The sequence below is a fragment of the Ursus arctos genome, unplaced genomic scaffold (assembly GCF_023065955.2).
Source record: "Ursus arctos isolate Adak ecotype North America unplaced genomic scaffold, UrsArc2.0 scaffold_22, whole genome shotgun sequence".
Taxonomy (NCBI): domain Eukaryota; kingdom Metazoa; phylum Chordata; class Mammalia; order Carnivora; family Ursidae; genus Ursus; species Ursus arctos.
This window is the reverse complement of record NW_026622897.1, coordinates 32,544,481-32,687,039: the sequence shown is the minus strand read 5'-3', so window position 1 is coordinate 32,687,039 and position 142,559 is coordinate 32,544,481. Positions and strand designations below refer to the sequence as shown.

Below are 142,559 nucleotides of genomic sequence, written 5' to 3'. Positions count from 1 at the left end.
TGAGATCGTGACCTGAACCGAAACCAGAAGTCAGACGCTTAACCGACTCAGCCACCCAGGCGCCCCTCACTTATGTCTTATTTATGGTTTTATCCTGGCAGACCTATGGAAATTTCCCCACCAGGCTTAGGGCAGGAGACAAGACTGCTTTGCTTGGGAGTGGGGTTTGCTCAGTAAATAGCTCCTGAGCGCCCACCACGTGAGAGGCCCCGGAGCTGAGGAAACTCGGCAGTGGCCCGGGGGGAAGTCAGATCCCAACCTGATGATTTGATGTTAGATGCCCTGGAGGCACAGAGAAAGGAATTTACTTCACTTGGTTGGAGCTGGAAAGAGGCTTCTGGAACACCAAGCCTGGAGGGCCAAGTAGGAGGTGGCCAGGTGTGCAAGGAGGAAGAAAGTTCTGAGTAACAGGAAATCACAAACACAGACACAGCATTGCCACCTTTTCTTCTTTGGCTCCAGCAGCAGGGGGCTGTTCTTGAGTTAAACGGGCTCTTCCTACACTTGCCAGTTTCTTCTTGTTTCATCTTAGACGTTCTGTAGCAGGTAGTGGAATAGAGCTTGGCAAGACTTTGGGTCTTAGGTGGAGGGTGCTGGAATAGTTCCTCTGAAAGACCCTTACACTAGTGCCAGAGACGCAGGAGGGAGATGTGGGTCCATTGGCACCAAGCAGGGACTGGGGACCACACGTGAGGCTCCCCTGATGATTTGCCCTTCTGCACCTATATAATACCCCTGCCCCAGGCTCACCAGGGGAATGGGTCACATTCCTTTTGGGAGCTGATGTCCAGAAGCAGAACAGCAGACCCGCTCTTCCCTGTTGCCATCACCATGCCTTCTACGTACTTTGGGATGGGATTTCAGGGGTTCCTGAACCAGAGCTTATTCCTTTATGTCAAGGAGACGGTCGATTCGGTTTGTCACCCCAACCTGAATTAGCCATCCTTCCATCAACTCACACACTGAGGGGCACTGGCAATTCAGACCTAAGTGAGCCGAGTGCCTGCCTGTCCTTCCAGCAGGGAGATGGGCCGTCACTCCTTTAAAGTGAACGCAAGGCAGGCTGGGAACTGTGCCCCAGGAGACTGGGGGGCCCTGGCAGAGGAGGGGCCTGGAGTGAGCACACACCTGAGGGGGGGGTGTCTCAGCTGAGAAAGAGGAGAAAAAGGCCCAGAATGGCCCATAGTCTGGTGAACTGGAATTGGGTGGTGAAGAGTCTTGAGAGATGGGGTTGGAAAAGACAGTGGAGAGCAGATTATTGACGTCTTTCAGAGCCAGGGGAGACACAACTGGGTGTGTGGTCTAGAAAGATCACTTATAATAGCCTCCAGCTGACTGAAGTGGAGAAAAGCCAGTCTCTCCTGAGTTTCTATAATTGGTTTGGTTTTTTTTTTTTTTTTAAAGATTCTATTTATTTATTTGAGAGAGACCGCACAAGCAGGGGGAGCAACAGAAGGAGAGGGAGAAGCAGGCTCCCTGCTGAGCACAGAGCCCGATGTGGGACTCGATCCCAGGACCGATCCCAGGACCCTGGGATCACGACCTGAGCTGAAGGCAGACACTTAACCAACTGAGCCACCCAGGCGTGCTGAGCTTCTGTAGTTGTTAATAACAGTTACAAGACAAAGCGTGTGCGACTGTGTATCGAGCACGTGCTCTGCAACAGCTGCTGGAAAGAAAACATTCACCGGCGCATAATCCTGCAAATAGATGCAGTTAGTCCCCATTTTACAGATAAAGAAACTGAGACTCAGAGAGGTTGAGGAACTTGCCTAGAGATTTTCATTCCGTTAGGGGCTTATGGAAAGTCCAATGGGCCAGCCACTGCCCTGGGCCCTGGGGAGTAGCAGTGAACAAGACGGATCCGCCCGTGGGTTCAGAGCTGACCTAGGTGATCTAGGATGAGCCATTGATCAAGAGGAATTACAAGGGCCTGGGAACAGGTTGCTGTGGGAACACGGGGCTGGGAAACTAACCTGGTGTTGAGAGATTAGGGAAGGCTTCCTGGAAGAAGTGATGTTTAAACTAAAATCAACGGGATGAAGAGGAATTGGCCCTTTAGTCTCTCTGAAGGAGCAGTTCCACACCCTAACCGCGGCACCCCGTCATGAGTGTGCCTGAATCCTTTGACTGCTCTACACCCCCCTGCCGAGGGCCTTCAGGCATCCTATAAACTCCTCCCAAGGAATGTTGCGATGTCACCACACCTCGTTTCTTCTTTAGTCCTCCTGTTCCACACACAATACCTGCAGAGGTAGCTGAGAACCCCACTTTTCAGTTCCCCAGGCTGCGCACTGGCCCAGGCCCAACTACGAGTCCTGCAGCCCCGCTGCGCAGACAGTAAACCGGGCCGTGCCCCACCCCCAGGCCGTGCAGGACCAGCCGGCCGCCTCCACCGTGCCTGGCTTTCTTGGCATCTGAGTAGAAATGCAGCCCATGGCCATTCAAAAGAGTTCAGCTTTCCAGCAAGGGCGGCTCTTGCTTATGGTAGGAAGATTCCAGAAGGAATTGCACAAGGAGGAATTTCAGGTCATTCAGACTCTTTGCGGACTTCCACAAGGAAATCACAGATTTACAAATGCCCATTCCAGTCTATACCTGCTATGTGGTTTGGGCTGGAAGGACCAGGCTCCTCCACCAACACGCCAGCTCCCACTCTCAAATATACTGCTTTAGTCTGACTCCAGATTCTGCTTACACACCCCTGGGGATGGGGAACTCACTACCTCAGTGAGCAGCTCAGCGGATCTTTGAAGAACTTTATTAGTTTTAGCTGATATTTATTGAGCGGTCACCACGTGTTAGGAACTGTGCTCAGCTCCCTACATGCATTGTCTCACTGAAACGTCATTCTGCCTCAGGAGGTGAGCACAGCCCTATTTCAGTATATTTAGTTCATAAGTATGGTAACGGAGGGTGACAGCAGCTAAGGAATTTACCCCCAGATCACACGGCTGTTATTGGCAGACCTAAATTCTGACTCCAGAGTCCATGAATGCATCCATTATACCCACACAGCCTCAGTCCTGTTTGCCAGAACCTGCCTCCTTTCAGTCTTTACCCACTGATCATCATTCTGGCGAAGACCGGGTGGCCCACGTCTTCCCTTCTCCAGGATGAGAAGTTGGGCAGCAGAGGCGGGTCCCCTGCACGGCGTAAGTGGTGTGAGTGGTGTTATCCGTGTTGGAGTAGGAGGGGCTGGCCTACAGGGATGCTGGGAGCCTCCTCCGTGCCCCCTGCACCCCAAGGGCTTGCAGAATCGGAACTGCCAAAGTTCTAACCGTGTGATCCTGGGACCAGCAGCGGCATTACCTAGAAACTTGTTAGAAATGCCAACTCTGGGACGCCTCAGTGGCTCCATCGTTGGGCGTCTGCCTTCGGCTGAGGTCATGATCCCAGGGTCCTGGGATCAAGCCCTGCAGTGGGCTCCCTGCTCGGTGGGAAGCCTGTTTCTCCCTCTCCCTCTGCTTGTGTTCCCTCTCTCACTGCTTCTCTCTCTGTCAAATAAATAAATAAAATCTTTAAAAAAAAAAAAAAGCCAACTCTGAGGCCTCAGCCCTAACCTACTGAAGGAGAAATGGAGGGGACCCCGCCACTTCATTTCCCAGGCCCCCCAGCGACTCTGATGAAGCCACATGTAGAAAGCGACCACGTTCTAGCCCTGGAGGAAGTGGAGGGCAGCGGAATTCCTCCCCAACCCCCAAGCATTGCTAAAAATAATGAAGTTTGAGGGACGCCAGAAAAATTCCTTTCCCCCAAATATCTCACTGAAAGGGCTGTCACAGGTGCCTCAAACATTCCTCTCTCACCTGGCAGCCCTTCCCTGCTTTGGCTTTAGGCCTTGTTAAGTGCCCCTTTGAAGGACTACGAGCTTCAGCTGCTAACCCCTTAGTGCGGATTCACTCGGTAGCTACCAGTCTCAGCTGCACACTGGGACTTTAAAAAATCACAGAGGCCTTGAGCCCTCCTCCCCTTGCCCCCACCGCCCCGAAAGATTCTGAATTCATTAATATGGGGTAGGATTTCTTTTTTTAAGATTTTCTTTACTTATTTGAGAGAGAACGGGTGTGTACAAGCAGCGGGAGTGGCAGGCAGAGGGAGAGGGAGAAGCAGGCTCCCCAAGGAGCAGGAAGCCCCTAGACGGGACTGGATCCCAGGACCCTGAGATCATGACTTGAGCCGAAGGCAGAGGCTTAACCGACTGAGCACCCAGGTGGCCCCGGGATAGGATTTTTAAAAGCTTCCCCAGATGATCTAATGTTCAAATGAGGATGTCCGGATTCTATCAGGATTCTTAGCTATGGTGGGAATGAGTAGATGAGGTCAAGTGGCCCACCTTGGTCCAGTCTGCTGTGGCCAGGAGGCCAGCTGAAAGGCCCTCTCTGTGGGGGCTCTGAGAAAGATTGCCTGCGGGGCCTCAGGCCCCAAATGAACGACGGCCTTGCACACACAGCACGTGACCGAGCTGGTGCCCTGTAAATGTTAGTCCCTTCGCTTCCCAGCCTAAGTGCCTTTAGAATGAAAGGACACTCGATTGAATTCTCATGGCCTGGAATCTGGGCTTTGTCTGGGTGAGAAATCAGGGAAGGGAGCTCCTCCTGTGACCTTTGGAGTTGTTCCTGGCTGTCAAGTTCTCACACCCACATGGTTTGGGGCGTTTTTTTTTATTATTGGATCATTGACAGCTGAACGGTGATGGTCCCTAATTACAAATGAGGAAATGGCGGGTCAGAGAGGTAAAGGGCTGTGCAGGGTGACCCAGCCAGGGTGTGGTGCCGTCCGCACAGCTCCCGGTCTCTTGGTTCCACAGAGCGTGAGCGCTGGCCTTCCCCAGCCTGCGCCCTGCCCTCCTCTGCTGCCCTCTGCTCTCACAGGCAGGTGCGCCCTCCCAGCGTCTGAGGAGAAGGCAGAGCTACCGCCCTGTGGCCCGAGAAGGAGCCAGGAGGGACACCAGGATTCCTGATGAGTGTGGCAGGCCGGGAAGGCACAAGCATGTTTCAAGTAGGAGAGGTGGTCCGCAGTGCTTGGGAGGAGAAGGTCATTAGCTGAGAATGAAGAGGAATTTGGAGGTCTAAAGAGATTGGAGGGACCTGGTCAGAGTAATCGTGGAAAAGGGAGTAAATCTACATGAAAAAACCATTGTGAGATTGGCAGTACGGAGGGCCCTCTTGAATGTGATGTTCATGAATGTATGCTGGAAACCGTGTGCTTTGTTGTGGGAGTGTCTCCTGCGGGACGGTCTCCCACGGTGTTGACTGCTCAGGTTTGAGCAGAGAGGAAGTAGAGCGTTGTTGATCCAGGTCTGGGCAGATACGGTGAAAACACAGAGGTCAGTGGAGTTTAAAGAATTGGCAAGAGTGCTTGGAACATAACGGGTCCTGGAAGCCAGGCTGGCCAGGGAGGGAAGTGAGGATTATGAATGGGGAGAAGCGGCGGGAGTGGAGGGGAAGGACTGATGAGGCTGGTGGGAGCAGTTGAACAGTAAACTGAAATGAGAGAAGGCTGTGGTCCGAGCTCTGCTTCACTGAAGGCTGAGGGAGAATGTTCTGGTAGTCAAGGGTACTGGATGGGTTATCCAGGGAGATGCTGGAGGTACTTACAAAGATGCCATACCCCCCAACAGAGTTGCTAACATGTTTGAAGAATGAAGAAGAAAGATGGGTGGGGGCACCTGGGTGGCTCAGTGTGTTAAGTGGCTGCCTTCGGGGCTCAGGTCATGATCTCAGGGTCCTGGGATTGAGGCCCAAGTCAGTCGGCAGGGAGTGTGCTTCTCCCTCTTCCTCTCCTTCTGTGATCTCTCTCACTCTCTCTCAAATAAACCTAAAAAAAAAAAAAAAAAAAGGCTTGGGGACCTCTCATGCTGTTGAGAAGAGGAGAGGGTAGAGCCACTTCAAGAGAACAGGATGTTGTTTGCAAGGCAGCAGAGAAGTACTCGTCTAAACCAGTGCTGTCCAATAGAAATACAATGCAAACCGCATGTACTCTTGAATTTTCTAGTGGCCACATTAAACCAGTAAAAAGAAGGTGTAATTTAATAATATATTTTTAGCCCAGTATACCCAAGCTATTACCCAAGATATTATTCTAACATGGAATCAATGTAAAAGAATTGCTGAGATCTTGTCGCGTTCCTTTTACCGCACGAAGTACTGTCTCCAAAACCCAGTGTGCATTTTATACTTAGAGCACATCTCAGTTCAAGACTCAGTAGCGTGGGGCTCGGGGCGCCTGGGTGGCTCGGTGGTTAAGCGTCTGCCTTCAGCTCAAGTCATGATCCGGGGTCCTGGGATGGAGCCCTGCGTGGGGCTCCCTGCTCAGTGGGGAGTCTGCTTCTCTCTCCCTCTGCAGCTCCCCCTGCTTGTTCACGCTCGCCCTCTTTCTCTCTCCCTCAAATAAATAAAATCTTTTTTTAAAAAAGGCATGTGGCTAGCAGCTGCCATTCTGGCAAGCCCAGAGAAGGGGGACTGTTGCTTCTAGTGACATGGGCCTTTCAGGTCTCTACCAGCACTGAGCCTTGTGCTGTTCTGGGAGACATAAAAGAGGTGTCACTCTCCACCTCCGTACTCAGTATTGTATTCGAGGCCCCAGTGGGGCACTGAAAACACCTTGGGTTCCAGCCTGAGCTCTGGTTTTCTGCTTGGCGAGACCTTGGCTTCTGTGTAATGCCTCCGGGCCTTGAGTCCTCCCTGAAGTAATGATCAAATAAGCAAGTGAAGCAAAAAGCATAGTTCTTTATTCAACTCCGGTCTCCTGCTGGCCTCCCAGGTGGAGACAGTGCTGTGAAACCCTTTGTTAACTCTGCACGCGTGAATTACTAACTTTCAAACGCAAAAACCCTGCGACTTAGACCCTTGGCATGCCTTTTATGTATTTTTAGGATCACACTGGTTTTTTTTTTTTTTTTTTATTTGACAGAGAGAGAGACAGCCAGCGAGAGAGGGAACACAAGCAGGGGGAGTGGGAGAGGAAGAAGCAGGCTCCCAGCGGAGGAGCCTGATGTGGGGCTCAATCCCAGGACTCTGGGATCACGCCCTGAGCTGAAGGCAGACGCTTAACGACTGAGCCACCCAGGCGCCCCCACACTGTTTTTATTTTTTAAGCAATTCACAGACTTGCTAAAATAGTCCCAACTGTTCAGAAGGGTATAAAATGAAATGTAAGGCTTTCTTCTACCTGGACACGCAGTCCTTCCCCAAAGACCGCCACAGCCCTCGTTTTAGAGCACCGTCCCGGAGAGTTTCTGAGCCGGATACAGATGAGCCGGGGTGTGCGTGTATGTACACCTCATTCCTTAACCAGAAGTATCCTCTGTGTGCGATGCTGCCTTGTGCTTTTTCATGATTTTGAGATAATCTAGTATCAGGGCATATCGATGTATCACATTTTTAAAATGTCTCTGTAGTATTAGAATGTGAGTATTGATAATTTGTTTAGCCAGGTGTGACACAGTAAGAAATACGCATCTGGTCTCCTCTGCCTGGTTCCTGACTCAGAGCCCCTATAACCCTAGTAATTTCCTGGGCGATAGGAGTGAGAGGCGCCTCCCCTGTGACAATACTTGGTCTTACGCCCTGATTCCTGATACAAAAACTTCCTAAGATCCTTGGAATCTCCGGAGTGCTAAATCTTTTTGTTTGCTAAGGAGGTGGCTCTTGGAAGAGGAAGGCTGGTTGACAGAGGAACTAACCGCGGGATTAGAGGCTTGGAGCTCAGGGGATAGGAGAGAGGCTAGGGATGAGTCAGCCACCAACCAACACAGTGAAGTCATCAGTCCCCCCGGGTCCGGCAGCCTCCCCCACGACCGTAACCGAGGAAGTCTGGAGAGCTTCTGGATTGGTGAGCACGTCAAGGTGCTAGGAGCGTGGTACTGCCAGAGAGAGCACGGAGGTGCGAACCCAGTCCACAAACCTGCCTGTGCGTCTCTTCTGTGTCACTGTCCCTGAGTTGTGTCCTTTATATTTTTTTAAAGATTTTATATCAGAGAGCGCGCGTACGTGAGTGTGCACACGCTTACGTATGGGGGGAGGGGCAGAGGGAGAAGCAGACTCCTCGCTGAGCAGGGAGCCCATGCAGGGCTCGATCCCAGGACCCCAGGATCGTGACCTGAGCCGAAGGCAGGTGCTCCACCAACTGAGCCACCCAGGCGTCCTCGTTGTGTCCTTTATAATAAACGGGTAATAGTGAGTGAAGTGCTTCCGAAATTCTGTGAGCCATCCTGGCAAAGTATTGAACCTGAGGAGGGGGTGTGGAAACCTGATTTATAGCCAGTTGGTCAGCATTACAGGGGGCATGGACTTGTGGTGGGTGTCTGAAGCGGGACCGTCTTGTCAGACTGGTGCTTGACCCTGTGGGGTGTGCGCTCGCTCCAGGTAGTTGGTGGCAGAAGTGTCATGAGTAGCGTAAGTTTTCCTTTACTGGTCCCTTCCGAGTGAGCACATGGGATGTCTCCAGTCTTTTGCTGCTACAATCACCCAAACTGCTTCAGAGACGAAACATGCACTTGTGCCCTTATCACTGGCAGGATCAGTTCATAAGAGTGGAGTTTCTGGATCAAGAGGTATGTGCTAATAATTTTTATAGATTTTACCGTATTGCCCTCTGAGAAGATTACGCCCATTTACAATCCCCACTGTAATGTTTGAGGGTTACGTCTGCATGCTTCTGACAATATAACGTTATCAAACTTCTTCATCTTTCTCAGCTGACAGTGGCCCAGTCATTTGACTTTCCCAGCCTGGCTTTCACGGGCTGTGATCATTGCCTGGGGCAGCTAGGACCCAACAGGTGGTTACTAACAACAGTCACGGTGACTAGTGCTACTTTGCAGTGATAAATACATTTTCTGGTTGAAACCTGACGAAAGGGAGCGGACTTCAAGCCTCCACCTAAACCTGCCTCTGTCCGTGTTGTTTGGGTTTGGCTGACATCTGGGTGACTCCCCAAGGCCGTATCCAGCAAGATCACCAGGGAGCTCCATCGGGATGCGCTGAGCTGTGGTCCCTGAGTAATCAGGCACTGAGAGGGGCATTACTACCTCTGCTAACAGCAGGGATAGTAAACTGTGAGTGGACATCGGTCTTCAACACTGTTCATGGCATCTAAACCCAGAAGCCCCAATGTTCCGAGTTGCTCTGCTGACCTTCTACTCGAAACTCGGTTTCCGAAATTCCAGGCTTGCTTGTCTCAAGAATGACAGAAGTTAGACAGCAACGTGGATGTTTCAGTTGCAGCTTAAAACTGCTGTTTCTGGGGCGCCTGGGTGGCACAGCGGTTAAGAGTCTGCCTTCGGCTCAGGGCGTGATCATGGCATTCTGGGATCGAGCCCCACATCAGGCTCCTCTGCTAGGAGCCTGCTTCTTCCTCTCCCACTCCCCCTGCTTGTGTTCCCTCTCTTGCTGGCTGTCTCTCTCTGTCAAATAAATAAATAAAATCTTTAAAAAACAAAAACAAAAACAAAAAAAACAGCTGTTTCTCCTCTGAGCTTTTTGACACTCAACAGATGGGGGCTGGGAAGGGGGTCTCACCAGCACCTCCGCCAGCTGCACACAGATCCCCCTGTTCCCGATCTCTCCCGAGGGGCAGCAGTTGGACGGGCAGAGCACACATGTCTTTATTTGTTCGTTGGTACACATATGTTGGGAACGCCCACAAAGTGCCAGGCACTGTGCTGGGATCTGGGGTTTCTGAGACGGATGATAGGAAAGGAGTTCCAGGGCAGACCTACTATGCACACGTGCCCTTCCTGCTGCTGCCCCCTGAACCCCGGTGCAGGGCCTGGGGCTGCCCCCCACTGTTTGGGTTCCAGCTGTGGCTTCTCTGGAAGGTACCTAGGACAGCATGGGTGGTGGGCTCTGGGCAGTGCAAGCGATGTGTAGAAAGGCTCAGTCTGCTGCCAGATGGCCCTTCCAGAAGCCCAGTTCGGATCCTGCTGAGCCTCTGTTTGAATAGCAGCCTGGGTCCTCTGTGCCCCGCGGGCTAGCTCCCACACACAGTCTCCAGCTCGCCCCAGATTCCTCGGGCTATACCCTGGGCTTCCTACTCAGCAGGGCAGGGAGCTGAGGATCCCATCCTGCCGCCCTGGGTGGCCTCATGGTTCTCCCGGCCCCAATTGCACTTCCTCTCTTTGCCACACTTTTAAAATTGTATTCTGCAAGCTTCCGTTTCAACGAGTGTCTTCTCCCTTCCCCAGCTCCTGCGAGCTTCCTGGCTCATTACTGGGACAGTGGAAAGTACACAGGATTTCATTCTTGGCTCAGCCACTGACTGTGACGTGGTGCAAATTCCCTAACCTCCGTGAACTTGAGTTTGCTCCTCTGTAAAATGGAGATAATAATAATACTCTTCCCCAGGCCAGTACCCGTGAGCCAGCATCCTGGGGCAGAGCAAGCAATGGCAGGTGGGGGCAGCATTCAGTGACTGGGGTGTGGGGGAGGGATGCAGTGGGATTGCAGACTGTGGAGATGGGCTAGGAAGCCAGAGGGGTCAGGGAAGAGTAGCATTGGTCCTCCCTCAGCTCTGCCTCTGCACCCCACCTCTGGGTGCCTCAGAAATCCACTTTGGCGTTTTCTCTTTCCTCTATGACATTTCTCTGAGGCTCAGGGTGACCGGCTGACCTGGTTTGCTTTTAGCACTGAAACTCCCCAATCCTGGGAAAACTCGCAGACCTTGGCACACATTAAGGCTAATGTCAAAGAGGTTACTGCCTCTGTTTTCTTTTAGGAGTATTATGGTTACAGGTCTCACAGGTTTTTAATCCATTTCAGCTAAATTTTGTGTATGATGTAAGAAAGTGGTCCAGTTTCATTCTTTTGCATCTAGCTGTCCAGTTTTCCCAACACCATTCATTGAAGGTACTGTCTTTTCCCTATTGTATATTCTTGCACCCTTTGTCATAGGTTAATTGACCATATAACTGTGGATTTATTTCTGGTCTTTGTATTCTGTTCCATTGATCTGTGTCCGTTTTTGTGTCGATGTCATACTTTGTTTTGTTTTGGTTTTGGTTTTTTTAAGATTTATTTATTTATTTGTCAGAGAGAGAGAGCACACAAGCAGAGAGAGAAGCAGGCTCCCCATTGAGCAAGGAGCCCGACAAGGAACTCAATCTCAGGACACTGGGATCATGACCCGAGCTGAAGGCAGTTGCTTAACTGACTGAGCCACCAAGGCGCCCTGATAGCATACTGTTTTAATTACTGTAGTTTTGTAGTATATCTTGAAATCTGAGATTGTGATACCGTCCACTTTGCTCTTCTTTCTAGAGAGTGCTTTGGCTATTCAGGGTCTTTTGTGGTTCCATATAAATCTTAGGATTATTTGTTCTAGTTCTGTGAAAAATGCTGTTGGCATTTTGATAGGGATTGCACTGAATCTGTAGATTGCTTTGGGTAATACGGACATTTTAATGCTATTAACTCTTCCCATCCATGGTATATCTTTCCACTTGTTTGTGTCATCTCAGTTTCTTTCATCAAGGTCTGATAGTTTTCAAAGTATAGGCCTTTCACCTCCTTGGTTAAATTTATTTGTAGGTATTTTATTCTCATTGGTGCTACTGTAAATGGAATTGTTTTCCGAATTTCTCTTTCTGCTACTTCATTATTAGTGTATAGAAATGCAACAGCTTTTTGTATGTTAATTTCGTATTCTGCAACTTCACTGAATTCATTTATTAGTTCAAACAGTTTTGGGTGGAGTCTTCAGGATTTTCTATATACAGCATCATGTCATCTGCAAAGAGTGACCATTTTTTCTTCCTTACCAGTATGGATCCTTTTAATTCTTGGGCTTGTCTGCTTGCTGTAGCTAGGACTCCCGGTACTGTGTTGAATCACGGTCGTGAGCGTGGACACGCTTGTCTTGTTCCTGATCTTAGAGGAGACACTTTCAGTTTTTCACCCCTGAGGATGCTGTAGCTGTGGCTAGTACGTGTGGCCTTTATCATGTTGAGGTGTGTTCCCTCTAACCCCACTTCGTTGAGGTTTTCATCCTGAACGCATGTTGTACTCTGTCTAATGCTTTTCCTGCATCTGTTGAGATAATCATGGTTTTTATCCTTCCTCTTGTTAATGTGGTATCGCCTTGAATGATTTGCAGATATTGAACCACCCTTGCATCCTTGGATTAAGCCGACTTGATTGTGCTGAATGACTTTTTTGCTGTATAGTTGAATTCTGTTTGCTAATATTTTGTTGAGGATTTTTGCATCTATGTTCATCAGAGATCTTGGCCTGTAGTTTTCTTTTCTTTTCTTTTCTTTTCTTTTCTTTCTTTCTTTCTTTTTCTTTTTTTTTTTTTTGTAGTGTCTTTGGTGTTGGTATCAGGGTAATGCTGGCCTCATAAAGTGAATTTAGAAGTTTTCCTTCCTCTTTTATTTTTGGAATAGTTTGAGAAGAATAGGTATTAAATCTTCTTTAAATGTGTTGTAGAATTCACTTGTGATGCCATCTGGCTCTGGACTTTGTTCGTTGTGAGTTTTTTTATTACCAATTAAATTTTATTACTAGTAATTGGCCAGTTCAGATTTTCCATTTCTTCCTGATTTGTGGAAGAGTGTAGGTTTCCAGGAATTTATCCATTTCTTCTAGGTTGTCCAATTTGTTGGCATGTAAATTTTCGTACTATTCTCTGGTAACTCTTTGTACGTCCGTGGTGTCGGTTGTTACTGCTACTTCATTTCTGATTGGATTAATAGAGGCCTCTCTCTTTTGTTTGGTTTGGTTTTGGTTTTGGTTTAGATTTTTCCTTTTTTTTTTTTTTTTTCTTAGTGAGTCCGGCTGAAGGTTTATCAATTTCATTTATTGTTTAAAAGTATCAGCTCTTGGTTTCATTTATCTTTTCTACTGTTTTTTTCAGTTTCCTTATTTCTGCTCTAGTCCTTATTGTCTTCCTTCTACTAGCTTTGGGCTTTTTTCTTCTCTTTCTCATTCCTTTACGTGTATGGTTAGATTGTTTATTTGAGATTTTTCTTGTTTCTTGAGGTAGGCCTATATTGCTATAAACTTCCCACTTAGAACTCTGGCTGTGTCCCAAATTTTAGATTGTTGTGTTTTCATTTTTATTGATCTCTAAATTTTTTATTTCCTCTTTGATTTCTTCACTGGGGTCTTTCACCTCCCTGATTAAGTTTATTGCTAGGTATTCTATTTTTAGTGCAGTTATAAATGGAATGTGTTCTCGATTTCTGTTTGTGTTGCTTCATTATAGTATATAGAAATACAGCCAATTTCTATATATTATGTATTCTGCAACTGTACTGAATTCATTTATTATTTATAATATTTTGGTGGTGTCTTTCGGGAAAAACACAGGGCTTTGAATCAGACAGAACTGCATTTAAGTCCCATCTCTTCCATTTCCTAGCTACATGGGCATGTTGCTGACTCATGTAAAACATTAGGGGCGGACTGGTAAGTACAGTAAGTATACGTTATAGGAACTGGCACATAAAGGCTGACTAAATCACAGTTCTCCTTACATGCGTGCGTCACCTTTTAGAGGTGCTCATTTTTCAGACCACTGGAGCAGCAACATTTCTGTCAGGAAACCTCACCCTTCTTGTTGTTATAAATACTTTGTCATTCACTTGTTCGTTCACTCAGCAAACACCTATTGACCAATCACTATGTGTCAGGGATTGTGTTAGAGGACAAAGAGATGAAGAAAATACATAACTCCTGCCCTCTAAGGGCTGACCTGGAATTTGACCTCTGTTTCCTTCCTGAGAAAAAGAGTAAAGGTGGCAAAACGTTCATAACTAGTGAATTAAGGAGAGGGTACCTATTAATTGTACTTTCCTTTCAACTTTTCTCTGAATTTAACATGTTTTAAAATAGAGTTGGGAGAAAATGTGTTTCTGTTACTTGGCCATTGTAACTCTTGAAAACCATTACCATGTCTCAATTTTTCAGCATGACGTTTATTAGATTATTTCTAGTCACCTAGCCAAGAGCTTTAGGAGAGGAACACTAATGGAATGTGCTGGGGGTGAGGAAACAACAGTGAGAAACGCCTGGAAGAGTAGCTGGTGTGGTTACCTGGAGCCACGTGGCAGGGGTGTGGGGCAGCTGGGCTCTCAAAGATTGAGGGGGCCAAACAGGAAGTGGAGGTGCAAACCGAGGGCTGGGCTCCAAGCTTCAGTCCTGCCCTGTTCATTATCCAGTCTCTAGCCAGCTCTGACCAGTCCTCTCAGGGTGTGGGGGCATTTGTCACATTCTGTGCTGTCCACCGCCAACCACTGACTATTGATTCGAGCTGAGAGGTTACATATGTGAGCTTTGGAGCAAGCAGCCCTGTGTGACTCTCAGCCTTGCAGAACGAACTTTGACCAGCTCCTTAGTCCTGTTGACAACGAGGCTTGCTCTGTGCTTGATGGAATTGCAGTAGGCTGTGCGTGAGACCTTGATGAGACGGTGTGTGTAAAGTGGTTGGCGTGGAGCCCGTGTGTGGTGCCTACTTATGATGTGTACAACGGCCTCCACACCGAACCGTAGTCAACGGCGCTACACACATCTGCACGCTCACGCACGAACCTCTGCTTGATGCCCCTGCCTCACCCCCACCTAGCTCGTCAGCATGTTTTGTCCTCCCTGCTTCTGAATACATGGCCCACATCAGACCACCATTCACGCTCTGCGAGGCTACTCCTCCATCTTTCCTCTGTCCCCTGTAGCCGCCACCTGACTGCTCTTCCTGCTTTGGCTCTTGTCCCCTCACCCCCAGAATGTTCTCCGCAGCAGACATTTTCAAGCTTAATGGGGAATGTCACCTCCCACCTAAGCCCCCCCTTGCTCCCATCAGCCTCGAATAAAACCCCACGCCTACCCCTCATGGCACGGCCTGTGTCCTGCCAGCTCTGCAGCCTCACTGTCTCTTGGCCTTGCTCACTGCATTCTCGCATGCTGGCCTTCTTTCTGTCCCTCAGACACACCAGCACTCGCCCTCACCTCCGCCTTTGTGCTTGCTCCCTCTGCCCAAGGCGCTCCTCCCATGAGTCTCTGCACACACTGCCTGTCCTTCAGGTCTCCATTCGAATGTCATTTCCTCCATGAAGTCTTCCCTGACCATTCTCTCTAATGCCGCATGCCATCTCCGCCCCCACTGGTCACTAGTGCCCTGTTGTTTTGTCTTTAAAACGCTTGTCATTATCTAAAATGATCGCATTTATTTCACCTTTGTGTGTCTGCCTTATAGAATGGAGCCTCCACGGAGGTTCACTGTTCATCCAGGACACAAGAATCTTGTGTCTTGTTCACAGTCTTAGACCATAACAAAATACCACACACCGAGGGGCTTAAGCACCAGAAATTTATTTTCTCGCAGTTCCGGAGGCTGGAAAGTCCTAGCACCGTTGAGTTTCTGGTGAGCGCTCTTCCTGGCTTGTAGACAGCCGCATTCTTGCTACAGCCTCTCAGAGTATTTTCTCTCATTCCCCTCTTGCATTCCTGTAGAGAGATAGTGAGAGAGAGAGCTCTCTGGTGTCTCATCTTATAAAGACACTAATCCTGTTGGATCAGGGCCCCATCCTCATGACCTCATTTAACCTCCATTACCTCCTTGGAGGCTGCATCTTCAAATACAGTCACGCTGGAGATTGGGGCTTCAACACGGGAATTTCAGGGTGAGCGGCGGGGACACAAATACTCAGTCTGTAACATTCACCACTATGGCACCCGCACCAGAACCTAGAAGCCTGGCACGTAACAGGTGCTCAGTAAATATTTGCTAAATAAATTAACGAATCATGGCACTTCACTGCCCTGTAAGTTCACATATAAGTTGCCCCCCATCTGGCGCTCCATCCCGCAGGTCAGGGCGTGTCACTCTACATCCCCCAGTCCGCCATCAATGCCACAGTGGAGGAAGACATCCTGCTCTCGGTGGAGTACTCCTGCCATGGCGTCCCCACCATCGAGTGGAAGTATACGTCCAACTGGGGGGCGCAGAAGATCGTGGAGTGGAAACCAGGGACTCAGGCCAACATCTCCCAAAGCCACAAGGACAGACTCTGCACCTTTGACAACGGCTCCATCCAGCTCTTCAGCGTGGGCGTGAGGGATTCCGGCTACTACGTCATCACGGTGACGGAGCACCTGGGGAGCAGCCAGTTTGGCACCATCGTGCTACACGTGTCGGGTAAGACGGGGCCCCGGGCACCCCTCTGAACTGCCCGCATGTGGGGGAGCTACTTCGTGGTACTAAAGAGACCTTCTCTCCCCCTTGCCCTGCCCGCCCCGTAGAGATCCTCTATGAAGACCTCCACTTCGTCGCTGTCTTCCTGGCCTTTCTCGCTGCTGTGGCCGCACTGCTGATCAGCCTCATGTGGGTCTGTAATAAGTGCGCGTACAAATTCCAGAGGAAGAGAAGACACAAGCTCAGAGGTAATTCTCTGGGCCCCGTGAGCGTCCCCTCACGCTTCCACGGCCGGGGGTGGTGCGTGTTAGCCTGGTCTCCCCAACAAACCCCCCGTGGCTGATCGGCACCTGACGGGCTTGCCTTTTGCTTTGCAGAGAGCGCCACTGAGGACATCGAGCTGCAGGATGTCGAGTGTTAGCCAGGGCCACCCCAGTTACATTCCTACCTCAAGAGGAAAATGTCCTTCTTCCAACAAAAGGAGCAAACCTGGCCTTGGCCACCCACTCCTGAAGACACTGCGGATGTGAACATCGACTGCGTGGCGTTGAGGACCCTGGATTGGACAAAGTCAGCTCTAGCGCTGCAAGGAGTTCAAGGAGGCCTGGCTGCTTGCTCCCCACGCTCTGGGGCCGAGGCCAGAGCGTGTCCAGACTGACTGCGCAGCCAGCCCTGGGCAAGCACTAGTGTTCTTTCCCGCCCTGCTTGTCCCTCCCGCCTCTGCCGTGGCAGCTGCCCCGAGAAGTTCCACGATCCTCCTGCCGTGCAGAGGTGGAGGCAGCGAGGCTGCTGGGGGCCCTGGTGAGGTGCTTGGGGCAGCAGCAGGCCCTGGGCCGGAAACTTTAGGGAGAGGAGCCTCACTCGTGCCTGGGGGACCAGCACTGGACACAGGAAGAGGGAGAAGATTGCCTTTCTCTTCCTCTCTTACTCCAGCATTAACTGGATTTTCCCTCCTATGGCCCCAGCTTAGGCCAGTGTGAGGAACCCACAAGGTCATCCCCACTGTGGGCAGCAGCTGGTGTCCAGACGGCTTCCTGACAAGTGGGTGATGGTACCTGTGTGAAAGCGAGCCGCCCGGTGGTGGTGTGACCAGAACATGAGCTGAGGCCTCGATCTCTGCCCCTCAGTCACCAACACCTCCAGTCAGGCCCCCGAGCTCTCCCAAGTGGGCTTAGGAGCGCTTGGCGCTCACCTCCCTCACAGGCAGGGTATCCTGGGAAGCCCACAGTATGCCCAGAGCTCAGCAAACAGTTGAAGGAAAGCATGAGGATTCTTCAAGGATCTGGAAAGCAATAAGCGCTCTATGGAGCGCTGCCAAGTTAGAGAAGGCTCTGGGGTCTTGGGGCTCCAGGTGAAATGAGGGACTGGATCACAACTGGTCTTGGCTCTCATTCTCTCAGCTTGTTAGTCACTGTGTTTACTTGAAAGTGTCTCCATCCCGGCTTCCATTTGGCAAGCTTTAAAGTAGGCATGGATTTATTTTCCATTCTCCTTTCTCTCTCCAACATTCTTAGCTACAGACCAAAGGCACCCCTAGTTATGGGGGAGGCCGAGGTCAGGAGCTAAGTCCGCAGCCTCCAACTGTAAATTCACCCACACAGACGTGAAGGAAAGCTAGAACATTCCCTCTCTTCCTTAAGTCCCCAGTGTCTACATCTCTTCTACTTGCCACGTGGCAAATCAGAATTTGCCTGAAGAAGTTGGTAAGAGGCCTTTCTCTAAATAATATAAGATTACAAGAAGAGATCTTCTGGAGTAGTCGGACAGGAGTTCTGTGACCTTCCAGAAGGACTCTAAAGGCGCCACTCCATTCAAAAAGCAAGAGAGCAGATGGTCCACACAACTGATTTGTAGCCGGAGCGCCTGCCACAGAGAAGGTTCTCGCCCTCGGACCACCTCCTGTACACACGTGTCCTTTCCCCAGGCAGCAGTCCCAGGAGCCAGGCCCCCCGCTCCACGAGGAAGCAGGGGGGGAGTGTCAGAACAAAGAGGGTCAAGGGTCATCTGATTACCTCTTTCTCCTCTTTCACACAGAAGGCCTATCAGCAGGATCTGGTTTGGATCTGGGCGGCTGCTGGAGTCTGTGTGTCGTCTTTCACACTCCCTACTTTCCAGAACTGAACTTTTCAGCTTGTCAGAAGTCAGGGGTGGTCATCTTGAGAATAAAAGGAGAAAGGGAGGGGCGCCTGGCTGGCTCAGGAGGTAGACCGCACTGACTCTTGATCTTGGGGTTAAGTTCGAGCCCCGTGTTGGCTGTAGACATTACTTAAACATAAAATCTTGAAAAAGCAACGGGGAAGCATACCCAGGGAAAGTCCTCTGTGGGCAAACCCAAATGTAAAATAAACTGCCCCCCAAAACTCATGAATAAGTTAGCCCCCCGGCTTTCCGTTTCTTTATTTTGCACTTTTAAAGCTCCCTCCATCCTGAACATTCTTGTGGAAAGTGTTTGATTCCAGAGTCTGAAGGGTTTTTTTGCCTATTTTACAAAAAAAATTCTATGTTCTAGAGTGGCCACTGGAAATGTTAAGCTGTAAGTTATGTTTTAAGCTGTGAAAAAAATTATTTTAAAGAATGAAATAAAGCCTGGAAATAAAGGCCCGGTCCTTCGTGTGCGAGCCCACTCCTGCCAAGCACTCAGAGGCCCCGGCTGAGGTTTCCATCAGCTGTGGGCATAAGCAAACCCCTCAGGCCCAGCCCTGGGGCTGGCACATTTTTTAAATGACAAGGGAATAGTACCATTGATTCCAACCGTAAACATTCTTTAGCAGTCCTGAAAAACAACTAATCAGCCCTGCGTCTTCCCAGAAGACTCATTCGAGGTTTTTGCTTCCAGAATATTAATCATAATTCAATGGAGTCCTTTCTGCTTCTGGAGAGGGCCAAAATAAAGATGCGGCCAGTGTGCCATCTCGATCAACGGCCGGTAAGATGCGGGGCAGGGCGTTTAGGCTCTGTCAACAGAACAATAGGATGTGCTCTCAGATTGCGATCTAAGAAATTTCAAAGGTATACCCTGTACTTTCTCATTTCCCGGTGTCCTGGACATGGAAGGAGGGGGGAGGTCCGCGGGGTGGGGGCGCCCGCACAGCTCGCCGGGCTCACCCGGGAGCAAGGCAGTGAGGGAGAACCAGGCATTAGGCCGTGTGGCCTGGGCTGGAGCGCAGAGACCCGCTCCAAGCCGGAGCCTGCTGTGCAACCCCAGGGCCTGGGGGAGGGGAACCCTCTCTCTCATCGGTTTCCCCTCCCAGCCCAGGTGTGTTGGGCCACTGGCAGGGAAGCGGGAGGCACCTCTGGTTTAGGGAGCGGAGCCAGCCCTGTGGCTACTGTCCACACACAACCTCCCTTGGTCGTGGTGCCTTCCAGCCCCTGCGACGCGCTGCTTGGAGCTCGAACTCCACCGCCCTTTAAAAATTGGGTGGGCGTTTTAGCTTGGTTTAATTGCAAAAATGAGAAATCCTCCTTTATTATTTTTTAAAGATTTTATTTGAGAGCGAGCGAGCACAAGTGGGGAAGGAGGAGGAAGCCCCACGCAGGACTCGATCTCAGGACCCTAAGATCATGACCGGAGCAAAAGCCAGACCCACCGAGTGCCCTGAGAAGTCCTTCTTTAAAATTAAAATGATTCTGGGGCACCTGGGTGACTCAGTTCGGTTAAGAGTCAGACTCCCAATTTTGGCTCAGGTCATGACCTCAGGGTTGTGGGATCGGGCCCCACAGCAGGCTCTGTGCTCAGGGCAGAGTCTGCTTGTCCCTCTCTGTCCCCCTGCTTGCTCTTTCTCTAGCTCAAATGAATAAATCTTTTTAAAAAAACATTATTTTTCAGCCTGCCTTCTGGGGGAGGGGCCTGCCGTGCCGATACTCAGGCCACCCTGTTTGGGTAGAGTCTCCGTGTCCCCTGCGAGGGGGGATGGGGATGGGCACTCCCTGAGCCGGTATTTCCAGGCTTTTGTTCTCTGGCGGCTTTCCCTGGCGGTCTGCTATGCCTCTTCTGAGGGTCAGAGCAGCAGAGGCCGAATTGTCGCAGAACCGAGGGATTGCGGCCCGTTCTCCACTGATGTTCTGGCCACTTTAACTCCGTTACTCTTGGTGCTGCTCAACCCTGCAGTGTCCCAGGATGTGCGCCCCACACCCAGCGTCCCTGCCCTCACTTCCAGGGCCGGCGCATCTCTGTCCTTTGTGTTTCTAATGCCGCCAGCCGCCCCCGCGCGCTCCCGGGTCTCCCGGTCTCAGTCTATGCCCGGTGAGCACACCGGGATTCCGGAGTTCCGTGAGAAGCCTGGTGGCGCGCGCACCCGGTTCAGGGTCTCAGTCTGCTGTTTCGCGGGTGCCGACCGCGAGTCCGCCCGCTCCCCCGTGCAGGTGGCCCGCCAGCTGCCAGCCGCCCCGCGCGCGCTCCGAGAGCTCCCAGTCTCAGTCTGGATCCCGTGAGCACACCGGGATTCCGGTGTTCCGGGAGATGCCTGGTGGCGCGCGCTCCCGGCTCACGGTCTCAGTCTGTTCTCTCGGGTGCCGCCCGTGAGTCCGCCCCGCTCCCCCATGCAAGTGGCTGCCGCTTCCCGGCACCCGAACGCAGCGGCTCCCTCCCCTTTCCGTTTATCTTCCGATATCTGTGCGCGGTTTCACGGCTCCCCGCTGCGTACCTCAATACTCAGCGCTGGAGATGTTCATTTGTAGAGATCCAGATGTATCTTCCTGCGTCTCAGGCTGGTTCCGTGGATGTTCAGGCTGGTCTGGTACCTATCCAGCTCGACTCAGGGGACCGGCTGAAAAAGGGGTCCCCTACTCCTCCGCCATCTTAACTCCCGCTAAAAAAAAACATTAAAATGATACTGGAGTCTGTGTATAAAGTCAGAAGTCAAGTTCTCCCTCCCCTAGTCCTACCCCTTCTAGACTTAGGCATATATGAACCTGTCTCTGTCTCTGCATACACAATAGTCACACATCACAATAGTCCATCCATGTTCCTTTTAGGCAAATGGGATTCTGTTATACATGTTGTCCTACAATTTGCTTGCTTTCCCTTCATGTTTCTTGGGCATTATTTCATGTCTCTACCTATTCCTAAACTTCATTTTTCTTGCCTGCACAGTGCAATACCTAGCATGGGTATGTTAGGCTGTTCACTGAAAAATTACCTTTCTTCCAAATGATATCTATAGAAATACATCTTTCTTTTACAGCCATTGTTCTTTCAGGGCCAACATGTTCCTTCTTCGTGTTAACTAATGCATTCGGCTCTATTCCTAGGAATCCTTCCCTCTTTCAGGACTTTAGAGACAATGTTTTATCATATTGGTGGGTTTTATAGTAAAGCTTATCGGAGACCGTTTGGGGAGGGAGAAAGAGCATTGTTCATGTGAAATAAATCTAAAGTCTTGGCTGTAGAGTTGACCTTATAATGTGGACACACGGGTCGGTTGAATTCCTTGGATGCAACAGACCAGTGATTGTGCAGGCGGTTCTGGCCCTAAAAATGCTGTCTTTTCCTTCAGGTCCCTCATGGTTTGCAAGAATTTTTTTACTAACCAAAATGAATGTATTAAATAATTTAATTTCCTGTTTTTAATTAATCAACAATACAAAAGTGCCGATTAGAATTCCTGGTCAGGGGTGCCTGGCTGGCTCAGTCGGAGTGTGTGGCTTTTGATCTCGGAGCCTCGTGTTGGGTGTAGAGGTTACTAAGAAAAATAATGAATCCTTTCAAAAAAATTTAAATAATACAATTCCTGGTCAAAATGAAATAATCAGGGGTATCACTTTAATTTGATGGTGTTCCGGCAAAGCAATCTGATGGTGAAGTTTTGTTGGCTAAGTGTAGGATTTCCTTTAGGCTTTTTCAAATCCCAAACACAGATCACAGTTCTCTATTGCTGCCTTTTTTTTTTGGGTCCGGGAGGGCTCGGATTGGGAGTACTTGTAAAGCAAGTCAAAAGAAAAGCCGTGAATAGATTTAGGTGAAAGAGATTGTGCCGCTGACCTCAGCAGCTTGGTATACTCACTAAATTATCAGGAAGTTTTTCAGATTGTATGTTACTTTTCGTTTTAGGATTAATCTTTTTTTTTTTTTTTTGAATCACATAAATACAGCCAAGACTCTAAGAGAAGTGTACATTTTTAACCTCAGAAAGCATTGGTTTCTGTTTTAATTGACGTATAATCAACATGCAGTGTTACAAGTTTCAAGTGTACGACACTGATTCAGCAGTTCTGTACGTTACTCAGTGCTCACCCCATAAGTGCAGTCACCATCTGTCACCATATAATGTCATTACAATACTGACTGTATTCCCTATGCTATACTTTTAATCTCTGTGACTTATTTTATAACTTGAAGTTTGTACCTCTTAATCCCCTTTATCTATGTCACCCATCCCCCATCCACCTCCCCTCTGGCACCCACTAGCTCTCTGTATTTCAGAGTTCGTTTGTTCATTTGTGTTTAGATTCCACATATCCATGAAATCCTATGGTATTTCTCTTCTGCGACTTATTTCATTTAGCATTATACCTTCGGGGTCTATGTTGTCACAAATGCCAAGTTCTCATTCTTTTTTATGGTGGGATAATATTCCATTGTGTATATATGTGTGTGTGTGTGTGTGTGTGTGTGTGTGTATAAAAAATCACATCTTCTTTATCCATTCATCTATTGATGGACACTTGGGTTGCCTCCACACCTTGGCTATTGTAAACAGTGCTGCAATAAACACAGGGGTGTATATCTTTTCACTTTGGGTAAATACCCAGCAGTGGAATTACTGGATCACATGGTATTTCTATTTTTAATTTTTGAGGAGCCTCCATACCGTTTTCCAGAGTGGCTGCACCAGTTTGCATTCCCACCAACAGTGCACAAGGGTTCCCTTTCCTCCACAACCTCACCAACGCTTGTTAGTTCGTCTTTTTGATTTTAGCCATTCTGACAGGTGCGGGGTGCTGTCTCATTGTGGTTTTGATTCGCATTTCCCTGATGATGAATGATGTTGAGCATCTTTTCATGTGTCTGCCATCTGTTTTTCTTGTTTGGAAAAACAGCTATTCGGATCCTCAGCCCATTTTTCAGTCAGATTTGTGTGTTTCTGTGTGTGGAATTTTATCGTCACTTTATATAGTTTGAATATTAACCCTTTATTGGCTCTGTCATTTGCTGATATCTTCAGTAGGCTGCCTTTGTGTTTTGTTGATGGTTTCCTTTGCTGTACAGCTTTTTATTTTGATGAAGCCCCAATAGTTTATTTTTGCTTTGGTATCCATTGCCTGAGGAGGCCTATCTATAAGTATGTTCTAAGGCTGACATCCAAGATTACGGCCTGTTTTCTTTTAGGGGTTTTATGGTTTCAGGTCTCACATTTACATCTTTAATCCATTTGAGTTAATTTTGTGTATGATGTAAAAAAGTGGTCCAGTTTTCCCAACACCATTTATTGAAGAGCCCATCTTTTCCCCATATTTTCTTGCTGCCTTCGTCATACATTAATTGACCATGTAAGTGTGGGCTTATTTCTGGGCTCTCTACCCTGTTCCACGTCTGCTACTTTTCTATCTCTAACTTCTCCCTCATCCATCATTTCAAGCCAAATATAGTCTGTTCTACAACAAATGTTTTATGATCAGTAAATAGGGAAACAAATACAGTGTAATATCGAAGTTTTCCTGGTTCCTAATCAAGGAGAGCCAGAATAGTGGGAGCAGAAAAATTTCCTGGCCATTTGAGCTCAACTTCTGGAGAAGTTAAAAATGAGCACTGGTATTTGGGTCTCCTTGACCATGATGTAGTCCTTCTCATTTGGACATTCAGATTGGTCTCAATTTTTCACTTTTACAGACCTCTTCGGTAATCCTTACACAGTAATCTTTGTGAATCTGTGCTTTGTGAAGTATGCCTACAGGACGAATTTCTAGAAGTGGACTGGTAGATAGGAAACAGCAAACTTTAGAACAAAGACCAAGCTCTGGTCACTGACAGAGTCTGAGTAGCGCTCACGTCCCGGTGCTTTGCTATTTCAGACCCACGGTTTCTCAGGGATGAACTGCCTATTACGTCAGTTCCCATCCATAAGTGAGATTCAAAGAGCCTTTGGCCCCAAGCATGTAAGGCAGCGAAGAACGGCAGCAGGAAGTGAGGTGAACAAAGGTGTGGAGAGAGGCTGACCACAGAGCGAGGCTTTCACAATGTTCACGGCCCCAGATGCACTCACTGTCTTTACCATCTGTGAATCTGAACGATGCAGGATGTTCAAAAATGCTTTCTCCTACTGATAAATGAAAATGAAGCTGGCGTCTTAACCACTTACCAAATTCCAAAACGCTTGCCTTTTAGAAACGGGCGTGCGGTGTTTTACACCCACACAGCACTTCAGGATTTCGCGCCCATTACCAGCCCCACTGAGGCCTTTGAACCACCACTGAGCGCCGGGGCATGCTCGTCCTCGCCGTCCACACAAGGGAACAGGTTCCGAGAGGGCCGCCTTGCCAGACGGCTACGGCTACGCAGAGGTACGACCAACATCTGAACACAGCTCCTGCCAGCCTGTGAACACGGGGTGGGGGACTAACTGGTTTTCTCCAACCGGTCTCCCAAGTTTCCAGCGCCTTCTTCCAACGCCATGTCATTGAGGTTGCAACGTTAAGCTGGAAAATGTAAATCAATACAAGGCCCAAGAGCTGCCAGTTCCTGCCCCTCCCCCACCTTACCTCAGTTTCCATAGTGGGTAATGGCTATTCACTACCCAGCGATTTAAAATAATGGGGATAGGAAGGCATATGAAGATCGTGTCAGTCTTCAATACGGCCTCAGATGAAGTTTAAGAGAACAGGTGGGCATATCTGTGCACGTGCTCTCCGCTCCACTCAGCGTGGTCCTGTCGTACTGGCTCAGGAGAGAGAAGAAAAAGCATCCAGAAATGTTGGATAGCCATCTTATGTCTGTTATAATAAAAGGAGGGGGATTTATTTGGCTTCTCTTTAAAATTTAATTTTTCTAATTCATTTTTATTATATTTACTGAGGTATCTGCAATGGATGGAAATGAAAAAAAAAAAAACCACTCTGGCAAAAGTCCTTTGAGATTCACTGTATTTGCATGTGAGCCTTCAAAATCACATAAGGCTCCTGGTGGGAGTAGACGTGTACAGATTGGCTTAGGATAATTAGCTAAGGGAACTTTTGTGGGCCACCATGAAAAAATTTATAAAGATTTACAATTTAGACTCAGACCAATTTTTGAAAAATTTCCATGGAAAGATGCAGTATCCAAAAGGGGATTAAAAAACGCAAATACAAAGATGTTATGGAATTTGGGGGCTAACAAGCTCCATTTTTCTTTTAAAAGAAAAAGGAGAGAAATACAGAAAGCTTTTAAAGTTACTTCACAGACATAAATGATTAAAAGCATAGCTTTTAAAAAATTGAAAGCCTTTCCCATAAGGAAAACACTGCTCATGTAATATTTATAGTGGTTCCAAAGGACCCATATCAACCTAAGTCTTTTAGGAAGGGAAGTTCCTCAGGCACATTTTAGGACTGGGGACCAGTTCCAGGAAGTTCAAACATGTTATCTGTAAAGTGTAATCAATCCACTGATCCCTCGGGAAAGAGCGCTAATGGAGTAAGACAGGACAAGACTTTTCACTGGTAGAAGAGTGCAGGGCTCCTGGGGGGAGGCTGCAGGGGCAGGTGGGGCGAGGTGTGAGCACACCTGGTCCTAATGGGGACGGGGGGAAAAGAACAAAAGGGGACCCTAGGAAGCCCCAAGGATAATTCTGCCCCTGTACGCCTTCAGCCGGCACCTTCTAGGAAGCTCTCAAAGCACCGGTCAGGGTTGGACGCGGGCATTCGGAGCCCACAGCTGGAGGAGGAGGGACTTGATTTGCTGAGACCAGCGGCCGCTTTAGCAGCTCTGCGAGGGCCGGGAGGATGGGCTCCCCCTGCAGGCGCGTCGTCTGTTCCACTTGCTTAGGGGTGAGTGTGCTCCTGTAGGAAGGCTGCTGACTCCCAAGTCTTTAAATATCCTTACGCAATCTTGTTAACGAGTAGTGGAATGAGACGCGTTGGTTAAAGACACAACTCATTTAGGTTAAGAGTTGAGAATATCTGGAATTTTTAACCATATGCTTTATTTGATGTCAACATCAAAGGAATATTTAAAAAGTTGAATTCAAACCCATAAATTAGTAACATTTCAAGTTAACTGCATAAAAAAAGTTGTTTTGCATTCCCCCATACTATATACCCTATAACTGTACATAAGCGTCTGCATTTCAAGCACTTGTCACTTATAAAGTGAAAGGTTTCAAAATGCTAGGTAAACATTTGCTTTTTTTTTTTTTTCCCCTTAAACAATTCTCCTTTGGAAAATTTTCTCTTCCTTGTGCTTATAGTTCATCTTCTCAAGTCAGTTTCTGGGAACTTCTTTGGAAAAAAATAATCCAGAAACTGTTCTGGAAACAAAAATCATAGTAGGCAAGGGCTGAGTGCAGACATAAGCAGCTCCATTTTATAAACAAAGTTTCGACCTTCCATTTTATTCCACTGAACTTCTCTGAATGGTCCGCGAAGATGATTCCATTTGCTATCCTGTAAAACGTCACTCTTCGGAAGATCTTTACACTGGTTACGGGGAAACTGAACCATGATCTTGCTGCCACTTTCAGGGCCATTACGAACTGTGGAGCAAAACCAAAGTATTAATACAATTTCCAAGCTAGAAAACAAGGGTCCCACAATTTCATTCTACCACGAATACAAAAACCTTGTCCACCAACTTGAAAGCTCTTGTTTAAAAGTGCTTGTCAGTTTTAATATGCTACCCGCCTCTCCCACCAAACCCCAAAAAGCTTGTTTATACATACTAGGCTGGTATAAATATTCATGAATTCCTGTTTCTACCATAAAAATGCGGCAACATGAATTCTGGCTTAGGAAAGTCAAATGTCCTATCTATTTTCAGAAAACCAATTTATTTTTTTCTAAAACATCTGACACCCACCTAATATATAATGAAACTCAAACATTCGGAATCAGGCCTGGGAGAGATGAAGACAAGATCATTCTAAGTTCAGAACGTCAGGTTTTAATGAGGCTTCATCACTCAGCAAAGAAAAATGGGCATTCTGAAACTGTTATCAATCAAGACCTAGCAATGACCAAGCCTGCAGATTCACATGCTGTGGTTCTAGGGGGAAACCTTCTAATTACTCTTTCAAATATTTAGAGCAGGTATTAGAAAAGACCACACTAAAGCCATAAGTACTCCGAATATCATTTTCAACTAGATAATACGCGTGTTCATTAAAGTGCCCTACTCAGAGCGGGTGCTTCAGAACCACCTCTCCTCTCTGCCCCACCCCTTTACATCTTTGGGGTCAGATGTGACTCCTGCCTTTTTGCAGCAGCACATTTTCCAAATGCATTTATCCATCCAAGGTTCTGAACTGCAGGAGTTAACAGTGCTGATGGCAGTTTTTAGAGCTCCTAGGAAAATGTGTCGCCAAACAAAACATTTTTTATGACCACCAGCAGAAAGAGAAGTAATCATCTGTTGCTCAAGAGCCATGATCAGATAAATGCTCAGCGCAACTCCTCTACGAGCTCACTGCAGAGAGAAATTACCCTGAAGTATGTCTAACTAGTACAGGTGAACATTAAGGCCAAACTACCGAAGATCTCTTCCCATTCAAGGCAGCGCCAGTACCTGAAATAGCATAGTCGCCACTCGGGGAGGCCACGGTGATGGCAGAGGCATTGCCAATGCTCTCTATGGGCCCCAGTCCCACGTGATTACTGAAGCTGAGCACCTGCCAGCCCATGACCTTGGCGAGCTGCTGAACTGCATGCACCTGGTGCTGTGACATCTGTGAATGAAGAAGGAAACTTTATGCATAATCACCGTGGAGGTTTACTTTGCAGTAACCTGACATCATGACTGTAAACTTTCGCTGGGGTGCTCCCCGCCTAGCACGGGAATCCTCCTCTGTGACTATCCGGGGAGGATCCCACCTTCCACTGCGGAGGCTAAAACAGCCCGAGACCCGTCTTCCCTGTCCGCTGGCAGCTTGAGCACAGGAACCGGACCCCAGCGTGGCCGAGCGGAGACTCCCGCCTGGATCACCGAATGTGCAGCAACATCAAAAGTAACAGAGGGTGAGTCTCTTCCAGTTAGCGCTTCGAATCCACTCGCCACCCTACTCTGCCCAGGGAGGATCACCCATGCGGTTCCATCAGCTGGCTCTGGGTTGGGTTCCGATATCGGGAGCCACCCGGGAAATGGGAGCCGGAAGGATGACGAGGAAGACAGTAAGGTCGGGGCATTTATTCTCCCAGTCCCCTCCCCTGTGAGGTTGTATCCTGTGACAGAAGGCGACTGCTTTTCTCCAAGTGGCCTGTTCCACAGGACTCTCTCCTTCAGGGTACCCATAAGCCCGCCCCTTCTCTCTTTGGCCTAGGACTGGTGCCCACTAAGCCTCCCAGGTCTGGTTACCTGGTTATTACTAGTACTAGGTCACCATGCTCTCCCTGGTGTCCTCCGACACCCACACTTTTGTAAATCCTTAGTAAAATGACTGAGCGTGCCACCTATTTCCTGTTAAAACCCTGACTGATACACCAGGGCCATCTGGAGTACATTCTGTCACTAGCAAGGAAGGCAGGAATGTCAGGATGGCAATGATGGTGTGGCCTGGGCTGTGGTTCTCGCCACGTAGCTTCCTTTGATCCCCGCCCATCTGCAAGCCTTCCCATCGATTCCGGGGGCTACCCACCAGCCTTCCGATATATTTCTGTGTATGTATGCTTAAGGTGACCAAAGTCATTTTACGTGTAATCAACCAAGAGCTGCCATACCTCACAAATGCATTTTATTTACTTGGCACCAAAGAAGCAAGTCAGTATAAAAGATTATTACTTCTAAGATGGAGAGCATTAGTATTTTTTTTTTTATTTTATGTGAAACATAAATGTGTATTTTGTGAGAGATATATTAGCATTTCTAAACCTATACTTTCTCCCACAACTCAGTTTTTCATTGCATCATCATAACTCCATGAAGAACAAATGAAAAATACTGTTCTTAATTTTACAGAACAGGACAGAAAGGTCCAGAAATTTATCCAGTGTCACAAAGCAAATGTGTGGTGGAGCTGGGACTAGAACCCAGCACTTTCCATGCTGCTCCTTAATACTGAAGAACTCTTTCTTAGGGCTTAAGTAGAATATTCCACTATTATGGAGAATGGTCACTATAGTTTTCTTTCTGATCTCCCCTTTCCCTGGTTTTCTGGGGTTAATACTTCTTTACTTTTATGTGGTCCCATAGGGGTTGTAAACCTTGGCAAACATGAGAAATAAAAATTTGGTAATCTCAGAGCTGGTCTTTCATCTTAAATACAAACTAACTGGAAATAAATCTAGGATAGTTTACCAACATTTTCAGTTAACCCATAAGTTGTAAAATGTGCACTAGAAATTAAATAAATGGCAGAAAAAACTGGCTTCTTGTTATAATTTAATATACTTGAACCACTTCTTACTTTGTTCTTTAAGCAGTTAGGACAGAAAGAGGCTCAGGCCTAGACGGCTGCAATCTTACCTGGGACAGAAGGAAGTCCTGGAGCTCCTGCTCCTGGTGAGACAGTGTAATTACTCTTCCATCTCTGTGTACAACTCGGATCTGCTCAACTCCGATATTCAACTGCAGCTGGATGGACCTTTATAGACACACATACTAAAAATCAGAAATGTTCAAAATTACCTTATACAGTGCCACAAACATTAAACCTTAACATCAAAGAAACGGAAAATACCCATTTGGATAACCTGCCCTAACACCCACGGGAGAGAGGGGTTCTCTTAGGTTCAATGTAACCATCAGACTCCCACCAGACTCCCCCAGGCCACAATGAGCACCAGTCTGCTCAGAAGGCTGCAGACGACGAAGCACAGCTTGCCACCAACCACCATCCGCTGCTCCTCTCCTTGGGTCGTCCTTCCGCCTTTGCTGCAGTGAGCGGAGATCCACGCTGGGCACGCGTGCCCTCACTGAGAAACCTCATTCCCCGCAGGAGCCACACGTTCTCGTAACAACTCCATAGGCAGGGTTTCCAAGGGCCCCACAAAAGATGCTGCCCCGTCTCGGAAGTCACCCCATCCGGGGAAATCCATAGGCATCCCCATCAGGCTTTTCTAATCCCTTCCAGTCCAGACCCATTTTACCAGTTTGGGATCATTTTTGCCAAAAGCAATGTTGCCTAGTAACAGAGATGGCATCCTTTCTTATCACGCTACTGGGGGACAACAGCTAGAGAATTAACCAAAGAGCAAATTCTCATACAGAAAGGGAAAAGATTTGTTAACTCTGTGCCCTCTCTTGAAATAATCAAACAAGTCAGAATATGTACACCATTAACTTGGCTTAGGTCAAAGAAACTCATAAAATAACATGCTGTAACATTCTTCCAAACCAATTCACAAATTTTTGGCATTAGCATACAACATATGTACAAGAAACGTGAAAATCCTCAAATCGAACCATCTAGATGAACAATGCAGAAAAAATGGCATTCTGTCTTTCTGCATTTGAGAGCACCTGTTTTATAGCCTTTATTTTACAGTAAACATTTGGGAATGAAATATTTTGGCAATTATCTCCTTAAAACTGTTATTTTGGCTGAGTAAAAGTTTACAAGTTCCTTTGAAAGAAAACCACAGAATTCAGAAGGCTTAAAAAAAAAACCCTTCTAAATCTAAACAAATTTTAAAAATTTCGATGACTACTGGCAGGAGCATAATTGTGGCAGCCACTCTGAAAAGCAATTTGGTAACATTCAGAAACGTTTTAAAGGTCCTTATCTTTTGACCCAGCAATTACACTTGCAGGACTTTCTCCTACAGCTAGACTTGCACGTGTACAAGCTATTTTGCTGGCATCCAACTAAAATGTTGAGCAGCAGAAGGCTAATTAAAAGTCGTGGTACATAAAATGAATGCAATAAAGCTGTAAAAGAGAAGTAAATCTGAGATGGTGATAAGGAATGCTTATTCTCCAATATAATGCCACTGAGTTGGGGGGAAAAAAAGCACACAAATTGGGAATGACTATTGATAGGTATAGGGTTTCTTTTAGGGGTAATGGAAATGTTCTGCAATTAGAGAGTGATGACAGTTACACAACATAGGGAATATACTAAAATCCACTGAACTGTACACTGTTTTTTCATTTTTTATGTTTTTTAAGTAGGCTCCATACCTAACTTGGGGCTTGAACTCATGATCCTGAGACTAAAAGTTGCATGCTCTACTGATTACACCAGCCAGGCACCCTGAACTGTACACTTTAAAATAGTGAATTTTAGGGGCGCCTGGGTGGCACAGCGGTTAAGCGCCTGCCTTCGGCTCAGGGCGTGATCCCAGCGTTATGGGATCGAGCCCCACATCAGGCTCTTCCGCTATGAGCCTGCTTCTTCCTCTCCCACTCCCCCTGCTTGTGTTCCCTCTCTCGCTGGCTATCTCTATCTCTGTCAAATAAATAAATAAAATCTTTAAAAAAATAAAATAAAATAAAATAGTGAATTTTAGGTTATGTGAATTATGTCTCAATATTTTAAGGCACACATTATTGCAGGAAAAAAGTAGGATATATATGCTTGTAAGTGCACAGACTTTCCTGGAAGGATGGGTAGAAAATTGTTTTAAATGCTTGCTTCTGGGGGTGCCTGGGTGGCTCAGTCCTTAGAGCATCTGCCTTTGGCTTGGGTCATGACCTCGGGGTCCTGGGATGGAGCCCTGCATCAGGCTCTGTGCTCAGTGGGGAGTCTGCTTCTCCCTCTGTCCCTCTTCCCCTGGCTCAAGCTCTCTCTCAAATTGAAAGAAAGAGGGAAAGGAAAGGAAAGGAAAAGGAAAAGGAAAAGGAAAAGGAAAAGGGAAAAGGGAAAGGGAAGGGGAAGGGGAAGGGGAAGGGAAGGGAAAGGGAAGGGGAAGGGGAAGGGGAAGGGAAGGGAAGGGAAAGGGAAAGGGAAGGGGAAGGGGAAGGGAAGGGAAAGGGAAAGGGAAGGGGAAGGAAAAGGGAAGGGGAAGGGGAAGGGGAAGGGAAAAGAAGAAGGAGAGAGAAAGAGAAAATGCTTCCTCCTGGGAAGTTTTAAGAGAATTACTTTCAACTTTAAGTAGCGTAAGTTGACCCCAGCTATAAAAGATGAGGAAAGGGGTGTTCTGTGACTTCCTTTCCCTCCTGATGCTGTCGAGGCTATGTAACCCTTCACAGAAGGTTACAACCCCTGGGTCCTATAACCATAATCTCACATTTGTTTGGTCTTAGTTCTAAATGTAAATAACTCAGTGCTGGTAATTTTCTTCCTTCCCACTCCTTTGAGCTCACTCTTTCTCTTAACATTTTATTATGGATATTTTTAAACACACACCCAAGTCTATAGTACCACAGATTCTGTATATATATATAGTAATATGTGCGAAAGTAATACAACGGAAGTCAACGGTGCCATCACCCAGCCCTAACGGTTAAAATACCTGCCAAACTTGTGTTATCTTACTCAACAGCTACTCTCCCACCATACCCCAAGTCACCCGAATTATTTTCTTGTTTCTTCAGGTATAGGGGAAGAAAACCATGATCCACCTTCAGCTCACCATCTTTTCCTGGAAGCTGCAAGACTGACTTCCATTGTGCAGTCTTTTATCTTTTATATACAATCTTTTAAATCAGGCTAATTGACTATTTTTCATTCTTAAAAAAACAGTGATTTAAAGCCTTGATATTAAAAAAGAGCCATTTAAGGGTATTATACTCCCCTACACCTGGGGGTGGTGATTTTGCTTCTGGTGTGTTTTGCTCACTGGAGAGACCACTGTGACCAGTAAGGTCTGCCTGAAATAAGCAACTGAAGTTTGAAATGTAACAGGTACTCATGGACCTTGATAAATGTCTGCTAGTGGCTCACTCCAACTGACCTGCGGAACGGCACTCAACTACAGCCTGCCAGTTGTCAATTTTCAAGAGGCTCAAATGGAAGCCAAAAATGCCTTTCATGGCTACTTGCTGATTTTATTAACTTCATTTATTCACCCCAGTTTTACTGAGATAGAACGGACATATAGCATTGCTTAGTTTAAGGTGTACAGCATGATGATTTCGTAAGTGTATATATTGTGAAATGACCATCACAATATGTTCAGTGAACACCCATCACCTCACATGCTACCCATTTTTCTTCTCGTGAGAAGAACTTTCCAGATCTATTCTCTTAGCTACTTTCAAATATACAACATAGTATTATTAACTACAGTCACCTGCTGTACATTGCATCCCAGAACTTGTCCATTATAACTGGAAGTCTGTACCTTTGGAACACCTTTACCCATTTGCCCCCTACCCACCCCCCCACCCCCACCACCTCTGGCAGCTACCAATTTGTTTTCTGTATATCAGCTTGTGATTTGTGAATGTACATCAGGAAGAATGCTGCTCTGTGAACGGTGGGGTCAAAAGTCATTTCACCTCCTTTATGGACACAGCTGTCAGCTGCATTATAAGGGCATAATCAGGAACTGGATTAGACTAAATTTAGCCTCATACCATGAGGGAGCTACAAAACTTAGGCTGTTTCAGGCACAATATGGAGAGTATACGCTCTAATATAAATGGCCCTACTCACTTCCAATACCCCAGACTCACCACATCAGTCTGAGGTGTGGTAGCTTCCACCTCAATGAGGAAGTTCTTTTTTTTTTTTTTACCACAACTCAAACACATGACATTTACCTAACGGAGACTGTCTTAGACATTCTTACCTCTCATCCATACACTCTACAGTTGCTGTACTTCACCAGAATGTTATGCCACCGTAGCAAACAATATCCCCAAATCTCGATGTAATCACTCAACAAACATCAACACATAGAAACAACTTAACATTTTAAATGGGTAACTTATTTTTGACACTTACTTGCATATCTGTTCATAACCTTGTGATGTGATTAAAACCTTCACACTAGATTCATAAACATCATTAATATTTGACCAGTGAGCCTGTATCTGAGGGTCCTCAATGCGACTTGCTAAGCTGTCAATGGTCGCAGCAGTTCTTTTAAAGAAAAGAAGTTGACATTTTAAAAAAGTCACCACATAAAATAGTAAGATTATAAATCACTTATCAATGTTATGGCTACGTGAAAACGAGATGACTAATTTTCGAAAGTACCACACTTGAAAAGCAAAGACTTTTCTTTAAAAAAGAAAAAAAAGAAGAAAGAAAAAGGTCAGATGGGGTGAGGGGCTCAGCGCCACACTACGACACGTACTGACACATGGGCTTACTCGCCCTGAACTCCAATTTGTGTGCTCTCAGGAAGGTTTCTCAGAACACAAGGAAGAAGGGTACTCCTAGAGTATAAACCTCAGCTCTAGGAAGAATATGAATCACTCACAGATGACAGTCCTTGGTCCCCGGTAACACGGGACACACCCATAGCTGAGGCCACTCCTGTCACGGAATGAGAACCATTTTCCTGAGAAGCCGGGAGACTTTCTGCACGACGAAAACCTTACACTCCAACGAAGTTAACTATGATATGCACACATGAGAGACAGGATTCAAGTACTCGTGACACACGAAGGACTGGAGTAAGTGCTTCCATGAGCCCTATCACATCATCTCATTAATGACCCTGTCAAGTATATACCACTATTATCCCTATTTTTCAGTCTAGCAATGTTCAGTAATGTGCCTAAGGTTACAGAACCGTGAGCTGGGGCGCAAAACCAGGAGCCTAACTCCAGGGCCGAAAACCTGGGGGTGCAACCCTAGAGCCTGTAATCCTTCCTTTTTACACACACTAATCAACAGCCACTGCCCAGAAAAAACATAAATCATGAAAGTTAACCAAACTATTGGAGGTCCTGGTTTCCAGTTTTCTAATTCTAGTACTTGATTGGGAAGAGAAGGAAAAAGCCAGAAGAAATGCAAACAGCCACTGAGGACAAGGGGCATTTACATAAATGGGCTTGGGGTTTGCTCTTTTACTGCTTCTGCTCTGGTGCTGGTTTCCTTCAATCCCTTAACTGTCTCTTCCTTTTTCGTGACCTGTCTCCTTGACAGGGCTTCAAAAATTCCTACAGCAGATGGGTATGTATAGCAAAGCATTCATCTTAGTATTGTTTCAACAAACTAGAAATAAAAAGTATCTGGCAAATGAGAATTCGTAAAAGAAATCAGGGAATATTCACATAATGGGATATTACGTAGCTATTAAAATATCTCTCAAAAACATTTAATGAAAGATGAAAAAAATTGTAATATTAAGTGAAGGCAGGACATAAAGTTTTATGATTCCAGATATTTTTTTTTAAAAGATACACACACCCTGCCGCACATACATCAAAAACACGAGCATGTTAATAGTTGGTCTTGCTACGTATGGTATTTATACAGACGAGGCTGATATCTTGGAACGTTATTTTTATAACTGGGGAAAACGGGAACATTTTACAAGCTTTGCTGCTTCCAAGGCTGTTGCTAATACTCTGAAATGTATAATGGTTCTAAAAATAGCTACTTCCATGCCCCTAACTTTTGGTAAAACGTTCCTATAATTGAAATGCACCAGTGAAAGTAACAATAGTAACCTACCATAGTTGATTGTTTATAAGGAACTTCTGCATATTTAATTTGATCCTAAGACCAGACTCCTGTATCCCTAATTGACAGAGAAACAGGTGCAGGGCCACAGACATGAAACCAAAGTTAGTTAGCACGTGACTGAGCCTGGCTTAGACAAATTTTTTACCCCAAATGCATCATGCTGTCTTCTCCAACATGTTTTCCTAATTCATTTTACTAAAAGCTGCAGACGTAAGTTTCCACTTGAAGACTACAAACTAATGTGCCATTAATCCATGACTTGTGTTCACGGGGAAAAACTGTAAATCAAAAATAAACTATCACCCAGAGCAGAGTGAGCCCACACTTGAAAGTCTACAGTTCTAGCAAGGCACAATTCTGAATGAAGTACACACAGCCCTCTTCACCAAGGACCAAAAATAAAATATAAGAGCACCTCTAGCACTTGAAAAAGATACACTGAGGCCCAGTCATGCTAAGTTCTTTGTAAATAACGTGTACAGACGTGAGAAGAGCTTGGGAGCTACACAGACCTGGGTGTAGATCCTGATTTTGCTACTCTTCAGGGCTACGTAACTTCTCTAGGCCTCAACCTTCTCATCAGTGAAAATGGGCTCATACCACCTATGCCAGAGAAGAGCTAGATAAGTCAAGATATGGGAAAGTGCCTTCTAAAGTCTTAAAAAGTGGGACAGCCAAAAAATAGGGAAAGCTTCGAGAACAGATTAAAATCAGTTCCAGAAGCGGTTTCTGGTAGATGGTCACTAAAGAAGGGGAGGACTTCTAGGGCACGTTCCTAGTGAGGTATCTTTCAAAACTGTGGCCTGTGTTAGAAACCATCTCGAAAGTGACATGGGCCCTGGAGCTCAGTCTTCCCTAAACCTGACAGGAGCATCCCCAGCTGCAAACGCTCACCCTGCAGCCACCCTCCTCTTCCTGGAAAAGAAGGTTATCGCATGCCAAAATAATGTGTATAAGGTAACTAATAAAGGAAAAGGACTGCAGTTTCCAAGAAAAACAGTTACTTTGTTCATCCTTACCTGCTCCTCAGGAAAATATGCTTTGCTTGTTTAATTATTTTTTCTAGAAGCCCTTCACTGGATTGTAGTGAATTAATTTCATTTTTATCAAAAGCTTGAGGACCTGAAAGTCTCATTCTCTTGTGACCAAAAGGTGCACTTGCTGGATGAGGCATCATGATGGAACTCAAGGTCTGTTTATGAAACTGTAACAAGAACAGCCATTTTTTATTACTTTTTGTATTGAAGTATAATTGACATCTAACTTGTATGAGTTTAAGGCACAAAACATCATGACTTGATGTTTGTATACATGGTAAAATGATTCATAACAAGTCTAGCTAACATCTGTCACCATAAAGTTACACATTAAAAAAAAATTTTTTTTTTTAAAACAACTAATACTTACATCTTAAAGGCAGGGGAGGCTGGAATACATACTTCTATTAAGTTTCTCAGGGGATTCTTTTGAAATTAGCCTAACCTGTGAACCAGCATTCTGGAAACACAGTTCTAGATAACCTGTAAGTAGAATATGTCCTGAAATAACTCCTGTCCTGTTCACAGGTTCTGGCAAGACATCTTCCCCATCACACAATCAGACTCACTCGTTCCTCTGCACCCTGCATGCTTTTCTTACGTGCCTATACATAACTTGCAGTATATTTCTACCACTACTAGCTATGCTTGGGAACAGAAACTGATAATCCTGATTATCTGTGTTATTCCCCCAGCATAGAGCAAGGATCTTTCACATCACAGACAGTGAATGTCACAGAGAAGAGCTTGTGCACATTCACTGCACCGGACACGCTTACCACAATGCAAGAAGAAACATTTCTCTCATTACCTCTCTAATTAGTAGATGCAAATTATGCTCTAAGACATAAAGATGGTCCTCCGGACTTTGCTTCTCAGTAGCAGATTTTTGGGATTTCTTATCATTTGAGGAATGGCACAAAGAAATCAATAACTGCAAGCCTATTTATAAAAAGAAGTAGGACAGATGCAAATCACCTAAGACATGGAAAAGCACAACTGTCTTCATAAAGTATAATCACAGCCCATTCTCAAAAGATCCATTCTAAACTTGAAGATTAGGCTTCATGATTAACATTTTCAGACCAAAATGACTATTCATGAGTATAATAAACTATTACTTATGTCAACAATTCAAATTCTATTGACCTACAATGTGGCTGTTGACCTTAAGCTGTGGTTAAAGACAGGTGAACAAAAGCTGTATATTGACTAATTAGTTTCTTCTTGCCTTTAGATTAAAAAAAGCAAAACAAAACACAACACCATTTTTGAGAAAAACAAAAGAACACAGAGTTGGTATCTGGTCTTGCTGACGAGAAGACAGATACCCTTCCTTGCTGCCATGAAAACCAGAATGGAATTTTTCACTTCTAAAAACCCATTCCTTTGACAAGACCCAAGAAGATACATCTCAGAATTTATATAAAAAAACAAGAGCACAGCTAACTATAGACTGATCTCCAGGGCAGGTCTGACTGCTCTTGAGTAATGTAATTAAAATCCCAATTTCCACAAATATAGGAGTATTATGGGTATTCAATAACCGTTGTCTGACATCTCATTGAGACAGTAAGACAGGGTCCCTGAAAAATCCTCCACAAATGGTGTTAGCACAGGAGCCTCAAAACCATCGTTGCTGAATAACAGCACTGCCAGTACAAATGTTTAACATATACTGTTTAAAATCCAGGAGTCCCACTATTTAGGACACACGATAGAATTAGCAATGTGCTTTGTCCTGTATGCTCTATGAACTACCATATCACGGATATCAGGTCACCCCTTTGCTCTTACTGTTCCCCCAACACAACCAAATATGTAGTTACCCTCCTCTGTCCTGTTCCCCAAACCACAAAGTCCTGTTTATAAACTCGAAAGGGCTGGCTGCTCTTACTTGGAAAGGGCTGAGAGATAATCTGATTTTTCACCACAATGTGAGGGATCTGTGACTTAATTTGAACAGCTTCCCGAGAGAGCTGTGCAAAAATTTCTTTACACAACAGAACATTTTGTGCTGCTTCTAATTTCGTCTGCCAATGCGGGGAACCTGAAAGACAGGGGACATATGTATAAATCAATTATCTAACTATATTATGCATGAGTTAGTTTAAATGGTGATCTGGATACATATAACAAAAGTTCAGAAAACACTATATTAGAGCAAATCCTTTCCAAAATACAAAAATTTTCCTTTCTTTCACACAGAGAAAACTGGTGAAGATTGTACCGCTATTCATTAATGGTTAATGAACAGATTATAAATAATGAATTTACAATTCATTACTCCAAAGTACCTAGCTTCCTCTCTACATTTATCACTAGTTTATTTGGGAATGTGAGCTCAGACAGAACCAGAAGTTAGAGGATAGAACACTATACCTGGTTTGGATTTGGGCAAAGGTCGTTTGAAGAGGTTGACTGTGCCCAGATCACCTATATCTGGAGCCTGTTTCTGAATTGAAACCTATGGGACAACAAAAACATGAAAAGGTGTTAGCAAATTAACTTCTGGGCGAAGTCATAAGAAATTACTTAAAATACTTGACAAATACCTTGATATAGGCAGACCCCTCCAAATCGCTAGGAATTTGAACATCAAGGGGACAGTAATCTTCAGGTATCTTTTTATCCAGATCAATATCTGTATTTTTTATTACTTCAAATGTACCATGATGGGGAAAGAGAGATCCTAATGGGGTATATTAAAAATAGGAAAATAAGAATCAATTAACATATTAATTTAACATATATTAAGTATATAATAATATTTCACTGCATATGACATCACTAAATCATAAATTAAACTCCCACCTGAAATGTGTTTTGGGGGGGATAGGGGAAGGGTAGTAAGCAAAGGGAAGAAAGGAAGCAGGAAAAAAAAGTTTTTTACCTTTAAAAAAAAAAAAGACTCCTTGGTCTAATGGTATCATTATACTACGAACTCCATGGGCCATCAAACTGTTTTGTCCCAATGGAATTTGGCTCATAAAATTGATAAAGTGGATGTACTTCTAGAAAGTACTTCCTCAGATTTAAGCCTTAGAGATTAAACACTTCTGGAGCTAAGCCTCTGTAATAAGGTTGCAACTAAGGTGTTTGAATCCAGCCAAAAGAACAAAAGGATACCACCTTTTTTTCAACCAGTCCCTAGATTTTTATGTGATGCCTTTTTGTGTAGCTCCGAAGTCTGAGTGACTTGTTCTGGGCTGCTGAATTATGTGAGGACCAGGTGGTTATATGTACCTGCTGTTTCGTAACACAGGAAGACCTTCAAGATCTTGCAATTAAAAACAGTAGGGGCGCCTGGGTGGCTCAGTCAGTTAAGCATCTGCCTTTGGCCCAGGTCATGATCTTAGGGTCCTGGGATCGAGCCCCGCATCAGGCTCCCTGCTCAGTGGGGAGTCGCCTTCTCCCTCTTCCCCTATTTCTGCTCATGCTGTCTCTCTCCCTGTGTCTCTCTCTCAATAAATAAATAAATAAATAAAATCTTTAAAACAAAAACAAAAACAAAACAGAATGTAATCAAGTCCTTTTATAATCATGAGTAACACTGCCATAAGGAGAAAGTGAGTAAAGTACTAGCACATAACTATTTGTTGAAAAGAACGTACAATGTCCAGAACCAGAAAGCACCTGCTTCTACAGACCACCCATTAAGATGTAAAAAAAAAAAAAAAAAGGCTTTGTCATCTTGAAATCATCTTTGAAGTGGGATTTTTACCTTCAGAATTCAGAATTCCTCAATTCACATCAATGCTGAGACACTTAAGTGCTGCAGTATTGACTTAAACCACTCAACTTGCGTGCTATTAACTGGGGGACAATAATGGCTTACTTCGGCAAATGAGTCCTTTAAAAATATCACTCTACTGTTGTTATCACAATGATCACAGCAAGGGCTCCTTGCTTTGTCCCTTGACATTCAAAGCTTTTATTCTACTGAGCTGTAAATCTTATAAACATTTACTGTGTAGCTTCTCTGAATATCCCTTAGCAGCTTACAAGACATTCCCATGATTAACTCCTGAAACCTATTATAATCATAGCTCAACAACAAAGAATTTATACAAAAAGATGTGAATTCAAGATCATAAAATTTTGGTATATGCCAACAAAATATATTCCTATAGTATTGCCTGTATGGGAAAAAAAGAAGGCAAAGTGTTTTCACTGCCCTCTCCCTTTGCCTAGGATGTGAAAACAGCTGAGATGACTTAGGGGAGAAAAAAAGAGTAAGGCAGAATGAAAATATTTCTTTTTTTTCCTTTTATGCTTAGATTTTAAGGGTTACATGTAAGATTCTAATTGAGAAGACATTTAGTCTCTGACTTAAATGTCACTTATGGTTCAGGGCGTGTTAACATATAAACTCAATCTGTAGACTTTCTGCTAAATGTACCATTATTCACCATGATCAAGTGGGATTTATTCTGGGCTGCAGGGGTGGTTCAATATTCGCAAATCAATCAACATGATATACCACATCAATAAAAGAAAGGATAAGATCCTCTTCATAGATGCAGAAAAAGCATTTGACAAAATACAGCATCTATTCTAGATAAAAACCCTCAACAAAGGAGGGATAGAGGGAAACATACCTCAATGTCACAAAGGCCACATAAGAAAGACCCACAGCTACTATAACCCACAATGGGGAAACAGTGAGAGCTTTTCCTCTACCGTCAGGAACAAGACACCGATGTTCACTCTCATCATTACTATTTAACACAGTACTGGAAGTCCTAGCCTCAGCAATCAGACAATAAAAAGCAACAAAAGGTATCCAAATCAGCAAGGAAGAAGTCAAACTTTCACTATTCACAGACAACATAATACTCTATTTAGAAAACCTGAAAGATCCCACCAAAAAATTGTTAGTACTCGTACATGAATTCAGTGAAGTCATAGGATACAAAATCAACATACAGAAATCTGCTGTACTTCTACACACCAATAATGAAGCAACAGAAAAAGAGATCAAGGAATCGATCCTATTTACAATTGCACTGAAAATAAGATACCTCGGAATAAACCTAACCAGAGGTAAATGATCTGTAGTCTGAAAGCCATAGAACACTTATGAAAGAAACTGAAAAGGACACAAAGTAATGGAAAAACATTCCATGCTCATGGATTGGAAGAATAAACATTGTTAAAATGTCTATACTACCCAAAGCAATCTACACATTTAATCCAATCCCTATCAAAAACACCACCAGCAATTTTCAAAGAACTAGAATAAACAATCCTAAAATTTGTATGGAACCCCGAAAGACCCCACATAGCCAAAGCAACCCTGAAAAAGAAAATCAAAGCTGGAGACATCATGATTCCAGACTTCAAGCTGTATTACAAAGCTGTAGTCATCAAGATAGTATGGTACTGGCAGAGAAACAGGCACAGAGATCAACAGAATAGAAAATCCAGAAACAGACCCACAACTCTATGGTCAACTACGACAAAAACAAAAACGAACTATGAGGACTTCATCAAGATAAAAAGCTCCTGCACAGTGAGGGGGACAATCAACAAAATTAAAAGGCAACCAACGGAATGGGAGAAGATATCTGCAAATGACATATCTGATAAAGGGTTAGTTTTCAAAATTTATAAAGAATTTATAAAACTCAACACCCAAAAAATAAATAATCCAGTTAAGAAACAGACAGAAGACATGAACAGACGTTTTTCCAAAGAAGACATCCAGATGGCCAACAGACACATGAAAACATGCTCAACATCACTCATCATCAGGAAAATACAAATCAAAACCACAATGAGATACCACCTCACACCTGTCAGAATGGCTAAAATTAACAACACAGGAAACAAGGGGTGTTGGCAAGGATGCAGAGAAAGAGGAACACTCTTACACTGTTGGTGGGAATGCAAACTGGTGTAGCCACTCTGGAAAACAGTACAGAGGTTCCTCAAGAAGTCAAAAATAAAACTACCCTATGATCCAGCTATTGTACTACTAGATATTTACCCAAAGGATATACAAAAATACAGATCTGAAGGGGTACATGCACCCTGATATTATAGCAGCATTATCAACAACAGTCAAACCATGGAAAAAGCCCAAATGTCCATCAACTGATGAATGGATAAAGATGTGTGTGTGTGTGCATGTGTGTATAACAGAATATTATTCAGCTACCAAAAAGAATGAAATCTTGCCATTTGCAATGACATGGATGGAACTAGAGTGCGTTATGCTAAGCAAAATAAGCTGGTCAGAGAAAGACAAATACCATAGGATTGCACTCATATGTGAAATTCAAGAAACAAAACAGGTGAACATATAGGACAGGGGGGAAAAAAAGAGGGGGGGAAACAAACCATAAGAGACTCTTAATGATAGAGGGTTGATGAGGGAGGTGAGTGGGGGATGGACTAGGTAGGTGATGGGTACTGAGGGCACTTGTTATGATGAGCACTGGGTGATATATGTAAGTTATGAATCACTGAATTCTACTCCTGAAACCAATATTGTACTGTATGTTAACTAAGTAGAATTTAAATAAAAATTTGGGAAAAAAATCAGTACAAAAATAAATAAGTAAATATGGGGTGCCTGGGTGGCTCAGTCTGTTAAGCGTCTGCCTTCAGCTCAGGTCATTATCTCAGGGTCCTGGGATCAAGCTCCACATCGGATTCCCTGCTCAGCAGGGAGTCTGGTTCTCCCTCTCCCTTTACCCCACCCCCCTGCTCATGCTCTCTCTCACTCACTATCTCAAATAAATAAAACTAAAAATAAGTAAGTAAGTAAGTAAATAAATAAATAAATAAATAAGCTTTCTGCTAAACGTACCTAAAGGTACCTAAGTAAATAGCTTAGATTCAATTATGTAAGTATATTTATATAAGGCCATGATAAAAGTAATTTTAGCTTGTCAGGTTTATATGTACAGAAATTAAAACTTCAAAAAGTAACATATAACTGAGAAGTAATATATTATAGAATATACAACATTACAGTTACTCCTGTATAGTTTTTTGACAAACTATAGTTTAAAAGCATAGTTTTTAACAGTGATCTATACCTGCACTTCTGTAGCTCAGATCTCCAAGAATTTTATCCCCAACTTTTCTGAGTTTCCAGTGTTGCCGTAATCTCAAAAGCTCAGAGTTGAAGTCTCTTTGCAGCTTATTTTCTTGGTTTTCAGTGACTGATTTGGTCAGTCTTTCTGCCCCCTTCAACAGGATCTGTGCTGCTCCAGCGAGCGACTTCTTTTTAGATATCAACTGCAGTGTCTGCGGATTCTATCAAAAACAATAGTGTAGTTCTGTATTTTTAAATGATTTCAACGTTCTCTTAATAATAAAATACCTACTCAAGAGAAAATTGAGAAATTAAAGAAAAGCAGATAATGTTGTTTTTTGAAAAATAACCTTATTTCTCTGGTCAACTCAAATAAACTTATGTTAAACCACAAACACCACACTGGACTACAAATCAGAACTTACACCAACTCTGCCCAGCTTAGATGCGGTTCCCTTCTCACGTGGTGCGCACGCCCACCCCCCCACCATGTGCACACCCTTTTGTGGCACTCATTATTCTTCTGCCGGAAGTCTATAATCCCTGCTTGAAGGGCATCCACAAGATGGTAAAACCTACTATTCCATAGACCCTAGAACAATGCACGGCACATAATGCTTGATTTCTGGAACAAATAAATGATCCCAATGAGTACAGCTGTAGAATTATCTTATATTACGGCAAGCTACTGATGTGCCTTTGGAATACAGACTGAAGCCACACAGCATTAAAATTAATGCACTTCACCAAAGGCTGATTTTTGGAAAACTGCTGAGAATTCACAATTTATACATTATATATACATACATAAATATCCATAATCACCACCAATTTGTGTGCTCTAGTCACCAGATACACTTCTAAAAAGACAAATTTAATATAAGAAAGTCTTCTGATTGTGTGAGTCAAAATCACCAAGTTTCATCAAATGTCACAATAATCTTTGACCATATTGGGGGACCTAATTCTAAGTTTTTGGAGAGCTCAGAAAATTACTGGAGACTCCTGGGTGGGAAGACCACAGGAAGGTGGCAAAGGCTGTGGGCCAGGAATAAGGTGCTAGAGTTCCTGGCTTTGCTGTCTAATCACTGGCTTTACTGCTTCTGAACACGTCACGCATCTCTCTGGGCCTTAGTTCTCTCTCCATAAAACGAAAGAACCAGACTGAATGGTCTCTAAGAAGTCTTCCAGCACAATGTTTCTAGACCCTGAAACTATTACCACATGAGTAATTATATCCAATTCACTTCACTTTACAAAAGGGTAAAAACAACCATTACTTCCTTTCCTTGCCACTAACCTGGTCATGGACCTGACGCTTGTTTTCCTCAAGAACCTCCTAAGGGGCCTCCCTGCTTTCAGGCTCTTCATGCACCAATTCATCCTTCTGTTGTCTTTCATCTTCTAATGTTCAAACACTGAACATACTCTTCATCAAACTTCAACAATTGTACCTAGCTTTCAGTAGCTTCCATAATTTGGCCTAATTTTTCTAACCAGGCCCCAAAAAGAGGTTGAAGGGGAAAGCTGAGACTTCGAGAAAATCACTTGTTGAAGGATCCAGAGCTAATGAGGGCAGAGGCAGGATTTGAATCCAGGTCAGTCCGCCTCCAAAGCCATTTTACCATCACGTTTTTGTGTAATACACTACAGATCAATGATCCAGGCTATAAGAATTTGTTAAGAACTGGGAAACTTTAGGGGCACCTGGGTGGCTCAGTCAGTTGGGCAGCCGACTCTTAAGTTTCGGCTCAGGTCGTAATCTCAGGGTTTGGAGATCAAGCCCCACTACGGGCTCCACGCTCAGCACAGAGTCTGCTTGTCCCTCTCCCTCTGCTTCTCCCCAAGCTCCTGCTCTCAATCTCTCACTCTAAAATAAATAAATAAATCTTTAAAAAAAAAAAAAAAAGATCTGGGATACTTTAAAGTATTACATTATTAATGAAACTTAACTCTTCTGAGGGTCACAGGGTCATTAATAAAATAATAAATAAAGATGTGTTTTATGCCTTTGTTTTGAACCACTTTGTCTTTAAATTTTCATCTGAACTTAATTTTGCATGAAAGGTAAAGGAGACAGCAGGCACAAAGCCTGAGAAGTGGTCCCGGGACTTAATAAAATGGTACCATTATTCAACCGAAGTCCACACATACCTGTTTTGGAGGAAGTGCATCCTGAGAGACCGGATCAAGAGTCATAAATTTCTTATCCCTAACAATACTGAGGACATCATAGAGAACGCACATCTCTGTCAGGGCACTTCTCAAATTGTTCCTCACGGAGTCCCAAGGCCAAAGGGAAGGTTGAAATTTTACCAACCCTAAAAAGAGAAAGAAAAAAAGAAATTCACAGGTATGAGTTATACCGAGTAGAAGACAAATCTCATTTAGATGTTACAAGTACTAAAAGAAGAAACGATGACTTATTTCAAACCATTTCTTGTTTTATCCCATTCTGTCCACCCTTTCTTGAATCTCTGTAGATATTTAAGTTAGCATTCCTACAGTGGCAAAACAAACATGGTATCTAATTTCCACAGAGCTTAAATCTAACATTCCAACACTATAGGCAGGCATTTCAGTATTTTTTTAATGTATGCAAATAACCTTTTTCTTCCAGCTTTTAAAACTTGAATAATTGGAGAGCATTTCCCAAATACATTAAAGTGCAAAAATAAAAATGACCTATAATGGCAGCATTCAGATATTAAACAACGTTAACATGCCTTCCAACCTCTTAAATAATTTCGTTAAATTTCACCAAAACAAGCTCACTGCATAGAGTTCAGATAGAGTTATAGAGTAAAAAAGTAATAAAAGTTTTCCTTTATTCCCCACCCCTAATTCTCTCCTCTCCTGAGAGGTAATCAAAATTAACAGTTGGGGCATATCCATTCAAATGCTTTTCAATGCATTTACATACATTTACTTCCATCTTTCTATTACTTGCTTTTTTCTCCAATTATTATGTCCTAGAGATACTTCCATGTCAGCACGTATAGGTCTATTTCCTTCTTTTAACACTGTTTGACATTCTGGAGCGTGGATGTACAGTAAGTTTAACCATTCCTACTTAATGGACATGTGCGTTGGTTTCACTAATGCTAGTAGTGGTAAACACGTTGCACACCCATCTGCGTACATGCATAACTTTTTCCGTAGGCTGTATCCCTAGCTGTGATTTAGTGGGTCAAAGGAGATGCACATTTAACACTTCTGACACATACTGAACTGCTAAACTGTCTTCCAAAAACGTTTTACCAATTCACATTCCCAACACCGGATGTTAAGTTTTCTAAGCTGCTGCTAATGGTATGCGCGAGAATAGTGTTTTAATGATGTTTTAATTTGCCTCTCCCTACTAGTAAGATCTGATGTCTTTTTCTGACAGCTGTTTATTATACCTTCAGGCTATTTTTCCAGTGAGCTGTCTTTTCCCCCCGTTTGCAGGGAATCTTTGAACATCAGGGATAGCAACCACTGTCTGTCCTACATGCTGCCAATACTTTTCCCAGTCTCCCATTTATTTTTGTACTTTATTCGTGGCACCTTTTTCCATTATTACTTTAAAATTTTACGTACTCTCTCTCTTTGGCTTTATAATTTCGGTTTCCTATCTTGCTTAAGGTCTCTTCTGCTCCCAAAGTTCTATGTTTGTAACTTTCTTCCAATCTTTATTCTCTCCATTTGCATTTCAATCCTTGTGGAAGTAATCCCGAGTGTGAAGTGTGAGACAGTATTTATTTTTTACTCCCAAATGGACCCCCAACTGTCCTAACACCACTGGCTCGAAAATCCATCTTTGAATTCCTACTTACATAGGGCCTGTTGCAAATACCCAAACCAAGAATTGTATTTTTTATCCCCGACAATTATGAGAATCCAAAACCCACTCATACTGTTTCTACTATTCTCTCCTAAGGAGCCTCCCTCCTTTCAGTTTTGTGTTCCCTGCAACCCATTCGCTACATAGGATCCAGAGTATTCTTTTTAACGTACACTCACCTGTCTACTTAAATCATTCCAAAAGCTATCAGTTGTCCTTTCAATAAAACCCAAATGCTTATCTTGGTCTACTGGCTCGACGTGATTTGGCCCCCGCCGACCTCTTAGACCTTACCTCATAATCCAGTCAATACAGACCTCTCTTTTCAGTAGGTGTTATTAGCATCATCCCCACTGCACAGGGAAGGAAAGTAACTCGGACAGTAAGTGGCAGAGCAGCGATATGAACCGCAGGCCTCTTAACCAAGTGTGCCATATCACAGGCTTAAACACTTCATCAATGACAGTGTCTCAAATGCTCCAACTCAACATTAAGAGGCAGGCAGCGCCCTAAATTATCCAGCTGTGAGTGAAAAGACCCCAGTGAGCACGATCACTATTCCGCGCGGGTGTTGTCAAAGTTCGTCCACGCACCGCATTCGCTCAGCGCGGGAGAGCCGGAGCGGCAATACCTGGGCGGGTACCGGGGCCCCCAGACCCGCCGGCGGACTCGAGCGGCACACACGGGCCTTACCTTCCTCATCGTCCTGGTCCGCGCTGGACCCGGCTCCTGCCCAGTCCTGCGCATCGCCCTCGGCCCCCGCCGCCTCCTCCTCCTCGGAGCCCGAACCCTGGCTGAAGTCGATCCGCTGCGCCAAGCGCGCCAGGTTCTGCGACATGGACAGCGGCTGCAGGTACGTCTCAGTGCCATCCAGGCCCACCTCCTGGACCTGCTTCTCACAGGCCGACTCGATGCTGATCCGCACAGCGCGCACTCCAGACATGCTGGCGGCGTCGGGGGGCGTACGGAGGAACCCCGCGCAAGCCGAAAGCGCCGAAGTGAAAAGCAGAGGCGCCTCCGAGGAGAGCCCGCAAGCCGGGAACCGCGGCGCCTCAGCGCACCTGGGGTAACCAAACACTGCTGCCGGGCGGGAAACAAAGCCGAGGGCCAAGCGACTTTCCCAGAATGCACTGCAGTTCCCCACCCCGGCTCGGAGTCTCCCGGAACCCAACGGGCAGGAGCCGGCGCTCCGGGCTTCCGGGGGAGCGCTTCCGGTTTTCCCTGCGCTGCGTCGGGAAAAACTTCCTGGTCTGTAGGAGGCGTGGCCGGCAGTGGGAGGGAGGGAGGAAGGGAGGGAGGGATTCCGGTGCCGAGGGCGTGGATTGGCTGGTCCCTGGTGTCCGTCTGCATTTTAAGGTATTACTTGCTTGAAGTGACGGAGTACGGAAAGCTCAAGAAGGCTGAAGAGAAGTAGGGAAAAGGAAATGAATGGGTCCATGGGTCTTAGCAATGAGAGTCCCTCTGACAATGCTGAGATTTGAGGGTTTACACTCAAAGAAACATGTGTGAAGAGTTATAAGGATGTAATTTGAGGAAAAACATAAATAGTGCTTATCACTACTTAAAATTGTCCTACACAATTAGTTTGTTATCTGTTTTCCTGTTAGTTGTAACCCCTGGACAGCGACTATCTCCAGGAAGCATAATAGACACTGGCACGTAATATGAGCTTAATTTTTATTTCATGCCTGAGTAACTGAGAATAAGTAATACTTTAAAAGATTAAGAAGCAATGGTATAACTTCAGTCTGAGTCCCCTATAGTATGTCATTAGTATTAATTCCACAGGGGAGGGTAGATTATTTTATATTACAAAACTCTAAGGGATTATGTATAGCATTAATCATTTTTTTTAATATTTATTTGAGAGGGGGAGAGAGAGAGAGAGTATGAGCAGGGTGGAGGGGCAGAGGGAGAGGGAGAAGCAGACTTCCCACTGAGCAGGGAGCCTGACCCGGGCTGGATACCAGGACCCTGAGATCATGACCTGAACAAAAGGCAGACCTGGGCGGTTGAGCCACCCAGGCATCCCTATAGTATTTATCATTGATGAGGGATAGAAGCAGAAAAATGTTTACCTTCAGGCCAAAAGGCAGACCTATAGCCTGCATAGCTTTGATAAGGATCAAACAGGTGCTGGCTCCTACATTCTTAAAGGATCTCACTGACTGCATTTACATCTCACCCATAATTAATATCGAGCTGATTGATAAGCACCAGAGAAATCTTGCAAAAGTAGTCTTACAAGGAGAAATTTGAAGAAGGCATTTATGATCTAATACTCCCGTATGTCCCCTCCCCCTTGAGCACTAAGTTTAGAACCACCAGCTTCACACAGCAGAAGCACACCTCTTTCTGCTCATAGGTCCTGTCCCTGTGCTATAAAAAAGCACCTTTTTGCACAGAAAATGTCTCAAAAGTTCTTTCTTTTCTTTCTTTCTTTCTTTCTTTCTTTCTTTCTTTTTCTTTCTTTTTCTTTCTCTCCTTCCTTCTTTCATTTTTTTAGAGAGAGAGAGAGGCAGAATGTGCGAGTTGGGGGGGGAGGGTCGGAGAGAGAGAGAGAGGGAGAGAATCTTAAGCAGACTCCATGCGTAGTAAGGAGCCCAAGGTAGGGCTCTCATGACCCTGAGTTCCTGATCTGAGCCGAATCAAGAGTCAGACGCTTAACTGACTGAGTCACCCAGGTGCCCCTCAAGACTTCTTTCCTGACCGTTTGTGGCCCCACATCAATCATGAGTCTTTTCAAGTTTTGTACTGACCAAGATAAAATTTAAGTTTTTGACTTACTTTCCTAAGGTATTTAGATAAATAGGATTGCACTGGTATCAGCCTCTACAGAATCAATGTGCGGGGTATGTGTTAGGAATGTGAATTTTCAAGAGAGAGAGACTTATTTTTTGGAAGCTCAACAGTAATTCTTTTGCACAATCATGTTTGATAACCACTATACTTTTATGCATACATTTGTAAAAGGTTTTAACACTTTAAAATTTCATTAATATTTATCGTTAACTCTACTTGAGCCCATCACCGTGCCAAGTGTTTTAATCATATTTCTTATTTCGTCTTTTTAAGGTTCTCATACTTCTGCATTTTGGCCCTGGCATCTGCTATCTCATCTGGGTTAGGGCACACACCCAAGAATCAGAATCGAGGCTGGGCTCAGCTGGTGGGTTCTACTTCAAGATCTAGGGCCACAGGTCGTTCAGATAACTCTGTACCAGGTGTCTCTCATTGTTCTTGGACTAGCAGGCTGTTCAGGGTATGTTCTTATGGTGATGGCAGAGGTATAAGAGGGAAGTTTTGCCTGCATAACATGTCTGACATCCACATGGCCCAGGCCAAGCCTAAAAGTCAAGGATGGGAGAGGGGAGACTCTCAGCCTTTTCAGTTGAAGGAACTTCAGAGTTACAGGGAAAGGGGTGTAGATAAAGGGAGGAATGAGGCCAACAGCCTGTCACATATGGAAAATAATCCAGTTACATTCTCCCATCTCACACCATAAATAAAAATTCCAATGAATTAAAGATCTAAGTATAAAAAACAGAGTGAAGTCTTCTGCAGACTCAGATATATATGAGACTAAGTCCTGTTTAAAGGGAAGTGTTCTATGAAAATTATTTGTCAGATTTTGAGGTTTCATGGAGCTCATATCTTCCTAGGGAAGAAATGAGCCGCCCCCCCCCCCCACACAATCTTTCAAGACTGAGGAGACAGAGATCTGCTAGGATCTCAATGAAAACGCCAAGGAACACACAGAATAACAGGCTGTAAGTAGAGGTGGCCTGAGTCTTATTTAAAATGCGGCTGTACCCCAACCCAGCTCAATCTCTGATTGAGGAATCGAGGAATCAGTCTCTCACTTTATCTACCTTACAAAAGAAAGGTGGAAACTCTGATCAGTGGAAGATACCTAGAACATACAATATCCAGCTTATAATAGTAGTAATTGTTGTAGATATGTAAAAAGGCAGGCAAGGGTGACTGATAATCAAAACCTAGAACAACAGGAACATATCCATGGATGATCAAAACATTGGAGATGGGGCAAGAACTTTAACTGATCGATGACGTTAGATGAAAATGGAGAAAATGGATGAAGGGTTCAAACCGAGACTGGAAATGATTTTCCAGTCTATTGGGTTGATTTAGTCCATCACTGTGCCAAAACCACACTCTTACTTTAATAAGTTTATAAATGTTGTAATCTATATATCAAATACCTCTGACCTTGTTGTCTTGATAAACCTTTGTTTATCTTGGCATCTTGCTATCCCATATTTTAGAATCAACTGATCCTATGAAAAGCCCTACTGGCATTAGACTGGCATGAAATTGAATTTATAGATTTGACAAGAAATGCTTCTGGTGCTTCTATGATATTGCATTTTCCTAAATATAAGTATTTATTTTGCATATTTTTAAGTTTTCAACAGTTTTATAATTTTCTCCATGATGATTATATATAATCTTTGTTAAAGAAAATATTGCTATGTACTTTTGATAACATTGTAATTGATATTTTTCAAATTTACATTTTTAACTATTTCTTACTTATTGGTATGAAGAAATGCAACTTATTAATATACATTGATTTTATATTTTGGAAACTTCTTGAACTCAGTCTAATAATTTCACTATAAACTCTCTTGGGTTTTCCAAGAATCAATCATGTTTTCTGCCAAAAAAAAATTGTGTTTTTCTTCCTTTTCAGTCATTATTCTTTCTTGCCTGCTTTTTCTGGCTAGAACCTCCAATAGTTGATGATATTAGGCATACTTGTCACATTTCTTTTTTTTTTTTTAAGATTTTTTAAAGTAATCTGTACACCCAACATGGGGCTCAAACTTACAACCTCAAGATCAAGAGTCACATGCTCTACTGACTGAGCCAGCCAGGCGCCCCATCACATTTCTAATTTTAAAGTGAATATGGCATTAACATATAGCTTTGTAAATACATATATAGCATTACACAAAACTGCTTCTTAGAGCATGCACTAGGTGTTAGCTGTATAGTCAGGTGATCTTACTTTGTTCACAACAACCTCCTCATTGTTTCTTTTTTTTTTTTAAAGATTTTATTTATTTCAGAGAGAGAGAGAGTGAGAGAGAGCACATGCAGGGTGAAGGGCAGAGGGAGAAGCAGACTCACTGCTGAGCGGGGAGCCCAATGTGGGACTCAGTCCCAGGACTCCAGGATCATGACCTGAGCCAAAGGCAGACGCTTAACTGACTCAGCCACCTAGGCACCCTACTGTTTCTTAAACATTCAAAGTTCCCTCCTGCCTCTGGACTTTTAAATCTGCCAGGAAAGATGTTTCTCCAAATAACTTCACGATTCACTTTCTCATTTCTTTCAGGTCTCTGCTAAAATGTCTCTTTTTCAGAGTCTTTTCCTGATTACCCCATATAAAATGTGTAGTAAAGAGTCTAATTCCATTTTTTATGTTTGCTGACAGCTTTTAAGCCTCACTCCTCCCTCTTTCCATTCTGCTCCATATTTGAGCAAGCTGATAAGCCTGGCTGCTTCTTCTTTGACACTTGTGGGAAATTTAAACTGCATATGGAATCATCACCCTGGCCCTAACCCTTCACCACCATAAAAACCCCAAGCCAGTCTCCTTTCCCTGTTCTCTCAAGCCATTTTTGGACCTGTGTGGGAGCTGTCCTGCTTTCTCCAGAGAGCCTCATTATGCAAGCAGTAAATCCTTTCATACCCTATTGGGCCGTGTGTGACTTTATCCTCCTCGACATCCAAACCAAATTTTGGGTGATGAATCCATCCTGTCATATATGAGATGGACACAACAGTCCATCCTGTGCTTTATTTTTCTTCATAGGACTTAATACCACCTGTCATATTATATATTTGCTTATTGTGAGTTTTCCCCCACTATATAAATGACTGAATGATAGAGCCCAGCACCTGGTGAAGCATCTGACATAACCTTCCACACACTCATTCATTCAACAAATATTTACTGAATGGCTGCTTTGGCCAGGCACTGTTAAAGGCATTAGTGCCGCACTGGTAAACAAAGCCCTTACCCTCATGGAGCTTACATTCCAGTGGGCAGAGTAGGGGTCCAATATGCTTTTGTTAAACTAATTAACAGTGATATTTTTTTTCTGTCTGGAGGTAAGATATTAAAAAGAAACATTATATTGTGATTATAAAATTTTTATTCATTTTTTTTGCTTCAAACTGGTGCTTATTTAAAAATAACATTTAGGAATTTGTACTCACAGGACATGTTATAGGTAACATCCAAAGAAGACAATCAAAAAATATTTTTTGAAGATTTATGATGTGTTTAGTATTAAAGAGAGCCTAAATTTGCACATGGTTAGCATTAGCAAGATTAAGATTAGAAAGTTGATTTCTGACTAACGATTATTATAGAAGAATACTGAGGAAAATTTCAATAATTACAATCAGTAAAATAGTATAATTTTTTATTTTACAAAGGACAGTGGTCATGTTTAGCAATAGGCTCACTTGTAAATTAAAGTATACTCACTTCAGTGTTGTATTTTGATGCTGTTTCTTTTCCCTTTCCTTCTGGCAAAAAACCAACAAGGTACAAACTACTTCCAATTGGCAAGCCAAACAAAGGAGGCATCATGGCTAGCTACCTAGTTGCCAATGTTTGTGAAAGGCAAACAGCGAACTGAGTATGGTTCAACCCCACCAAAAGGGGTAAAGTTACTTCCTCTGCTCACCTTTTTCCATGAAAAAGAGTATACTCTGATTTCTGAAATGGATTTTTTAAATTTAGTACTAAGATTCAACAACTATCAACATTTGCAACACTGATTTTTCTAATACCCAGAAACATCCACTTAGGAGTTGTGAGACTAATTTGAAAAATTTAATAATGTTATACAAACGTAAGTTATTACCAGTAGACAGTAGGAATAAATCACATGATTCCTGATCATGTTTATACTTAAGGTATAAACATAAGACTGATGTTTTTGTTGTTATTAAAGAATAAAAAAATGAAGAACATTTTCATTATGTATCTGTTTCCAAAAATCTCTAATGAAATAATAGAGTATAAATGTCAACATACCTTTCAGTTAAAGGCCAAAGAATGGGATTTAAGTAGCGAGATCATTTCTATTGGATTTTATAGTAGTATTCGGTTAATGAGTTAATTAGTTAACTTTAGTTAATTATTTCTTTTTCATTTGATTTAATCTCGCCCAAATGAATGGGTCTCTTTTGGTTGATCAATGCGATACAGAAACTCCACAGGCAAGAAGTATCCAAGATATTCCACTGTGTCTGGGGTAGTATCATAATGGTAGTGTCCACCTTCTCCATGATGACTAAAAAAATGAGTGTGCTCCAATCGCAAATCAAACCCCTAGGACAACAGACAAGCTATTTGTCAGTATTCAAATTATTTTGGATAGGATTTAAGGGGGAGGGAGACCTTCTTATTAATGTTACAATAGTTTTTTATTTTTTAAGTAAGTAACATATTCACTTAATTCAAAATTCAAAGAATGAAAAAGGATATATTCATTAAAATGTGTCTTTCCATTTCCTGATTTTACTACTTACTCCCTTTCCTTGCAGGCAAACAATATAAGCAGTTTCTTTTATATCCTTCCAGAAATATTTACTTTTGTAATTTTTACTCAAATGGTAGCACCCTACCATTTGTGCTGAATATTGCTCTTCTTCATTTAACAATATGCTTGAGATCTTAGTATATCAGATTATAAAAGAGCTTCCTCTTTCTTTTACACCTACATGGCATTCTATTGTACATACATACCACTTCCCAACTGACATTTAGATTATTTCCAATTCTATTACAGTAATGCTTTCATGACTAACCTTTTAACTAATAATTTCACATAGTTTTGCATATTTAAGGATAAATTCCTAGATATGTATGTAATCGGTAGATCAAAAAAATATGACTAGTCAGTATTCTGGTAGGTATTTTCTTTGAATTGGTCTATATTATATCTTTTTCTAGTGTATAATATTAGAATATAATGAATAGTATCATGAGCAACAAATAAGATAGGAGACCTAAATCCTGGTCTTGATTCTACTATTTAATAACATGACTTTGGTTGTTATTTAAAATACCTGGGCCTTCATTTGCCCAAAGGTGAAATCGGCCCTGCCTAACTCATAGGGTGGTTAGCCACCTGCTCCCTTATCTTTCATGATAATTCTGGAGACTAGCCTATTTCTTAAATAACAAAAGTGCCTAATTTTAAAAGAATATCCTAAAAATTAAGCATTATCATTGTATGACACCACAATATAGAAGACAGACATAAACTTACTGGGTCTCTGGAGACAAAAACTGGCAGACAAACCAAAGGAGCTTTCATCTCATAAAAGCGCAACCATTTATTCACCTCTTCATCAGAGTTCAATGGGCAGGAAGAAAATTCTGCGGGCTACAATAAAAGATCATTCTAAATATATACAATATTATTTAGAATTAAATTTTAAATTATATATAACATCATGAGGTTAAAATTTTAAGCCTTCTTATACATTTAATCATTTTAGAATCAAAACAAGTTACGTAACCTAGTTTTCAAAAGGACTACCAATCAAGTGTACAAGCTAAAATGTATGAAGGAATAATGAAGGAATGAGTCCATTACTATCTTTTCATTTTTTATAGCCTCTCAGTTTTCCTGGAAATATATCCTCATCCTAATTTTAAATCTCATTATTGCTACCCGTAGATGGGTGGGGGGAGGGGGGAGCAAGGCATTAGAAATTGGTAGAAGCATCAAAAAGAATAAAATACTAAGGAATAAACTTAAGGAGGCAAAAAACATGTACTACAAAGCATTGCTGAAAGAAATTTAAAAAGACTCCAACAGGGGCACCTGGGTGGCTCAGTCTTCTGGGTGACCAACTGGATTTCGGCTCAGGCCATGATCTCAGGGTCTGGAGATCAAGCCCTTAGTTGAGCCCCAAGTTCAGCCCCCCATCAGCCCCTTGAGACCCCCCACCCCCGTGAAGCCCCACTAGGAAGGCTGCAAGGAGCACCACAAGGAGCCCTGAGGACACAGAAGGGAGTCTGCCTCTCTCCCTCTCCTTTTGACCCCCCCACTTGTATATGCACACACATGTGTGCGCTCTCTAAAATAAATCTTAAAATAAGATAAAAAGATTCCAATAAATGGGAAAATGTCCTGTGTTTATGAATTGAACTTAATATTGTTAGGATGTTAATACTACCAAAAGTGATCTAAAGATTCAGTGCCATCCCTATCAAAATCCCAAAGAAGTTTTTGCAGAAATAGAGAAGAACCCATCGTAAAATTCATATGTAATCACAAGGGATCCTGAAGACCCAAACCCATCTTGAGGGAAAAAGAAAGCTGGAAGTCTAATACTTCCTGATATCAAACTTACTACCAGTAATCAAAACAGTGACAATGGCATAAAAACAGACATAAAGATCAGTGGAATGGAATAGAGATCTCAGAAATAAACCTCTGCACATAAAGCAAATAATTTTCAATAAGGGTATTAAGACCATTCAATGGAAAAAGGATATCTTTAAAAAAATGGTGCTGGGAAAACTGGATATTGATGTACAAAAGAATGAAATTGGACCCTTAATTTATATGTATATAAAAATTAACTCAAAATGGATCAAAGACCTAACTGTAAGAGCTAAAATATAAAACTTAGAAGAAAACATAAGGGTTAAAGTTTCATGACATTGGATTTCACCATAATTTCTTAGATTTGACATCAAAAGTACAGGCAACAAAAGGAATAATAAACAGGTGGGACTACATCATATTAAAAACTTCTGTGCTGTAAAGAAAACAATCAACAAAATGAAAAGACCATTTACGGAACGGGAAAAAATATTTGCAAACCATATATCCACTAAGGGGTTAATATCCAAAATATACAAGGAACTCCTACAACTCAATAGCAAAAAAAAACCCAATTAAAAAATAGACAAAGGAACTGAATTAGGCATTTCTCCAAAGACATACAAATGGCCAAGAGGTATATTAAAAAGTGCTCAATATCACTCATCATCAGGGAATTGCAAATCACAACCATGAGATAGCACACCTGACTCCTGTGAGGATGGCTACTATAAACAAAAAACAAAAAACAAGAGATAACAAGTGTTGGCGAGGATGTGCAGAAGAGGGGACCCTTGCATGCTATTAGTAGGTATGTAAATTGGTACAATCATTATGGAAAATGTAATTACAGGCATACCTTGGAGATCTCAGGGGTTCTGTTCCAGACCACTGCAATAAAGTGAATACGCAATAGAGCAAGTCAAATGAATGTTTTGGTTTCCCAGTGTATGTAAATGTGATGTTTACACTATACTGTAGCCTTTTAAGTGTGCAGTAGCATTATGTCTAAAAAAATGTACATACTTTAATTAAAAATACTTTATTGCTGAAGAATGCTAACAATCATCTGAGCTTTCAGCGAGTCATAAGCTTTTTGCTGGTGGAGGGTCTTGCCTCAGTGTTGATGGCTGCTGAGTGACCAGGGTGCTGATTGCTGAAGGCTGGAGTGGCTGTGGCAACGTCTTAAAATAAGAAAACAATGAAGTCTCCGCATCAATTGACTCTTCCTTTCATGAATGATTTCTCTGTAGCATGCGATGCTGTTCGGTAGCATTTTACCCATTGGAGAACTTCCAAAATTGGAGTCAATCCTCTCAAACCCTACAGCTGCTTTAGCAACTAAGTTCATGTAATATTCTAAACCCTTTGTCATTTCAACAATCTTCACAGTATCTTTACCAGGAGTAGATTCCATCTCAAGAAACCACTTTCTTTGCTCATCCGTAAAGCAACTCCTCAACTGTTCGAGTTTTATCATGAGATTGTAGCAATTCAGTCCCATCTTTAGGCTCCGCTTCTCATTCTAGTTCTCTCACTGTAACCTCCACATCTGCAGTGACTTCCTCCACTCAAGTCTCGAACCCCACAAAGTCATCCATGAGGGTTGGGATCAACTCCTCCCAAACTCCTATTTACATTGATATTTTCACCTCTACTCTTGAATCACAAATGTTCTCTCTCTTTTTTTAAGATTTTATTTATTTATTTGACAGAGAGAGTGCACACAAGCAGGGGGAGTGGCAGGCAGAGGGAAAGGGAGAAGCAGGCTCCCCACTGACTTGGGGCTCGGATCCTGAGATCATGACCTGAGCTGAAGGCAGACACTTAACCACCCGAGCCACCCGAGAAGCAGGCTCCCCACTGACTTGGGGCTCGGACCCTGAGATCATGACCTGAGCTGAAGGCAGACACTTAACCACCCGAGCCACCCAGGCGCCCCTCACAAATGTTCTTAATAGTATCTAGAATGGTGAATTCTTTCCAGAATGTTTTCAATTGACTTTGCCCTGAGCTGCCACATATCTATGGCAGCTATAACCTTACGAAATGTATTTCTTAAATAATGAGATTTGAAAGTTGAAATTACTCCTTGATCCATGGGCTGCAGAATGGATGTTGTGTGAGCGGGCATGAAAACACTAATCTCATTGTGTGTCTCGATTAGAGCTCTTGGATGACCAGGTACATTGTCAATGAGCATGAAAGGAGTATTTTTTTCTGAGCAGTGGGTATCAACAGTGTGCTAAAAACATTCAGTAAACCATGTTGTAAACAGATGTGCTACCATCAAGGCTTTGTTGTTCCACTGATGAGCGCAGGCAGAGTAGATTTAGCATAATTCTTAGCGGCCTAGGATTTTCAGAATGGTCAATGAGCACTGGCTTCAACTTCCAGTCACCAGCTGCGGTAGCCCCTAACAGGAGAGTCAGCCTGTCCACTGGAGCTTTGAAGCCAGGCACCGATTTCTCCTCTCGAGCTCTGGAAGTCCTAGATGGTATTTCTTCCAATATCAGGCTGTTCTGTCTACACTGAAAATCGGTTGTTCAGTGTAGCCACCTTCAGTAATGATCTTAGCTAGGCCTCTGGATCACTTGCTTCCGCATCAGCACGCTCTGCTTCCCCTCGCACTTGTATGTTACGGAGACAGCTTCTCTCCTTCAACCTCACGAACCAACCTCTGTTAGCTTCAGACTTCTGCAGCTTCCTACCTCTTTCAGCCTTCATAGGATTGCTCTGAATTAGGCTATGGCTTAAGGGAATGTTGTGGCTGGTTTGGCCTCCTATCCAGACCACTAAAACTTAACCCATATCAATAATAAGGCTGTTTTTGCTTTCTTATCATTTGTGTATTCACTGGACTAACACTTCTAATTTTCGTTGAAGAACTTTTCCTTTGCATTTATAATTCACTATTTGGACAAGAGGTTTAGCTTTTGGCCTTTCTTGGCTTTTGACATGTCTTCCTCACTAAGCTTAATCACTTCTCCCTTTTAATTTAAAGTGAGAGAAGTACGACTCTTCCTTTCACTTGGTCATTTAGAGGCCATTGTAGTGTTATTAATTGGCCTCATTTCAATATTGTTGTGTCCTAGGGAATAGGGAGGCCCAAGGAGAGGGACAGAGATGGGAGAATGGCCAGTGGGTGGAACTGTCAAAACATACCAACATTTACTGGTTAAGTTGTCCATCTTATATGGATGCAGTTTGTGGCACCCCAAAACAATTACAATAGTTACATCAAAGATCACTGATCTCAGACCACCATAACAAATATAATAATGAAAAGGTTTGAAATATTGCCAGAATTACCAAAATGTGACACAGAGACAGGAAGTGAGCAAATGCTGTTGGAAAATTGGTGCCAAAAGACTTGCTTGATGCAGTGTTGCCACAAACCTTCAATTTAGGAAAAATGCAGTATCTGTGGAATGCAATAATGTGAAACACAATAAAACAAGGTATGCCCATAGTCAGTAACGTATTGAGTACCTGCATATTTAAAAATCCTATAATTATTTGGTATTTACCAATAGATTAATCTGTAACTCTGTTTTTAATAATTTGGAAAATTAACTATTTTCACAATGTTGTATTTTTCTTTGCAAAATCAGCTGGCTTGCCATTTAAAGTTATCAGGATGAGATGCCAGGGTGGCTCAGTCGGTTAAGCAACTGACTCATGATTTTGGCTCAGGTTATGATCTCGGGGTCCTGGGATTGAGCCGCACATTGGGTTCTGCACTCAGCACAAAGTCTGCTTGGGATTCTCTCTCTCCTTCTCCCTCTGCCCCTCCCCCTTCTCACGCACACGCTCTCTCTGTCCATCACACTATCTCTCTAAAATAAATAAATAAAATATTTTTAAAAATACAATAAAAAATAAAATTATCAGAATAAAAACCATTAAAACCAAACATTTTTTGATGCTTTTACTGATAAAATGAAAAGGAAATTAACTGTAATGACATTTATACTATTCATTCATTCATCTCCAAAAAATTATTTTAAAACCTGAATGCCCTAGGTCTTGCTTTATATAGTATTCCATCCTTAATGTCTTATAAACTTGTGTAATTAACCTATAAGATTATAGTTCTCATAAGGAGTCCTTTCCCCAAAACCACAACCATCTTTTTTTTTTTTTTTTGAGAACGAGAGAGCGAGAGGGAGGGACAGAGAGGGGCAGAGACGGGGAGAGAGAATCTCAAGCAGGCTCTGTGCCCAGAGTGGAGCCTGATGCGGGGTTCAATCTCACAACCCTGAGATCATGACCTGGGCCAGTAACAAGAGTTGGATGCCCAAATGACTGAGCCACCAGGCGCCCCACCACAACCGTCTTAATAGCAAAGTCTATGTATGGAGTTCAGGATTCTGGCAATAAAAATGATAATCCATGTCTAAGGCTTATACTCATATCTCTCTAGATCTTAAAAACAAATGCAATGGAAAGAAAGTTCTAATTTATTAACATGAAAGAAAGGACCCTAGTTAGACATTATCGCACAATGTGATTTATAGTATTGTTTGCCATTTAAGTTTTAAAGTAATACAATCCTAGTAAAAGTATTCAGGGTGTCTTTAAGGGTAGAATTCGCAATGTATGATAAAAAATGCTAAGATCTTAAGTATATGCACAGACATACCCACATACACATGCACGCATGTCCATGAAGGCCCTTACCATTATGTGAGTCTTCACTTTTCCCTTCTGAACTATGAAAGTACCTCCCATCCCTACAGGTTTATCTCCATAATGTTTTTCAAGAGTCTGTCTCATACAAGTCACAAAGTTAAGTTTTCCAGTTCTTCTTTTGGCTTTCACCTCAATGACCTAGAGAAGACATAAATATGCATACCATTGTTCCAAGCTGAAAAATTTTATGTGAATAACTATCAAAGTGAAACACATAATCTAATGCCATCAAGCAAATATTCATTTGTTTGCTTAGAGCACCCACACAGGAGTGAGATGTCTCATCCTGTCTTGATCAATGATATATATTATATACACATGATAAGTTATCATTTACTCTAATAAGTCTTATTCATGCTTTCTTGAACAGAGAGAGTTACAGCAAAGTCTTCCACTGAGCTCTAAAGATTCTTATCTTAATTGTCAAGGTGGTAAAAGGTTTAGAATTCCTGGCTTAAAGGGGTTAACCTCTGGTAATTTAGAGGGGAGGAGAAAGTGATTACATTTTCTCCTTTCCCTTAAAATTCTGGACTTATATTACTTCCACTTAATTAAGTCTATTTTTTTTTTTTTTAAGGAGGCTCCACGCCCAGCATGGAACCCATCGCAAGGCTGGAACTCACAACGCTGAGATCAAGACCTGAGCTGAGATCAAGAATCAGATGCTTAACCAACTGAGTCACCCACACACCACTTAATCAGGTCTTTTTAATTCACTGCCTCGTTTTTCAAAGTAGCTAAAGTAACTACTCCTATTGAAAAATCTGGGAGTTCTCACAACTGCTAACACTGTAATCATCTTTTTAATTTTCCTTCCTTCCTCCTTGCTATAATATTTTGCTACCACCATTTCTGTCTAGGTCAACCAACATCTGATCCATCAGGAATGAACAAACTACTTACAGACGAACTACAGGTAGGCACTATCTATTTATTTCAACTGAATGGCTCATGTATTTGACTCACTCCCCACATGAATATTCTGTTACCTTTTATTCCTCAGAAAAAAAGGTACTGCTTACTACGTTTTGGATTTTTTTGTTTTGTTTTGCTTTTTTGCTTACTAAGTATTCTTAACCTCAGTTTTAAATAAGACTTTCGCCTTGCCTGTATTACCATAGTAATCTTTCATAATCGGGTTATTTAAAGAAATTTGACTTAGCTAGTTTGACTTTTCTTAAGAAAACAATATTTGTGGCAATAAAAGTTCAACTTTTAAGCTGAGAACTTTTGGAGAATATTGTGTTTTTGTGAACAAAAAAATCACCTTTCCAGGTTGACCCTCACTGGCAAAAAGATTAGCCAGTAATGCACACCCAAAATCATGATATTTCTCACTGTATTTCTCTAGTAGGCACCCTCCATCTGCAGGGTTAACACGGGCAAAGTAACTTCCATTCACTGGATGTTTGTGTTCACTTTCTGTTTGAATAACTGGCATAAACTGGAAAAAAAAGTAAATAAGAAAAGTAAATTAGTCAACCCTGACATCAATATGCAAAGAAAATATCTATCTAATCCTTGACTTAAGATATTTTATTTCAGGACCTAGTAAGAAAACATGAAGTATGAAATATTTAATTTGAGATTCAAAATGTTAAAGATTTACAAACATCAAAAAATTGAAAAAAATATTTTATAAAATGTGTACAGTATTTCTTACAGTGTTTCTATAACATTGTAAATTGTGCTTTAAAATGTCTGACTTTAGATTTTAAACTTTTTTCCTATACTGAACACTAGGTAAATTATACTAATCTTTCTACAAAAGAACTTGTAAGACTATTGACTAATGGTCACATCTGAAGAGGTGAAGGGATGGGCAGACTGAAGAGATCCTTCACTCTTCTATTAAGAGATGTGAAGAGGGGCGCCTGAGTGGCACAGCAGTTGGGCGTCTGCCTTCGGCTCAGGGCATGATCCCGGCATTATGGGATCGAGCCCCGCATCAGGCTCTTCCGCTATGAGCCTGCTTCTTCCTCTCCCACTCCCCCTGCTTGTGTTCCCTCTCTCACTGGCTGTCTCTATCTCTGTCGAATAAATAAATAAAATTAAAAAAAAAAAAAAAGAGATGTGAAGAAACACTGATGTTTTTATGTTGTTAATATACTAACATACACAGTAATAGATAGTACTTTTTGTAAATAATCACCATACCATTGGGGTAGGTCCTTACTATTTAGTCTGAAAGAGGGAATTAATGAGATCATTAATTATTCCATTCATCTTCTGATCAAAAGCTGCTCTCATATCAAAAGGAAAGATTTGAAGCTAGGAATTTTCTGATGTGTAAGGATTAAAATCTTTAGCAATCCAGGGTCCTCAGCAGACCACATTAAGACTTCAGACTCATCTAACATTCAGTGTATACCCTAAGAAAATCTGAAATTAGAGGTCAGTGCTCCATTACAGTTAGAGTATATGCTACAGTCCAAATCTGTACCAAACAATATCAAATCTGTAAAGAAAGAGGACATTGACCATTTATAATTCATTCAGAAAGCAGATTTTCTGATAGGGTAATAAAAGAAAAAAGGTAAACCAAATGTCAAATCAATAAAATAAAATAAAATAAAATAAAATAAAATAAAATAAAATAAAATAAAATAAAATAAAATAATTATATGTATGCTGACCTCACAATTGAACCCAAGAGTCTGAAATGGGCCTGCTCCTGCTCCAAGAATAAAAGCTCCAGGAAGCTTGATCTCTTTTGCAATCTTATTTATATCATACACCTATACAAGAAGAAAAAATATTATTTAAATGATAATCATACAAATCTCTTGGTTTACTTTTTTTGACTGAGTCCATTAACACTTCCTTGCCACATTGGTCAATGGATCTTCTAACAATAAAAAAAGGTATCAACCCAACTTCTTATAATCTTCATGTGAATGTGAAGAGTAAAAGTACACTTACTTTTTCTTTTTTTACAAGAGGCAATAAGTAAGGCACACCTCCTACTTCTGCAATTCTAGTTTTCCCACAGATGCCTAAAAAAAAAAAGTCACCTTAAAAATAAGCAAACATCTAACTTAAGTGTAAAATGCCAGAAGGCACTAATTTAATTTATTAAGAGTATATAACTTTTCCATTCTCACAGTTTTACAAGTGGCAGGGTTGGAAGATGAAAGTAGCTATGATCCCCATCCTATTCTAACTATTTGTGTTTCCAATATTGTCATAACCAAGTTTGACTTAATACAGTTGGTAGCATAAAGGCAACAGAAAGTTGGTAATAGAGCAAGGCTAGAATTGAAGCCAAAGTTTGGATTGGATGAGATTTCCAGAATTAGTCTGTAATGACCTATTCCTTTAACAATCTGTGCTTCGGGCGGGGGGCGGGGGGGTTGGCTAAAATTGTATTTTAATATAGAATATTTTGCTTTGTTAGAGTTATTAGTTCTTTAAGAAATCTATACTGGAAAATCAAAGTTGTTTATTCCCAAGGTTGTTTATAGAAATGCAAGTAATTAGAGATAACTTCAGATGCTGGGAACTTTCTACTTATATTTTTAATTAACATCATAGGTACAGCTAGACGCGATCTGGGAAAGGTACCTTTTTTTTTTTTTAAATGTAGAGAAAAAGTAGTCTTGTCAGTTTCATGCTAACATTATTAAAAAGTAAAGTATATATAATTGCTTTATTTCTTCAGTTATGCAGAGGGTAGATGTACAAAATTTTTATAGATCCCATTTATAATTAGGGATTTTAGAAATATCTTCCATGGGATCAGCAGAAATTACTCATGGATAAGAATCGTTCTCATAAGTGATAGTAATGTTAAAGTTGTCTTTTTGGGTTTTGGCGTTTTTTTTGTTTTTGTTTTTAACTTTAAGTAGGTTCTACCCCCAGCGTGGGGCTTGAACTCATGACCCTGAGATCAAGAGTCACATGTTCTACCAACTGAGCTGGCCAGGCGCCCCCAGCAATGCTGAAGTTGAAAGAAACCACTAGGGGACTATTTTAATAGTCTAGGGAAAAGACAAGTAATGAGCTAAAAATGGTTGGCTGTAGAGATGGAGAAGAGGAAATTAAAAAAAAGAACAAGGGAGAATAGGCAACTATGGTGAAGGAATGAGCTAAATTTTAGACCTGCTGACCTCAAGTTGTCCTTAGCATTTATAGGTGGAGATGTCCTGTGGACAGGTGGAATTACTGATCCATAGCTAAGAAAAAGAGAGACCGAGGTGAGATGTGCAGATTTCAAGTTTTTGTATCCAAGTAGTAATTTAAAACCATAGGAGTGGATGGAAAAATGCAGAGAGATCATATAGAATAAGAAGAGGCTGAGGAAAGAATTCTAGAAAATGTCAGGATTTAAGAGCCTGTCAGAAAGAGAAAGGACCTAGGAAAAATGAGGTAGAAAGAACTGGAAGTAGGAAAGATACCAAGGAAGAAGAGGCAAAAGAACCAAGGAGAGGGGAGAGAAGATGTCAGGCAACAACGGCCGGATACTATGTAATATGTGAGAGATCAGAAAATACTAGTAAACATACCAAAGTCACTGGTGACTTCAGTAAGACCAGTTCACGTAGAAAGTACCTAATGACATTTATGAAAGATCATTCATATATAAACATACATATCTAGCCATATCTAGCTTCCTTAGTGTTACAATTTAAAGGCTTACAAATTATTGACTAGAAAATTCTTTGGATGACAGAATTAAGATTAACCATTTTTTCTTTTCCTTGTATTCTTCTGTGTTTTCTGATTCTTTAATTTTATTTTAACTAATTAATTACTTATTTAGTGGGGAGAATAAATTACCTCTATAATTGGAAGAAGCATGGCTATAAAAAAGTAATATGCTAAATGCTTTCAAGGTACAAAGAGAAATTGCTATCCGGTACACAAAACTTCTAGAATTTACAGGTATACTTAAAACCAAAGACTGTTTAAACTGGAAAGACCAAGAGGAACATGAAAGCCAAATCTCTCCATTTAAATATATGTGAGGCCCAAATACATTGCTTGGCTTACCCAGGGTAAAAAAATCTGTACATGGCAGAGAAAGAAGCAGAGTCCAGGACTTCTGTGTAAAACTACTTTTTTTTTTTTTTTAAAGATTTTATTTATTTATTCAACAGAGATAGAGACAGCCAGCGAGAGAGGGAACACAAGCAGGGGGAGTGGGAGAGGAAGAAGCAGGCTCATAGCGGAGGAGCCTGATGTGGGGCTCGATCCCAGAACGCCAGGATCACGCCCTGAGCCGAAGGCAGACGCTTAACCGCTGTGCCACCCAGGCGCCCCAGAACTACTTTTTAACAAAGATGTCAGTTACATATCAAAGAGGGAGTGAGTGTGTTTATCTCAAATTGCTCAGCACAGTAGGGTGTAATGGGAGATCAGACTTTTGAAACAGATAGACTTGGATTTGAATCCTGCTTATGATTACTATTGAGCTTGCTTAGCCTCTCTGAGTTTCGGTTTTCTCTTCTATAGACTGGGGCTAGTAATGACCTTGCAGTGTTACTGTCAAAATTAAGACATCAAATATAGGTTTCCATCATACAAATTATATTTACTCGACCAATATTAATTTCCCTTCTTACTTTAAACATTGGCTGGATGATCACTTGGCAAATAAGCATTTCATAGATGATTCAAATACAAGGCTTTTAAGATCCCTTCTGGCCTTGAATAAATAAAAACATAAAAATTTATGTTTCCATAACAGTCACCTCAACAGTTAAAAACAAACCCTCATGTGCTATCAAGGATTCTAGGCTACTGAATATCTATATAACCTATGAAAATAACAAAAGTGCATAAAACAATATTTTCCCACAAGGGTATAAAATGAAATTTGCTCAATATAAGAAAACAGCACAGAAATTCAGCACGATTTAGTCTACAATTTGGGACAATAATCTTTATTTGTAGATAATTTAAGATGATCCTTCATAATAATTCTCATTTCAGAAGAAGATTAGGACTGAAAAAAGTGAACTGCAAAAATTGTTTACCTTTTACAGGAAAGGTAAATGGCTCCTTAGTCAAATCAGGGCAATCAACCACAGAGACTTGGACATCTGCAAAGTTATCCTTTAGCCCCTTCTGCAGAACTGACAAAGACAAGGAAAAAAGGTTATTTAATATTACGTAAAAATTTGCCACCATATATCAAATCTTCCCTCAACATTTTGGGTATCATGCTTCCAATCTAACCGTGTATTAATATGAATTGGAGGGAGAAGAGCACCTGGCTGGCTCAGCCGGTAGAGCAAGCGACTCTTGATCTTGGTTCAAGCCCCAGGCTGGACATAGAGCTTACTTAATAATGGGGGGGGGGGAATGGTCTTCCTAATGAATATAATTAGACATTAGACACACAATTAATCGAATGTGTACTATCAAATACCCCCATAAAAATCACTATAAATCTGTAGAGATTTAAACCATTGAAGATAAACACTGCACTAAGGTGAGGACTACCTTCCTTTTGGGGGGAGAATTCCAAAGACCTATTGAAATGTATATATTTAAACAGTTAGAAAGTAAGCATTACATGCAACAATTTCATTGACACTTGAAGACAAAATGTTGAGGAAAGGAGTAAGACACAAAAGAGTACATATAACTTCAGTTATATATATTTCAAAATCAGGCAATTAATCTAAGGTGACAGAAGTCAGAACAGTGTTACCTCTTGGAGTAGAGATATTGACTGGAAAAGTAAATAAAGGAGTCTTCTGGGATGCTGGAAATATTTTATATCTCAATCTGGATGGTAGTGACACGGGTATAAACATGTTAAAATTCATCAAGCTGTACACTTAAGACTAGCACACTGTAATGGAGATATAACTCAATAAAAAAGTAAAAAAACAAAACATATTTTAAAGTTATAAATCTAGGCACAACGTGTGGGGAGTGGGGGAGGAGGAGAGAGAGAATTTTAAGCAGGCTCCACGCCCAGTGCAGAGCCCAACACAGGACTCGATCTCATGACCCTGAGATCATGACCTGAGCTAAAATCAAGAGTTGGACACTTAACTGACTTGAGCCATCCACGTGCCCCTAGGAGCAATGTACTTCTAAGGGTGATAAGTTTCCATAAAAATTTCTGTGAGAGTAGTCAGCCATTAGTTCAGGTTTTATAGAATCAGATTCTCCAAAACATGAAGTCGTCTTAAATCTAGCCATGTAGACATTCCATACCAGATCTTTTATCTATATGCAAAAGGAAACCAAGTTGCCTGGAAAATTCCCCTCCCTAAACTAATGACTGCAGACTTATGAATAGATAAAGTAAGATTTCAGCATGTGGAAATATAGTAAAATCTATTTTTTGTCATTTACAAAGAGAACAAATTCTTGCTATACGGTTTTCTGTAAAACTGAAAATAAATTTTAAGCCAAAAAACTCAGATTCCATTTCTATTTTGTACTGAATATATCCTGTACATACAGAAGGAACATAAAACACAAACACACAAGAGAAGATAGATGTAGAAAGGCCCTCAAAGAAATGATTCCTAGCTGTCCCATCATATCAGGGAAGACAGAAAGACTGACAGAAAAAAAAATACAGGCAAAGAATACAAGTGATACAGATTGTTTACTAGCTGCCACCTAAATTTAGGAAAAAATAGGAACATTAGAAGAAGCAAGCCACAACCGAGCAAAACCCGAGAACACTTCTTGACTTCAGCCTCATCAGGAAGACAGACGAACTATCAGGATGCGTGCGCTTCGGAAAGGGTAGGTTTTATAGGCACTATCAGAACCTAAAGGTGTCAAATAAATGCTAGCTTTCTGACAGGCTATATAGTTTTGGGTTAGTACTATTCCTAGCTTGAATTCATATTCCTATTTTTATTTTCTTTTTCTTATCTATCAGCCCTCCTAATTAATCTTGTGAAGCTGCCTTAAATTCTTGTTCGAATAAGGGGAAATGCATAAAAATATACACAGAGAAATCCAAGCAAGTTCATCGGCAGTCTATCATATCAGGAGAAGGGGAAAGGGTAGTAATGTTAGGAACATGATTAATATACCACAGTACGTTATATATTTAAAGAATATTGCAACTGGTAAAAAGTTAAAATTGTGTGATTTTGTGGGCATCACACATACTAAATCTTGGATGACTATATTCATATTCACTCTGTAAAGTTGGTATCTTAACAAGAATCATCAAATGGTGAGTTTAGGTTTTTTAGGGGGGCATAATTTTGGACTCTCTCAATAAAAATAGTACGAAGAGGGACGCCTGCGTGGCTCTGACGGTTGGGCATCTGACTCTTGGTTTTGGCTCAGGTCAGGATCTCATGGGTCACGGGATGGAGCCTGAGGCTCAGCGCCGCTCTGGGCAGAGTCTGCTCGAGATTCTTTCCCTCTTCCTCTCCTTCTCCATCTGCCCCTCCACCTGCTCACGTTCTCTCTCTTTCTCTCTCTCTCTGAAATAAATAAATAAATCTTAAAAAAAAAAAGTACAAAGAGATATCGAAAAGGAAAATGAGGGAGAGGGAGAAGCAGACTCCCCGCTGAGCAGGGAGCCCAATGTGGGGCTCCATCCTGGGCTCATAACCTGAGTCAAAGGCAGACGCTTAACTAACTCAGGCAACCTAGGAATATGAGTTCTGCATGGAAATACTATTGCATAAATCGTATCTTAGAATATTTTTATTTTTAAAATTTTTCCTTAGAATAACTAAAAAGAACTCAAAGTTATTATTGTATTTACCTCCAACAAGCTCCTTGAGACTTGGCACATGAAAAGAATACTCAGCACAAGCCATATCTTTCTTCTTTAGGTATAAGGATATACACGCAAAGCTATGGTAGGCTAATGATCACAAGCGTTCACCGTGCACCATGCATGAACAGCTGTTGCTCTGGAAAGGAACACAAGAGTTCAGTTACATAAAAAGGGCAAAAGGGCATTTATGTTTCTTTCCTCACAGAAAGGCAACCACAGTTTCCAGTATTTATTTATTCATTCATTCATTCATTGAGGATTTTATTTATTTATTTGACAGAGAGAGAGGGAATGCAAGCAGGGGGAGTGGGAGAGGGAGAAGCAGGCTTCCCGCTGGGCAGGGAGCCCGATTCAGGGCTCAACCCCAGAACACTGGGATCATGACCTGAGCCAAAGGCAGATGCTTAACGACTGAGCCACCCAGGCACCCCCAGTTTCCAGTGTTTAATATTCCAAGTGAGAAATGCCCAAGTAACCTTTTTTTGATACTGATACTTGAAAGTCAACCTTTAAAATAGACAGACAAAAGGAAATGCCAAACCAAGAAGGCACATGATTCATTTTCTTTAGTCATATACGTGGATCGAACATGCAGTTTACTGATGGTTGGTCTAAGGAACATAGGTCCTGAAGCGAAAAGTAGTTTCTAAGGTTTATATGTAACTGTTTAAATGGTTGTAGATAACAGTATAGGATGCTCAAGTAATTCTCTCACAGATAATTTGTATTTTCTTTTCTATATTTGACATTTAAGGTAAAATTTAAACAAGTTTCTTAGACTATCACTTTTACAAAAGAAAATTTAAATTACTAAGAGAAATGCAAACTTCCACAAATGAGTACCTACTGAAATTCAAATTATTACTTTTACTTACAAATAAATACTTTCTTAGTAAGCACCTTTAATGTTCAATTATTCTGATAACCTAACCAATTACAGTTTGATATTTTAAAAATATATGCTAAGCATATTTTACAATAACTAGACATATATACACAGAGATTAGTATCTTACCTTAAGTGTTCGGGTGATAAGGTGTGCACGCAGAGGGAAATAAATAAAATGAAAGGAAAAAGAAAAACTCAAGCAAATATAATGTGAGGTGGGCAGGGAATCCCACGCTCAGCCAACTGCAACAAAGAATGCAGGCAAAACTCTTTTAAGAGTGTTTCTAAGCACTATTCAGATTTTTGTTAAAATTGTTAATGGAACACCTCATTAATGATTAATCTCAATAGTCTCTGATACAAGCTTACTTAGTAAGTGAAAGGTGCTCTTTCAGTAGCACTTGGAAAATCCCCCCCCCTTTTTTTTTAATTTTCCAGAGTTTCACAGGTTTCTTAGAAACTGAGTTTCTGGTTTTGATGATAAATTTCAAATGACATGTCATCCACAAACACGCTATCTCATACATTTAAGACTTAACATTTACACAAATACTTCATCCAATACCAACTTTTATTATCCTTTAATTACATAATATGCATAATCTAGTCTTGCAAATAAAATATCAACTGTTGATAATGGGCCCCAAGACCTATATAATCATATTTCGATGACCTCAAGCATATCTTTCAGTTGACCAATCTATAATGGTTCAGGAATGAAACATTTTAACTTTTTTTTTGAAATTAATTTCAGATGGACAGAAAATACATATAAATATTCCTGTATACTCTTCACCTAGATTTTCCAAATGCCAACATCTTATATTTTATCAGAAAGTACTAATTAAGAGCATGTCAAAATCTGCTCAATACTCCCATTTAGTTATAATGAGGAAAATAAAGCACTCTAGATATTTCTGTTTATAGTAGGAATAATAAAGACAAGTTTAAATTCAAATACAATCCTAATTTTACACCCTTTGCTATCTTTAAAAGGTCAGATTTGTTTGTTTGTTCGTTTTCTTTCCCCCCCAAAGTAAAAACAAAGTCCAGCCCCGGGAGGCTACAGTTGAATAACTAGTTTGGAAATGTAGAACTTCAGGCAGGCCAACAGCCCAGAAGGCAGTGTGGTAATGTGTGCATAAATGTGTTTATGTGAGAGGGAGGAGGGGAGGTTGATGCTGGAGTGATGGGAGAAGGGGGTTAGAAAGGTTCTAATATAAAGTCAAGTGTGGCTCTAGGAGGACAGCTTTGGGCCATAAGGAGGCACAGGAAATTTTCCCTCCAGATTCCTCCAGAGTCAGTGGCCCAGAAGCAGGGTCTAGAAAAGGGAAGACTATAAACAGGGGCAGTTGGATAAGTGGACCTGCAGAGACAATGCCTAACAGGGTAGACCAACTGTAGCAACCAAGCTGGTAACTATTTATTGACAGCCTGCTATATAACGGCTACCGTGTTAGGCTCTTTACATTCTCTCAGAACCTCTCATACCGAATAGATAATATAATTCTCATTTTACAAAAGAGGAATAGGCCAGAGAGAATATATTATTTGTTCAAGATCACTCAGCTATTAAAGTGGCAGAAATAATTCAAAATCAAATGCAGCCCACTGTAAAGCCAGAACTCCCTCGCATTAGACCATGTGGGTTAACCCGTGATGAAATGATACATTTCAGCTCATATAGGAAGAATTCGTACAGAGCCATCTTATAGCACTCAGAGTTATCATCTGTTTGCTTTGTTCCTTCCACCTAGGCTGTGATCTCTGCGAAGGTAGGACTGTGGTTCTGTCTTCTAAGTGCCTTCCCTAGAGGACACCAGTTCAGCCTTAATTATTTATTGAATATTTACAATGCATCAGACTCATAAGGCTCTGGGATAGGGCTGGCCTCATGTGTGTGCAACTAGCATGACACAGGGCCAAGTGCTCAGAATGGCACTTATTTTAATGCTCTGTGGTCACCACCCTGAAATTCTTAACTTTATATTTGAACTTTTAAGACCAATAGGACAATGGAGCATGTGCAGGATCAGAGGCTGGGGGGCAAAGTGCATGTCCACCACTACTCCTTGCTACCTCACCCACATAAAGCATTTGTGAAACCCCATGAGCACAGAAATCTGGTGGATCCACCATCTGTGGGGAGCTCTGCGAGACTCAGCGTCCCTGGATTCCATACTGTTGGTAGAATGTGCATATATCAAGGAGTAAAAAAAAAAAAATACGGGTAAGTTGGTTTTGTGGTTTCCATTGTTCCAGTATGAACAAAATACATGTTTGTGTGAGCTACAAAATATGAATTGTGAAATTTCATTGATTCTGCATACGAGTTAACCGTTCTTACGTTTGTATTTAAAACCGGAGTTGCACGCTATACGAAGTAAAATTCATGCTAATATTTATATTTAAATTTTTTTCTTTACTTTGACATTAAGTAACAAATTTCTGTTAATAATAGCATAATAATAATAGCACGATTAACATGCTATTATAATTAACAGTAGAAAGTTAAAACACCATGACAAGTCAAAGGAGATACTACAGAAGAAAGCAGACAGCTTATATTTTAGTACCTTTAGTGGCGCTTCCCTCTGCTCTTGAACAAGAGGCCCTGCATTTTCATTTCGTCCTGAGCCTCACAAAGTACATCCCTAGGCCTGCTCCCATGTAGGGCAGAGAGTAAGACATGTCCTACCTGTCCTGGAGCTTCCAAGTATTTCCTAACTGTGGAGATGCCTAGAGGATTCGACTTTTATGCATGGAATTTTTTCAATATTTAGAGCGAAACTGAGTAAAGAGATTAGATTACCTTCAAGGTGTGTTCAGTCCTGGGATGACACTAACTATACAGGACTAGGCAGCTTTAGGGCTCTATCATACGATACAAGGGGTCTGAAAGTGGACACATCAAACCAGCTGATTCCTTTCTGTAGGGGAGAAAACCCATCAAACATTTAGTGGGGGCGGAACCCACCAAAACTAAACTAGTTTAACTGTTTCAACACTCAGTAGCCGTTCAGGGGACTAAGGAGTCAAAATCGCAGGAAAAAAATCCACCGCTGATGTCTTGCGATACGTTAACCAAGTCCTGGAGGCTGACCCTCAGTTTGGAGGGAAAGAGCGTGCTAACGAAACAAGTCCAAAGGTGGAGAGGGGAATGGGGTGTGCTATGGAGTAATACTGGCTTCCAGAACAAAGGTTACATATTTGCAGTCACGGTCAAAGCACGAGCCTGTCACAGTTTCACACACAAGAGATTTCTGAAGGCAAAAGTAGACAGGACAAAACACAGCCGGCACCACACTCACCGCCACGCACACACCCCCGAAGGCTTTAGAAAATCAGACGGCAGCTCAGCAAATGCGAGACACCGGAAACAGCTGAGTGGCTGACTCCTCGCAGTTCACAGCCACTCCGTTTGCTTGGCCCCACAGTCTGTTCTTGTCATTAGCGGAAACGTTCTTGGCTACTCCACGTACCTACTAGGTTAGCTAAGCCTGCACCTGAATTCCGATTTTGTGTGTCAACCAACCCCGCCTCCTCGGCGTTTGGGCATTCAGGCACCGCCCACCCCAATCGCCCCACCCCTCGCGGCGGTCAAAATGGCGCCCTGCGTCTCCCCTCCGCCCACCTTTCACTTTCCTCGTGGCGTTCAATTGTTCTCGCGAGATTTCGGGCCCACAATTGGCTGGTTCGCGGGCTAGGCTCTCCTTTCCTTCCGCGAGGTTGTGGAGGTGAGCTGTTGTTGGCGTGTTGGGATGCCGAGGTTTGGAGGTTGCCGAAAGCGTACCTCCGAGGCCTGGGTTGCGGGGCGCGAGTACGCAGCAGAGGCCCGTGGTGGGCCGGCGCTGTTGGTGCAGGCCGTTTGCCAGTTTGAGTGGGCAGGAAGGCAGGACTATCGGGCCTGGTGAGCGAGGGAGGAGCTAGGTTTTCCCGGGATCCCCGCGTGGCTCAGGAGGCCCGAGCCGCGGAAGGCAGGCCCCGAGGGTGGAGGGCTCGCGGTCGCTGGCTGAGGGCTTGCTTGGTGGCTGCACTGTGGCCCACATCTGCGTGTTCAGAGGCGTGCTGCGTTGTGTCGATGCAGAGTTTAAAATTGAGCATTACGGACAAGTACACGTTTTGAGAATTTCTTAAGTGCGAGGTAACCATTTCTGACGCCGCCTTCCTTGCTTGCGGTGAAGTGCTTCCTGGAGACCCTCGCCCCAAGGTTAGACATACTAAGTGGTTGAAGGGATTGTTAGCTCTACAGAAGTGCGCTACCTCGCCGCGTGGCCTCTCGCCGAATCTTGGGATTGGAAGTACACTTCGTTAGGAATGTTTCTACACGGTTTCCGGAAAAGTGGTTTTTGAGTTAACCCCGCTGTGCTGTAATAATGTGCTGATATTTAAGACAGACCTAACCTCCGGTATACCATCAGTGCCGTTGGACCCAATTTTTGTTAAATTTCGTTTTTGAATAATTATTTCATGAATACTTAGGTTTTCGCATTTTAAAAAACTACCATCAAAACATACCGCGTCTGTCGGATATTTTGCAAATCTCTAAGATCTACCTGACCTTGGTGATTTCTTGTATTTAAGATATTTGTCATTTTATCCTAGGATTCCTTTCTTCACTACTCAGTTGGCATTCTCAGGTATACTAAAGACAACACAAAAACTGAAGTATGTTGGTATCCCCGTAGGGGAGATGAGGTAGTAAAATAAGACATCTTTAGTTTTTTTTCCCATTGTCAGATTTTCCAAGGAGATTATAAAAAGAGGAAGGGCACCATTGTGTGGTTTGTTGGCCTTTCTTTGAAAAGTTTCAAAATTCAGAACATTATTTATTACCCATAATGGCAGGGAGACAGTATGCCAAGGAAGAGGTTTCACAGTGACTTTGGTGAATCATAGTATGAATAAGGGGCTACAAATGGAAATCCAGGAGTGAGGTAGTAAATCATTATTTTTCCTGATATACGGAGGCAACACTGCCTTCTGGCTTTGTATGCGAAAGGTTTTTCAAGGAGTTCTCATCTGCTATTGAAGAATGGCTTTTTGGCCATTAATTGTATGTGAATACTTGTACATTACATGGTTAGTGAAATTACATTTTGTATCATGGGAAGATGTTTAATACTTTTTTGGAAATGGCAATACCTGGAATCTTATTCCACTGGGTAGAAAACAACTGAAAAACAGAAACCGTGAATTCAGTTTCTAGTTTATAGAATTTGATTTGAAATGGATGATTCTTAACACAAAAATATTAAGGGCCTTGTATATGATTTTTGCCTTAATTTACATAAAACGTGACATAATCTGACTACATCGAATTTTGTACTACTGGGATACTAACTGTTGGCATTTGTTTAGAGAAACTACATCACGGTTACCGAATTGTCAGAACTCTGAAACAAATAACTAGTGGTGGATAAAACAGTTTGGAGAAGGACTTGGGAGAATATGTAACAGGAATGAATTTTCTCAACTCTAATGGCATCTAGTTCAGCTGTGGAAATGGAAAATGAAAGGTAAGTGCTTTTTTTTTTTTTTTTTAAATCAACCACCACCAGATTTTTACTGCAAAACTGACTAGATTTGCTGGTAACGTTTACTGTATTTTTATTACTTGGTAAGCAATAAAGGTAATTTTCAAGAATTAGGAAAGAAGGAAAACCTGTTTTACACAGGTCTCAGTTTGTTTATGTAGTTAACGGTGGGACACATTCTTAACCCCAGGGAAACAGAATATTCTCTGGGCCGGGTTGGTATCTGTTCTGACCAAATCATCCTAACATTACAACAGGAGAATAGACATCAGTGGGACGATCTTGCTTAAAAATCAACTTGTTGAGATAACAAGCACATTTATAATAGTGCTGGCATGCATATATACATGATGGAAATATCTAGTTGACTGGGAAATCAAATCTGCATTTCTATTCAAATTAAATATCTATCTGCCAGGCTACTCTTGTTTTATTTAGAGTAAGCTCTAGCAGTAAACAAGATTGCCTTTGGAAATTAAAAATATATTATTTCTCTTGGAAGGTCATTTTTTGGTAAGTGCTATGGCATCGTGGCACATAGCATTACGGTCCATTTTAGGTAGTCAGAACTAAGTGGCTGGTTTAATCCTGAGCCCATCTTTAAAAATCCTGAGCATGTTTTCCTGCTTTTGGTCTGTGGAAGAAAAAGTACCTTAGGGTAATAAGCATTCAGTAATACAAAAGTGCAATTTATTTTTTCCCCTTTTTTCTAGTGATAACTCTTCTTCTGGTAGCAGCTTATTTAAAACTCAGTGTGTCCCTTACTCACCTAAACAGAGGCAGAGAAACCCTACTAGGAAGTTTGTTAATTCACCTCAAGGTGGTAAAGCAAGGGATTCATCCAGTGACTCATCTTTTGAACCAAGACCATTGACTTTAAAAGCTATTTTTGAAAGATTCAAAAAAAAGAAACGTAAAAAGAGGAAATATAAACCAACAGGAAAACCAAGAGGAAGACCAAGAGGGAGAAAAAACAGTAGACGTTCCCAGATAAATAAGAAACAAGTTCAAGACAAAGGATCTGGGTTCCCATTTTTAGAATCCGAGAATGCAACAAAACCATTACCCTGGAGAAAGATTTTAACCTTTGAGGTGAGTCAGTATTTTATTTGTGTGGATACACATAGCTAAAATGTCTGAAATGGCTTGTTGGCCACTTTTAGAATTTAGATGTGCCTGGAACATAGAATCTGCGACTTTGATAATATTCTTCTGTACTGACTTATCTGCCACTTCAAGACCAGCCCATCCTTTAGCACAGACTTCACCTGGGTTTCTGGGTGTCTTCTTCACTGGTATAGTCAGTGAATATACCTATATATGAGGTGCTTCAAGGCCGTTATCTCTTGATCTCATCAGGTCTTTAAATATCATCCCTAAAACTCAAGTGATTCCCAGTTCTACAGTAACCTAAGTCAAACCCATCCATATCTTCCGTGGGTAGTGGCTTTAGTAGAGGCCATTTTCTTACAGATACTGAATATTTGATTTTGACAGAATTGCTTGACAAATAACTTAGGATTAGACTCTCAAATACTTGAGTTAAATGATTGCATAATTTATAATCTTTTGCTCTAGAATTGGTGATTTGAAAGAATACTAACGTTTTATGTTTTAAGCTGATTATATGAACAAAAGAGATTTGTTTCTCTTTGCACTTAAAAATGTCTTTAGAAATTCCCAAACAATGCAAGATTTGTGCTTAGTTTTTCTTGGTATACCAACTGAGGTAAATTTGATAATGTGCTAGGTAGATAGTGTATTCTTTTTACAACCAGCATCTGGTATACGTGATCCACATATGGCAGTGAGTAAATCAAGATTGCTTAAGAGTTTGTGGTAAAAGGATCCTTTCCATTTTGGAACATAAGGCATCTGCTTATGGTTGCTGAAGTCATGGAGGAAGATTTTGTATTTTGTAAAACCATTATATAAAGTGTTTTTGATATTTAGCAAGCAGTGGCAAGAGGATTTTTCAACTACCTTGAAAAACTAAAGTATGAGTACTACCTCAAGGAATCCTTGAAACAAATGAATGTTGGCGAAGATTTAGAAAAAGAAGATCTTGACAGTCGTAGATACAAATACTTGGATGATGATGGATCTCTCTCTCCTATTGAAGAGTCAGAGTAAGTTTATTCTGTGACATAATTTTGGTCCTAGGTTTTATTGAATTAAATCTGTTTATAAATTTTAATTGTTCCATATTATGTTATGGATTTGTTTATTCTTTAATAGTGATGGGAGCACATATACAATAAGCCATCTGAGTCGTAGTTGAGCTTGGCACGTGAGCCATCCATTTTGGGATATCATACATGACAACATAATTTTTCTCCTTACTAGTATTGCTGTTTCAGTTGTACGTCATGACAGTATATTACTAATTGGGTTCTAGAGGATTCTGTCATCTGAGGGTATATTTTAATGTTACAGAACAGAGGATGAGGCTGCAACAAATCTTGGACATAATGACGAATGTGATATCAAATTGGTGGTAAGTGACATTTTTTGTCCCATTTCATTTTAGGAAGATAGCAGTTGTACAGGAAGAATTTAATCCACTAGTTACTATCTTAGATTCTGAATTTAATTTTTGAAAGGCTCAGTGGATTTGGTACAGGAAATGTAAGCATAAAAATAGGGATTATTTGGATACTTGGTGAGAACATGGGCTTTTCAGTACTGTTAATACATTTAATATGTTAAGTTTTGCCATTAAGATGTCTAATTAGGATTTTCTAATGAAAAAAATTAGCCGAATTTAAGTTTTTAACATCAGGTCGTAGTTAACCAGGTTATTTTAAGTAATCTAGAATTCAGTTATATGTAATTACTAAAGCACCTTTAACACCTTACTAGAATTCAGTTACATGTGTAATTACTAAAGTGTTATTATACATGTAGTTATTTATTTAATATTGATTTTTTTATGCAGGACAATGATGATTTCATAATAAGTTGTGAAGTACCAAAGATGAAGAATATGTATTTAGAACAAGAGGAAAATACGGAAGAAGCTGCTTTGTCTAAAAAGAGAGCATCAAAGTCCAAAAACACTGGACAGAGGATAGGGTGGCCTGAAAAGAGATAGGAATATGAATGTTAAGGTAAATAGAACAGAGAAAACAGCTTTTCGTAAAAAGTAAAGATAATAAATGCAAATACATTGGTGTAGTGATAAAAGAACCTGCTAAGGGGAAAAGAAAAAATATCTGAACAAATTAGTGAAACTCATAAAGAATTACTAGACAAAACATTTTAAAACAGTGAAATTATACACGTAGGGAAAATTGAGGCTTGCATAGCAGAAGTAATTACTTGAGAAATAATAAACAGAAGATCCGTTTTGCCTGTATTTGTTTATTTCACGGTAAGCACTTACAGGAGTCACTTGAACATTCAAATCAGAGAAGTACAGAGATTATTATAATAAAGTTTTTCAGGATTATAATCACTAATGATGGACAACCAACCATCCATTCCTCAGAGTCCCTGAAACCGTTTTGATTGCAGTTTTATTGAGACAAAAGTGACTTTTACCTTCAAATGTATGGTACTGTAATAACTTACTGGTTACCTAGACTATTTCAACTACCACTTTCTTCTCATCACTACTGTATATTGCTGATTAATGCCACTAAAGATATACTGTATTTTATGATCGCACTTGTGCTTGTTTTTGTTTAGTTTGTGAACAAAGACTTAGACAAAGTGCAAAAAATAAATCCTCTTTTGCAACCCAGAGCTCATGGCTCAGTATGAGTTTTGATACAGATAAGAAGGAACAAGTTCCCTAAAACATTAAAGTGGTGGTTGGGGGTACTGATAAGCCTGAAGGGCGGCTCCAGGACTGTAGAATTACTTACAGCATATGATACAAGGAAAATCTCAGGTATATTGAATTAGTATTCTCATTTTAATGTTGACATGAAACAAAGATGCCTTCTGTTTTTTAGGCTTTTCACTTGAACACAATGTCTGGACTTAAAGGTATGTCTTACGCTTTAGGTGAGTTTTTGGATCAGATTTGTTTAACTGTACTTTGTCAGTTTAAACCTCCACAGGTTTTGTTACTGAAAGACATTTTGCCAGTTTACAATCTGACATTTCAGAAAAATGAATTTTAGGGTTCACACATTTTATAGTGATAGAGTGCAAGCTTCACTTTACTTGCAGGAAAAGGGTCTCCACAAACTAAGTTAGTTTATATTGAAATAATCAGAATACCGGATATTCCCGTTTCACACATTTACATTATTTTAACTAATGCATAGTCTAAAATGAGGTGTAGGGTTTCATAATATAATGTTAGAAATGACTAGAGGACATAAGATTTCTTAAATCGGAATGATGCAAAGCTTAATTAAAAAGCACCCAATTTGTTTATCTTCCAATGATTTCTTAAATGGGAAGAGCAGAAATATAGCCACATTAATATTTGCCTGTATTTTTTTTTAAAAGATTTTATTTATTTATTTGACAGCCAGCCAGAGAGGGAACACAAGCAGGGGGAGTGGGAGAGGAAGAAGCAGTCTCCCAGTGGAAGAGCCTGATGCGGGGCTCGATCCCAGAATGCCGGGATCACGCCCTGAGCCAAAGGCAGACATCTAACGACTGAGCCACCCAGGCGCCAGTTGCCTGTATTTTTTATAAGTGATAGCAAATAATGGTATCTCTTAAGATGAGGCAAAAAATTAAACACTTCGATGTAATATGGGAATGTCCTAGACAAAACATTGTGATACTGGAGTTGCAAAAATCAAGACTTAGATATGGAAATCTTTTTCCTTTGGTGGTTCTATAGTAGCTACTTCATACTTTAGTATTTGGTCTTTATTCTCAGTATAGGCTCACTCTTTCCTGTAAGCATGTTAAAAATCCTTACCATGTAATTAATTTATAGAATGATTTCTTTAAATTTATTGTAAATATTTGGCTTTTTGCATAATTTTGAACTCGGGAGACTTAGAGCAGATCACAGTTCTGATTGTTTTTCTTGTGGAATCTTGCAATTTAAATCTGTAAACAGTGGTTGAGGTCTATCCCGATGGGGCTTTTTCTGTAGACCTACATCGTTGGAAACGCCTCATAGAGTATATGTGTGGTTTCCTTTATTCACAGAACTATGTGTTAGATCTGTGGGAAAGAACTACAAGACATTTATCTGCTACAACTCTGTGAAAGACCTAATAGTCAGATTTTTTTAAATCTTAGATATTGGCGTATCCCAACAATCTGCACAGTTCTAGGGTGTGATAGTTCAGGTAAGTTTTCATTGGGGACAGTATAATCTTTGGAGTACTGTTACAGTTCAGATGATGAATTTAACTGTTCAACTGCTGAATGATACAGACGTGAACTAAAACTTAATTCTGACAGAGCTGATTATAGCTTAAAAAATACAGTTACCAATTTGGATACTAATCATATATTTAGGTTTTAAATTTTAATCATTAAATTGTCCTTAATCTTTTATTTGGTATTTTATCTGTAGGGGTGAATATGATTTGAACTCATTCACATTTAGAGGTAGGTGGAACATTTTATTTCTGTTGAAATTTATTAAGGATCCAAAAGTTCTGAAAAAATGTAAGTTGTGAGGTCAGCTTACTGTTGTATGCAGTAGTTTGGGTATGCAACAGAAGTATCAAGATCTTGGTAAAAATGTTTGCTGTAATACTTACAGAATTGGACAAACTGAAGAGACTGCATGTCTAGGGAATAACATGAAAGTACCCCCTTTTGTACATTATTAAACAAGTCTCTGATTTATCCTAGTAACCTTTGGCTGTTAAAAAAGGGATACTGAATTTTTTTAAGGAATTCTGCCTAATAACTGAGCAACTGATTTTGATTTCTAGTGCATCATTTCTTTAGTGATTTGACTTAATAGTTTGCATTTTATAGAGACAGGAAAGATAATGGAGTAGGTTTAACTTAAGATTCAGGTAATGTAGTTGCCTTATTGGAATGACAATTAGGAATAAAGGTCAAATTACATATTACAAGTACTTAAATTTCTAGATTTTCAGGTAGTAGCATTGCAGCCTTGAAGTAGAGGGCGTTGCATATCCATCAGGATCGCACTGCATGGTATCTGCCCTCAGCAGCTCATTCCTGCTGGGTGTTCAAAGGACAGTGCAATAGAAACTCAGTATCTGGCATCGTTGGTTTTCTTTGCTTCGTGCATGTTAAACCTGGTATTTTTATTGAAACAGTATTCCTATAGTTTTTCATAATGTTCAATTTGAGATCATCTTCAAGAGGAACTAATGCTTTTTTTTTTTAGGGTGTTTGAAATTGAGAACCAGGCAGATGCAGGCTCAAACCCTGAAGGGGTAAGGCTTTTTATTATACTTGTTTCTAGTGGCTGCTTTGTTTTAGTGACAGCATCTGGTTAGCCAAAACAGCGGGACTTCTGTAAAGATGCAGAAGTCTTTATATAGATCATAAGCTTGAGAGGAACTTTTATAAAGCCTCATTCTAGATGGAAATGGGCACTGTCGTTCTTGGTGTCCAGAAATTGTTAATGTGGCTACATTGAGACACAGGTTATGCTTCCATCACAACAAGTTTATTGCTGTGGTGACAATGAGGCCTGTAACATTTTCTGTTAGGCTTATGGAGTGTAGGTGGAAGTAACAAGACTTTTCAGCATTAGAAACAATTAAGGGATAATTTTCGATCTATTCGCCAAAATAGCAATCGGTGTACTTCTACAATTTGACTTCTAGGGCCCTGAAGTAAAGACATTGGATCCCAAAGATTACAGGTAAGATTTCCTCTCAAAAGCCTTATGTTATAGGAGATGGAATCCATTTATTTACCTAATTTTAACAGCAAGTAATCCTGGTAGTTAATTATCTCACCACTTAAAAAAAACCAAACAGAAAACCCTAGATGTTAAAAGGCCACAATGGGTGTTTATAGTGTTGGCCAGTGATTTGTGATGTTATGATGATGGGCAAAATGTTCAACTGCTCTGAATGCACTGAATGAAAAGTAGCCTTTCTGAACATCCATCCAAACATAACCTGTGCTGTACTTTCCAGCAAAAGCTCTAAAGTAAAAGTTAACTGAAACAAGAATAGTTACCTTTGGAGTTAATAATCCGTTAATCATTTCATGTCAATTAGGGTATTGAATGCAAGTAAATATAGCTTTAGTTTAAAATACATTTGTTCCCAGCATTTAAACGGACTGGATTGAAAATAATTATTCCAACTTTGTAGTTTTAAGTCTGTAATTTCCAGCACATACTAGTTCAGACTGGGTTTTAGGATACTTGGGAACCTAATTAACTGCATTTTGAAAATCCATAGGTGGGGAGTTTTTGAAGTGTGTCCATATTCAAGTGGTGATCCAAGAAGCCCAACCGAAAGAACTCTGGCAAGTTAATTCTCTATCTTCTACCATATAATGGCATAATGGTCATTACCAAGGCTTTGAGAATGCAGTTTCTCATTTGCTGTGGACATGACCACAAAAAAATTTTCCCACTAGGTTTTCTTTCTTTCTGCTACTTTGTTAGCATTCAGCCTATTGGGAACATTTTTTCAACCCTTTCCTATTTCCATTGCCTAGCTCAGCACTGTCCAGTATAAATATAACACAAGCCATATTTCAAATTCTCATCTGACTATACGTGGCTAGTATATCAAAAAGTGTGTGCCTAGATCTCTACTTGTGCTTAATCTTCTGCTTAATCTTTCTGTGTTGCTAATAACCATGCGACTTGTAATATAATAGATCTAACAGAGGGAGGCTGGCTTCAGTTTACATGATCATCTCTGGAAATGGAACCTTACTTTTATGTTCTGTTACATAGGACTGACAGTGACAACTGTGCATTGAACAAGTTCTTTTTAAAAGGTATGTACACATTTGAAAAAATAACTTCTAGGTCATTTCAAAGAGGGCTTGTGGGACTAAAACCAAGAGCTCTTAACGCTGTGACCAAATATTGGAGTTCTCCATAGGATGTAATAGTTACTCAATAGTGCTATGTTTTCCTGAGGAGATACAAGATTTAGCTGCTTCTATCCATGATTGGTCAAGTGGGAAAGAAGTCTCTCAAGTTCAACCAGTGTATATACTCTTGTTCCCAGGACTGTTTTGAAGATTATGATTCTGACTTTGGAGGAACTATGGCGACTGGCAGCGGAAGGAATCACATGTAAAATTTCTTAAATAAAAATTTATTAGTTTAAATAATTTTGCCTATGTTACACATAATTTAAAAAAAAAACTTTACACTTTTAGTAGAAAGTCAGCATGTATTTTTGGCTCGAAGTTTCTCTAGTGTTTTCTGTGGAGGGAATTAAAAAAAAAATTTTAGCAGTTAACGGTGCAGTATACCCTAGACATGGAAAAATTGTAGGGGGCCTAGCTCACCTTATGAAATTCTTTTGCCCTTGCTCTGTTTTGGGCATATGCATCTTGCTTTGCTTTCTCTTCCCTTTGCTTTTTGACTTCAGCTAATTGATTGTATGATCTGTAAGAAATTTATACACGGAATTAAAGACACATTTTAGGAATGTGAATTACTGTTCATTCACACACACATACACACCTATACCTTAGGGTCCTTTGATGCATGAGGGCTTGCGCAGTCTTTCTGTCTTCAGGAAGTGACACTCTAACCTTAACCTTATTCACACCCTTCAGGCGACTCACAGATGAGCCTGAGCAGAGAACAAGTGACTTGGCAAATATTACAGTGTTACTACATTTTCTTTGTCAGAACTGATGTAGATTGTGTGGAACATACCTGTAGGTTTCTCCTCAACTATCCTGATTTGAGAATTTTCAGGAATACGAATTTTATTCTTTATTTCTTTTTGTCTCTGGGAGGATCTCTCCATAAATGATTTTTTCCTCTTTATAAATGCTTCTTGTAAGCTCCCAGGTAGAGCTATAATCTTTGGAGAGGCTTCTGTTTAAAAAAAAAAAAAAAAAAATTGAAGCTTATTTGTATTGTGCCAGCAGTTGTACAAGATTGTGGGGCAGGGTGAACACTGGAACTGAATCAGGAAGTCTGCTGGCCCCTTGGTTAACACTAACCATTTCAGATGTTCAAGGGCATACCTGCAGACATGATCACTGGCTCCTCCGTGCCGTGTTCGGATACATCTGGACAACCCAAGGTTTCGGTTTCTGATACAAGAGGCAGAAATTCACTCACCTAATTGCAAAAAAATTATAGATGAATTTACCACTTTTTCACCTCACTGAACAGAATCACACGCATAGGTTCTAAACCTTTATAGTTTCTAACCCCTGGCTCCCTTTGGTAGACAAATGTGGTCTTCAGGGGGAGGGAGGCAGTTGGAATGCCTACCCTCTAATCCTCAAATACAGTATGGGAATCTATGTCCAATAGACTTAGCTCCCGTTCTTTCACTGCTTTGTGCTGGTTCTCACATCTGAACTGTAGTTTTCTGGGAAGACAGAGTTTTTGATAAATGACTTTATTCTTACTAAAATGCTTTACCAGACCAGCCCACTCTAGCGAAAAGCTCCCCCTGCACCCTGATTCCTGTCAAGTTCTTCCATTCCACTTCTGCATCTGCTCTGCTGCTGTCCTGCCTCCCCAAATTACTCTTCTCAGTAATCATGGCAACAAGTATCAGGCCACAAAAGTCCTACTACTCTGTTAAGAGGGAAAATTAATACACTGAATCAGACAGCAGGTGGGGAGTTTCCAGCTGCAGTTTTGTAATCAATTCATCTAATCTAGAATCCTTACTAAGTTAGAATTAAGTTTGCGGCAGAATTCCCTCCAATGACTACCTTCTAAGAAGTGAAGTGAGCCAGCAGGAATGGTTTAGCTTGCCAAAGTGGAGAAAAGTATAAAGGAACCTGCCGCTAATAGAACTTAAAACCTATTTTAGTGTTAGGTTTATAACTTGAAATATGTCCTCATTTTTTCTTCAGGACTGACACACACAAAATAAAGTAATAGCACTCATTCTGTATCCCCCTCAGGTCTGGTTTTACCTGTCTTCTAGAGCTCTGCTGCCTCAAAACTTATTTGAATCAATTCATTCATGAGTCCAACCCTTACAGGTCCTAATGAAATCTATAGCATCATTAAGATGAATGTCTTGAGGACTATTAAATGGCACAAAACAATGCTACTGGGCAGTTCGAGAGCTGGTCCCTTTTCCTGTCAGCTGTCAATTGCTCTAAGCACAGTAACCCCTCCTGTTCACTGGGTAGTTGACTGCATTTGCACCTAGGAAGGGGAAGTAAATTACGTTTGCAGACAATTCTAATGTGGAAACAAAGTGGAAAAAACTTCCTGTTTCCCTATTCTCAGCTATGTGCTGCTGTATAAATGAGGTGTACTCATATTAAAGGGAGCTATGAAATTTACCTGAGAACTGCTTTTTGCCTCATTTCCTTTATTTTCTTCTAGGGTTAGATTTGCAAAATCCATTTCAGCAATACTGATATCACTAGTGCTTACTAATGTAAGCTCTGGTTCTTCCATTATACCATGGCCAGACTCTGTCTCCTGTGCAATAAAATTCAAAAGGAAACCATACCCTTAAAACATTAAAAATGTAAAAACAACCTACATTACAGAAGGACAGTGGTCTGCGAAGAGCATGGTGGTGCCTCCCCCACCCCAACCCACTTTTAGAAATAGAGACTTTGTGGATGGACGAAAATAATGATACTGTCTGAAAATAGCAAGGCTTCTAGGTCCAAATGCTCATTATGGGGCTATCAGAAAGTACAAATGCAGGTTGACTGGGGGCTGTGCAGAACCTGAGGGGGTAACCTATTAAAAGCAGTAGCTGGTGGGGTGCAGCCAAATGGAGGCCACTGCTGCCAAACTACAATTTTAGAGGGAAGTATCTTTAATTACTGAACAAGAATTTGGAAAACAAAACCACCCCAAAAGCCACAGAATAAAAACACATCTGTGGACTAGATGTCACTCTTGCTCTCAATACAATTTCTAGTCTATATCTGTAGAAGGACAAACAGTACTAGAAGGTAAAAACTACATTCAGGTGACTGGACTGGAAACCAAGCAGATTAATCCAATGCAGGGCAAAGAGGCTGAAGCATAGGCCAAGCCATTAGAAAAGGGATGTGAACTGGGAGCAGATCTTTTGCTGGAGATTTCCAATGATGACAAGATTGACCATCTCAGGAACATAGCAAGTAATTGGGCAGCTTGAATTTTATTTCAAAAGACTTCCCTGGAAATGAATTTATTTACATACAACAGATTTCACTTACCCACATTGGAATAGAGCTCTGTAATGATCCAGAACTTAAAAACAGCTCTGATTGTGCTAGTTGAGAAAGGTTTCTTGAGATTTTTGGAGTTTCTGCCTTAGCTGAATACTCAAAATATTTTTCATTCTGAACAGAATATGGTGCCTGAACTGAAGTTCCCATCTCCACTGTTCTGGTGCAGGATTGAGAATCCATTTCCTCCATATGTGAATTTAAAACCCCATGGGTTTCATTTTTTTCTCCATCGAGTCCTCTTTCTGATAATTCTTCGAAACCCAGTCTTTCTTTTCTGCCTTCTGGTTGGGCTCTTATTGAGCACTCACTAGAGGTAGACCCACAGGGAGTGCTATACTGTAGACTTAAGGGATGAAATACGTTAGCCTCATCAGATGAACTGAAGACTGAACTCTGTAAACTTCCTACACAGAGGTGGAAATGAACACTTTTTTTCTTATTTTGTATTTCAGTCTGTTCGGAGTAGTTCTGATTTTCCATGCCTTGGTAAGAATCTCTTGCTTCGATGCTAAAAATACTTGGTAGATCAACATGCTGGCTCCCCTCCTGGGAAGAAAATTCTGGCAGAAGCTGTTGAAAAGATTGTTCAGATCCTGTAAGAATTAAGTTAACCATAATTACATGTTGTAAAACCTGGATACAGATAGAATCTCTAATGGTCTGACTAAATTGCAAGTAATGAAGTCAGATTACTTCCTACAATTTGAGGAGTGAAAGTTGATGTATGTATACATGAATAGAAAACTAAAAGGATGGTCACAGTGATTTTCAAATAATTCTGCTCCTACCATGTATTTTCTCCTGGTTATTAGACATGATGAGGACTCTTCCCTCCTAAGAAAGAATATTGATTTTAAAAACTTAGATGGTCTGTGTATCTCATATAAAAATACATATGTATATGTGTGTATACATAAAATTTGTTCAAGAAGTTTTAGAAGGATACTTAAAACTTAACCGTAAGGGTTGAGGGTAAGGAAGTTGAGGAACAAGAGGCAGCACTTCTGCTTTTTATTTTATCAAAAGTTCAGAACTGTAAAAATGCAAACTGAGCATTATTACTTCTGTTACTGAAATGAGTACACAGAGAAACAGAAGCTGTAACACTGGGAATGGGTGAGGACGGGAGTGGAGACATACATACCAGGTGCTGCTACATACAATTTCCAAGAAAAATGGATGTAAACCAGGGAAAAGTATTTCTAACTTAATCATACCCTCAGTCTTTTCTGTAGCAAATATCTGAGTTGCAGCATGAGCCAAATGAGGGTCCGGTTGCTGGTTCAGGCTTGTGTTAGAAGATTTCAGGCCAGTTCTCAGTGCTGTAAAGGAAACAGTACTTCTGGATGCTCCAACAGCATGGTGGCTTTCACAGGAAGAATCTGAGTTCTGATGGAAAACAACAGGGAAAGGCTGAAATACTGATTACGTATTACCAACTGGATCAATAGTCATGTTCCTATGATACCACTCTTCCTTAATTACCACTTTACTTTCACACTAATAATTTGCTTATTTAAACCCAAGTCTTCCATTTCGGTCAATATGAAAGAGACTTTTTAAAAAAAGATTACTTAGAATACAAACTGCAAATTAACCAGATAGTTAAGCCTGGGATGTCAGGGTATGGGAGCAAAAGACCTAGGTTTGAATCTCAGCTGCTTTATTATACAGGAAGAGGCTTTTAAGTTTTGTAAAATCAGTAAAAAAAAATTAACAATAAAAATATTCTTGAGACTTTTATAGATTATACTCATTAGCTGGAGAGAAGGCTGACAGGACAAAATTCTAGTACAGCTGGTTTTCAATCTTCCACATTAGAATCACTAGGGGAATTCAAAAAAAGTTTGTAATAATCTAAGCACTCCTAGAGATTATGATTTAATTGGTCTGGGTACAACCTGGGCATTGGGATTTTTAAAAGCTTTCCATGTGATTCTAATCGGCAGCCAAGGTTAAGAACCACTGTTCTAACAGAAGAAAAGATAAACTGTTTTTGGAAATTCACAGCAATGAAGTATCTCCATTTAAAATACCTGGTAAAAGTCTCTGCTGTCTTGAGAAATCCCAGAGTATGATGATGATATATCAAAATCTGGATGTGGTTCTAACGGTTTAAACAGCTGACGATGCAAATTTGGAAAAGTGTGTTCCAATTCTGGAAAGTCAAGGTCAACTGTTGCAATTTTGAGAAAAAAAGGTAAAATTTAATTTTAGGTAACTGCAATTTAGCAAAATTACTTCCATATTTTTCTTCATTGCCAGCAGATGCTTTCAAATTAAGTCCTATCATTACATCCCACACACAAAAAATGAGGATACTCTCAATGACCAAAACCTTTGACGAAGTTTCCATTTGTACGCTCCAAAATCTTATGACATTAATTAGAAGAAGCCACTATGATCACTGCTTTGCTATATAAGCTTTGTTATTCTCGCTTATTTCATTTTAGGCTCAATGATTTAAAAAAAAGAAAAAGAAGACAAGTTCCTGTACAGGGTGTTACTATGGGCCAGCCACTGTACTTCATGTGTATTATCTCATTTAATCTCCGACATCCCCCTTTTAACAGAAGATGAAGGAGTAGCAACATGCTCATTGTCTCACAGCTAATAAACGATCAAACCAGGGTCTCAAGGTCCGACCTTATTCTCAATATTGGTAATACTGCCTCGGCTGTTGCAGCTAACTTTGCAATGCTAAAGGAAGATCTGTTCATCTCTGCTACATGTTCTTCAGTCTAATTCATTCCAGATCCCCTCTCTTTCCAAATGCCCTGTTTTCCATGTATCGTGTCATAACTGCCACAGCAGGCCATAAAGACATGAAGCTCAAACAATCACTCCTTAAAACTAAAAGGATGAAAGGTTATACAAAAGTATTGTTCAAAATAATTTTACCCTCAAGTCTGTTTTTTCAGCCATCAAATTTGCTTCACTTATGTGCTTATCTATCATCTCCTGCACGTGTGTCTTACCAGGTGTAAACTTTTCCACTGCAGGCAACAGAGGCTGATGAATTTCCCGAGAGTCCTGCCTTTGACAAAGAACTTGTGATGAAGGAAGCATAGAACTTAAAATATCTCTTTCGTCTTCTTTACCGGTGGTAGATTCTTGTTCCCTGGGGTCCACAGGCTCTGAAAATGACCCTGAACATTGAGTTTAATGAAAATACTTAATGCTGGCACTTCCTTAGAGATAAGTTTTGGTAGAGAGGCATAGCAATACACACTGAGGAGGGATCAGAGCAATTAAGAGATCTGCTCAGATAGATTCCCGCTGAATGGGAAAATGTGACAATAGCAGATAAATCTGAAAATGTTGGAGAACCACAGAGCACCCCTGTGGGCCTGCAGGCCTGTGACTTCCAGTAATGTTTACAGTATCATACTGCCCATTATCCTCCCAGGCATGAACAGTTTACCTCTGAGACTGAAAGAAACAGCCACTCTCAGCACACTGACAAGCTCTCAGTGTCTGCTCTCACCACTGTACTGACCTCAACTGATGCTGGTCTTTCAGTTTACTAACAAACATTCTGATGTTATTACCTGGATCTGTAAGGCTCAGATCTGTGTTTTCATAACTTAAAAAGCTCCCAGTAGAAATAGTTACTGATGATAATGGCTCATGATAAATCTCTTCTGTTTCAGCCTAAAAATGAAGAGGAACGTTAGACCACAATGTAGGAAGTAACAGCTAGAAAAAAACCCAAATCACCAACATTAGCAGTTATCAATTCTGAGCTCAGATCAAGTGTAGAAACCTTCATAGTTGTAAAGGTCAGTAGTAAAACCTTTTCATCATTGCTCAGAACTCATTAGTCTCATATACACACACATCTCCCCCCACCCTTGACCTCATTTATCAAGTCCTCAGACACAGTCACACAGTCACCTTTACACACACACACACACACACACACACACACACACACACCCCTCCAGACATAAGCCCTTATTGTTCTAAGTTACTTTTGCTTCTCAGAACTAGAGAGATCATGCATCAGGTAGACTGGCAGGTCTTCTGATGCTCAGATTTGGCTATTTTCATCATTGATCCACTTCAGTAAGAGCAGATCTCAGAGAACACAGACTGCGCTAGAGACAACATGACACTGAACAGCTCTAACAATGGAGTGCACATGAAGACACTACTTACGTGATCTGGCTCCACAGCTGGACTCAGACATGTATGTTCTTCCTCCACAGCATGGCTTAATACGGCATGATTCTCAGCCACAGCCTCCTTGACCTTCACTGAAATTGGGGATGAGGGGTAGTTTAGATTTTTACAAGTCAAATTCTTAGCACCAGAGGATTTCGTTTCTATTTTCCTACAGTTCTCTTTCATATTTTGCTTTGTTGAACTGCCTTATCTTAGACCAAAAAGAAACAAACATTCATTTTATTATTCATTAGAAACATTTCCTAGTCAGCACAATATGCTTTTCCCTGGAAAACTGTACTTGTTATTACTCTACAAAAAGAAAATTAGCAATGTGATGGGAAATGCTTTTGTTTTACGTGAAGCAAGAATATTCTATCACTAACACGATATGATCTCAAAGTTGAGAAAAATGATATAAAAAAATATATCAAAATTATTTGGTCTAAATAATAATTCAGGCATTCTGAGTTAATTTTTCTCTTACTCCAAGAGCCAAAATTTATGAGAAAGAGGTCAAAATGTATAGTTATCTGTGGCTATGAAACAGAATAAAATTAAAACCACACCACCAAATATATAAACTAACGATGTATATCTCATTATCACCATGATTTTATTAAGAGACATCACACACATTACAAGTATGTTTCTTAAATGTTTTTGTAAGAAATGTTTTCTCAAAGACCTAGGACACACACATGTACCTGTATATTTATAAAATAATATCTGTATTATGGATAATAAGGCAGAAACAAAGCTAATACTGAATATTATATATTAAGTACAATTTGTTTTTAATCATTTTTTTACTGTCTTCTACTTCATTACAAATATACCTACTTAATACAACCAATAAAGTGTTACTTCTATGCACATTAAAATTTTCAGTAAAGAAACTAAGATACAGTGCAATTTTACAGTAAGTTATTTTTTCCTAGGCAACTCATTTCAAAAGCTGGTTGGGAGATAAGTGAATCTGGGGTTTGTCAATTCATAATCATAACTATACTGTTAACTGTAACACACCAAGAAGATTCCCCCAGGGGTAAGACTTGGGTAAAGTAAGAGGTGAAAAATAAAAGAAAGGAACAAGGTCTTTTCTTTTGGAGAAATGTTGCAGAATTCAGTGGAGAGGTTGCTGAAAGAGCTGGAAGAAAAACAAGCCACGCTGGTTTGGAAAGGACTCACTGATACAAGGGACCCATTATGTGATTACCGAAAAGGGGAAGTAGCATCATGAAAGCAATGCCTTGAATAGAGTCATCTTCCCAGGATATGCAAGGTTGTCCACTTTCCTTCAGAAGCAAAGCACCATTTCCCGCCCTCCCACAAAAGAAAAGGGTACAGAGCTTGAAGTGAGTGATACCACCATAAAGCTACTAAGAAATCAAGCTGAGGTGATGAGAACCTGAATAAAGATGAAAGGAGGGAAAAGAGAAGAAGTAACAAAGCAGGCACCCTCTTTTCTAAGACAGAAACAACATGAATGTAGGGATGATTATGAGAAAGAGAAAAGCAGTCCCTGAGAGCCAGGAACTGACCTGGCACAATCAGCGAGGCCTTAACGTTCTCCCGTTAAACATGAACAATTCCACAGAATACCAGTAACAGGAAAGGCTACTCTGTGACTATGACGGATCAAGACAAAAATCAGGCCACCAGTACTATGTCTCAACCAGGAGTATTATCCAAAGCACAAAAATGACCAAGCATCTCCTTATCCTGGCCTGAATTAACTGAGACAAAAAGTGTCATTTTATATATTTTTAATATGTCAAATATAATTAAGAACAATTATTTTAAAGATTATTTATTTATTAGAGAGAGAGAGAGAGAGAGTGAATCCCAAGCAGACTCTGTGCTGAGCATGGAGCCCGACGCAGGGCTTGATCCCACAACCCTGAGATCATGACCTGAGCCAAAACCAAGAGTCAAACATTTAACCGACTGAGACATCCAGGCGCCCTGAGAATGACAATTCATAATAAAGGCAATACATGCTCATTATGATTTTAGAAAGCACCAAAAGTTATAAAGAAGGAAAATTCCTCCTTTTCCTACCAATCATGAGCCACCACTTATTGCACTTCAGTGAATTTGTTGTTGTTGTTTTTATGAGGAACTGCTTCTTCGTTACCAGTTACAGCTTTCATAAGCCTCACTCTGTTGTTCCTACCTCCTGGATAATTCCAATAAGGGAACTGCCCCTCCTTTCTGATAACATCCAGTACTCATAAGCAGAGCCCCATTTCCTTGAAGCCTTCCCCAGATCACCTAATGCGAGCCCGAATCTTAGAGTAAGTCCCTTCTAATACCTGCACAGAGACACCTCCCAGTTCCCCGTCGTGAGCATTCTACCTCACTGCAACAAGTGAGAACACGCAGTTCTATTCGACTACAGGTATGTTCCCGGTCCTCTTTGGCTAGAGGACACCAATAGGTAGAGTAAAAAGGCAATACAGGTATCCACTGGCTAAATCTAAAAGAATGGTTACAGTTTTATTTTAAATTGTTGGCTCTCTCTTGCTTCTCATTCTATTAAACTATAGTGACAGTTAAAATAAAAAGAAATCTGGCTAGAAAAGGTAACTGCTTAAAAGATCCTTTGGAACTAATGCAGCAGTATGAACCAGAACTATGCTTTGTAGGGAAAGCAATATTACACATATAAAACAGTTTGTTATATACTTGCGGAAATTCAAAAGTGAAAAAAATTAATACTAGTTGTGTTTGGGAGGCAGGATTAAGTAATTTAAAGTTTGTCCCTTGTAACTCTCTTTTCCAAATATTTTAAAGTAAGCATAAAGCATGTCATTTAGAATGCCACAGGATATTTTAAAGATAATATTTAATACTATTAAATTAAATATGGACTGTTACAAATTGGCTTAAATACAAAATTTGTAGAGGTTGCCAACGGTGAAAACTCCATACCCTCATATATTTCCTATTAGCATTTATTTAGTAAAATAATTTAAAAGCAAAATTACTATTCTCTAAATAAACTTCACTCCCTTATTCAGCTTTTTGTGGGAAGAAATAATACATGCTTTTTGTAAAAAAGAAAAAAAACCTATAATACATGAACATATAAAATGGAAAGTGAAACCCAGCCTCTGACAAAGGTAAAGCTGTACCAACACTTTGGTGATTATCATTCCAGACATTTTTCAATGCATAAGGACAAGTTTTACCCCCTTCGTTTAACAAGTACACAGAAGTGCATGGTACAGACGCACCATAATGATTCTACTACCAATAGTCATTAAAGCTATTCACCATTTCTCAATACGAATTACACTACAGTAAGTATCTTTTGTCCACACAGCCTGTGCACAGCAATCCCACTGCATGGTTCTCTCTCACCTGCTTCCTTGGAGTCATCACCACAGATGTTCTCCTGGGCAACGGGGTAGAGAAATCCAAATGCATCACAGTTCAGGGGGCTCCCAACAAAACTTTGTTCTCGGCTTATTGAGACCCTTAGGGGGTCCCTGTCTGGATAAAAATCTGGTTTACCTGGGAGGAAGACAAGATGGACTCATTAGATTTTCACTTACAGTTCTAGAGTTAGTAGCTAAAACGAAAATGGCAATTTACAGGTAAAATCTATGTAGCAAGAAAATAGTTAACTGCTTATCTTTCACACAGACCTTTAAATTATTTCACTTCGATTTTACTTTTTAATGATAGTCCCATTTTCAACACCAGATAATACTTCAGTATTGACTAATCACAGGAAAAAATGCCTGGAGAATTTACTAACCATTATTAGTATTACAAGGTGTAGTCTGTGTTCATAAAATAAAGTCAAAAATAGTCACAGCTAATCTGTGGTATAAGAAATCAAGGCAGAGGTTTACCCTGGAGAGAACAGAGAGATTGTAATTGGGAGGACACAGGGGAGGGTTTGTGGAGTTCTCTAAGGTTCTAGTTTTTGTTTTTTTGTTTTTAAGATTTTATTTATTTATTTGACAGAGCGAGAGGCAGCGAGAGAGGGAACACAAGCAGGGGGAGTGAGAGAGGGAGAAGCAGGCTTCCCGCGGAGCAGGGAGCCCAGAATGCTGGCATCATGACCTGAGCCGAAGGCAGACGCTTAATGACTGAGCCACCCAGGTGCCCCTCTAAGGTTCTAGTTCTTGACCCGAGTGGTGGCTACACGGGGGTGGTTATTACAGCGGTCATCACTGAAATAAACACTTATGATTTGTGCACTTCTCTGAATGTTATACTTCTATACAAAAATAACAAACAAGTAAGGAAACAGAGGAGTGGGAGACACCCCAAAGTCGAAGCTAATCTGTGCACAAGCTTGGAAAAACTTGGCAATTCAAGGCACCAGCTATTGCATAAGGAAAGTGTGCACGAGAGAACTGAAGACGGGGAGAATGTTTAGAAATATGTACTTGGAACAGATCTATCCCATCTCCTAAGATCCCTGTCCCTCAACATCATGCCCACAGGAGACTAAGGGTTTATTCTCTGGAGAAACTGTGTCCAATACACTCTGAAATTAGGGGGTTCGGCACCAAAAGGAAGCAACGGTGGAAGGAAGTGAGAATGCCATAAAGTAATCTGGGGTATTCAAGTCTGCGGCCTCAATGCAGACCCCCCAGGTCTGGCTCCATTAACAGCAGCAGCCAGATTTGTATCGCGCTTGGAGGCTCCTTTCTTAAAGAAACTAAACTGTGAACTGCCTCAAGGAAAAGAACTCCAGATGCTAAATTGAGGGTACCCAATGAGAAACCTCCTTTTCTAATGAAGTTCAGCAGGAAACAAGGCCCCCGTTACAGAATTTCTAATTGGCCTTTAGCATCCCACTCAAATATGCACGACATTAGAGAAAAGCCTCTAAAAAATGAGAAACAACAAAAAAGGAACAAAAGAATTCAGACAGAGAAAATACAGGAATCCAAACAAACAGAAAAACATATATATTCAAAGCAGGTAATACGCTGCATCTTTGAGCCAACAGCAGGATGCAGACAACAGCAGGATGCTATGAAAAAGGAAGAAAAACAAAACAAAACCAGGGAAAGGGCAAGCTTTTGAAAATGCAATTTGACAGTCAAAATGAAAATTCATTAAGTTAGGGAAAAAATTGAGGAAATTCTTCCAGGAAGAAAAACCAAAAGCAGAAGAAATGAGCTAGAGAAGAAAACTGGAGGATCAACACAGATCAGTGTCTCTCAACAGGACTTCTCACCGCCTGTCCAAGGAGTCCGTAGACATTATCTTTTGTTCTACATGTCTCCTACCTCCATGAAATTTTAATAACTACAGATACACTGTTTATCTTTTTATGTACACCTGTGCTTTGGTACATAAAGACAGACTTCACCTCCCCAAGAACCAATTCTCGTCCTCTTTGGAAGCAATAACCCCCTTATTAAGAACGCATGACAGAGCTCCCCCAACTTTCAAGTGGAAGGTGTTTCACAGACAAACTGGTGTGATCTCACCTTCTATTGGAGGTACGTGATAGAAGTATTAGTGTGAGAAAACAGATATTTAACAGAAACTTTAAGCAAATAAAAAAAGGAGACAATTTACTATACAAGAAAGTTTTACAAAAAAGGAAACAGTTATAGTACACTAATTGTCTTAGCAGTGAAAAACATTTATACATTAGCGTGATGGTAATTTAGCTTAATTTTTCCTAAAATTCATTGCCAAGTGACTTGTATGGTAAATTTAAGAAGAAACACATAAAAGACCTGAAAAGTGGCTGCCTCTGGTAAAGTTAAGGGGTAAAGTGTGGATAGTGGCAGGAAAAAATGCTGTTTCATGTTATAACCTTTTAGCACTATTTGCCTTTTCAAACCATTTGCCTGTAATATTTTGACTAAAAGTCTTACCCAAAAAAGTGTAATAAAGGCCAGGATAAAAGCTCCAAAGGCCCAGGAGAGGGATACTTGATAGTTCAGGCCCGGATTCCCAGAGAAGGGGCACTGGATCAGCCCCACCCTGAAAGGAAGAGCAAGACCACGAAGGGCCTGGCAGGTGGAGCTGGAGACTTAGACTCAATTTAGACTTATTCCTCGAATCGAACAGAAGCCCAATGAAGAGTTTCTAACAGGGACGCAGAGGGAGATGACTCGGAAGGTACCACGGGAAAATCAGAGTACAGCTAGACTGGAAACAGGAAGACACAGAAGCCGTAGCAGCCACTCAGGAGAGAACTGGTAGCCTGCACTCCTGAGTGCGAGTGGGAACGAGCGCACAGATGCCCGAGCTGAACAAGGAGAACTGAGAACTGGGCGTTTTTATTGGGTGTTGGAGAGATAAAGACAAGGGCAATGTTAAGATTTACATCTAAGTACTTGTCCATGAAAAAAGAAGGCTCAAGGATAAGGAGGTGGTGGTGAGGGGTGAGCTATATGATATATAGTTTTCTCTTTTGGACAAGATGACACTTTCTCAATCTCAAACATGACTCATTAAATCATAGAAATCGATGGTGAGAATTTCCCAATGCGCATCCTGAATTAGGGAAAGCACTAATTCCCAAATAGCTGTGGTTTGCCAAAGAGTGCAAAACAGGAGAAAAGCTTTCAGAAACGCCTAGGAATAAATAAAATCATTATGTTATAACTTTCGTAAGACACAATAAGGAAGCAGAAAGGGGACTGATTCTTAAGAGTTACTCTGAATCTCTACCTTCCTTAATTCTTTCACTCAGAAACAAAGGTACCATATTTTATGGCTTAAGACCAAGGTAGCTGTTACTATTACACTTCTATGTACTTGTCTAGTGACAAAGCCAATTTTTCCCCCTAATGTGTTTTGATAAATTTGATCAATTGAGTGTGAATTCTAAAAATAATTATGAAATTCAAATAGGGCTATTTACTAAAGATCGGAGGGAGGACTTTTCCTAGGTAACTGCATCTTGGAAAAAGTACAGAGAAGAAATACACCTGTAACTGTCCTTAAAGCCAGGATTTTAAGCATAATAATTATCCCATAAAAAATATAAGAAAACAGCAGGGAAGGTATTGAAGTAGAAAAGCAGCAAAGAGGAAAAGAAAGCACAGAGTGACTCGTCCTAAACAAAGGAGGTTTAGAAGGCAGATACGAGGGGCGCCTGGGTGGCACAGTGGTTAAGCGCCTGCCTTCAGCTCAGGGTGTGATCCTGGCGTTATAGGATCGAGCCCCACATCAGGCTCTTCCGCTATGAGCCTGCTTCTTCCTCTCCCACTCCCCCTGCTTGTGTTCCCTCTCTCACTGGCTGTCTCTATCTCTGTCGAATAAATAAATAAAATCTTAAAAAAAAAAAAAAAAAAAAGAAGGCAGATACGAAAGGAAGCAGAGGGAAGCAAGAGTGTCGGAAGCAGACGATACTGAAGAATTTTTGTCTACAATAAACAGATTTTCGCCACTTACGAGAAAAAGCTAGTTACCTAATGCCACATTTAAGTCTAAATTTTAAATACTATTTATGTAAACCATTTTTTTCCTTTCATGAATACTCACAGCCTGTTTCTTCAGGACAAAAGATTTAGCAGGTGAAAAAAATGTAGGAAACTGGTAGACTATTAAAAAATCCTGTTTTATCAAACCATATACTTACCTAGTATAGAAGTTCTGCCACTTGCTGGTGACTCTACCTCTGGTATAGCACTGAGTTCATGTTGGTTCAAGTCCAATCCACATTTCACTTTTGCTACAGGTGGCTTTGAGGATCTCCTGCCCAGTTCTTTGTCCAGGTGCTCGCCTACCGAGTCAGTGACAAAGTTAGGCACAGTACAAATCTGTTAACATACTACAAACTTTTCTGCAGCCAGCAGATTGCTGGAGGTGAAAGCAAAGAATAATCAGGATAGTTACAAGAAAAAAATGCAGTTATCTTACCACTTTGCTTGGCGCCACTCTCTTCTGAAAGCCACTGATTATCACCAGAGTTGCCCCTACTTGCAGGACTAACGCCTTCCTGATCATCTCCTGCTAGGTCCTGGCGATGAGGAAGCCACTCTCTGAGCTTCTGAGTTTCTACACCACTTTCAGGCGTGGGCTTACTTATCTGAGAAAGTGGACAGTTGAGGGCGGGGATGACCAAGATAAGGGATCATGTGAAGAATTCACCAGGTGTGTATCACCCTTCTTAAATCAGAACCTCAACCAAATAGTTTCACCAATCACACTGTTACAACTTTAGAGATTAAAAAAAGTGAGAAATGCTTCTAATACAGAAAAGGTGATACTTCCATTGAAAAGTTCAACCTTTCACAGGGCTTGGACTTAAAAAACAGCCTCCACTGCATCTTTCAGTAAGACATTACACTTAAGTACTCCCCCCTCCTTTTCTTTCCCCATCACTTTTCCTTAAAATGACCAGGAAATCCCTACAACTCAAGTTTTCATGAACTCAACTCAAGCTTCTCTTGAATGTCAAAGGACTTATATAGAATTCTATTTAGGCTAAATCATAGATTCAGGAAGTGGCCTTTTAAAATAAAATGGACAGATTCACATTCAGGAGAACATACTCATCTCCCCTACAGAGGAACTATGAATACAACGTGATTGTGCCAGAGTCTTCTCACCAATTCAGTAACAAACAGCAGGTCTAACTGCCCACCAGCCTAAAATCTCGCCAGTTTTAGAAAAGGCGGTGATACTGTCACTTGAAAAAGGTGGTACTAATTTTGATTCAAATACAAATGTCAACAAAGTGCTATACAGAAAGCACAAGACTTGCTATTTGCATAAAGAAATTCTGCTAATTATTTTGCAATTTAATTAGAAAAAAATATTTTACTTATTTTTGCGAGGGGGGGTTGAGAGAGCAAGCTCACGAGTTGGGGGGGAGGGGCAGAAGGAGAAGCAGACTCCCCCGCTGAGCAGGCAGCCCAACACAGGGATCCCAGGACCCTGGGATCATGATCTGAGCCGAAGGCAGATGCTTACCCAACTGAGCCACCCAGGTGCCCTTGCAATTTAATCTTCTGGTAAGCTCAAAACCCTTTATAATAAAACTTCAAATGACAATCTGCATTTTTAATGGTGGTTTCATTTGGTTCTGTCAAAATAAGGCTGAAATCAGTTGGTCTTCGAACAACTATTAACCTCATAAATACCATGCAAGGTAGAATCAATTTTTATGTTTTAATATCCACATTGTTTAAGGTAGAAAATTAAAGCAGTTAAGGTCAAACCATTTATTCTCAATAACTGAGAACTTATTTAGGCCTGAGATGAAAAAAAATATCTAGGTTGTCTGAGTTGGTTTACCTCCATTAATTTAATTTCCAACTATTCAAGTTTAACACATACCTGACTACAGTTAAAGAAATCCTTCAAAGTCTCTTGATGTTTCTGTATCTGCTGCTGCAATGTTGTCTGTCTCTGTACAAGCAATTCTTCTTGGGCTCTTTGGCTATAATGCAGAACTTTCTTCTGCAGATCCAACTGCTTCTGAAGTCCTAGGTTATCCTGCTGAGTTAAGACAGGTTGTGAAAACCACACAAGTCTATCTTGAAATCTGGGGATCACAGAATTGCTTGAAGGAGCTGCATGTTCACTCCTAGATGAATACAATTCACCATTGTTTTTAGATTTAACTTCAGCAAAAGGCAGTGGAATAAATGAATCCTCTCTTTCTATGGGTAAAAACAAAGAGGGAATAGCATGCTCAGAAGATTCACTTTCAGTCAATTTTGTTTGTTTGTTTAACAGCTGTTCTTCCTGGTCCTTCTCATTAGAATGCACCACTTCCCTCTGTAAGTCCAACTGTGCTGTCAAAATATTCTGCGGAGGCACAACAGGCTGTGATGAACTTGGAAGTCTGTCCTGGGATGTTGGGATCTCAGGATGACTTGAGGGAACAGTACTATCACTTCTGGTTGCAAGAGGCTTCTGGATTCTTTCAGAGTCAGCCACAGGCAGTGCTACCTGGGATAACAATGAAGAGCCAATCTGCTCCGATGATACCCTTTTCTCCAGTTTACTTAGTCTTTGCGAAAGTAATTCTTCTTGGGCTTCCTGTCTAGATCGAATGGCTATCCTTTGTATTTCTAACTGCTCTTGAAGTACTTTCAAATCACCATGGTGAGGCTGGACTAAATGCTCAGAGGATAACTCTTCCTCAAATTTATATTGTCCGGGCAAAACCAATTCTTTCTGGGTTTTCTCCCCACACGGAAGGGAATTTCTTTGTGCATACAAGTGTTCTTGCTGAAGTCCAATCAAGTGATCTTGTTGAGGTAAGACAGGCTGAGATAAACCTAAAAGCCTGTCAGGCAATCCTGGTATCCCAGAATGTCTGGAGGAAGCTGTATTATCACTCTTAGTTGAACAAGGTTCTTGGGTTCTTCCAGATTCACTAAGAGGCAATGAAGCAAATGAATGCTGTACAACTGGGGATAGGAAGGAAGAGGAGCCAACCTGCTCAGGAGATATTCTTTGCTTCCACTCACTCTGCTGGTGCAAAAGTAAATCTTCCTGAGCTTCCTGTCTAGATTGAACGATAGCTTCTCTCTGTGTAGCTAACCTTTCTCCAAGCGCCTTCAGATTATCTTGTTGAGGCCGAATAAGCTGTGATATCCTCAAAAGCCTATCCTGCAATTGTGGGATCTGAAGATGGCTTGAAAGAGTTTTACCATCACTCTCTGTTGAAGGAGGCTCCTGGGTCGTACCAGATTCAGCAGAAGGTAACGAAGTAAATGAAGGCTGTCCTAACTGGGGTCCGAATGAGGAGTCGGTTTGTACCGAAGACACATTTCCTTGGGTTTTCTGGCTAAAATGAAGGGCCGCCTTCTCTGTGTCCAGCCATTCTTGGTGTTCCTCCAACCTACCTTGCAGAGGTCGTGTAGGTTGTGGAAATCCCAGAAGTCCTTCCTGAAATCTTGGGATCTTAGAATGGCTTAAGGGAACTGTACCGTCACTCTTGATTGACATAAACTCCTGGAATCTTTCAGACTCGGCTACCTGGGGCAGGGATAAAGAGGGGCCAGTCTGTTCAGAAGAAATTGTTTTTTCTAATTCATGTAGTTTGTGTATGAATTCCTGAGCTTCTTGTTCAGCGCCAAGCATTACCCTCTGTGTGTGCGACTGTTCTTGAAGTGCTGTCGAATTTTCTTGCCGTGGCAGGTTATACTGTGGAAAACTACGAAGCTCATCCTGAAATGCTGGGATTACCGGGTGACTGGAGGGAGTAACACTCTCCTTTCCAGATAAATAAAAGTTCTGAATTCTTCCAGGCTCAGTTTTAGCAGGAGTTTGTGAAGCAACTAAACACGGAGCAACCGCTGTTGGGAGTGAAGAACTCATTTGCGCAGACTTACTGTCTCCCAAATCCCTTCGTCTACGCAAAAGCAACTCTGCCCGGGCTTCCTGCCTGGCCTGAGGAGCAGCCCTCTGTGTGGTCACCTGTTCTTGGAGCAACTTCAAACTATCATGCAAAGGTAGGAACTGCTGTAGGAAACTCAAGGACCCATCCTGAGGTTTTTGGTTTTCAGACTGGCTTGAGAGAAGTCCCTTCGTACTCTCCGATAAATACTGCTCCTGGATCTTTCCGGAATGAGTGCCAGCTGTAGGTAGTGAAGTAAATGTATGCTGAGCTACCTGAGAAGGGAGAGAAGGGGGTGCAGTCTGTTCAGACCATATTTGTCCACCCAATTCCCCCTGTTTATGTACATATGATACTTCCTGGGCTTCTCGCCTGGCTTGAAGGCTGTCCCTCTGAATATTTAACTGTTCTTGGAGAAACTTAAAATTATCTTGCTGTGATAAGACGGGCTGTGAAAAACTTAAAAGCCTATCTGGAAGTCGTGGGACCCCAAGATGGCGTGAGGGAACTGCAGTGTCATCCCCGGTTGAAGAAGATTCCTGGACTCTTCCCGATTCAGCTCTGGCAGAAGGCAGTGTAGCAAATGACTCCAGAGATACTAATGGAAGGGAGACAGAGAGGCCAGTTTGTCCTTCCAATTCTTTCTGTTTGTACAAAAGCAGTCGTTCCTGAGCTTCCTGTCTTGACCGAAGAACTTCCTTCTGCAGGTCTAACTGTTCTTGGAGAGCCTTCAAATTACCCAGCTGGGCTGTGATATTCTCTGAGGTTGGCAAAGATTTATCCTGCATTTGGCTGATTACAGAATGACTAACAGAAACTGTACTTTTGTTCATGGTTGAAAAGGATTCCTGGATTTTTCCAGATTCAGCTGCAACAGGAAGAGAACTAAAAGCATGCTCAGCTGCCAGTGGCTGGAATGAAGAACGTTCAGGTAGCTTGGAGGGTATACTTTCCTTGTTCTCTGAGAACCTTTGCTGGGGATCTAAAGTTTGAAAAGTTGTTGCCCTAGATACTTCGGCTACTTCTTTAGGATCCTGTATTATTAGCAGCTTACCCTGTGACAAAGGCTTTGAAAGTGCATGAGAGTCTTTATGAATCAATTTATCGTCTCTCTGTTGTACTTCACTCTGTGAGACTTGCTTAGGCTGTTCCTGTGATTCCAAACACTGCTTGGCCAAAACTTCTGAAGTGATTAATGTGTCTGTTTCTACCTGCCTTTGTGGAAAGAGACTTTGTCTTGGAACCTGAAAATAATCTTGCTCTAATTTGGAGATCCGTATGGATGGTACAGGTTGGTATTTGTTAGGGCTCAACTTGGGTCTCTGACCTTGATCCCAATGCTCTGACAGAACAGTGGGTCTTTCAGAGTTCTGTGGTAGTACTGATATCACAGATTCAGGTATCAATGAAGTGGCTAACCCGGAGGAGTACTTTCCTTTTAACATAGTCTGATATTCGAGTAATCGTTTCCTGGCTGTTTCAACAGACTGTCTGTGAAACCTAAAACAAACAAAAAAAAACAAACATTATTCTTTCTTGATGAAAATAATGCCCTATATTCTCAAGTGCCTACACATTAAATTTAACAAACAGCAATTTAGGGTTGGCCATCATCATGATGAAAAAAGAACAACATTCATATTGATCTTTGGGAAACCTATATACTGTAGTCCTAAGGGAATCCAGATTAGATCTTCATATAAACAAAATAATAAATTCCGAAGAGGCAGCTACACAGTATATCACATATAAATTGTACCCTAGCTAATACCTGTTCTGCTGTAAAAGCTGCTGTTGATAGTTACGAATCATCTGCCTATGATTATCTTCATCAGAAGTTACAGTGCATGGTGCTGGAGCAGTGCCAACCTAGTAAAAGACAAAGCTACTAATTAAAAGGCAAATCCAGACACAAGTACTGAAGTATTTTATATAAACTGAAGTTCTACATTTGTAAACTTTCATATAGCTTTATTTTTCATAAAAAAGACTGGCACTTCATTATTAAGAAATGAAGTAATCCACCATTCTCTTTTAGTGCCAAGTCCAAGAGCTCAACACACACATTACTTATAAATCAAGGTCACATATACTGGTAACCTCTAGAAACCGAAAAATGAAAATACAGATGTATCTACAGCTACCTATATATGCACACACACACAGTGTTAAAAAAATTACCAAATAAAAATTAGAAATGCATTTTACTTTCCTGAATGCTACAACTGTTCATATTTTCTTATCCCCCAACAATCTAAGTAGGGATGAGATGTCCTGCATCCTACCCCAGTCTGCTGCGTTCTTGTCCTTTTTTCTTCTTCCAGCTGAGCCTTGAAGCAATCAGTTTCTAATCGTAACTTCTGTTGTTCAATTTGTTCAAGTAATTCCAACTGCTTTTGCTTCTGCTCTTCTATTTCCATTATCTAAGTAACAAAAATACTACTACCTATTAACAACAAACTCAAACAAAAGAGAAGTTTGTATGAATTACATTGAAAAGAAACAGACCTCATCACCAAGAATACCAATTATCCGAGAAGAAAGTGGTAACGTTTTATCTGTTACTGCCACTGCCAGAGGGAGGAAGAGGGTGAGATGGGAAAGGGGGGAAGGAAAAAAGAGGCAGAAGGGGAAGGAAAAAATAAACACATTAACTGTTCCTACTTCCTGTGGGAGCACAGTGAAACCTTGCTCACCACTCTTAAGACCCACCTTCAGAGAAGCAGCAAATGAAGCTCAGCCAAATTCTGCGCTCGCATCTTTAATTTTACAGTGTTCTCAGTGAGAAAAATGGCCGAAGAAATTAAATACCAAGGCCTTACAAATAATTTGACTTCTTAGGCACACCCATAAAGGAGTGCAGTCATCTGGAGGCCAAATAATACATGAGCAACATTCTGTGTCTTCTGTCGGGTGTGAAACAGACGGGAAGACAATGGTAGAGGGCTAACACATAAACTCTAGTGTTACACCAACACACACACACACACACACACACACAGAGATCCAAGTAATGAGAACATGCCAGAGGAGCTCCAAGCTTCGTAAGGACAGGGACTAGTCTGACTGGCTGTGTGTTAAATCCAGCACCTAGTACAGTCCCTAGAATACACAGAACACATAAATATTACTCAATAAGGAACGTATGGGAAGTTTTATGAAGAGGGACACTTCTGCTACAGATAATGAAGAACGATCTTGTTTTCAAAATAAAAAATGTCTCAATCTGGTATTTTCCCTATTTCTTTTTTTTTTTTTTAAAGATTTTATTTATTTATTCGACAGAGATAGAGACAGCCAGCGAGAGAGGGAACACAAGCAGGGGGAGTGGGAGAGGAAGAAGCAGGCTCATAGCGGAGGAGCCTGATGTGGGGCTCGATCCCAGAACGCCAGGATCACGCCCTGAGCCGAAGGCAGACGCTTAACCGCTGTGCCACCCAGGCGCCCCTATTTTCCCTATTTCTAATCAGGCAAGAATGGCTACAGCTGTGTTCTTGTCTGCTTCTTCTCTACTTTCCCTTACTCGGAGGAGCCACTGAACTTCGGCCACTTACAGTTCTGCAGCACCTCCAGAACTACGCTGTCAATACAACAGTCACTAGCTACAGATGACTATTAAAATGTAAATGAATTAAAATAAAATAAAACTGAAATCCAGTTACTCAGTAGTACTAGGCATATTTCAAGTATTCAATAGCCCATGCAGCTAGCAGGTACCATACGGGACATAGATATGGAACATTTCCATAACCACAGAAAGCTCTATTGGACAATACTGCTTTAGAATACTGATTAGAAAACACTTATCTGAGAAAAATACTGGCTTACAGAATTCTTACCCCCAGCTGTATTTTCATAAAAACTATGACTATAAACTAACTAGCTTACTGACAATTAGCCTCTTTCAAGGAAATCTGTGTTAAAAAAAAAAAAATCTTGTATTAAGATAGATGGGGCCAAAATTATAGTTAAGGAAGTTGAATTAACAATTTTTCTTCTGAAATACTATTTTTCAAAAAAACTTTTGAGGTTATAAAGCCTAGCTGAATTCAACAAATATTTATTGAGCACTTACTATGTATAAAGCATTGCACCAAAAACTATGTAAAGTAAGTAGAATTTTCAAAAAAGACAGTCCCTGTCTTTAACAAAAATATTAAATACAAAACAGAATGCAGTAAGAGTCAAATGAGTAGTATAAACAAAGATGAAGTATCTTCTATCAGCCGAATGCCTAAGACAAGACAGAAGAAATAGTATCAAAAGCAGCCAGACAGTAAGACAAATTTCATTGATCACACAAAATTATAGAACCTAGGGGAAGAAAAAAACCTCTAAAAATAAAAATTTCAGATTACCTGTTTCTGCCTTGCTGCCATTCTAATTTTGGCTGCTTCTTCTTGAGGATGCAGTAGAACTGAACTCTGAGCTACAGCTGTGATAGGCTGAGCCTCCTTTATTTCTAAGAGAATCCCAAAAACAAAAATTAGTTCCAATAATTTAAAATTCTGACACCACTAGAATTCTTTATTCATTTATGACATATGTAATTTTATTAGGAAAAAAATGTTAAATTGAGCAAGCTTAATTTGAGAATGTGATAAAAAGAAATACCTTGTTCCTTTTCAGAGTCTGTATCCAATGAAAGCGGTTTCTCTTCACTAGTAATTGGTCCGGAGTCAACTGTTAAAGTATCACTTTCAGCAACTGTAGTAGATACATTATTACAAACATATTATCACTGTAAACTTAAATCTGAACAAAGTAACAAAAACCTGCATTCAGATTAACAATTCAATTTTGGTCCATCTAACATTTAGTTAAGATCTAGTCATGTTCCAGATGACTGCATATTTTATCCATTAAACATGAACCTAATATAAGAAGACAGATGAGAGACTAAAATTGTGAACTTTCAAAAGGAAAAAATGAAGAATTGATTAAAAAGGTTTACTGACAGTTTCAAACACAGGGAAAAGCAAAGAAGAACAGAATAAGCAAGGCACCTTAGTTAAAAAAGAGAAGCTTAAGGAATGTCAATGTATCCCTGCCATTTTTAGACGGGATTTTTCATATTTCTGAAATCAGAATGGAGAAGGAAGTTAAAGCAGTGTCTTGGACCGTATCAGGGTAGTTAGGAACTCTGAATCAAACGTTCACTCACTCACTTATGCAGCTCCTACTTACGTGCTGCACGCTGGGGATACAGTGGCAAATTTTAAAAAGGCCTAAAGGAAGTTTTACAGGGCAAGTGGGGGGACAGAAACATTAAATAATCATCCTAAGAAAAAATTACAAAACTAGTAACTGATAAGTGCTATATAAGAGAAAGAAAGGATTATGCAGTAGAGTGTTAAAGGAGAAGGTGAATTAGACTAGGGGCGCAGGTGAGATTTGTCTTAGGAAATGACATTTAGGCAGACATCTGAAAGGTAAGGAGGAATCAGCCACGTAAAGGAGGTGGGGAGGTATAGGAACGAATATGAAGTGTAGTCAGACAAGGGGGAGAATGAATGAAGCAAGATGATGCTGGAGAAAGCCAACTCGTACAGGGCCTTTAAAAAAAATAACCTGGTTAAGGATTGAAGATGAAAGCGCCTCCTTTTACTGAATTCTGAAACCATACTCTCTCCTACTTTTGTCGGCCACTCCTTTTTACCACCTTTGTTGTCTGCCCCTCCTTTAGTCATCTTCTAAATGATGGAGTCCCTCAAATGTCCCTCGAAGGTCAAATTCTTTCTCCTGGAAGAGTTCTTCTATGCCTGTAGCTTTAAATATCATATCTACATCTCACTTCCAAACCACTCTTGTTTTAAGCTATTCAATCCGGCAAATACTAACTGAGCATCGTTTAGGTACAAGGCACTAGTCTTGCCCTGGGGATACAGCAATGAAGAAAACCCAGTTCCTACCTTCAATGGAATTGGAGGATGTACAGGGTGGAGAAAGTGTCAAGAAGCAAATAAGCCAAGAAAGTAACTTTATGGTCCAGGAGATGTTGGTAAGAGCTATGGAAGGAGTGAAGGCAAGAGCTATGGGGAAAAAGCAGGGTAAAGGTGATAGGGAGTAAAGGGTACGGGAGGAGGAGGAGTGTAGAAACTTGCCATTTTATACAGAGTGAACAGAGAAGGCCTCGCTGAGAAAGCCATGTCTCACTAAGTATCTGAAGAAAGTGAGAGTGAGGCACAGAAATATCCAAGAGCACCCCAGCCAAAAAGAGCTCAATTTGCAAAGACCATGTTAGTCAAGTTTGCTATGTCTGAGGAATAGCCAGGAAGCCAGTGCCTATGGTGAGTAGTTTGGGAGGGAAGTATGGTAGAAAATGAACTTAGAGAAAGAGAGAGTGAAAGAAATGGTGGGAGGGGGTATATATGCACGCAGATTATACAAGGCTTTGATGCCCCTGTAAGCACTTTGGTTTTAACTGAATGAACTGGGTAGTTGTTGGAGGGCTTCCTCCTTAGGAATGACTTGAGGTAATTTGTGTTTTAACAGGATGACTCTGGGACTAGGTCGTAGCAGGGAGGTGCAAAATCTGAAGACAGACCAGTTAGGAGGCCACTGCCAAGAATCCACACTGGACAAGAAACGTAGCTTAAACTAGGATGGTAGGTGGTGAGAACTGGTTGGACTGTGGACAGGTTTTGAGGGTGAGACCAAAGCTAGAAAGACACTCAGATGTCATCAGAATAAAGATGGTAATGTAAAGTCATGACATTAGCATTCAACTAGGGAATGTAAAAGGATCTGAGAAACATGCTCTGGGAGCAATGACTAGTGGTTATAGAGACAAGAACAGCAGCAAAAGAAATCACAGAGGAGGAGCCAGTGAGGTAGGAAAAGTGAGAGGGTGGTGTCAAGAGGTCAAGTGAAGAAATGAGTTCCAGGTTTCCTGTTGTACTTAGGATAAAATCCAAAATCTAGACACAGACTGTAAGTCACTTCTTTCAGAAGCCTGGTAACAAAATACTTCCATAAAAATCCAATCACATTTTTAAAAAAATTCAGAAGATAAAACTCTTAGAAAAAAAAAAAAGAATCGAAGAGGAATTACATCATCACGACTCATTTGTTACTTTGTAATGCCAGATAATGTTCTGGCTTGACCTTTGTAACTTCTGGTTAACAGCCTTTTCGTCTACCAAAAGAAACTTCTTTAAGAGTGACAAAGAAACCAAATTTCTGGTGGCAATGTGAAATAAACACACAATATATTCAAAGGCTGTTAATATATTCATCATTCTTTGATTCAGGAATTCTTTCAAGAGTTGTTCCTAAGGAAATAAAGATATAGGCAAAGACTGCTAAAAGGATGCTCACTATAGCACAAAAAATAACAAGAAAAATTAGAAACTGGCTAAATATTTAACAAAACAAACTGGTTAATTTTGGTTCCTGAGTTACACTGGACTATTATTAATATATACAGCTGACCCTTGAACAATGCCGGAGTTTGAAGCCAAACCCCCTACTTACAACTTCTGACTCTCCAAAAACTTTACTAATAGCCTATGGTTGGCTGGGAGCCTTACCAATAACATAGTTGATTAACACGTATTTTGTATCTTATATGTATTACATGCTATATTCTTAAAATACCTATTTAATTTTTTCTGTAACTTTAGGCTATGCAGTTTCTCTGTTTTTTCAAACTGTTACAACCTCCAAAAAATCTTCTAATATGTTTATGCAAAAAAACCCTGCATATAATTGGACCCATGTAGCTCAAACCCATTTTGTTCAAGGGTCAACCACGTATAAATACTACTACTACATTAACGTGTGCCTGGAAGAAGGTTCATGAAGGTTTTTAACATCTACTGCCTTGAAGTAGCAGCACTACGGGCTTAAGCATTTTCTTCCTTTTGACCACTATTCTTTGATGTTTCAGGAATGAGTATATTTTTGAACAACTTAGGAAGGGTCTGTGTGCTACAAAATGAGACTCTTGGAGAGACCCACCTTGGTCCTGCCCAGAGGATGATGTTCTCTCTTCGCTAACAGTTGCTCCTGATTCGACTGTGGGTGCTTTACTCTCAGTTTCACTAAGAGTTGTAATCACTTCACTTTCATCCTCAGATGTGGATTTAATTGTCCAGAGAGATTTTTGGCTTCGGATCCTATTTAATAATTTTTTAAAAAGAATTTTTGAAGGGACCTGGTGGGTCTTTATTGCCAGGGGAACTAAAAGAAAAGAAAAGAAAAAAAACTTATTCAGGACCTGTTATATACCAAGCAAATTATTCTATTCTACTTAGCAACCACCACAAACACTAGATAAAAGCACAACTTTATATTTTTTATATTTTTCATTTATAATTTAACAGCACATACAATTATATTTGACCCCAATTGCAATTTTATAACAGGAATAATTTTCAATTTAAATTTAAATAAAGGCACCAAAATTCAACTATTTTCCAACAACATGCAATACCGATTTTGAGCTTAAAAATTTATCACGGGGAGGTTTATTCTGCTTGCTAAATGATGACAGAATGCATATCACATAATTAACTTGCGTGAGATCAGCATTCAAAATATGTTCTGTAAGGTCTTATACTCTAACCTAGAGAAGGGGCCTAAATAAGGCTCTGTACTTAGTAAGCTACAGAGGAAAATGTTACGAGTTATAACCCTGAAAGCCAATCAGGTGCTCCCAAATTATTCCTGTACTATCTGGAGAAAATTTTCCCCACCTATCTTCATAAAAAGATCCCTTTCAGTTAAAAACAAAATTCTTCAGTTATTTCCCAAAACATCCTTCCCTATGGGTTGATGGTACACCACCAAAACTCAGCATAGTACAAACAACTCTCTAAGGCGACAAAACTGTGTTGCAAACACATAGTTCTCTGGCTTTAATCAAGGAATAAAATTTAAGAAATCCATTAAAGTTGAAAACAGGCGAACTATAGTTTTGTCTGACATACTTTTCAAAAAACACTTTCTAATTTTAACTTACAAACAATAAAGTACATAAAACCTAAGTGTACAGCTAAAAGAATTTTACATACAACTATGTAACACCATCCAGATCATTACGTAGAACATTACCAGCACCTAGAAGGCTCCATCATGCCCCTTCCCACTCAACACACCCCTAAATATAACCACTGTTCTAATTTCAAGACGAGATTAGTTCTGAATGCTTACTCTTTTTTAACTTCATACAAATATGGAATTATACTTAGGTATTCTTTTCTGCCTGGATTCTTTCAATCATCATTAGCCTGTGACTCACTTATATTTAAGAAATTAAATTTGTTGCCAATTTTTAAAAATAAGTATTTTTAAAAATCAATGGGGTCCCTAGATTCTTTTGAAAAATCAAGAGAGCTGGCAACATCGAGTGAATTCCAAGTGGGATTAGCAGGAGCTGAAGAGTAACTGTCCCTTTGGATATGGCAAGAATTGCAATTCTGACAAACTAGAGATCTGAATAATATTCCTAATTAAAAAAACTGAAAAAGCTGGATGAAATAGTGAAAGTATCTTCCTTAAAGGCTCTGCTGATCTGATAAGGAAATCAAAGATTCTTCAGAGGCCAGAAAGAAAGTGTAACTGGGAATTCTGGAAGGAGGTGAACACTGAACCCATCTTCCGATGCTTATGAAAAACCACAGTAATCTCACACTGTTTAGACAGCAGTTGGACATAGGAGACAGGGAGTCTAGAGTCTAATAGGAGTCTCACCAGGAGTCGAACAGGAGACCCACATAAAGTTGGAACCACAAAGGGATACCTACCCACACTACAGAATAAAGATTTATACGAAAGCTTGAGTGGTTCTGAACAAAGGCAATACTAGTAGGTATGGGGGAGAGGAAGAGATCAAAATAAAGAGAACTTGGTCTCTAAGGAGACGTGAAGTAAAGGGGGAGGTGTTACTGGTAACGTTCACTGGTCTGGCTTAGATAATTACTGACTGTGGTATCATTTACTAACATGAGGAAGACAAGATTTCAGTAGGCAAGAGAAGAAGTTTAAATGTATTGTCAGACAGGGAGTTTTAAGTAGCTGTGAGACAGCCAAGTGAAAGAGTTAAGAATGGTGGGGCCAGAGGTGAAGTTTAGAAGAGAGATTGAAGTTTGTGTTACTCAACATTGTACACGAAGTACTTAGCAGTAATTAACACAGTAGGATCTGTGGTGATTCGATGAAAGTCTAAAGATAATGCTGAGCCTTCAAAGGAATTCAGCATTGGGCATCTAACTTAAATAACCTAAAAATCTTCACACTATATGTACATGTGAACAAAATGACTTTCCTTCCATATATATGAAAAGGATCTTTAATGATGGAAATCTAAAAACATGGCTTCTTTCCTCCTTTACTCCCATTAGTATTAGTCATTTGTTTGCACTAACATTAGACCAGATTTTCCTGTTGGCAAATTACTAGCATGTTTTTCTATGAAATATGGTAATATTCAGCTCAGAAGGAGTTTTTACCGTCTGCTTCAATAGAACATATTGTTTCGGCTTCTGTCACTGGAATGTTTTCAGTTTCTCCTAGGCTTTCTTGTTCCATTGAAAGGTCCAGTTCTTCGTCTTGGATCTTATCAGTCACAGTGGGCAAAGGTTCTGGTTCGAGGTGCAAAATCAGGTTTCCTTTCACTTCTCAGTAAAGAAATAAAGAGAGAGGTTTCCATTCTGAAATGACTAAAAAGAACTTGAGCATAAAATTTTAAAGGCCATTTCTTCCTTCCTTTCTTTTTTTTTTTTTTAAAGATTTTATTTATTCATTTGACAGAGAGAGAGAGAACACAAGCAGGGGGAGCGGCAGGCAGAGGGAGAAGCAGGTTCCCCACTGAGCAAGGAGCCCGAAGCGGGACTCGATCCCAGCACCCTGGGATCATGACCTAAGCAGAAGGCAGACATTTAACCGACTGAGCCACTCAGGCATCCCATGAAAGGCCATTATTGTTTCTAAGTCTAAAATAGGAGGGCCTCTTTCAAACTGAGAACTCATCCCAACATAAAAACTGCTTTGTCAATACAAATGTATTTCGCCACCAACACACTTAGAAGCACTGCTGAAAGCTTATGGGAAATGGGAGAGTCTTACTCCTGTCTGCATTGTACATGTCTTCAAAGGCAAATTCCAGTTCTCTCTGCCAGTCTTCCTTCATTTCACTGCGTTTGTGCGGAAGCTCAACCAGCTGCGGCGGCATCCGCGCTACCGTCTGCCTCCTCCGTGCCAGGTCCTCTTGCTGGAGCTGTCTGAGTTCTTTCATTAGCTTCTCCTGAGTCTTCAAGAATAGAGGAATTTAATCAATAACAGTTCGGTCACAGACTTTAGACAGTAACATTAACAGGAAGGGAAAAGTGGAGAAATCATGAGGAACAGGGCCTGGAGCTCACTCCCTGCCCCTCCCGTGTTCTGCTACAAAAAGACAAACTATTCATTCAGAGACATTTACTGAAAGCCGAATACCATGTGAAAGGCTAGGAACACAATCTCACTCCTAGCCTAGAGATCAACACACAGGTAACTAGTATTATGTTAGTGTTACGGAAGGATAGTACCGGCTAGGCCACAGAGCTTCCAAATTGTCTGCTGGTTACAGATCTCCTGTCTCAGGATGGTTGTGAAGTGACGGTCTGTATGAGCTGCTGTGGCTCCTGCAATGTACTTTGTTCCAGTGCTCCCTGGAGCCAGCAGTACGTACGTACGTACCAGTCGCGGGTAAGCACCAAGATCCAGAGTGGCTAGCTTAACAGACATTTCTTGTTACTTCACACTCTTACAAATCCCCATGATGAAAGGGGATCTGTATCGACTTCTTTAACCTTAAAAAGTCTGGCTAATATGAAAGTTTAAGTACAATGTTTTAGTGAGGTTATCTAATTAAATTATGGTGGTGAAGGATAGTGAGGGAGGATGAGGGAAGACTTCTCATCCCGAGTTGAGAATTTAGCCAGATAGAAGTGGATGGAGGGGCGCCTGGGTGGCACAGCGGTTAAGCGTCTGCCTTCGGCTCAGAGCGTGATCCCGGCATTATGGGATCGAGCCCCACATCAGGCTCTTCCGCTATGAGCCTGCTTCTTCCTCTCCCACTCCCCCTGCTTGTGTTCCCTCTCTCGCTGGCTGTCTCTATCTCTGTCAAATAAATAAATAAAATCTTTAAAAAAAAAAAAAAAAGAAGTGGATGAAGGAGAAGGAGTACAAGTAAGAAATAACTGGAACACAGAGGTATGGAGAGGAAGGCATGGGGCATGCAGGGAGAACACACTGCTTTAGGGTATGGGTAAGAAAGGGTATGGTCAAGGAGAAAAGACAGTATTGGAGAAGCAGGTAGAGGTCAAATACTAGTTACAACAGATACTAGCAGGAAATAAGATCCCAAGGCACAAAGGGGTCTGTAGCAAAAGGGCTCCCAAGGAAATCCTCTTTCAGTGGTGAGACTGCAGGTTTTGATGACCATTCTCATGTAAGAGATACTAAATCAAAAGGCAGAGAGCCTGTGTAATAGTGTTTGCCAAGTGATAATACAAACACTACTATTCTTACGTAAAGTTTTACAAATTCATTTCTTTGATATTAAGATTCAAACAGTTTCATTAAATTAACTTCAAAGTTATCTGAATAAATATACTATTTCTGGCTCGCTGAAAGTATGGCATATTATTCTATTTGAATTATTTTATTATAACAACTACCATCACCACTGACGACATTTGCTGTGAGCCTATGAAATTCCAGGCACAATTCTAAGAGCTTTACTAAACTCATTTAATCCTCACAAAACAGACAATAAAACAGAATTCAGAGATGTTAGGTAACTTGCCTGAGGTCAATCAGCTAAGCAGTGAAGGAGGGAGAAATTCCAGGCAGACTGTGGAGTCCACCTTCTTAAGCACTATACACTCTGATTTATAGAAGAATCCGTTCAGTTTATGATTGCTTTTCACATTTTTTTCTATCGGTTTAAATCTTAGATGAGACTTACTGGTAATAATTCAGACAATCAGTTATTTTAGTCATGATTTACTCCCAGTTTATAAAATGTAAAAATTTAAGGGAGGTCATATATAAATCAGTTAAAATTATACCAATGAACTTTAAGGCCTTTAATTCCCACAGAAATACTTAAAAATTCACTCTTCACATGAGTGTTTGAAGCATCCATATGCATTAGTCAAATACAGAAGAAACAGTTTAACTTTGAAAATGAATCATTTTTATACTATGTTTCAGGATAAACACTCACTGAATAAGCGTGACAGAATGTGAAGCTAAAATTATAAAGCCAGTTTTCACTATACATATTGTATGGCTTTACAACACTTTTTCAAAGCTCCCTGATAGCCCCAGGATCATGGCTCTGCCTTTGAATCAATACTCTGCAAAGCCAACAAGTGCTTTGCTCAGTAAATATTTAATAAACAGAATCCTAAAATTTGCAAAGCACAAATGCAATTCATTAAATGAGAAGAGTGATTAATTTCTTTTCAGGCCATTTCCGGCTGATTAAAATATTAAACTTTAAATAAACTCATCATTACAAAAACTTTTAGAACAGCAATATACTGTGAGAATTGCTTCACCCAACGTGAATTTGAAACAGGAGGTAAAAGTTGGGAAACGTGAAATGACCTGCGTCAAGGACTGTTATTTTCAAGTTCTTCATACCTCTGTACTTGGAAACCATTTACACTGATCAGTTAGTTCTACGGTCTATCGGTCCATCTACCAGCAGCGGTCCCAGCCAGAAGTCTTACTTGAGCCAAATGGATCTTTTTCATTGCTTGGAAACCCCGTACGTGTGCCTTCTCACACTGTTCCACTCTCTCCTGTGCTGCTTGTTTTTGTCGTTCTTCCGATCTTTTAGCTTCTTCTTCAGCAGCCAAATGAGGATCTGGCTAGCAGTCAATAACATTTTAGCAATTTTAAAAATTGTGAAATAAAGTGACAACTAAAACATGACCTTAAAATCATGCTTTCCTACTTATATAAAATTAAATAAGTAGAGTTGTATTTTTAAATGCCCACAATTACCAAGCACATGTATATATGAAAAATATCAAATTGTTAGTGAAAGTTGAGCAAGTTGGTTCATTTTAAGCCAGATTACATTATTCTCACCCACACATTTCTCCATCGTTGTTTTGTTCAGAAATCCCAGTAAAACAACAGTGTTGAAGGCACTCACAAAGCCAGTAGTTAAGAAGCCACAGAGAGCAAAGGTCATTTAGGGAAGCACTGAGATTTGTCTTTGGTTTTCAGTCAACATCTGCTGCTTGGAAGGCCAAATCACTGAACAACTACTTTAATATAATTTCTGACTTCCTAAAACTTGTGCATAATCAGTGATGATGTGATTGCACAGTCAGCTATCATCTCACCAAGCCAACAATGGCAAGTAAGCGGGGGAAGGGCACAGAACCTGGATTTACTATTATGCCTGAATGTTCACTTTCAAAAACAGGAAAGCATTCCAAATGTAACTTTAAGTAAACATCTTATGTTGTATGTTGAAATTCTTCGGTGAAATAATGATGATTATGAAAGCTATCACAGTAGACCCTTAACACGGGTTTAAACTGTGAGAGTCCACTTATACGTGGGTTTTTTCCAATAAAAATATCGGAAAGTATTTTGGAGATTTGCAACAATCTGAAAAAACTTGCAGATGAATCCTGCAGCCTGGCAATACTGAGAAATTAAGAAAAGTTAGGTATGTCATGAATGCATAAAATATATGTAAGATACTAGTCTATTTTATCATTTACTGACATAAATACATAAAAATCTCTTATAAAAAGTTAAAATTTATCAAAACTTACATACACAAGCCCTTACAGACCAAACATGGAAGGCATTCACAGTCGAGAGAAATGTAAACAAACATAAAAATTCAATATTTAAGTCTCAACTGCATAAAATTAACTGTACATCCTGTACTACTGTAATTTTTAGCCACGTCCTGTTGTTATCACAGTGAGCACAAGTGCTGTATCTGCTTAAAACACGGTGTGACGCTAATGCTATCATTTCTGCGTGAGCAAGTCGTCTCCCCAGTAAACTGCATATGGTGTCTCATGGTTCTTGTGTATTTTGCCTTGGGTTTATGAGAGCAATATCATAAACTCTGAATAACATCATGGGTCCCGTACAAAGTACCACCAGTGATACTGGAAGTGTTCCCAAGAAGCAGAGACAAGTCATGACATTACAAGGAAAAGTTGCACTGCTTGATATATACTGTGGGTTGTGGTCTGCAGCCGCAGCTGCCTGCCATTTCAAAAATGAATCCAGAGTGAGGAAATTGTAAAAGAAGAAAAGGAAATTCATAAAGCTATAGCTGCAGCTACAACAGCAAGCATGAAAACCTTGCACTTTTTGCAAAATAACTTTTATCTCATATTGATAATGCAGCTTTTCTGTGGGTGCAGAATTGCTACAAGAAAAGACACACCTATGAACTCTAATATGATTCAAGAAAAAGGAAGTCTTAAAGCAAAAGGAAAGGTGAAAGATCTAAAGCTGGAGAATTTAAAGCAAGTAAAGAATGATTTGATAATTTTAGAAAGAGATTTGTCTCAAAAAGATCAAGGTAACAGGAGCAGCAGCAGTTTCCAGAGGTGTCAATGAAGAGAAGGGATATCTGCCTGAACAGGTTTTTAATGCAGAAGAAAATACCCTATTGGGGGGGGGGGGGGACCACATGCCACAAAGGGCACTTATTAACATGGAAAAGAGGCGAGCACCAGGGATTTAAGGCAAGGAGGGATAGGTTAACTACTATTTTGTGCAAATGCACACAAGTTTATGATCAGGACTGACTTTATCTATAAAGCTGTAACCCTCGAGCCTTCAGAATGGAAAAGATAAACCCTGGCTGCCAGTCTTTTGATTGTACAAGAAGGCCTGGACAAGTAGAACCCTTTCTCTGGATTGGTTCTATTGGTGCTTTGTCACTGATGTCAGATAGTATCTTATGACCCCTTGATCTGGAGGCTAAATTAGAGACATTGTGTTTGGGAGCAAGTAGACCACTTCAGCACTTTCAATGTTATATCCCTTTTGAGCCAATAACTGTTTATGCAAATCTACATAACACCAGGCAGAACAACAAAAGCTAGATTAAAACAATACTGTAGTCTCCAAAACATTTATTTAGAAAATTACAATGCATAAAATTAAATGAAATAACTTTTAGGAACAATATTTCATTCCACTTAGGCCATGAAATTTTTAAGAAAAAAATTGTTTGGAAATTCGTCACATCATTTGAGGGTAAATTAATAGGAGAATGTCAATTTTGCTACACCAAAATGTTAAGGGAAGGAAATCTTCAGAACATACAACATTCACAATAAACATATTCAGTCCAAACACAATGAGGTATATAAAGGATATGAAGAAAATAAGGGTTAGAGTGTCTGCCCAAACTTCAAAACAAGATTTTACAAGAATTCTTTAGGAAGACAATCTCCAATAGATTTGCGTTAATGACACTAAAAATTTATACAAAAAACTGGTCGAAATAATTGTTAGATTACATTTTTAGTAGGTAATTCAGAAGGTATATGAAACTTGCAAAAACTGTGAATCCCAAGCAAAAATTTTTAGAGAACATGTTTCTAAAAAACTTTTCTATGAATTATACTCTGCAGTGCACAAAACAGTAAGTGATATTATTAAATACACTACTCTGCATTCTGTATATCAGACATTTGGACAGAAATCTTTTTCAGTAAGACAACAGAATAAACTGATGAATTTAACTGTTTCTGCTTTACTTGTCTAAAGTTTCTGCTTTACTTGTCTACTTTGCTAGGTCTCACAGCAAACAATACAGTGTATCTGCTTGGAAAAATACTCCTAGGGACGCCAGGGTAGCTCAGTCAGTTAAGCATCTGCCTTCAGCTCAGGTCATGATCCCTGGGTCCTGGGATCGGCCCACATTGGGTTCTCTGCTCAAGAGGGAGTCTGCTTCTCCTCCTACCTGTGCCTGCTGCTCCCCCTGCCTGTGCTGCTCTCTGTCAAATAAATTAATATAATCTTAAAAAAAAAAAAAAAAGGAAAAATACTCCTAGGACAAAAAAAAAATCCATTTTTAACAAATGCTATGCAACTGTCATTGACAAAGGGACAAACACAATGAAGGCCATGAATAATTTAGAAATTGCAAGCATTTTCCATTAGTTGTGTGAACAGAAAGTAAACATGGCTGAACGTAATTCAGAGAAGAACTGGCTCTAAGTGGGGATATAGTAGGCTGACTAATCATCCTTCAGCCAAAGACAAATTTTATGACATGTAAGAGATTTTAGAACTACTTTATCAGGATATTCAAGCAAAACATGATAGCACTCATACATGTTAAAAACAGTTTATTTGCAGACAGCTGCTAAAGAAATCACCAACCATTTATGCCGAGAGTGCAAGTATTTTTCATATGATACCTGCTATAAAGATCTTTTCGTTCTACTCCAGAAAAGATGCTAAATTATTGTGAATGTGATATAAGCTTAGATGCAGATGAAAAGTCTGAGGTAATTTTATTATCTGGAAAACCAAACACATTGCTCCACTGCCACATTTTAAACCCAAGGTTTAAAAGAGACAGATTGTTCTCAAGTGATGGTATAAAGTAGCAAATAAAGAAAATATCAGAATGCTTCAGTTTGTGGGGCTGTTTTTATAAAACTGCATTATAACTACTGATCCAATTTTCAAGCCAGAAACTGAAGAGGAGAGGGGTTTTTCAGTTATGATCAAAGAGAAAAGTTTAATAACTTACCATAAGACTATCAGTAGTACCCTATACAATAGCTAGGTAAAAACACATTTTTCTTCATCAGTCTTACTTGAGAGAGAACTGTTTAGTACTGCAAAATGTAGTGTAGTAACCACAAAAGCAAGTTAGCCAAAGACTGAAGTTATTGTTTCTACGTTATAGTAATATTGAAGTTGTAATAATAATTTACAATTTCAAACAAATCAAGATTTATTCTTATTTCTTAAAAGTTAATTCTACAATGAGAATACTCATCTTAGGCCTTGATGAATAGTGATTTTTTTTTTAATGATTTTTTATTATATTATGTTAGTCACCATACAGTACATCCCCGGTTTCCGACGTAAGGCTCGATGATTCATTAGTTGTGTATAACACCCAGTGCACCATGCAATACGTGCCCTCCTTACTACCCATCACCGGTCTATCCCATTCGATGAATAGTGATTTTTAACAACCGCCATTAAGCAGTTAACCAAAATGTGTATTTGCTACAATCTAAACTCCAAGGAAAGCTATATTGAGAAAGTCTGTTTTCCCAGGAGCCAAATAAATCCAACATGAAAAGAAATTAAAATCCAGTTATAAAAAATAGAATTTCAAAAACAAGGACTATCATTTATACTATCATTTATCACTCTTGAGACCGGCACCAATTTCTAAACCATAATCATCCCTACAAGGGAATGGAGAAGGTTATGGTAAGATGGCCATTCTCATATGTTGCCGATACTTTTTACAAGGCAATTTAATGATCCATATCGAGTATCAGTACCAAATGTTATACAGTTTGGAACCAGTAATTTCTCTTCTAGGAGTCTACTCCAAACATACCTCAGAGTTGTAGACAAAAATGTACAAGATTATGTTTGCAGTATTTACGGAAACAAAAAGAAATGAACTAAAGAACAATGGTTAAATCTGTGATGAAATATTAAGTGCCCATAAAAAATTACATTTTGATAAGTGTGTATATGCTTATATATAAAGGCTATAATGAATTCATTAATGTATTAATCACATCACTTTTAGGTGATGGAATTGTAGTTGTTTTTCCTATTGTTTATGCTTATGTGTATAGTTACAAATTTTTCACAGAGAACGTGTATAGATATAACTCACTTCAATGAACAGAGAAACAAAGTGAGGATTGTGAACAATAAGTCAATCACCTGCTGTGTGTCCATCTCTCTATTCACAAAAGCACAAAGATGATGATAGGTGGATCTACCGGTTTTCACATTAGAAGTTCTTTTTAGTTCAATGTTCTGAAAAACGAACATAAGACAATGGATTATTAGGTTAACAGTATTAATTTTCAAGTAAAGCTGGACTCCCCCCAAAAAAATGCTGGACCCAATTTAAAAAAGTAATTTTGTATTTAATCAGTTATCCTTATTTATTTTTCTCTACATGGGCTATATTTCCATCACCTGGAATGTAGGTTTAAAAGCTAGAGTCCACTTAGGCAAGAATACTAACAAGGGGATGCTGTATAGTTTACTGCACCACAGCAGGCAAGCTGCTCCCCTATGATGGATTCCAAGTTTGATCACTTGGTTATGGTGGTGCATGCCCAGTGATGAGAAAGTTGTCTTTTCTTTTTTCAAACACAAGTAGGACAATGAATAAATGTACGAGGATGATAGATACCTGTCTGGTGCCAGAGTATTACCTCCTGGGTTACTTGGTAATTGAAAAGAGAAAAATATACCTTTATGATAGAGATCTCTTGTAGTCACCACCATAACCAAATGAGAAAATACAGAATACGAGAAACTAGTCTCTTCAAAAAGTCTGAAATAAAAACGTTGACTAGGGTTGTAGGAGATAATGTTCCATACCAAGAGAAAGACAAAACAAGCAGAAGTAATGGGGGAAACCTGACTCGATCCTGGTTTAAAAAAGAAAGAAGCTGTAAAATAAAACAATTTAGGGACAACTGGAAAATCCTGATTAGGGACTGTATATTAAGTGGTATTAAGAAATCAATGTTAATTTCCTTAGTGTGATACTGTGGTTGCATAAGAGAATGTCCTTATTCTTATAATGAGCATAATGAAGTATTCAGGATGAAACATCATCTCTACAATTTACATTCAAATGTATACATTTGTACACACAGCTATTTGAAATCTATACACACATATGTAAACAACTATTCAGTGTATTTTCCTTTTAACTTCTCTATTTTGAAAATTTTCATAATAAAAAGTTGGGGAAAAAAGTACAACTACACATTTGCACATAATTCATATTTGCACTTACACAGATGTTTTATTTGGTTTAGGTAAATATGTGACCTTGGCTTGGTAGGAACATTAAGGCTCAAGAGGGCAATACCTGTACTTATGCTGATCCTGCATCCACAAAATATACTTGTATATACAATGAAATCAGATATCCCTATATTTATGGGGTTTTTTTTTACTTCCATGTTTTAGATAGAAATAACTATGTAATTGTAAGAATCATCCAAATAGCCATTTCAATAACTACCACAAGCTACTGTAAAACAAAAGAACCAATACCTTTTAAAATTAATTTCCTCTTTAATGTCTTTTCAAAAATAAGCTCCAAATCACAAAAGCACACATATTACTCCCATAGAGAAAAAGACTTCTCTCATCCACTTTATGTAATCTTGTGTAAATTCATCTGCACCTAACTTCTTTACCTCTAAAGTAATAACTATTTACAATACCCAAATCTTGAATGTGAAAAAGTTGATAGGGCAAATAATCTAGTTTTTTCCACTATAAATAAAGGGCATTAAAAAAAAAAAAAAAGACCAAACCACTTTCAGTTTTTTAAAAATCAAAAACAAGGTTTTTGAAACAACTAAAATAAATTAAGACAATTGGTGAAAACTGAGTACAGACTGACTATTAGATACCAGGAATATTAATACTCTGCTTTTTAAAAAAGTACTTATACATCAGAGGTACATACTAAAGAATGGGTAAAATGATATCTAGGATTATTTTTAAATACTCCAGACATACTCATGTGTTACCTTACTGTAAGTTTAAACAAATGAAATTCTGACCTGCACTGAATTCTAATAGTAAAGAAGAAGTAGTATAACCTAGTTCTTCTCAACACTCTAAGTAATTCACCTCAAAAAGAGTTGGAGGTGGTGGTGGCAGACTTGTAATTTTGGCCGATCTCTCTTTTTCCACAAGCAGTGCTTCCTTTCGAGCTGTTATATGCCTTGAAAAACAAGAGATGTCCTAAATTAATCTCTCAGGTAATATCAGAATACAACCCTCAGGGTCTAAAATATAAAAGCCACAGGATCTCAAATCCTCCAGTCTGATCCCACAGGCTCGATATGCTCTTTAATAAACAATCTATATACACTGGACACGTAAGAAAATGTGTACCAAGTAAAAGAGGTGTATCTTTAAAGACATAAAGCCCTACAGTGAAACTGACCCAACAAACATCTAATGTTTCTTCATTTAGAATAGTGTAGATTAAAAACCGGAAATGTTGATAAAGATGGGGGTCGCTGTATAAAATGAGCACTGTTGACTAGAACAGTCTCCATCATCTTTACAACATGAAAGAATGATTTGCCAAGAGCCTAAACACCTCTTTTCATGTTCTTAATTGCGCTGATTTTTCTCTGGTTTTTTTTTTTTTTTTTTTTTTACATCAGAGGCAGATGGATTCTGGGGGACATGCATTTTGAACAAGCCATACATTTCTCCAGAAACTAAGTAATTGCTGAAGTCACACGAGAAGAGAAAGTTCATGTGTTACATTGGCACTGAGGTCAACCACACCTCCACTGCATTATTTTTAAACCAAGCTGAACAAACCAATGGATATACCATATGATTTATATTTAATATCTGCTTAAAAATTTAAGTACTCAATGTACTGTCTACTTTTAGCCATATCAAGTTTCAATGGAAAATGTGGTAAATTTCATTATTACTTTACCAGGTTTTTTGTTTCACTAGTTCTTCTTTTTTATTTTTCTGTAATTTCAGAGCTTCTTTATGCCTCATTTCTGCTTTTCTTCTTCTTTCTGCTGCCCGCCGTGCCAGAGCATTCAAATCAGGTTCCTAAAAATATATATTACTTAAAATGTTATGTTAAACAAGATTAAAATGCCAAACATATAAGTAGTATGGGTGGTTCTCCAGTCAGGGCAAAATCATGAAGGTACTCAAATGACTGAAATTTGGGAAACACTGCACTAAGCATAAAGTTAATGGTGGCATAAATAAAACTACAAAACTCAGATGTCACAACCTAAGGCTATTACTAAAAACACAGATTAAACCCAGAGAGCAAGAACATATTTCATTGTCACATAGTTTAAAGATATTTATCTTCCTCACTAATTGTTTGATATCAAAGACCTGCCTTCTCTGGAACCAGGTTGTTTATTTTGTGCGACTATCTCTGGGACCACAATCTAGTCATTTCCAACCATAACTCACAATAAACAAAACATGGTCAGGGAACAGTGTTAAAGCTCCACTTTGCCTTTCTGAAAGTCATCAAAGAATTTTTACTATTTGTGAATGAAATACATTAAACTATACATGTCTTAGAGGTATGAAGAATCATAATAAAATGAGAAATCTGAATTCACCCCTAATAAATCTGTCCAAAATGCTTGAAGCAATCAACTTCTGATTCAGCAGGTTACTTTATTTACCCAGATAGTTAGGGACTGGAAGAGAATAATTCCAATTTAAGCATCATATGAAGATAGATTTTATTGGACGTGACTCTTACTAGGAAATGCATCTAGCAGCATTACTGAATTACATTAATATACCAAAAAGTTGAGGCAGGTCTGCCAGGGCAGCACCCCAGGAACCCCAGTCTGCTCCAGTTTAGTCATCTTGCCAGTACAGCCCCAGTGGAGAGCACCTGAGACCCCTGGTCCATGCCCAAGCCCACCCTAGTCGTCCCATCAGTACTGCACACCAGGCCTCAGTCCCACAACTGTAGCAGTTCCAGCTGGTTAGCCAAAGCTACCAGGCACACTCAGTCTACACTGGGGACATCCTTACATAAGGCCACTCTCTCAAAATCAGGAGAGGGAGCTGCTCCACCTAATTCCCAGAAACAAACACAGAAAGTCAGACAAAACAAGGAGAGAGAGGAATATGTCCCAAATGAAAGAACAAGGCAAAACCACAGAGAAAGAACTGAACAAAATGGAGACAGGCAATACACCTGGTAAAGAGTTACAAGTAATGATGAGAAAGATGCTCACCAGATTTAAGAGTGGATGAATTCAGTGAGAACTTAAACAAAGAGAGAGAAAATACAAAAAAAGAACCAATCAGAGTTGAATAATACAGTAACTGAAATGACAAATACACTGGAGGGAATCAACAGTAAGTTAAAGGATGCAGAAGAATGAATCAGTGAGCTAGAAAACAGGGTAGTGGGAAGCACCCAAGCTAAACAGCAAAAATAAAAAATAATAATTTAACAAATGAGACTAGGATAAGGGACCTGAGATACCATCAAGTGTAATAGCATTCACATTACAGGGATCCCAGAGAAGAATAAAAGGGCAGAAAATGTATTTGAAGGAACAATAGCTGAAAACTTTCCTAACCTGGGGAAGTAAACAGACTTCCAGGTCCAGGAAGCACAGAGAATACCTAATAACATGAAACCAAGGAGGCACATACCAAGACACATAATTAAAATGTCAACAATTAAATCATCACCATGAAACCAGCCTTACCAGTAATATTAAAGTGAGATGAAAGGAAAGGAATGAAAATGAAAGGAAAAAATTCCACTGTAAAAGCAAATATATTGTAAAAGTAGTAGATCAATCGTTTATAAAGCTAGTTTGAAGATTAAAGGATAAAAGTAGTAACATCAATTATATCTACAATTAGTTAAGGGATACACAAAATAAAAAGATGTAAAATACTACATCACATACATAAAATGTGAAGGGGGAAGTAAAAATGTAGTGTTTTTAGAATGTATTCAAACTTAAGCAACCATCTACTTAATACAGACTGCTACATACATAGGACACTATACATGAACCTGATAACCACAAACCTATAATAGACACACAAAGATATAGAAATCCAAGCATTAACACTAAAGAAAGTCATCAAAACACAAAGGAAGAGAGCAAGAGAAGAGGAAAGGAACACAGAACTACAAAAACAACGAGAAAACAACAAAATGGCAGTAAGTACGTACCTATCAATATAATTTCTTTAAATGTAAATGAACTAAATGTTCCAATCAAAAAGACAGGGTGAATGAATGGATAAAAACTATGACCCATCTACATGCTGCCTAGAAGAGGCCAACTTTGGACCGAAAGACACATACAGACTAAAAGTCAAGGGCTGGAAAAAGATACTCTACACAAACGGAAGTTAAAAACAAAACAACAACAACAAAAAGCCAGGGTAACAATACCTATATCAGACAAAACAGACTTTAAAACAGACTATACCAAGAGACAAAGAAAGGCACTACATAGTAAAAAAGGATCAATCCAACAAGAGGCTATAACAATTGTAAATATCTAGGCACCTAACATAGGAACACCTAAATATATAAAGCAAATGTTAACAGACATAAAGGAGAGAAAGTGACAGTAATACAATAATAGAAAGGGACTTTAACAGCCACTTACATCCACAGATCATCCAGACAGATGGACTTAAAATATATAGAGATTACATTCCATCCAAAAAAATAAAAATAAAAATGCACAATACACATTCTTTTCAAGTGTACATGGAACATCCCCCAGGATAGATCATATGTTAGGCCACAAAACAGTCTCAATACATTCAAGAAGTCAAATCATATCAAGTGCTTTTCTGACCACAATATTACGGAACTAGAAATCAATTACAAGAAAAAAACTGGAAAAAAAAACCCCACAACAACAACAAATGGAAAATAAATAACATGCTATTACAGAACAAATGGGTAACAAAGACATCAGAGATTAAATAAAAAAATACATAGAAACAAATGAAAATGGAAACACAATGGTTCAAATTCTTTGAGATGTAGCAAAAGCAGTTTTAAGAGGGAAGTTTATAGCAATACAGGCCTCTCGCAAGAAACAAGAAAATTTTCAAATAAATAACCAAACTTACACCTAAAGGAACTAAAAAACAAGAAGCAGCAAAGCCCAAAGTTAGTAAAAGGAAGGAAATAAAGAACAGGGTGGAAATAAATCAAATGGAGATTAAAAAAAAAAACAATAAACAAGATCGATGAAACTAAGCTGTTTTTTTGAAAAGAGAGATGTAACTGAGAAACATTTCACTAGACTCATCAAGAAAAAAGATCAAATAAAATTTGAAAGAGAAGTTATACCACAGAAAAACGAAGGATTTGAAGAGACTGCTATGAAAAATGATACACCAACAAGTTGGACAACCTAGAAAAAAATGGATAAAGTCCCAGAAACAATCTTCTAAGACTGAATCAGGAAGAAATAGAAAATATGAACAGACTGATGACCAGTAATAAAATTGAATCAGTAATCAAAAAACTCCCCACAAATAAAGGTCCAGGACCAGATGACTTCCAGTGAATTCTACCAAACATTTAAAAAACAGTTAATACCGACTTCTCAAACTATTCCATTAAATAGAAGAGGGAGGGATGCTTCCAAATTCATTCAACAAGGCCAGCATAAACCAGACAAAAACTGCAGAAAAAGAAAATCACATCCATCTATCCTTGATGAACATAGATGCAAAAACCCTCCTCAACAAAATATCAGCAAACTGAATTCATCAATACATTAAAAGGATCACTCACCATATTTAGGTAGGATTTATTCCAGTAATGCAAGGATGGTTCAAAAACCACAACTCAATTAATGTGATATACCATAGTAACAAAACAAGGGAAAAAACCATATGATCAATTTCAACAGAAGCAGTAAAGCATTTGACAAAAATCAATATCCATTCATGATAAAAACTCTCAACAAAATAGGCATAGAGGGAACATAGCTCAACATAATAAACGCCATTTATGAGAAACCCACAGCTAACATCATACTCAATGGTGAAAAGTTGAAAGCTCTTCATCTAAGATCAGAAACAAGACAAGGATGTCCACTCTATTATTCAACATAGTATTGGAATTCCTAGCCACAGAAATCACACAAGAAATAAAAGGAATCCAAACTGGAAGGGAAGAGATAAAACTGTCACTATTTGCAGATGACATGGTTTTACATATAAAAAACCCTGAAGACTCCACCAAAAAGACATTACAATAAATGAACTCAGTAAAGTTGCAGGACACAAAATTAATATACAGAAATCCGTTGCATTTCTATACATTAATAACAAAGTAGCAGAAAAAGAAATTAAGAAAACAATCCCACTTACAATTACTTCACAAAGAATAAAATACCTGGGAATAAATTTAAACAAGGTGAAAAGAACTATACTCTGAAAATTAAAACACACTGATGAAAGAAATAGAAGATGACATAAATAAATGGAAAGATGTTCAATGTTCACAGATTAGAAGGGTTAATTTGTTAAAATGTCCATACTACCTAAAGTAATCTATGGAGTCAATGCAATCCCTACCAAAATATCAATAGTATTTTCCACAGAACTAGAAAAAATAATCTTAAAATCTGCACGGAACCACAAAGACCCCAAATAGCCAAAGAAATCTTAACAAAGAACAAAACTGGAGGCATCACACTTGCTGATTTCAAACTGTATTACAAAGTTGTAGTAATCAAAACAGTGTGGCACTAGGACAAAAACAGACATACAGACCCATGGGACACAACAGAGAGCCCAGGAATAAACCCACGTTTATATGGTCAATTAATCTGTAACAAAAGAGGCAAGAATATACAATGGAGAAAAGACAGCCTCTTCAATAAATAGTTCTGGAAAAACTGGACAGGTACATGCAAAAGAATAAAACTGGACTGCTTTCTTATATCGTACACAAAAATTAACCCCAAATGGATTAAAGACCTAAGCATAAGACCTGAAACCATTAAACGCTGAAAAGAAAACATAAGTAGTAATTTCTTGGAAATCAGTCTTAGCATTATTTTTCTAGATTTGTCTCCTCAGGCAAGGGAAACAAAAGCAAAAATAAACAGTTGGGACTACATCAAACTAAAAAGCCTTTTCACACTGAAGGAGACCATCAAAAAAAAAAAAAAAAAGCAACCTACTGAATGGGAGAAGGTATCTTCAAATGATATATCAGATAAGGCATTAATATACAACATATACAAATAACTCCTATCACTCAAAACAACAAAGATCAAATAATCCAATTTAAAAATGGGCCGAGGATCAGAACAGTGTTCCAAAGACGACATATGGCTGGCCAACAGATGCTCAACATCACTAATGAGAGGTATGCAAATCAAAACCCCAAAGAGATTATCACCTCACACCAGTCAGAATGGCTAGTAACAAACAGAAATAACAAGCGTTGGTGAGGATATAGAGAAAAGGGAATCCTTCCACACCGTTGGTGGAAATGTAAATTGGTGCAGCCACTGTGAAAAACAGTACAGAGGTTCTTCAAAAAATTAAAAATAAAAATACCAAATGATCCAGTAATTCTACTGCTGGGTATTTACCTAAAGAAAATGAAAACACTAATTTGAAAAGATATATGCACCTCCACATTTTTTTAAATACATAAATATATTTATATATTTGTTTGAGGGGGGAGGGGCTGAGGCAGAGGGAGAAGCAGACTCCCCACTGAGCAGGAAGCCTGAAGAAGCAGAAGCGGGAAGAAGAAGGAAGCGGGAAGCAGGGCTGGATTCTGGATCATGACCTGAGCCAAAGCAGACGCTTAACTGACTGAGGCACTGAGGTGACCCTGCACCCCCATGTTTATTGCAGCATTATTTACAATAGCCAAATTATGGAAGCAGCCCAAGTGTCCATGGACAGATACACAAAGATATGGTGTATATATACAATGGAGTATCACTCAGTCATAAATAAATAAATAAATATCTTGCCATCTGTGACAGTATGGATGGAGTTTAGAGGTAATGTGCTAAGTAAAATAATTTAGACAAAGACGAATACCTTATGATTTCACTTGTAAAAAAACAAAACAAATGAACAATCAAAAAAACAGAAACTGACTAATAAACACAGAGAACAAACTGGTGGTTGCCAGAGGTGAGCGGGTGGGGGATGAGTGAAACAGGTAAAGGGGATTAAGAGGTATAAACTTCTCTCTATGAAATAAATAAGTCACAGGAATGAAAAGTACAGTATAGGGAATGTAGTCAATATTATTGTAATAACTTTGCATGTTGACAGCTGGTAACTACATTTATCAGGATGAGCATTGCATGACGTATGTAACTGCTGAATCACTATGTTGTACACCTGAAATTAATATAATACTGAATGTCAATTATACTTAAATTTAAAAAATAATCATAGAAAGCATAAAGAAGTTCAGGCTGGCCAAAACAAACTCTATACATGCATGTATACTATAAACAATTTACTTTTTACCAATACCACTACCAGACAGGTAGTCAAGTAAGCATTCACTTACATTTTCTTTGGCCTGTTGGTGTCCCTCTCCCATACTTCTTAAACTTGCCAAATATAGCTTTTCCAAGTTCTTTATTTTCTGAGTTTGTGATTCTTTCCATTCTGTCCTTAGTTCCTCTGCCAAACGAGTTAATTGCTGATTTCTCCTCTGTTTTATGTCTTCTCTTATCTGTAAAGCGATACCCCTTTCTTGTTCTCGAACCTAAAGAATGCATATTTAACAGATTATATGAAAAGAGGCTTACTTCAAGTTTTCTGAAAAGCTGTTTGGAAATAGGAACTTAAATGAATTCTGTTCAGGTGTATCAATTCTCTGGAATATTCATATTAGATAAGGCCTACATAAAATGGAAAATCCAGTGATGTAAAAAAGTTAAAACCTCAAGACTACTTCTAAAGTTCTCTAACTTATTAGCTATTATCTTCTCCTCCCCAACCCAAGCACTAACAGTATTACTATTATCATTTTAATAACTGGTAAGAGGTTAAAATGGTAAGGGTGTTCAATAAAATTTATAGACCAGGGGTGCCTGGTGGCTCAGTCAGTTAAGCAGCTGCCTTTGGCTGAGGTCATGATCCTAGAGTCCCAGGGTCAAGAGCCCCCCATAGGGCTCCCTACTCATCAAAGATTCTGCTTCTCCCTCTCCTTCTGCCCCTTCCCCTACTCGTGTTCTCTCTCTCCCTCGCTCACTCTAACAAATGAAATCTTAAAAAAAAATTTAAAAAGAATACAATTTATAGCCCAGGAGAGTATAGAGCCAGATGAGAAGTCCATATTTGTGGTACATCATCTCCAATTTTAGATAGAATGGCACCTAAAACATGCTTCCCAAGGGCTTAACTATCTTACTCTGAAAGGACTTCTAGAAAATAATCTACAACTTCTTAATAAATATTACAGCAGCTAGTAATATTTCCAGTAAGCCTTCTTCAAAGCCATTCTAATCTTCCTACCCTAATCTACATCAGTACCACATAGTTTGAAAAATGTTTATTAAGAACCATTTTCTAGTAATCGAGTCAAATAATCTCTATCCTCAAACTCTTCTTCATCTATTTACCATTTCAGCCTCTTTTTTTGAATTTTCCTGAACTAGTTAATACACCAGAACCAGGGCTCTTAGCCAGAAAAGGGTTTTAAATGCAACATTCAGAACTCTCTACTGTAAAAAAAAACTAATAATTTGGGGAAGACAAAGAATTTAAAACCTTGTTCCAGATGAATCTTACCTGCAGTAATCTTAGTTTTCGTCGTCTTTCATAATCTTCCTTTAAAATGTAAGCTTCCTCATTAGGACTCAATCTCAGCTTGCCAGCATTCACTACCTTTCTTTTCATTTCTGGGTACTTCAAATATAAAGTTTCTGAATTAAAAAAAGAATGAAAGAAAAATGTCTATTAAAACAGGGCAGCAAAGATTAGAACAATGTTAAAAATATATTTAATACTTGACATTTAAAGAACTAAATATACACAAAATAATTTGGGTAAACTGAGTCCAACTTATATTTACAAATTGCAATTATTAAATTCAGCACTCTAGTCAATGATTCTCAAATGGGGAGAAGGGGTTAAGTGGAGGATGAATCAGAATTACTCGAAAATGTTTTCCCCCATGACAGCAGAGTGTTGCTTACCTAGAGTATCTGGGACCTGACTTGTTTCTGATTGGGATTTCCGGAGTTTACCTACCTTAAATGTAAAAAAGCACAGACTTAAAAAAAATGTTTTCACAATTGCAATTTTACACTTTGGAACTTTGATAACTTGTCCATAACCAGCAGGACTGCTGTAATTGCAAAAGGCTCCCAGTCCCTAGTTTCAACTCCCAGTCTGCTGTGTATAACTTGATGACCAAGTGTCACCGTATCAAATGGAATCACATCAAACTCTCAACAATTCTTTAATAATTACAGTGGTGTGATTGTTCTAAATCAATGACCATTTTAAACATTTCCCTGAGAACGATTCTGTTGTTTGCATGAGTCAGGTGTTTAGGCTCTCAGATCTATACGTGCCATTGACATTCAGGTGCTCTCACTCTCCTCCCTAGATTATAACATGGATACTTACATCTTTCTGAAGCTAGCTGAAGCTCCACTTCTTCATGAAACTGTCCTCTAGTAATTTTTGCTTCACCCACCTACCACCTCATTCCTGACTTGCCCACCCAGAAGGGACACTATCTTTACACTCAGTTTGGGGACCAATCTAATGCTTTCTTGGTATTACCTTGCTCTAGTTTTTCATCAATTACACTGTGCCTTTTCTAACTAGATTCCTAACAACTGAAGGACAGAGGTTAGTTTTATTTTAATATTCAAATTAATTTAACAAATAACAATTATCAGGCAGTATTTCACATACTATGGATGGATACTGTTTTGGGCTAGGAGGACTTAAAGTTATCTAATAGGGACTAATAGACTCTGACGCCAAAAAGAAATAACTGCTTGCATTTGAAAATCTTTTCCAGTAAGCAAAGTAACAGTAAGTAAAGTGCTGACTGCCTTCTTCATTTTATAAATGAAGAATCAAAGGCCTCTTGTGTTAAAGCACTTGACCTAAGTGACAGGATCTACTTGCAGATCCAAAGAAAGATTTCCTTATTCTTTTTTTTTTTTTTTTTTTAAAGATTTTATTTATTTATGTGACAGAGAGACAGCCAGCGAGAGAGGGAACACAGCAGGCGAGTGAGAGAGGAAGAAGCAGGCTCCTAGCGGAGGAGCCCGATGTGGGACTCGATCCCGGAACGCTGGGATCACGCCCTGAGCCGAAGGCAGACGCTTTAACGACTGCGCTACCCAGGCGCCCCAGATTTCCTTATTCTATATGGCTCCTAACTTTCTGATATGCTAAAACATGTGGAATGAGGACATTTTTGTTTAAATCGGTATTGTTTGCTAGTGGGGATTGATGAACAAGGAAACACTGAACAAAGAAGATAAAATGAGCAAGATTAAATTCAGTCAATAATTTTTCTGAAGGTCTCTGAATTTATATTCAAACTATCAAAACTAATTCCTGGTAACTCTCGTAGACAAAGGATCATGGGGAAAAAAGACAAAAAAGAGAACATACTGTAAAATTCCATTTATATCAAGTTCAAAAACAAGCAAGACGAATCCATGATGACACGGGTTAAAACAGGGCTCGCCTTTCTGTAGGTTAATGACTAGGAGGGGGCACAAAGGAGCCTGCAGGGATGCTAGAGATGATCTGTATTTTGACCCGTGTTATGATTACACAGGTATATACATATGTAAAAATTCCTCAAATGATACACTTAGATTTGTGTGTTTTAAGGTTATACCTCAAAAAAAAAGGGAAAAAAAACCCTGGTTTTTTTCAGATTGCTTTGAGTATCTATCATCTCATTTGTTTGAGGATTATAAGGAAACATACATTTGTTACTTTTACCTCCTGAGATGTGGTAGTATAATTTTTCTCTTGCATATAACTTTCTTAATTTTTTTAACTTATTTGGAAATAATTTCAGACTTACAGTTCCCATATACTCTTTCCCCCGCTTCTCTAAACATCAATCACAGCACAAGACCGAAACCAAGAAACTGACACTAGCACAATACTTCTAACTAATCTACAGACTTTATTCAAATTTTGTCAAGTATCCCACTAGCATCCATTTTCTGAACCAGGACCCCATCCAAGGACAATCCATTGCTGTTACTCTGGGTCTCCAAGAAGCAGAGGACAAGATAGGATTAAACCCACAAGGATTTTATTAGGAGAAGTGCCTGTGTGAGGGGAAATGGGAAGGAGCTAGTAAAAACTGGGAGCGCTTCAGGCTTCCACGTAAATCTGACACTGAATGGAAAAAGGGAAAGTTGGGTAGATGACTGCCATGCGGTCTAAAGAAGATTCAGGAAGACTTCTGAGGAATTAAGGGAAAGTACCTTGTTTCTCAGGAATAGGCCTACCTTAATGCCCATGCCATGCTTAGTCATTGGCCAGAAACAGCCCTGGGAAGCATCCATGCAAACGGATTTCAGAATATAGGAGCTGAAGGTCTGTGAATTATATTCTCATGGCTGTAGAAATTGTCACCTCTCCTTCCACCCCTCTAATCTGGGACAGCTCCTCAGTTTGTGCCTTTCTTTTTAACCTCTTGACTTTTAAAAACTACTGGCCAGTTATTTTGTAGAATGTCCCTCAATTTGGATTTACTTAATCTTTTCCCGTGGTTAGACCGAGATTACACATTTTTGGCAAGAACACCACAGAAGTGATGATGCACCCTTTCTCAGTGCATTAAATTATGTTAACGTGTCTTACTACCACTGGTGATGTTAATTTTGATCCTCTGGTTAGGTGGTGTCTACCAGGTCTCTCCACTTTTCCTTTATAAGTACCTGGAGAGATAGTTGAAACTATATATAAATATCATGTTCCTGATTATATCTTTGCTCCTTAGTATCCACTGGCGGTTGCTGGAAGCATTAACTACAGCATTTACCGAAAAGCATTTTCTATTTTCGTTATTCCTTATCAATTGGAATCCTACTGTAAGGAAGAGTTTCCCCTGCTCCCTCTTATTAAATCATTTATTCATATCAGTAGGATTTTTGAATTCTGTGTATTAACACTATCCAATAACAGATATTAACTTATGTTTTAAGATTTTGGCCTGAGAATTAAATGGCACTTGGCATATTGTAATCACAAAATACTAGACTTAGAAGATTTGTGTTCAAGACTCATCACGACCATTTACAGCAGGAAGACACTAGCCAAGTCGTTTTAAGTTACTGTGGTTTCGTTTTCTTAAACTATATAATGGGAATCGTAACATCTACCCCAACAGCTTGTTCTGATGATGTGACTTGACGTGAAATGGCCAAATGCTTCCTAAGTATTAAGGACTCAAATGTTCCCCACTGTTCAGTTTGTGGCAGGACTAACTACCTGAGAAATTAAAGGTGAGAGACAGCAAAAAAAAAAAAAAAAAAAAAAAGAGAGAGAGAGAGAGAGCACACTCTCTGCAAGAAACAATTCTAGGCTGTGCCCTTAAACGGCTCCCGGGTTTCAGGCCAAGTCCGCGGAGGACCCGGGGAAAGGGTGGGCAGGACGCAGCGAGAAGCGCTTGCAGCAGCAGCCCCGGGAGGCCCTCCCCGCCGCCCCGGGTTAGGGAACCCAAGGACCCCGCGCGACCCCACCCCGGGAGGGCACGCAAGGCCACACGCGCCTAAGGCCCGGGAGCAGCCTCTCGCTGCAAGCAGCCGGTCTGCGCCGGGACGTACCTCCCTTCCCCGCACTCCCTACCGCCGCCAGCCTGACTCCTGGCAGGGCCCGGGCAGCGCAGAGGCCTCAGAACGGCGGGCCGTGCTGCCTTCCCGACGTCGCGCCTTCATGGCATCCCATTCCCGGGGTGCGCACCGCCAGCTCCTGGGCTTCGGGGAGTTGTGCACGGCCGGGCCGCGGGAAGCCGGCGCGTCCGTCACTCACCTGAAAAGCAGGGGCCCGGAATCGGGAACAGTAGCTCAGACACACACGGCACCGGCGGCCGCGGCCCACCAGCGTCCCAACAGCCGTTTGTGCGCCTGCGGGGCGGCCATCGCCGAGCTCCCGTCACTTCCGTCATTCAAACCGCCCGCCAATGGCGGGGCCAAGCGGCGGGAATCGGCCTAGTCCCGCCTCCCCCAAGGGCCGCTGGGGGCCGCCCCGGAAAAGTCCGCGCACCGGCCAAACCCTACGTAGCAGCCCATTATTTCTCATGTCTGCGACGCTCCGAGGTTTACTGCCTCTCTGTCAGTGCGCTCGCTTTACACATCAGGAGACAGGGGTCCAGAAAGGGGGAAACATTTGCCCAGAGCATTGAGGGTGGCGTTAGTTTTAGGCCCGGCTATGAAGATGTCTCGGCCTGTGTATCCTTTCGCGCGTGGACTGCACAATTCACTAAGCACTATTATTCTGCAGTTCGTGATTCCTAGCGTTAAGGGTCTCCAACTTGCACAACAGTGAACCATATCGTGACAGCCTGTGCCTCCAGAGGTCTGATACATCTACAACATGTCACAATTTAAACTATAATCAGAGAGTAAGGAGTGCAGGTTCATATTTATTGAGCAACCATTATGTACCAAGTACATTGTGGTAGGTGGAGGGGAGACAAGGGTAAATGGATTAAGGCCCCTATCTTAGATTTTGTAGCCTGGAGGTAGAACATGGCAAAAATCAAAGAATTAGAATATGGGGAGCAGGGAAGAGGGAAGTTGCTGACATGATCAGATTTGGCTTCATGGTGGAGAAGAGGCCAGAGGGAGTGAAAGGCTGAAGACTGAAGGCAGGGAAACTAATTAGGATACTACTACAGGAAGTGAAAGATGATCGCAAATGAGGCCAAACATCAGAAATTGGTGGTTACTCGGCTATGGAAAGCAAAGGAGAGGGAGAAATCAACCATGATGCCTAAGTTCTATATTTGGCAACAGAGTGGACGGGGATAACATCCTGCTAGAACTCAGGAAGACGAGCAGGTTTGGGGGTGGGGGGAGTGATGAGTTAAGGTTTGAATATTCTGAATTTGAGCTGTTTATGGGATATCTAGACAAAGGATGAATTGTAGAAATATTTAGGAGGCAAAATTAGTAATACTAACAAAGGATTGCATGTGAGCTTGAGGGAAAAGTTGAAAGTGAAGTTAACCTCATATGCTACTAACAATGTTAAAGGCGGTGCTACCAACCAAGAGTGAAATCAAAAGTGGGAGTCAGTTAAGTGGGCAAGGTGATGAGCTCAGCTCTGGACATATTGAACTTTACCTGGGTGTGGAACATTTTGTGATGTGCAGTAAGCAGATGACTGCAGTGGTAGACAGCCCACAGAACTGGGCTAGCATTTAGACTCGGGTTTCATTTCCATATGAGTGACAACCAAAGCTATAGTAGGTAAGAACACTTAGTGAGGATTTGCAGAGTGGGAAGAGCAATGAGCTAAGGACCAAACTCTAAGGAACATCAAAACTTAAAGGGAGTCGGAGAAAAGAACTGTCCAAGTACATGAAGCGTTAGGGGGACCCCACTTCAGCTTTGCAAACAAGGAAGCTGGGTTAAAGTGAAATTGAGTGACTTGGCCAAAAGCACATGTCAGTGGAGGGTGGAACCAGGGCTAGAATTCATGTCCCTATCCTAAATACTAAAATTTTTCCTCCCTGCCTCCCTTCCCATTTCCAGTTCACATTTATCTTGATGGATAATTGTATTCATTCTAAACATAGTCTTCAACAGCCTCGACATAGACTCAGAGGTACCCTCTTACACCCAACAAAAGATGAGCCCATTATTTTATGCTGCGGGCTAGGTTTAGTGCCCATCATGTTTTTCAAAAGCACCTTTCTCATCACGGCACTTATCAGTTCTTATTGAAATGAGCTATTTATGGGGATCTCTATTGATTAGACTCGGTTCCTCAAGAACCAGGAATGCATTTTTTTTTTCAGTTGCTGGCCACATAAATCTTCTTAAATGTTTTCTGAGTGAATGATATGCTCTACTTCCCTAACCTGCATCCTGGGCAGAAATTCTACAACCGGAGATTTTGAATTAAGGTTGTTCTATTTTTAGTAGAAGGCAGTAAGGAATCAAAGAAAGCCCAGTGGGCTTAGAGTCAGAGCATCTGATTTAGCATTACAACTCTGAGATTTCTAGCTGTAGGACACTAAGCCGATGAGCCCTAGTTTCTGTTTTGGTTCCCTATTGTTGCCAAACAAACCACCCTAGAATGTCCACAATGGTTCGCTCTTCATGGCTGGCAGTTGATGCTGGCTGTCACTTGAAAGCTCAGCTGGAACTGTTGAGTGGAATGCCTTCATGTGGCCTTTCCTTGTGGGTTGACTTCTTACTAGCTGAGTTTAAGAGGGAGTATCCTCAGTGTGAGCATTCCCAGAGAGGAAAAGTGGAAGGTGCAGGGCCTTTTAAAGACAAAATGTATTATAGTTAATTCAACCACATGTTATTAAATATCATAGGGTGAGCCCAGATTCAGGTGAGGGGAAATGAACCCCATCTCTCAATGGAGAGAGTGACAAAGAATTTTTGGCCATCTTTAATTCATCACCATTATTTTAGTAATACTTGATGTGCCCTCTTCACAGGTGGTTGAATCATGAGAGCATTTTGTAAGTTCCAAAGAGGTAGAGTGATGTTATGTAATATAGCAGCTATTTTATATTTCCTCTCTAGCAACTTTCTCTCCTGGTATAGTCCCAGCCCTCCAGGCCACGGGGGTAGGCAAGTGACCCAGACTGGGCAAATTATAGTCCTCTGTCTCCCTTGCCACTGGGATTGACCCAAGGATGAGTACATGACCTAAATTGGGCCAATCAGAATCTTTCACAGGAATTTTTGTTACTGGGGCCAGCAGGAATGAATTTTTTCCTCTCTGGGCTAATCTTAGAATATGAAACTGAAGCTTCCCCAGTGAGGTGCCCAACATGTGATCCCCCACAAGGTGGTCTGAAAGAATGAGACTGACATTCATCGCAAACAGAGAATCCTGTGTTTAAGTCCCTGCATCCAGCCCACTCTCCAGCTTACTGACAGAAACCGTTAAATCCCCCTTTTATTTAAACTGCTTTGAACGGAGTTTCTTTTTCTTTTTCTTTTTGCAAATGGAAAGAGGCTATGGATTTATATTTAAATTCTCAGAGGCAAACAACATCTGGGCATCTTGGGAAATAGTATCAAGAATAGTTAAGATCTTGGACCTCGAGTCCAACTGCCTGGATTTAAATCCTGCTTTAACAACTCTGACCTTGAGCTCATTGCTGAACCTCCCCAAAAGTCGATTTCCTCATCTTTAAAAAGGTGGTAGTAATAGTACCAAAAAGGCGGTTGTAATGTTTAAAGCTCGTAAGACATGCCTGGCACAAAGTATGTGATAAATGCTAAGTTCTTCAGCTTTTATTTTAGTACATTTATTTCAGACCACAGCAGACAAAAACAAAAACCGAAGCAAAAGCAAAAAACCCTCTAAATATGTGTTCATTGGTGTTTTGGGTTTCATCTTTAATTAGGTCCTTCTGTATCTTGTAGGCCTAGGTGGAGGTATGTACACTGACCTTCCTGGGCATTGTTCCAGCACTGGGAATGAATGTTGACATGCAGGGTCAAGAGGAGGAGCTGCCCGACACAGTGATGACTTCAGCGTGACTGGGCGCGGTGTAAGGCTGCCCCTCCTCCAAGTGCAACTGGAGCCTTTTTAAGATTGGAGCCGGTTCAGACATTTCTCAGATGCTGAGAGTTTCACTGTTCTGAGTTCACACGAGTCTTTGTCCACATCCAGTATGAGCGGCTGGCATTACAGTGGTGGTGGTTGGGTAGAGGAAGGGACTCCCTCAATAACTCTTGCATGTAAAATCCAGAAGAAAGGGACTTGTAGAGGCCACTTTTAGGCCAACAGGCTTGAGTGATGGAAGGTAGAGAGGGCCCACAGGGACCCCCTGGCTGAATAGAGACAGGCCCATCAGGCAACCCACCTCAAAATATCCAGAGGCCCTAACTGACCGATGCGCTACTTACAACCAGGCCCAGTTATTACCAAAACAAGGGAGAATTCCATACATTGCCATAACTCCTCATCTTCCCCCTTTAAATACAGCCCCCACCCACTGCCTCTTTGCAGGCAGTATGTTCTCTACTGTCCTGGCCGACCCTCCCTTGCGGTGTGTCAAATAAACTTCTATCTCCTTTGTTGTGCCTCAGGTGAATTCTTTCACCTCCCGTGCCATGGACTTCCACCCAATTGTCACCCCACATTTGGGGGCCCCTTCTGACAAAGAGACACCCCATTTAGAAACCACAGAAACCCCTGCAAGAAGAGAAATAATCAACCATCTGACCATCTGCCAACTGCTCTCCCTTTCTCTGGCATAAACACCACCAGAGTTTAACAAGTGATTGTATCTCAATGGGATAATTTAGAGCTGCCCCCAGCAGTGAGATTAAGAGTGCCCAGCGGGACAGGAAAGAAGGGCTGGGAAAGGCTTTTAAAAACTATAAATATATATTTTTTAAGCTGTGTGGGTAGTTCCGGGGTGGTGAGGAATTGGGCCGTTTATTTATTTATTTTTAAAGATTTTACTTATTTATTTGACAGAGAGAGAGAGGAGAGTACAAGCAGCGGTAGCAGCAGAGGGAGAGGGAGAAGCAGGCCCCTGGCTGAGCAGGGAGCCCAACACGGGGCTGAATCCCAGGACCTTGGGATCCTGACCTGAGCCGAGGGCAGATGCTTAACAGACTGAGCCACCCAGGCACCCCTTGGGCCATTTGTTTAAGGAGAGTGAGAAATGAGAGGAGAGTTTGGGAAACTGATTGGTTTTGTTTCATATTTTAAGTCTTTTTTTAAAACACATTGCTAATATGTTATTTATTAATATACTAATGTTTATTAAGCCATTAGCGTGTAGACTGTGAGTTAGATACTTAAAAAGAGGGAAGTTTCAATGAAAAGTTGGGAGTGGGGGGATGAGATTAGTTACAATCCAGAAAAGCACATAGCAGTTGAGGAAGACTGGTGGTGTGGGAAGAGTTTTGCAGCTGGAAGAAGAAGATGTGGGTTTGAACATCTGCTTGACAAAC

The 142,559-nt window shown here is 40.6% G+C and overlaps 5 protein-coding genes and 10 non-coding genes across 37 annotated transcripts in view; 10 read left to right on the top strand and 5 right to left on the bottom strand.

Annotated features, from left to right (window-relative positions):
- VSTM5 (V-set and transmembrane domain containing 5) overlaps positions 1 to 18,734 on the top strand; it is a 27,007-nt gene extending 8,273 nt beyond the window's left edge. Inside the window, exons 2-4 of the mRNA XM_026505340.4 lie at positions 15,808 to 16,134; positions 16,239 to 16,379; positions 16,509 to 18,734. Of these exons, the coding sequence (XP_026361125.1) occupies positions 15,808 to 16,134; positions 16,239 to 16,379; positions 16,509 to 16,552 (512 nt within the window). The 3' untranslated portion in view covers positions 16,553 to 18,734. The remainder of the gene's footprint in view (positions 1 to 15,807; positions 16,135 to 16,238; positions 16,380 to 16,508) is intronic.
- A 7,493-nt stretch (positions 18,735 to 26,227) lies between these two features.
- Positions 26,228 to 49,238, bottom strand: MED17 (mediator complex subunit 17). The gene is made up of 12 exons (XM_026505338.4): positions 48,385 to 49,238; positions 46,020 to 46,186; positions 43,867 to 44,086; positions 39,373 to 39,509; positions 39,200 to 39,284; positions 38,715 to 38,867; positions 37,629 to 37,759; positions 36,800 to 36,984; positions 34,086 to 34,223; positions 29,720 to 29,837; positions 27,827 to 27,986; positions 26,228 to 26,798 (listed from the first exon to the last, which is right to left on the bottom strand). Exons 1-12 carry the CDS (start codon positions 48,632 to 48,634, stop codon positions 26,587 to 26,589), a joined length of 1,956 nt encoding a protein of 651 aa, XP_026361123.1. The 5' UTR covers positions 48,635 to 49,238; the 3' UTR covers positions 26,228 to 26,586.
- Positions 49,239 to 53,858: 4,620 nt separating this feature from the next.
- On the bottom strand, positions 53,859 to 75,265 carry CUNH11orf54 (chromosome unknown C11orf54 homolog). Of its 9 annotated transcripts, none has more exons than XM_048217504.2 (10): positions 74,859 to 74,990; positions 74,189 to 74,306; positions 70,474 to 70,624; positions 67,751 to 67,849; positions 64,695 to 64,768; positions 64,409 to 64,510; positions 63,040 to 63,216; positions 61,761 to 61,910; positions 56,010 to 56,126; positions 53,859 to 55,066 (listed from the first exon to the last, which is right to left on the bottom strand). In XM_048217504.2, the coding sequence occupies exons 3-10, from the start codon at positions 70,526 to 70,528 to the stop codon at positions 54,893 to 54,895; spliced, it is 948 nt and encodes a 315-aa protein (XP_048073461.2). In that variant the 5' UTR covers positions 70,529 to 70,624; positions 74,189 to 74,306; positions 74,859 to 74,990; the 3' UTR covers positions 53,859 to 54,892. The 9 variants fall into 9 exon arrangements, with proteins under 9 accessions (XP_048073461.2, XP_026361136.3, XP_026361135.3 ...); XM_026505351.4 differs by having other exon boundaries at positions 74,688 to 74,934; XM_026505350.4 differs by lacking the exon at positions 74,189 to 74,306 and having other exon boundaries at positions 74,688 to 75,265.
- On the top strand, positions 75,018 to 90,666 carry TAF1D (TATA-box binding protein associated factor, RNA polymerase I subunit D). Of its 10 annotated transcripts, XR_008960999.1 has the most exons (14): positions 75,018 to 75,113; positions 76,738 to 76,895; positions 77,627 to 78,005; positions 78,867 to 79,042; positions 79,350 to 79,410; positions 79,852 to 80,023; positions 80,873 to 80,906; positions 82,131 to 82,180; positions 82,411 to 82,445; positions 83,206 to 83,254; positions 83,651 to 83,688; positions 84,239 to 84,305; positions 84,745 to 84,788; positions 85,025 to 85,130. XR_008960999.1 is itself a non-coding variant. In XM_057316906.1 (7 exons), exons 2-6 carry the CDS (start codon positions 76,858 to 76,860, stop codon positions 80,005 to 80,007), a joined length of 810 nt encoding a protein of 269 aa, XP_057172889.1. In that variant the 5' UTR covers positions 75,018 to 75,113; positions 76,738 to 76,857; the 3' UTR covers positions 80,008 to 80,023; positions 80,873 to 85,130. The 10 variants fall into 10 exon arrangements, 1 of the variants encoding a protein (XP_057172889.1); XR_008961006.1 differs by having other exon boundaries at positions 77,854 to 78,005; positions 82,411 to 83,254; positions 84,239 to 84,788; XR_008961005.1 differs by having other exon boundaries at positions 78,871 to 79,042; positions 82,411 to 83,254; positions 84,239 to 84,788.
- Positions 80,579 to 80,705, top strand: LOC113260247 (small nucleolar RNA SNORA40). The gene has a single exon (XR_003317883.1). It is a non-coding gene; the product is annotated as a small nucleolar RNA SNORA40 (small nucleolar RNA).
- On the top strand, positions 81,948 to 82,078 carry LOC113260244 (small nucleolar RNA SNORA18). The gene has a single exon (XR_003317880.1). It is a non-coding gene; the product is annotated as a small nucleolar RNA SNORA18 (small nucleolar RNA).
- On the top strand, positions 82,226 to 82,297 carry LOC113260251 (small nucleolar RNA SNORD5). The gene has a single exon (XR_003317887.1). It is a non-coding gene; the product is annotated as a small nucleolar RNA SNORD5 (small nucleolar RNA).
- On the top strand, positions 82,999 to 83,136 carry LOC113260236 (small nucleolar RNA SNORA8). Its single transcript, XR_003317872.1, has one exon. It is a non-coding gene; the product is annotated as a small nucleolar RNA SNORA8 (small nucleolar RNA).
- On the top strand, positions 83,391 to 83,525 carry LOC113260239 (small nucleolar RNA SNORA1). The gene has a single exon (XR_003317875.1). It is a non-coding gene; the product is annotated as a small nucleolar RNA SNORA1 (small nucleolar RNA).
- LOC113260235 (small nucleolar RNA Z40) lies at positions 83,864 to 83,937 on the top strand. Its single transcript, XR_003317871.1, has one exon. It is a non-coding gene; the product is annotated as a small nucleolar RNA Z40 (small nucleolar RNA).
- LOC113260243 (small nucleolar RNA SNORA32) lies at positions 84,345 to 84,470 on the top strand. The gene has a single exon (XR_003317879.1). It is a non-coding gene; the product is annotated as a small nucleolar RNA SNORA32 (small nucleolar RNA).
- On the top strand, positions 84,818 to 84,944 carry LOC113260237 (small nucleolar RNA SNORA25). The gene has a single exon (XR_003317873.1). It is a non-coding gene; the product is annotated as a small nucleolar RNA SNORA25 (small nucleolar RNA).
- CEP295 (centrosomal protein 295) lies at positions 85,099 to 137,580 on the bottom strand. Of its 6 annotated transcripts, none has more exons than XM_048217503.2 (31): positions 137,428 to 137,548; positions 133,599 to 133,653; positions 133,192 to 133,325; positions 131,963 to 132,163; positions 125,351 to 125,475; positions 124,519 to 124,612; positions 122,572 to 122,667; positions 117,375 to 117,515; positions 114,718 to 114,901; positions 114,102 to 114,266; positions 111,610 to 111,831; positions 108,262 to 108,354; positions 108,006 to 108,109; positions 105,933 to 106,070; positions 105,419 to 105,516; positions 101,634 to 105,147; positions 100,212 to 100,380; positions 99,931 to 100,074; positions 95,724 to 95,876; positions 92,349 to 92,446; positions 91,739 to 91,841; positions 91,166 to 91,336; positions 90,224 to 90,363; positions 89,405 to 89,576; positions 88,173 to 88,780; positions 87,295 to 87,435; positions 86,004 to 86,100; positions 85,687 to 85,851; positions 85,495 to 85,600; positions 85,311 to 85,410; positions 85,099 to 85,224 (listed from the first exon to the last, which is right to left on the bottom strand). In XM_048217503.2, exons 3-31 carry the CDS (start codon positions 133,297 to 133,299, stop codon positions 85,186 to 85,188), a joined length of 7,689 nt encoding a protein of 2,562 aa, XP_048073460.2. In that variant the 5' UTR covers positions 133,300 to 133,325; positions 133,599 to 133,653; positions 137,428 to 137,548; the 3' UTR covers positions 85,099 to 85,185. The 6 variants fall into 6 exon arrangements, with proteins under 6 accessions (XP_048073460.2, XP_026361129.3, XP_026361128.3 ...); XM_026505344.4 differs by having other exon boundaries at positions 114,102 to 114,269; positions 137,428 to 137,546; XM_026505343.4 differs by lacking the exon at positions 133,599 to 133,653 and having other exon boundaries at positions 114,102 to 114,269; positions 137,428 to 137,580.
- On the bottom strand, positions 91,930 to 91,999 carry LOC113260245 (small nucleolar RNA U2-30). The gene has a single exon (XR_003317881.1). It is a non-coding gene; the product is annotated as a small nucleolar RNA U2-30 (small nucleolar RNA).
- LOC113260246 (small nucleolar RNA U2-19) lies at positions 92,169 to 92,248 on the bottom strand. The gene has a single exon (XR_003317882.1). It is a non-coding gene; the product is annotated as a small nucleolar RNA U2-19 (small nucleolar RNA).
- Positions 137,581 to 142,559: the final 4,979 nt, after the last annotated feature.

Excerpts from the sequence above, each read along its gene's own strand:
- MED17 (XM_026505338.4), bottom strand. The coding sequence starts at position 48,634 with ATGTCTGGAGTGCGCGCTGTGCGGATCAGCATCGAGTCGGCCTGTGAG. Across the intron at positions 44,087-46,019 it reads ATGCACTTCCTCCAAAACAG|AATCCGCAGACACTGCAGTT; the intron begins GTATGTGTGGAC and ends TGTTTTTGATAG. Across the intron at positions 27,987-29,719 it reads AGGACTTCCTTCTGTCCCAG|ATGTCACAGCACCAGGTGCA; the intron begins GTAAGATTGCAG and ends CTTCATTCACAG.
- CUNH11orf54 (XM_026505348.4), bottom strand. The coding sequence starts at position 68,548 with ATGAATTTTAACATGTTTATACCCGTGTCACTACCATCCAGATTGAGA. Across the intron at positions 64,769-67,750 it reads ATTTACCTTTCCTGTAAAAG|GCATCTGTGGGAAAACTAGA; the intron begins GTAAACAATTTT and ends TTTTTTTTTTAG. Across the intron at positions 55,067-56,009 it reads TTTTTGTCTCCAGAGACCCA|GGGTTTGATTTGCGATTGGA; the intron begins GTAAGTTTATGT and ends CTGTTGTCCTAG.
- CEP295 (XM_026505343.4), bottom strand. The coding sequence starts at position 137,563 with ATGACGGAAGTGACGGGAGCTCGGCGATGGCCGCCCCGCAGGCGCACA. Across the intron at positions 100,381-101,633 it reads ATTTCTTTAACTGTAGTCAG|ATAAGTAAGCCCACGCCTGA; the intron begins GTATGTGTTAAA and ends CCACTTTCTCAG. Across the intron at positions 88,781-89,404 it reads TGCTACAGAAAAGACTGAGG|GATCTGAACAATCTTTTCAA; the intron begins GTATGATTAAGT and ends TAATTCTTACAG.
- TAF1D (XM_057316906.1), top strand. The coding sequence starts at position 76,858 with ATGGCATCTAGTTCAGCTGTGGAAATGGAAAATGAAAG. Across the intron at positions 76,896-77,626 it reads GTGGAAATGGAAAATGAAAG|TGATAACTCTTCTTCTGGTA; the intron begins GTAAGTGCTTTT and ends CCTTTTTTCTAG. Across the intron at positions 79,411-79,851 it reads AATGTGATATCAAATTGGTG|GACAATGATGATTTCATAAT; the intron begins GTAAGTGACATT and ends TTTTTTATGCAG.